General features: G+C 37.7%; 1 protein-coding gene and 3 long non-coding RNA genes across 4 annotated transcripts; 1 reads left to right on the top strand and 3 right to left on the bottom strand.

Annotated features, from left to right (window-relative positions):
- Positions 1 to 19,929: 19,929 nt before the first annotated feature.
- Positions 19,930 to 38,914, bottom strand: LOC139126846 (uncharacterized). Its single transcript, XR_011550824.1, has 2 exons — positions 38,806 to 38,914; positions 19,930 to 20,017 (listed from the first exon to the last, which is right to left on the bottom strand). It is a non-coding gene; the product is annotated as an uncharacterized lncRNA (long non-coding RNA).
- A 12,796-nt stretch (positions 38,915 to 51,710) lies between these two features.
- Positions 51,711 to 53,320, bottom strand: LOC139126845 (uncharacterized). Its single transcript, XR_011550823.1, has 3 exons — positions 53,170 to 53,320; positions 52,477 to 52,618; positions 51,711 to 51,853 (listed from the first exon to the last, which is right to left on the bottom strand). It is a non-coding gene; the product is annotated as an uncharacterized lncRNA (long non-coding RNA).
- A 13,681-nt stretch (positions 53,321 to 67,001) lies between these two features.
- LOC139126847 (uncharacterized) lies at positions 67,002 to 70,237 on the top strand. Its single transcript, XR_011550825.1, has 2 exons — positions 67,002 to 67,072; positions 68,275 to 70,237. It is a non-coding gene; the product is annotated as an uncharacterized lncRNA (long non-coding RNA).
- Positions 70,238 to 86,893: 16,656 nt separating this feature from the next.
- LOC139126848 (breast cancer type 1 susceptibility protein homolog) lies at positions 86,894 to 127,870 on the bottom strand. Its single transcript, XM_070692779.1, has 7 exons — positions 127,728 to 127,870; positions 125,465 to 125,628; positions 125,011 to 125,202; positions 120,585 to 121,096; positions 118,290 to 118,377; positions 116,933 to 117,010; positions 86,894 to 91,209 (listed from the first exon to the last, which is right to left on the bottom strand). Coding segments are annotated over exons 3-7 (690 nt in total). The 5' UTR covers positions 125,021 to 125,202; positions 125,465 to 125,628; positions 127,728 to 127,870; the 3' UTR covers positions 86,894 to 91,207.
- Positions 127,871 to 136,738: the final 8,868 nt, after the last annotated feature.

Here is a 136,738-nt window from a genome sequence, read left to right as displayed (position 1 = left end):
TCAAATTATTGTATCATTGTATAAATTTTAAAATAAAATTATTACATTATAAGATCTATTTGATCTCCCAATCGGGATTCATGATTAAAATAACTCTAGGCCATCTTTGTATAAATCAAAATAAATACATTTACGGTATATTTATATTTCTATACTACCACTAGCACAAGTGCTCACAAAAGAACATGAAACCTTAAGTATAATATATTTAGTGATAGTAAATGTCCTTACCTTCCAGTTCTTTTCATTAATATCGATTGCTCCAAACCACATTTTACGTAATTTGTAATGACAGCAATCTTTTACAAGAAAGTCCTATGCAGACAAATCGTACACGAATTAATATCACTAGATAGACCTTTATTTCAGTCAAGACATCAGTCCGATACTACTAAACACAAGGACTGCTCCTTTACGACACAAATTACAACACAAATTTTTATTTATTTATTTATTTACTGGCTGGGAACAACTGGCTTTCGCCAAATTACAGTTCCAGCATAAGACATAAAGAACCAACAAAAAGCACAACAAAGGAACAAACACTGTAACAACATAGCTAAAAGAATGATCATTGGTAAAAACAGAACTAAAACGAATAAACATTATTGAATAAAAATCTGCGAAATTGCCCATAGTTGCAATTGAAAATATATAAAGTCTCATTGTTTATAATAATATTCAATTTTTTCACAGTTTTGTTTAAACTAACGTGTTCACACACATGGGCTAATGTAGCAGCGATGTCTGTCTGTCTGTCTCTCTGTCTGTCCGTCTGTCAGATTACAATCAAATCTGGTACATAGATTCAGTTTGCAAATGGCAAGAACTAATTAGATTTTGGTGGTAGTGGCTTGCTTATTTTTTTGCTCATTTGCATTATTCATGATTTTAGAAAAAACGGCTACACATTGAGAACGGCTGCTCACAATTTGATGAGATTGGCTACAAATGTTGATCACACCAAGATATATCAGCAGTGGGAACCATTAAGGGATGACATGAAAGATAGTTGCCAACTTTCATATGTAATGAACTTTCCTAATTAGGGATATATATCTGATTTGACATGATCAAAATTGACCCAATTTGGTATGTATATTGAAGATACTATGGTTTAACATTATTGAAAGTCATCAAGCAGTTTAACTTCAGCCAATTCCCAAGTTGCATATTTAATGAACTTTCCTGATTAGGGATATATATTTGAATTGACTGGACCAAAGTTGATGAAATTTGCTACATATATTGAAGCTACTATGATACAACATTCTTGAAAGTCATTAAGCAATTTAACTTCAGCCAATTCCTAATTTGCATATTTAATGAACTTTCTTAATTAGGTATATATAATATATATCTGAATAAATTTGATTGCAGTTGTTGGAACTTGCTATGTACATCAAAGATACTATAATATAACATTATTGAAAGTAAAAAGACATTTTTACTTCTGCCAGTTCCTAATTTGCATATTAAATGAATTTTCCTAATTAGGGATATATATCTGAAATGATTTGATCAAAATTGATGAAACTTGCTATGTACATTGGAGACACTATAATTCGATATTATTGAAAGTCATTAAGCATTTTCTCTTCAGCCAATTCCTAATTTGCCTATTTAATGAACTTAGCCAATTAGTGATAAACATCTGAATTAACTTGACCAAAGTTGATGAAACTTGTCATGTACATTGAAGATACTATGATACAACATTCTCGAAAGTCTTTAAGCATTTTAACTTCAGCCAATTTCTGATTTGCATATTAAATGAACTTTGCTAATTAGGGATATATACCTTAACTTACTTGACCAAAGTTGAAAAAACTTTGCTACATATATTGAAGATACTATGATACAACATTATTGAAAATCATTAAGCATTTTTACTTCAGCCAATTCCTAATTTGCATATTTAATAAATTTTTCTATTTATGAATATATATCTGATTTGACTGGACCAAAGTTGATGAAACTTATTATTATTATTATTATTATTATTATTATTAATCTTTATTTAAACTCGATAACTCCATAGGTGAAACACCTCTTTTCGTAGAGGTCGAATAGACAAAAGAAAGTCACAGTACACTTTACAGCACAAACATGAAAACACAAAAAACACAGAAGTACAAATATATATTAAAAAAACTACGAAAAGGCATCAGACAAGTAAGTTTTATACAAAAAGTTGTTACAAGATTTCTTAAAACTAGTCAGTGACTCAGAGTCCCTCATTGATTTGGGGAGATTGTTATATTCATCCACACCCGCAACTGACAAGGTGTTCTGATAAAGAAGTGTACGTGCCTTGGGAACTTTAAGGAGGTTCTGATTGGAAGAACGAAGTGATCTGGAAGGGATGTAATTATTGAACATACTGGTTATGTAGTTAGGGGTTAGATTGTGAGTTGCTCTGTAAATTTGGGCCATACGGTTACAACGGAGTTTCAAGTTTATGGGCAGCCAATGAAGCTGAGTATACATTTGAGAAGTGGAAAGAGGCGGAACAATGTCAAGAATAAGTCTCATTGCACGTCTCTGTAGACGCTCCAATGCATAGATATTGCTACTGGAAGTAAAGCTCCAAACATTAGAACAGTAATTGATGTGTGGTGAGATGAAACAGTAATAAAATAGCTTGCGTGAGTGGACAGGAAGAATTTTTTTGACGCGTGCCAAAAGAAACAATTTGGAATTGATTTTGCTTTCAATGGTTGAAATGTGTTCACACCAGGCCAGGTTATTAGAAATAGTGACCCCTAGCAACCTCTGTGATGAGAAGCGGTCAATAGTTTTACCAGCCAAAGTGGGGTTGAAGTTTTCACTGTCAATGTGCCGTCTCTTCTGAGAAGTTGTGATAATCATTGATTTTGTCTTACTCGGATTGATACAAAGTTTGTTAGTAAGACATCAATTTTCAACTATTTTTAGATCAGCATTCAGGTAAGTAGAAATGGTGTTTAAGGACTTGTTTGAAACATGAAGCGTTGTGTCGTCTGCAAAGGAAGTACAGGATGAATTTTCAAGGTGAAGGGGCAAATCGTTAACATAAATAATAAAGAGCAATGGCCCCAGTATGGAACCTTGCGGCACACCGACCCTGACATCAATAACATCTGAGTTAGTACGATTAAATTGCACAAATTGTTTACGTGTAAATAAGTATGATTTAAAAAAAGACAGGGTGTGATCAGAACACCCATAGGTTTTTAGTTTCGACAACAAGATTGCGCGGTCAACGAGATCAAACGCTTTGCTCAGGTCTAACAATGCTGAACCAACGATGTTTCCACGATCGATTTCATTAGTCCATGAGTTGACCAGACCAACAAGAATACTTTCTCAAGAGTGTTTGGCACGAAATCCAGATTGATTAGAAAAGAAGAGATTGTGTGTTTCCATGAATTTTACAAGGTGATTGTGAACATGGCGCTCGAGGAGTTTGGAAAGTACAGGAAGTACACTTATTGGCCTGTAGTTACCAGGTTCGTCTAGTGGACCTTTTTTATAGATTGGACTAACACGAGCCAATTTCCATAAAGATGGAAACTGACCTTAAACAATGCAGCAGTTAAATGCATACGTGAGAGAAGAACTTGCTGCATATATTGAAGATACTACAGGGCTCGAAATTAACTTTTTACCCTGGTAGTCCACTTGGGCTACCATTTTCTGAAGTTGGTAGCCTAGTGACGATGGCTGGTAGTCCGTGAATATTATAGTTTAGGGACACTGTGCTCGTCTGAGTATAAGCCCCCGCTTCAGAAACACATAATAGCAGTAAAACTAGGGCCTTCCACTCGAGAAACCCCATGATATGTGTCACGAACGCTTAATTTATGCTAATTTATGTACATTTTTAACACTTTCTATCACTTTCAAAATCGGCTTATACATCCAAAGAACTTGTAACTTGAGTAAAGAAAAACAGAGAAAAAATATTCTCATGATCTTTATGAACTAGCTTGCCTTGTTACACCCGAGTCTATCAGTCCGTAATACATTGAAACTGATCGACAACCATAGATAAAATGCAGCGAAACTCAGCCACGACTTCCAAGCTTAACTGACACAGTGTTTTAAATTACTATTTCAAATCAAACTGATAATACAATCTCTGGATACAGAAGTGAAAGTTTTGTAAAATTTCAGTATCAAAACACCTAAACTTGACAGAAGTAGGCCTACGTCGTGTATGCTGATCAACAGCATAGTGCGAACTGGCTTGCAAAGACTGCACACGGAAAAGCAACTCAACATTCTAGTATCAAACGCTCTGCATCTTGTTAAACAACAATATAGCAGTGAAAATTGTAATAGTGATCAGCAAAAAACTCTTCACAGATGAAAGGACAATTGCTTCAAACAAATGAAACTGCATGTTGACTGCATTTAGCTCGTCCCAAAATGACTGACATCGCACGCCAAGTATTTCATGTCCCAGGCTTTGTTAGTCCGCTTGGGCTACCATTTCATGGACTTTGGTAGCCCAAGGGAAAAATTGGTAGTCTATGGACGCGGGACTACCGCTAATTTCGAGCCCTGTACTATGATAAAACATTACAAAAAATCATTATGCATTTTTACTTCAGTCAATTTCTTATTTGCATATTAAATGAACTTGCTTATTTAGGGATATATATCTGAATTGAACAGACCAAAGTTGACGTAACTTGCTGTGTACATTCAAGATGCTATGATACAACATTATTGAAAGTCATTATGCATTTTTTTCTTCAGCCAATTCGTCATTTGCATTTTCAATGATCTTTTCTAATTACGGATATATACTGGGGTTTACTTGATCAAAGTTGGCAAAACATGCCTTGTACGTTGATAATTATACCAGGTTAAAACAATATTGAAAGTCATTTCACATTTTCATGTCAGCTAATTTATAAATTGCATATCTAATGAGCTTTCACAGTTTGGCATATATGGCTTGAAGGACTTGGCCAAAGGTAATTACTGTAGCTAAATAAAGTGGTGATACAATGACAGCAGTCAAAGAAATTTAGTATTTTTATTTCGGCAAATTACATATTTGTATACTTCATGACCTTCTAGAAGTAATCTGCCGTGAATATTGTTCATTGTATTAATCATAATACTTTCAGTGAAGTTGCAACATGTGGCAAAGGTTCACATTTACACATAACTGTAATATATTATGAAACACCTGGGCATTTTCAGTTCATATCTGGTTATAAATGCTGAAGAATGAGCAGTGACCCTTGATTCATTAGATTTAAGAAGCTGTTTTGAGTCTATTGCGCTCGCATTTCTGAGCACTTTTAGTCTCACTGTTTACCTCCGGTTTGTAAGCAACCGCAGTTTAATTGACAGCCACTTCTTTATATTTAGGGTAGATTGTTGCAATAAATGTTCCTACGACGTTCGCACAAGTGAGAAATAGAACAAAAGTCAGAGTTGGTGTTAGTTTTATTTACAAGTAGGGCTGTATTAAACACGAAACATTTAACTTGTAATATTTCCCCCTTGTCTTGGCCTGCTGGGTTTAAAAAGTGTTTAAACGTATACGACACCATGTTCAAATTTATCCGTTGCTACCCTTGAAAGAGGAGATCATCTAATCATACATTTATGGGGTCACGCCAGGTCACACAAATAATAATGCACCACTTTATGGTCATAATTTTACTTTAGTTAAACAATCAGAAATAATTTGTCTTCATTATTCTTCCTGGAATGAGGTAAAGAAATCAAAATAAATTATTTTATTAATACGTCATTAATTATAAATCCATAAAATAAATAAGTACCAGTGAATCATGTTTTAAATAAAAAAACTGTGCGCTACTGTTCCTGCTTGCGATAAATAATGGTGCATTGGGTGCTAAGGGGAATTGGGTTCATAAAACTTATTTGAGATACTAGTAGAATTAATTTTAGCTCATAAAATTTATTTGAACGCATAAACTTAATTCAATGAATGCATAATAAGTTAGTACTATACTATATAACACTTATTTGGGATGACCGCATGAAAAAAAAAGTGAAAATGCTTGGAAAATTATTTCTGATCTTTATAAAATTAATTCTTTACACACTAAAATTAATGGAAAACATAATTTTGACCAGAATGGCCAAAATTTACATTATCTTTATTATTCTTCCTAGCTTGAGGCAAAGAAATTACAATTATTATTATTATAGAACAAATGTTAAAAGTTGTTACTTAGAAATCAATAAAATAAATAAAAAACTGAATTATGTTTGAAATAAAAAAACTGTGGTTACCAAAATGGTTACCATGGCAACATAAACAAAAATGATCATGGAGTTCATGCTATGACGAATACACTTAGGAGAGCATAAGTATAGTAACTGGGATTACTTTTAATGGAATTTGTAAAAAAATTAAAAGTTTAAAATGCAAATAGTTTTCTATGGAAACACAGGGCAGTAAAAATGGATATCATATTTTGTCTTTCTAAGACAAAATAACCATTTGGTATAATATTCTGTGGATTACTGGATTTTTACGCTGGATATTTGGTCTTTCTAACCAAAAGTATGCCTTTGATATAACACATTCTGTTGATCACTGGATTTTAGATGGAATCTTTGAAAAACCTGTAATATTTACTCCTGAATGGTTGCCATGGAAACATCTCACGTTTAAATTAGTGTGATTTTTTTTTGGGTGTGCTAACCAGAAAAACCCTTATGATCAATTTTTTACACTAATCCATAGTTCTTTAATAGGAATTAGGGGAAAAGTCACATAGTTACCATGGCAACTTGAAACATTAAAATAAGTCTGGTTTTTGTGTTCTCTTACCCGAACTCCCCCACTAGATAATTTTCATATCAATCAAAGTTACTTTTCATGGGATATTAGAAAAACTGAAATTTTTAACCCCTAAAATGGTTACCATGGAAACATGGGGCAGTGAAATCAATATCATATTTGGTCTTTTCGACCCAAAATACTCTTATGGTGAAATTTTCACGGAAATTTAACCTATTATTATTCACGTTATTATTTCTATATAATACTTATATTAATTATTATAACTGTTATTATTATAATGTGGTTTTACTTGTTTTTATTGATGATTTTTTATTTGATATGTTTGTTTTGATATCAAACCTTTGTTCATTTCTTGTTATCTCAGTCCAATGCCCCCAAAAAAGAAGGAGATCTTCAATGGTGTCTTCTCCACGGTGCGTACGCAACTGGCTCGTTTATGTTCCATACTGGGTATAGCTCATCCTCTGATTGTATTTTCTGTAGTGCCAGAGATGACCTTTTACACGTATTTTTAGAATGCCCTCGTTTTTCTCCTTTGTTCATTCTCCTTCATAAACTCTGTCACCGTTATCTTGGTCAGGAAAGCATTATTTTATTCTGGTGGTTTGTTTTAGGCCCACCCTTCGATAAATCGTACATGGACAAAAGTACTTTTGCTCTTTTAAATTTTCTTTTTACGACAGCTAAAATTGCAATTCATTTGACGATACGAAATGCAATTAATGGTCATGATACCTCAATCAGTAATATGCTTGTTTCTGTTTTTAAAAGGCGAATTTGTTCTCTCATTCTAGAAGAATATAATTACTTCACGCTCAATTCAAACATAAGTGCTTTCAAAAACATTTGGTGTATTAATGACGTCATTGCTTCCGTAGAAATTGATGGAACAATTACTTTTGATTCAATTTTGTTGTGATCACCTTTTTCTTTTGTGTGCTTTTACCTCTGAGCACACTTTCCCTTTTGTCATTACCTAACTCGTCCTGGGCACCGTACTCCTCACGGAATGGGAGGGGGTAGTCAGTTGAGAAGATTCTTCGTTGCCATGTACATGCCAACGTAGAGTATGCCAACGAAGAGTTTTCTCAATATGTCCCTTCTCATTAACGGTTATGCGGCTTTCTTTTCTGCAAGATGTAAGGTGTTCTTGTCCCATTTCTTTGCACATTTCTGTCGCTCCTTCTTGTTTCGGAAGTTTGTTTTGCTTTCTCCTATTCAGTGGAGATTTTTCATGCACCTCGCATCGTGCCTTCTGCCAATAACAAAATTGTGCTTTTTTTCAGATTTAATTGGTTTCTTTCCCCTTGTTGCAAGTGATATAGCTACCTGTTTGCCTTTTCACCAGTTCTCTCCACCGCGCTCCAGCATCAGTGTCATAGCCATTTTACAGTTTTTGCTGTTTTTTTTGGTCCACCTTTGCTTAGTTTTTTTGAGTAATTGAACATCATTTGCCATTACTTATTTGTATGATTTCATTTTTGCTTTTCGTCTCAAAATATGAATTGTTTTGAATGTACTTTTCTGTACAGGAGACTTATTTTAGTAATAAACGTTCATTTGAAAAATCAAAATCTTCTTCTTCTTTCTCTTCTTCTTCTTCTTCTTCCCGAGGGAAGCCGTCTTCTTGGACTACGAATAGAGTATCTAAGAAAGAAAGCGACCCATTCTCTTCACCTTTAATTGTAAATTTAATATCACGATCAAGAGTATTCAGATGGTATTTTAATTCCTGAGCATGACACTTCTTAAGTTTTTGTGTGCATATCATCAACATACCTAAAAACTACGATGGAGGATGAGGCGCAGTAGTGAAAGCTATCTGATCTAGATCTGTATACAAATTTCAAACTAACACGATTAGAACTGATTTGGGATAATTGGATCTTGATAGTTTTCAAATTTCTCAAAGTATTAGTTGCCCTATGGCTGAATGTTGTAACATTACAAATTACTCATAAAAAGAACCGTATAACATTAAAAAGAAAAGCAGATAGACTTACATTCGCAGATTAAACCGACATTACTTCACCATCTAATTATCCCAAATTAGTTCCAGTCGTGTTAACTTAACAATTGGCGAAACGGGTCAACCCACTGCTGATCAATGAATTTTTAAGTAACCTACTCCGTTGTTCACAAAATATGTTCAAAATAAGAAGACATCAAATAGTTGACGACTTGCGTTACTGACAGGTGAGCTTTTTTCAAGAATAGTCTTTCCCTAGTTTATGGTGACTCCAAGGACTTTGTCTATCTGAATCGATGTAAACAGTACAGCAATGTTATATCGGCATGACAGCCCTGCACCCACACAGAACTTGACGGGGCTCAGAGTGTCGTTTGGGCCTGAAACGACGTTCTGGGCCCCGTCTATTAGTTATGCATAGTTTACTTTACTACTTTAATCGGAGGCGCACTTGACACCTTTTGATCGTCTCAGCAAACGATCGGCTGTTCCAGTTATACGGTAACCACCCGACTGAGACTTATCAAGTGCAGCGCCAGTGCACTGCCAGTCGCGACGCGTCGACGGCCACTTTCACCCAATTACATATTCATGACATCATCAGCAGATTTGTATAAAGTGTGAAAGAGGCTCCCCAACTAACTATCCAAAATGTTTTTGTGTCGAGTTTGTGTTTGGTTCGTTTCAAAAATGTGTTCCTACATTCTTATCCGATTGTTTGTGTTAATAAAAAATGTTTGTTTCGCCTCGGATATTTGTAGGGAAGTTTGGATTAGTGTGTACGGTAATGTTTTGTTTGTGTGGGGAAAGCTTATTGCGAGACGCAGCCGGACCTATGGTGTTACAAAGTTGATAGAGTGGCCCTTTGACGCTTGCGTTTCGAAACCCGAGTGTGGTTTCTCATCAGTCGCAATGTAGATTCTTTCCTTAGTTTGTGTTTGTGAATATTTATTTTTATTTGTTTGTGAATATTTACCGCGCCAAGAACGTACGCGTTTATATGCGTTCTGTATACGTTGGCTTTGTTTGATCTACATCATGTTTGTTGACTATTTCCTCAAGCCTAGCGAAGTGTACGAGGCAGAGGTCAAACCTAAATGAGCATGTGCGCCAAATTTGTAAACAAATGCCGCCATATTCGATCATTTCTCGGCCGTGATTTGTAAGGATCGTGTGATCGGTTGTTGTTTTTCTTTCAGAGGGTATTTAAAAATGGCGATGCGGGGACAGTTTAACACCCACTAAGCCCTTGAGCATGTTTTTTCTAGACACTTATAGTGGAATTGTCACTGATCATGAAACTGAACTCGACGGAGATAGCGGAAGTCAAATTTCAAATTAAAACTCTAATACCGAACTTGAATATGTCCCCAAACCAGTTGAGCAAAGACAGAGATCTCAAGCAAGACAGGAATGTAGGCCAGCTGAGCATGCTGAGAGAAAAGTGCGACAAAGGGCCGGTGACTGACATCACAAACGTTGATGGGGTATCCTGTGGATGATGTACGACATCAATCTATCAATGACAATTACACATCGGACTTGCTACCAGTATATATATAATATAGCTCTCTTTTGAATGTCAGATGATACCTGTTGTTCGAATTTGAACTTGTAATAAATATGCATATTAATCTCATTTATGTGGAATATGTTTTAAAGTATGAGTTCCCCTACTGAATTTGAGTTGATAAAACGTAAGTAGTAATTTTTAAAGTGTTACGCTGAGAAAAATACATTTATATATTGAAATAACAAAAAATGCAACATTTTTTGAATTTTTTTTGTAAAATCCAATATGGCCGCCATGATCACGTGATCTGCAGGGTGTGTCACATGACCTTTTGTGCATTTTTATGATGCGCTGTCATATTGCAATACCCACTGAAAAAATTGTCCCGAATACTCTAATAATTACAAAGATATAGCATATGCATGTAAATCAATATTTATAAGGCCATATTACCATAGAAAACTACGCACAGGAATGCACGTATCAAAAATAATTACGCAGTGAAATGTGTTTTAGTGATCTTGCTCATCGAATAGCGAGGCAAGAATATCAATGTTTGGGTCTCGTTGTGAGTCCAATTGGTGGTCTGGTTTGTTTGTTTTTTGTTTCTTTACTTCTGTGAATTTTGTTTTGACTAGTTGGGGGACATTTGTTTTTTTCAATTTCTTGTATGAAGTTTGTCATATCTTTTAAATACGTTGGTTGTTGCTGGACCAATGGTTTTATGAAGTAATCCAAGAATTCTGAGATTCTGTTAGTGGGACTAGAGCAGCCGCTAATTATTGGTCTCCCTACAAACGTTGAGTTTTCGGGCGGCGGTTTGTGATTTTAGGTAGTAAGTACCACTGCGGGGTACGGATTTTTATGTTTTTTGGATCGAGATACTTATAAGTACCATGGTCGATGTGTTTTTTCTCGTACATTTTGTTTAATAGTTCGTGTACTTTGTTTACTATTTGTTCTGTGTCGTCATTGTCTAGTTGTGTATAATACTGGGTTTGCGTAATTGTCTTTCTCATTCGTGTACATAATCTTTTGTGTTTACAATGACGATGCCTCGACCCTTGTCGAAGGGTTTTATTGTAATTAGCCTATTGTTTGCAAGCTTGTTTATCGCGATTCTTTGAGCACGCGACATGTTCCGTTTCCTTGTTTGAAAGGGTATCTCTAGAAGTGCGAGTTTTGTCGCTTCTAGATAGCTTTCGAGTTTTGTGTTTTCTGTTGTTCGAGGAGTCCAGTTTGACTTTTTTTGCCGACCAGCCATCAAACCCAACTAGATACGTGCATGTCCCTTCGTTTTCAATCACTTCCTTCACAATGCCTTTGGACCAGAAGTTACCATCGTCAAGAGCTTCTACCTTACAGCCAAGCGCGAAACCTTCAATGGTGTCTCAACCGATGCTATGCAGTTGTAATACTGATCACTTGTGTATAGCTGAGACTATACTACTGTTAAAAAGAAGTTTAACACCTCACCAGCACGAGGGGTCATAAAAAATTATCGGAAGAGCCCTTTAGACCAACCAGGTACAAGTTTCCCGAAAGGTGTCAAGTACATAGGACTAACCAAACATTTAAGGAAAAACAGCAGGAACAATGAAATTGGTTGATAAGCCATAATCCCAAATTGGTCAATTTTTGTTTGGGCGCGGGGCTGGAATGGGTGAAATGGAGAGATTTCTAAAAACTAGATTTCTTGAACGGCGACGTCAAAACTCCACGACATCTGAGTTGTCCCCACATATCCACATTTAGTCTGCAGACCACTCTGTGAACTTGAAACTGTGTAAATTCTTGATAGGGATCCCCGATCACTCACTTGACCAACCACCGTGAAAGTTTCAGATTTTCAAGCCGGATATGCAGAATTTTTTGCGGTTAAAATTTCGTGTGTGCGGGAATATGCGCACTTCATGTGAATAAAATAAGTCGCTCATCGACGCCGTAAGAAATAACACTGTGATTATGGCAAATGTTTACAGAAATGATACGTTTGAATTTAAAAAGATGAACATTTACCTTTGCCTTTCCTCTGATAGCGACTTCAAGACAGTTATATTTTCTCCAGGACAAGTGTTGATCTTGTAACACATCTCCGGCTTTCTGTACATTCCGATTATATGCTATTTCGATGAGGGCGATAGCTTTCCCTTCGTAATATCTGTCGGAAAACAATGACGAAACTGCTGTGAAGATGCACCGATTGTAAGAAAATGGTCGATTACGATTATATTGCAGATTTACATACATCTGATCCATTCTGTAAGGTTGCAATCGACCGTGAAATCAATCAAAATAAGTACTGCTGTCTTGCAGAACCCGAAATTTTTTTCTAAGACTGGTACTGCCTATTTGGTTCACGTTTAGACGTATATTAACCGTCGATGGACAACACTGAAGCTAATAAGTGCCTAAAAACAGACAGTTTTAGTTTAAGTTGTAATTCTGCAAGGAAACTTCAAAGCATTTTCTTCGTAATAAGAAATAAATAACCAGTGTATATTGTGTTGATTGCCTGTGCACGATTCAGCTCAGACTTTTTGTTGTAACATACACTGTCTAACACCAAATTTGCCTATCATATTTTAAGTCCAAATTGTGAAATCCGTAAACATTGCATTAGAACGACTGTGCATTTGTATAGGTAATTGTACGGGTTCGAGTGGGTTTACAATTCTAAACCTCTCGTCTTTAGCTGGCATGTTGTAAAGCGCACGAGGCCGAAGGCCGATTTGCATTGCGCCTTAAAACACCTGATGTCATTAGGGATTAAAATTATGACATAATAGATAGTTTAATACAGCTTTCTCATTGGCGAACAAACTTACTGCACTGATCAATTTGCCACGTAGTATGATGCATGTGCATGTCACTGTGCATCGGCCACGCCACCAGTATGGACGCATACTTGTATATCTCCGACACAATGTAATCAAGCGAAGTGAAACGGTTTCGCTCGCAGTTTGAAGAATTTTTCACGTACACTGCGTATCAGCAATTTCGTGCAGAAAACCGTGTCTAACGCTTTACAATCCCCACAACCTGTGACACAAGTTGATGTAAAAGTTGAAGAGTACTATTCTTCATGCTGCTTGTCAGATACCACTACGTTTAATAACCTGGTACACAAGTTCATCAGGCAATATTTTCATTCAAAATCAACACGGTGATAAATTGCCATTGAAATGTACTTTCGCTAGTTCATTAAAAGTTGCCATGTGAACAATCTGCCAGATGTTTGATTTTTGTTTGTATGTAGATAAGTAAACCTTTACGCGTACATTGATATGGAAAGTAGTAAACCTTACGTCTGTATTCATATGATAATGAAGTCTATTCATTAAACTGTAATGTTTACTAATTTCCATATCAATTAACCGTAATAGTTTACTTATTTGCATAAGAACAATTGGTGTTGCGATAATAAACGTACGGTGCGAACAATGTGTCACTTGACCATGAGTGGTATAAGTTTTAGAATTACTGCAATCTTCATATTACTATCTTCAGTAATTTTGATTGAAAATGTTCTTATTAGTCGCGGCGTGAAGCTGCAATGTTACCATTTGGCTAAAACCTACGATAACCATCAATTATATATTCAAAAATCGGCTTTTAAGGTGAAACACACAATTACATTTGCAAAACACAGAAATTCCACACAGCAACATGTAAACATGTTGATGAAAAAATCCTAATCCGCTTCATATGCAGTATTGGTATTTATTCACCGTATAAATTACCTCGAGACTTCTGTATAACTGTCGTGTTTCGTTTGTTCTCTCTGTGGAAGCTTCTCCGCAACAGATCTTAAGGCGCAGCTTACAGCCAGTGATGCAATGATCGGATCTTCCAACTCTGACCACGTATAATCAGCAAGTCTAAATCTGCGACGATAAATTCATTATGAACACGACTGAATTAATTTAGGAGAACTGGATCCAATAATTTTTCAAATTTATGAAAGTATAAGTAGCCTATAATTGAAAGTCGCAATATTTCAAATTACCCATAAAGACAAAATGGAAAAGAAGATGACCTTAAATTCACTGATTAAGGGGAGACCCACCTTTCTTGGGTGATTTTCGTAATATATCTGGTATATAACAAATAACCATCACCATATAACAAATGCCCACCACCACATATCAAATGCCAATCACCATACAACAAATATGCATTACTGTATAACAAATGTCCATCACAATATAACAAATGTGAACCACCACATCATAAATTTGCATCACCATATAACAACTGTACTTCAACAGATGTGCTTCATCATATAACATATGCTCCTCCCCACCTAACAAATGCCTATCACCATACAACAAAGGTGCATACCATATAACAAATTTGCATCACAATATAACAAATGTGCATCACTATAAAACAAATGCCCACCACAATATAACAAAAGCTCATTATAATATAACTAACGCTCATCAAAGTATAATGAATGCTCAATAAAATATAGCAAATGCTCATCGCTATATAACAAACGCGCATCACCATTTACCAAATAGCCATCACTATTTACAAAAATGCACATCACCATATGACAAATGCCAACCACATATCAAATGACGATCAGTTTACAACAAATGTGCATCACGGTATAACAAATGCCCCTCACCATAGAACACATGCCTATCACAATACAACAAATTTGCAACAACATATAACAAATATGCATCGCCATGTAGCAAATGCAAATAACTATATAACAAATGCCAATAACCATATAACAAATGCCCATCAAATCATAATTTTACTACACTTCAAAGGTGCATCACCGTATAAAAAAAGCTTATCACCACATAATAAATGCTCATCATCTTATAACAAATGTACATCTCCGTATAACAAATGCCCATCACAATAAATGCTTATTATAATGCCCATCACAGTATTATAATGCTCAATGAAACATAAAATGCTCAACACTTTATAACAAATGCCCATAACCATATACAAAATGTGTATTACCATATAAAAATACCTATCATTATGTAACAAATGCTCATCACCATATAACTAGTGCCCGTCACCATATATGACAAATGCCCATCATCATACAACAAATATGCATCATCGTATAACAAATGAACATCACCTGATAACTGATGCCGTATGTTGTGGGTTCGAATCCGATTGAAAACTAGCCGTATTTTCTACCCTTGGTTGGTAATACTGCTGGTGGACAGAATTGTCCCCGAGGTTATCGTTCGCCCAGTTAAAGCGATGAAATTCGTTTCTTCGCTTCGATAAAGTGTGTATGTGCGATGTATGATAGTGAGCATGCGTGCGTGAGTGCTTCACGAACTCTACAACGTGTTGAGCGGTCTCAGTCAGAAAAATGTAACAACTTAGCCGGCTATTGAGCCACTCTTTTTTGGGAGTGGAGATTTAGCCGAGCGGTTCTGTCTATGGCCTCTCAGCTAGGCGACTGATGCCGTATGTTGTGGGTTCGAATCGGATCGAAAACTAGCCGTATCACCATATAACAAATGTTCATTGTCCTGATTTACATTCATTTAGTAAAGTAAAACACAATGTTGACGTTGCCTTTGTTTTTCAATCAGCACCAGAGCTAATCAAAGAGCGGACACAGTGCACTAGTGACCCTCGACATATTTTTGTTGTCGGGCTTATATGAGGAGTCAAATGATTGAAAAGAATGCAATTATTCAAGACATTTCAGAATTGTTTTTAAATGATTGGAATTAATTGTTATTGAACGTTATAATACATTTAGGCAATGAATTTAACGAAACGAAACACTTAAAATAAACTATTTCTGTGACCTTAAAAATTTAAACAGCCACGAACGTGGCACTGCTATTTCGAATCTGCAACGGTTACCACTTTATCATGTGATAAACTCAATCATGCTGAAAAACAGCGTGTTGCTGGTCAATCTATTGTCGTTATTATAGTATTTCAACGGACAGTAGCCACGGAAGAACGATGAATTCTCGTTTCAACATATCGGAGAACGCGACATTCAACTGTTTGACTTAGGTTCACGCATTTCATTACTTGTACAAAACTCGACCGTCGTGTGTTTTCTAGAATGACGCAATCTATTATCAGCGTGGTCACAGATTCACTTTCTGCACGTACTCGTGCAGCCAAAACAAGTACGTCGCTTTCATAATTGTTCGAGGTTCGTGTCAGAATCGATTAATTTCAGTTTTTCACCGGCTATTGTTTGGTGTATTTCATATTTAGGGGTCCATACATCATTATGAGGGGATGAGCTGGAGGAATCGGGGAGGTCACATTTTACAAACTTGCCCAGGGGAGGGACATATTTTACAAACTTAGACGGGGAGGGTCACACTTTTAATTGTTGGGTTTATGATGAATACAAAGTCTGAATGAGTTCTGTAAGTGACTGGACCTGTATAGTGCTTCGTCCGAAAATATCAAATAATTATATATTGAGTGGATTTGGCAAACTATTTACGATTTTGCGTTTGGTAATGTACGTTAATACATGTTGCTCGAAGTAGGAGGTAAACAGTTCATTTGTATACAAGAACTTTGATTTTAGACTTTCATTGAAAATATTGATCCACTATACATGTAGTCTATGAGTGAAGTATGAACATTTTTTTACCAATATAAAACTAAGAATATTTATTCATCTATACATGTTTGATAGTTGATATAAACGTGTTGATACAATTATTTGTGAAATATGATGTTTTCCATCATATTACTTGAAATCTTTCATAAAGTGATTATTTGTAAAGGATAAAGATAATTCCTGAAAGTTCTACGGTCAAATAACAAATTATATGTCAATTAAGATATTATTGATACGGACCGTGACACGTAGGGGAGGGTCACTGTTTTTTGTGCATGAAAATTGGAGAGGGTCATTTGGTCAGCAGTTTTATGATGGTTATACACACATTACATACTTTGAGTTTTGAGGGGGTCACATTTTAGAAAGTGGCATCGGGGGAGGGTCATATTTTCAAATGGGGCATCAGGGGGAGGGTCACAATTTACATGAGGGACCATCCTCAATTTCATGCGGTTCACCCAACTTGTAATAGCTGAAGGCTCCCTTATTAGTTTAGCCTAACCTGGTGCAACAGTGTTTGTTACGGTAATGTTAATTCTGCACTATTTCTATACACAACATGATTGGAACTAATTTTCATATTTTCAAATTTCTCAAAAGTGTAAGGCACCGTATAGCTGAATGTTGCAATATTAGAAATTACTCATAAAAGAAAGTGTGTGATGTAAAAAGAAAAGCAGATGAGATTATATTTGTAGATTTAAATCGACATTACTCTACCATCCAATTATCCCAAATTCGTTCCAATCGTTTTAAACTCTGCTCTAGTGAGGTCGGAAACCGAGTTTTAAGGTTGACTGTACGGTCGTACTAGTAAGCTTACAACATGCAGTTGAAACAAACTCGAAGATTCTTCGGGTGACACGTCAGAATCGAGTTCTGATACCATGAAAGACAAAACAAGCTAGGATGCAACAACAATTGACTAGGCCCCTCGCTCAGCACTCGTGCCCAGGTTGAAGTTTCATTTTAATAGTACGGAACGTAAAAGCTAGCACACGCAGCTACAGAGCGTACGCAACACGGCGTCTGAATGAACTTCACGGCTTTGTCACTAAGTACCACACTGTTGTCACATATCTCCTTTTGGACAGGAAACAGAAAACGCTGTGACGATTACGCAACCAAAACACGAAAAGGAATGTCATCGGACTTAACATGCAAAATCACATCATTTACGAAATTTATACGAATCCTGCCATTTCTTCTCTTTCTAATCAGAGTTTTAACTGGTACGTTAGTGTACAGTCATTACGCTAGTTTGTATTTAGAAAGAAGATTATCCTCAGAATTAACTCCAAGTGACAGTTGTGTAAATGAGGCCAAACGCTTACGCCGCGAACTTGCCGTTTCAGTGTTCATTTTCTTCCAGTTTTCACACCATGTACTTAAATAATTTCATTTATACCCAAACTTCAAAACAATTATGTCAAAAGTCTCGATTTTTATTATTGGCTAGGCATTTCCTTCCATACTGTAAGCCAACTGGATTTTTAGTTGGCAGTGTGCTAATCCAAGGGTCGCATACACATTTCTGCATTTTACTCAGTTCTGTTTTTGGCAATGTATCGCAACTTGGTGCGTAACTTGGTGCCATATCGACGGATTAATCTAATCTTTGCACAAGTGGTAGGTAGTGACTACTTCTACATAAATGTGTCTCAAAATAGCGATTATGTTGCGAAAACAAAATGTATCGTGATCCACCACATCACTTTCAAGGCTTATTCTGCAAAAACAACGCAGTATAAAAATCCATGACACAGTTTTTTAAAATCTAACCCTGCTGTCGACAGCCGTCAATAGCTCACCCATAGGCATTACCTTGATATACTTATACTTTTGTGAGTGCAAAAACTCAAAAACACATTTGAGCAAATGTACTCACAATTTTCGTGATCTTCTGTTTTTGAGCCAACACAATATGTATAGTACATGTTCGGGCGTATAAATTCATTTTCATGATGAATAATCAAATTAAAGATAAGTGTCTGCGAACATGGGTCTCCCTCTTAATCTAGCATTGCTACAATATTAAATTATATCAAAGATAATTCGAATCCGAATCGTGTTAAACGTTTTTTAAAATAAATAGCCACTTTTATCACTTTTTATTTCTGCCGTCGGGTTTTAAGTTTCGTTGCAGTGCAAAACGGCAAAATGAATCGGAAAAGCGTGTACTACAGAAATTTGCGGGAAATTACCAAGAAATGTACACTTTTTCGCTTTCTTTTCGAGAGGTATGAAAGAATACATACCATCTCGCATTTAATTTGCGAGAATTTTATTTCTCGCAATTAGCCGGCGAGAACTGTTTTCTCTCGCAATGTATGTGCGACAAATTGAATTCTTGCAATCAATCCACTACCTAATTTCTTGTTGGTTGATTGTGAGGATTTAATTACTCACTGATTCAAAGCGAGAGAAAACAGTTCCGGGTAGCTGATTGCGAGAAAATAAAATTTTCGCAAATTATGTGCTAGATTGTATGTATTCACATATACTTCTCGCAGAAAAGCGAGAAAGTGTACATTTCTAGTTAATTTCTCGCAAATTTCTATACAAGTGTTTACGAAATATATTTAATGTTTTCGGAAAGAGAATTATCTGTGAGGTAAATAATTTGTAACAGCTACATACCTGCTCGTAGTAATGGCGAACAGAAATATGTCACACATCAGCTGCTGCCCAACTTCGGCGCCTCTACTTGTATTTTCTGGGAATTTAAAATATAATATTTAAGTACATGACCTTGCATTACAGTTACAATGCAAGCATGTTGTATATAGCCAACCCATCAAAGATGAATTTGAATAAGTGCCTGCTCCAACTAATAACACGTGTGGATCATTTTGGTAACATAGTTTCGAAAGCTCGAAAATTGTATAAAATAATAATTTGTTTCTTACATACTTGACTGCTGAGGAATGCAAATTTATTTCCGAATTGCAGGGAAGTGCTCCCCTACCAGGAACTGAGTTTTGTCAACCTAAAACGACTACTTTCATCTCTAAAGCCATGTCAAAACCATGAAGTAAATAAAGACTGGTGTAAATTGAACCTACCTGCCTTTTCTTTCCGCGTCAAGTATTTTTGAATGGCCTTTAACAGTAATTTATCACCTTTGCATTTCTTTTTTCTTTCTTCGTGATTCTGATAATGGAATTATGATATTTGTATGAAAAAACCAACAAAATATCAAGTCCACAACGAGCCAGCATCCAAAATATAATAAAAGATAGACAAGTACAAAACAGCAGAAGAAAAACAAACGTATCGCACACAAAATAAGCAACATTAAATTGCATCAAGAAAAAAAATATGACCCTCCGGAACAACAGCAGCTAAGACGTGATGCCAGTTATTTCGAACGTTATTATGCAAATTATTTCGAAACATGCCAGTTATTAGGCACAACCAATGCATTTATTTTATATAATGTTCAGGGTGGTCACAGCTGCATGGCTGCATAATTGATACCATCTGCAGTCATCTGCCCGACTGGTGCATTTCATTAGTAACCACTTCAATAGATCCTGCAAAATAAGCGTTTGAGGCTCCGATCCTTTCTCTAGAGTTACCTAATATGCACGTCAGTACGGCGGAACTTAAAATGGCTGCATTATGGCGTTTATTGAAAACATTTCGGCTCTGATGACTGATAGGCAGTGATATAACTTGATTTCCGGATAAGATGTCATACTTTTAATTTTATCTTGTCTTTTTAAGGTAGTGACTCAGGTTCGTTGACACATATTTTCAATCAAAAGTTTCACATAAAAAACGGGGTCTCACACCCAACATGTGGTACATTTTCTGTTAGGTCTATATTTGAAGAAGGTAAAAATTTTGTTTAGATGTCAAAACATGCATTCGTATGTTTGTTTAAGTCAAAAACGTGTGATTTTGAGTTTTTTCACTTAAAAAAGTATAAGTAAGAATTGGCAGCACCACTAAGTGATCTGTTAACGGCACTAGACAGCCGTGTTTTGGATTTTTGAAATTCGCTTTTGTTTCTGCACAGTGAGCCTTCGAAGTGTGAACTGTCGGATTTTCGCATAAATTATCGTCTTTGTTCACGTTTGTCAAGTTATCGTCACTTCAGGGGGGTTTATCAAAACTCTGAAACACGGTTTTTCAGGTCTAATCATGAAGTGTTAGCATGCGAAAAAATTGGGGAAATCCGCCCACGCGTCGCCGACTTACACTCATTTGAAGGTGCGCATACATAGCAACAATCGAAACTGAGAAAATCGACGATTTGTGTAAACGTCCCATTTTTCACACAAAATGGCCGAAAAAAGTCAGATTTTTGTGCCTTTAAAAAAAATTCGTTCGATCTGGGTCTAGGTTAAATATTGGGCATCAGATTGGAGAATTTCTGACAAGTCCTGAACACTAATTCGCCTAAAAATGATGAAAATTGTGCATAGAACCGTGAGGCTGGTCAGCGTAAGTGGTGGGTACTATTTACACGATAAACACTAGAAAGATAATTCAGGGCATAATCTGTTTGTCAAATACGTATAGCTTATAATCATATTAACTATACACTGTTTGGTAACGGTTAGATTCTGGTTACAAGACTAGAAAAGTTTAAAAAAATACAGCCGGAATGGTTTACAGGTCTGCGTTCTGCCATGCCGACGACGCGCACTCGCCTGCTCGCAAGCACTCGACTTCCGGTCTCATAGCCAGTAATTTATGCACGTACCAAGTGTGAAATGGTTGTCAAGTTCATTTTAGCGCCGATTTTTGTGCCTGTAGTACAGGACGTCACTTGCTTGCTTGCTTTCGAATATGGGACGACCAACTCTCGATGCTCTAAAAATTATGTAGTTCAGAAGTTCAAGGAATACGGATAAGTCGCACTTGTTTTTGTAGTTTTCACATGTGATCTGCTGCAGTCTTTTTGCTCACCATCAGGAATGATGATACCGGGTTTTTCATGCGCTATTTCGCTTTTGACTGTGACATGTACTATTATGGCCCCGCGTATGAAACCAAACTCAACTTCAGTTACACGTAAAAGCGATTCTTCATGACTTCAAATAAACAACTGAGGCGATACACGACAGATTCACTGATTATAAAATTGAAACGGCGACGTGTCGCGACACCCAGCAACACTCTCATGACCACAGATAGAGACAGACCGGCACCGATCGTGAAGCGACGTTTCGCGTACGTTGCTGTGCTCTAGACCGACATAACAGTGTCGAATTGACAATTTTACAAACTAAGTCAAAATATGCGCTGCTGTATTAGAACCATATTTTCCAGTGAATATTAAATAGAGTCTCGTGGGGCGGCAGTGTAATGGTGTAATCTATCGCGTCCATCAGCTTTCCATTTTGCTTCTTTGGCCCCCGTTTACGTTTTCTACACCGCTTATACTGCCGGCAGTCGCCAGTGTTGGAATAGAGTCTCTTGTGAAGACGTGCGCGCATGCGCAACATTGTGCGTAAAAATTTACATAATCTCCTTCAAGGTATAACGATAACGCTGACAGTAATCCGGACCGTTAAAACAAAAAGAAAATAATAACTCGCGCAGTGGTTAGAAGGCCGTGTTTTCTCTAAAATTTCAGATATTTCCTAGTATAATGTTACCTCACAGTTTTCTCTAATAAAAAGATCATATTTCAGGGGTTCAGAATATGAAATAATCACAAAATTGCTAAAATTGACCAACAAACCTGAGTCACTACCTTAAATCATTGCATCATGAATGGACTTTTCATACTTGAATAAACAGAATACAGCTGAGTTCAATTAAAAAGATAAAGTAGTACTAAAAGAGACTGAAAATAACACGTATATGAAAATTACGATTAAATAGATAAAAAGCATAGTGAAAAAAATAGCGAATCACTTAATAGCCTTTGACCTAGATTTTAAAAGGAACACAAATTAATGCAAATGTAAATTTGCTGTTTAATCTATCAGAAAAAAACAGATGCAATATATATAAACGAACGACGGTGGGCTCTAGGAATATGGAACTCATTTCACATGTAGTAATGAAGAGATGAATTTTGGATAACAGTGTATGATGGAATTTTGTTCTCAAAATATTTTGACAGAATTTAAAACAGGGTTCGCATAGAGAGCAAATCAAAGAATGTAAGCACCCTGCATGTGAAAACTGAAGGCTAAACAAAAAAAGCTAACTGCATTTGAAAACAACATGCTAGCAATGAAATTTGGTAGATCGACTGTGACAGAGACACCAAGTAACGAGAAAAGAACAAGGAAACTCGTAACCACGAGATCATAAGCAAGCTAATTAAGTATGATGCTAGCCTCTAGGAGTGGGGTCATGGGGACATGTGACTGTACGAACTCAGGTGGGAAACGTGAAATGCTGAAGGCAGAAAATTTGAACCAAGGGGATCATGGTGATGATACTAGCCTGGGGGAGTCGGACCTTGAGGGAGTCACTGTACGAGCCCAGATGGAGAACATGCAGTGAAGTGACGAAGGCAAGTGACATAACCCCAGGAAATGTTGATATGATAAGAGCCTAGGGAGTCAGACAGGTAGAGAATGGAAATGACGATGATCGTGTGAGATGAAAACAGGTGACTCGAGCCCAGGATGCTACGGACCTGGGGGAGTCAGACGGAATAGAAATAGCGGAATAGAAAATATAGCATGTACGAGGTAATTAACTTCCTGTAAATTGTAATCAGCCAAAAGCGAAATGAACAATTTTTGTAAGTAAGCCCTCGAAACCTGTATACCTAATATTAAAGCTAAGGGACGAGTACTTTTTGAGAAACACATATTTTTTAACTGAGTTTGACAGGCAAACTCTGATTCTAAACCGTGTGCCAGCGAAAGGAAATATCTGAAAGTAACGCTCTGAAATAGATTAAGTCCAAAGTCCGAGTCACAGTTAACAGTTCATGAGGAGCTACGTCCCTTAAAATACGGCTAGTTTTCAATAGGGTTCAAACCCACAACATACGGCATCAGTCGCCTAGCGGAGAGGCCACAAAGAGAACCGCTCAGCTAAATCTCCACTCCCAAATAAGAGTGGTTCAATAGCCGGCTAAGTTGTTACATGTTTCTGACTGAGACTGCTCCACACGTTGTAGAGTTCGTGAAGCACTCACGCACGCATGCTCACTATCACACATCGCACATACAAACTTTATCGAAGCGAAGAAACGAATTCATCGTTTTTAACTGGGCGAACGATAACCTCGGGGACAATGCTGTCAACCAGCAGAGCTACCAACCCAGGTACCAACCAAAATGTAATGGTAATCAGTTAGAAGTCAAAAGTCCATGTAACACAAAAGTGTCAGTATACGCGAAACAAAGTTTCTGCACTGAACATGTTGTTACCAGTTGGAAAGCATGACGTAAGGAAACTTCGGGTGTGCGGATATAAAGGCGGAAGCAGTTGCTGGATCATCCACCCAGACGATGAATGAGACAGTTGGGTATCTAGGATTTAGCAGCCGTGGTGGCTGCTAAAATACAAAAATGAATGCCCAACAAACAGGAGGGAGACAAAGGTCAATGTGCAACAGAACAGTTTGCAAATAGTCCATGAAGATGCAGCGATCTAGTAGGGTTATTTACGGGAGGAGGAATAGTAGTTCCAGTGGAGTGGTATGCATATGACGAGGCACAGCGATTAACTCCAGGAGCATAAAAACAAGACAGATTGAGGATCCTGTGGAGAAATGTCGAAAGTCAAAATCATGGCAGAATTGGTCTGTTTTGAAGGTCTTTATACGTACCGTAACACCAGTAACATTGCCCTTGGCGTACTCGAAGTTAATGTCCCCAAAACAGAGTTTGTTCTGTTGGTTGAACCATTGTGTGGTAGTGGTGATTTGCTGCATAATTCATATGAAGTAGTATCTAAAGTATCTAAAGTAGGCAAGGAGAAAAGCTTATTCCAGCTTGAGGTCGAAGTAAGACCAAAAAAACACTGGTACAGAGAAGGTGACAAATGTGGCGGAGGATGTCAGTGGTGATTGGCAGACGTTGTCTTGATTTGGTTCCTCTTAAACGGTGAATGCCCCTTAGTACATTATTAAAGGGCAGAAACCTGTGGCCTTAATTGCAGCGACTGCAAGGGATGACGACAAGCATTCATAATGTAGTGGTTGACTAAACCTTTATAGTAGACAGTTTCAAATGGAGGTCTGTGGCATACTGAGCAATGAAATTGATAAGGATCTCATGTGATATGGGAGGCAAGCAAGTAGTGCCTGATACCACCATAGATTGTAACCACGCATGCAACCCTTTTGAGTAGGTACGGGCTGTTGTTTGGCTGAGCGATGCCTGCTGGAACTTGATTATGGCATGGCTCTGTGAAACATTACATCCAAAGGGAACTTGGCAAGGAAACTGGTCTGCCAAATTGTGCGTTGTCCTAGAGTCAGCTATGGTGTTGGTAGGTCCTCCGGGTATGAGCAATTTATCTGTCGTCGATTGTGTCAATAACTCGCCATGGTCCACACTACCTCGACCATTTCCCCCACAGATATGTAAAAGAGTGACCATACTGATACAATAAAGGTTTCTGGCTAGCAATTCATGTGATTTACTGGAGATATCACAGGATAGGGCACAACAGCTCTTGGAAGTAAAAAACTAGCACACGCTTGCCGTGAGTAATTTGTGCATGAATAAGCTGTACATGTGGAAGGAACGTTGCATGCTGTTCTGGTCATATTTGTATATGATCAATACACGTTACTGAAGTGAAGCGTCCGAAAATAGGAAGCTGAATGAAAATTAACCCAGAACGATATTTTGTTTCACCATATTTCTAAAACTTAGTTCACAGCCTAAATTCAAAAAATAACTTGACGTTCAAAATGAGGAGTTCATTTTTTTTCCTGTCAACATAGTTCCATGTGCGAGCATATGTATGTGCCCATAGTATTCAGTGAGTCGTTACAGACGTGACATTCCTATCATAGCACCAACTGGATAAGATAAACGTAACAATGGAACATTAACACCTTGGAGGATTAAAGCCACAATTATCAATCCCAGGTTCTCGCATTAGTGGAGTTCTCCTCCGAGTTAAACACTTGTTCATTACGATGTTTGATTTCCATAACATTAATAACATAAACTGATCTCAACCTTTGGTACCTTTTGCTGATCCTGCAAACAGAGTTTATACAAGCGCTTGATTGATGGTCGGTTCAAATCGCCAACGGTCATTGATTCCCAACCACCAATGCACGAATTTCCAAACAAATTGTCTTCCAGTTGCGTTAGAATTTGAATATGTTACCACAATGTTCGATTGGCGGCAGCTTCGCTTTGACCGTTTGGCAGTCTGTCTGCATTTTTTCCGCTGGAAAAAACTAAAACGTGGCATTTTCTTGAGCGTGTGCCCGCACGTTGCCTGTTTGGTGTTCACTTACACAATGAACTCCTCCATAGCTTCGCACCCTTTTAAAAAGAGGCTCTGCCTTTAAAAGTATTCTTTTTCTCACCCAAATTGGTCAGACAAGGACCCGGGTTTCAGGTACCATGCAAGTTAATGCAGTATTTCCCTAATGAATATCTCAGGGTTCCAAAACTAAAGCCTCAAAAAATCACCAATCTGGCTTCGTCTCGCATGGCACACTCCTTACATTAATTGCCAAACCATTATATACAGTAGAACACAAACAAAAAAACAATCCAGCAACATAAAAAAGATGGCACAGAAAACTATACACACCAAACACTCAACAACAAACAAAACACTATAAACTAAACACAATCAAGTTGTTGATGTGTGTTGCCATTTTCCCTTTATTTTACAATCCTGTTCGCCAGCAGAGCTAGCTACCAACCCAGGGTAGAAAATACAGTGTTTTCATCCAGGTTTAGTTACAGCACTGTTGCCCTCGTGGAGAAAGTGCAATGATCCTTATAGATTCCAAACGGCGAAAACAGTGAGACATGTCAACAACGTCATTTTGATAAACATCCAACTCTTTGCGACAGTTATGGTAAACATCACACATAATGATTTTTTAAACGAAGAATACGAGGATGAATTCCTGGATGGTCAGTGCTCGGGCTATCCTAGAATTGGGCAACAGTTTAAAGGTTCAAGGTTCATCGCAGATTATGATGGTAAATTCGGCGTCAGTAACAATTTAACCTGGCATAAGGAGGCATGCGAGATTCAATCCTTACCTGCAAAGATATCTCGACCCATCAAGGGTAATACTAGCCCGATGTGTGGTAGATTCTCTAATGGCATTCCCTGTGAACGCAAGAACTCATGCGATGCTGTGACAGCAAGTCCTGTACCATGGCCACCTCTATCTTGGGGCTGGAGATTTTTTTTATGTCAAGCAGGAAGCAATGTCGAGGGTTTGCTGTTGACCAAAGTGTGGTCAAAGGGGCTTTCCTTGGTATTCAAAATGCCGATGCGAGGGCGTTGTTTTTAAAAAGCAGCCACCTGCTTAAAATATATGATTGGTTAGATTTTCTCTGTCCATAGTAACTGTGGCAAAATTGGAATAGGTGGCAGTATACCTATAACTTGTTGACGCTGTCTGAAGGCTTAAGAACATGGAAGATGGTACATTCACACGATCTTCTTGCTGATTTTGCTGGACACAGGAGTCGCGTGAAGTGTTGTCTGCGGTGTCATTGTTGAACGGGTTGAAGTCGCCGAATCTTGAAGGCCAGGCAGCATGGTTGTCATCAAATAAGTGTCTTGTTGAATCAGCTTTGGCTGGATGTTGCTTGATGAAAGGGGGTCCTCTTGATTCAGCTGCATCTGACTGATACTTGATGGAATAATAGCGGGATTTGGGTCCGGATGAGTTAGGCAGTCGAATGTGGCACAAGAATCAGGCTAAATACGGACTGGAGGAAAACTATTGCTATCGCTTAGAAATGTATAATTAGCTGTTCGGCTTCTTTGGTCTGTAGCCAGCCTGCCCAGCATAGTAGTCGAGCGGGGTTATGCCTTTGATTGGCCCATGCATTGGATATGACATAAGGTTGAACTTGAGTACGGGCCGATTTCGCTGACAACTTTGCGAGCGTCGTCCTTTAGCTGGCATGCTTGTTCGATGTAATGCACTGGGAGAACGGAGTTGCAGAAGAGGTGTGGATAAGCGTGCACAGGTGGCAGAGATGAGTACTTGACGGCAGTCTACGCACTGCGCACAATGAGAGCTGAATGAATAAATTGTGCGAGAACAAAGACTGCCAAATCTGTGTACCATGTACAGAGGGGAGCTGATTGGCTGGGAGAAGTTTGGAGGGAAACAAGCCGACAGCTGATAGATCAAGGAGCGGGAAGGAAGCAGTGTTGCAAGTTCTCAAAACAACATTTTTTGTTTTCCAAAATACCTTTGGTAGCAAAAAAAGAAGAGTGAGACACAAACCAAGTTGGATATCTCATGTGGATGACCTTTGCTCGGGGTGGAAGATTTGACCCCAGATATTTGATGATACCTCAAATTCAACAGACAGCTGAATGTGTCGATTAGACTTGCAATCACTTCGAAAGATCAAAAACGGTTGATATACAATAAAACTAGTTAGTGTGACCTAATGCTACCAACTTCAATTCACCACGTGCATTTTACATATAGGGAGTTGCAATCCTTGTCTTGTCATGTTTCTTTTATTGTTTTGGTTTAATTGATGAATCAATATCTATTTTGTTGTATTTTTCATGACGGGACAGTCCTATCTGAAAAACAGTGCACATCAATTTGCTTTTGAAGGCTTATTCTCGTGTATGGACCTCCTAATTAAAGTTATTTGCCATCTCGTAGGCTATTTGCTAGTAAAGGGAAAGCAACTCCACACATCGTTCATATATTAGTGATTTGCGTTTAATGTATAGTAGTGTGTATTTTTTTGTTTCACTGTCTTGTGTATAGAACCGATTAGGCACGGCGAAACACAGCTGTAATCTGCGTGTCAGTGCAGAATGTACTCCAGAGTGGAGAGACTGCGTACGACACTGCGATCCTTTAACGCTATGTTTCGAAAGTTTGCCAGACTTTCTTCATCAGTCGCCTCAAGTTCATCTTCAGTGGATAAAATGTGTGGTACATTGGAAGATTGTATGTATTCCTATATTGTCCCACTGGAAGTACGTTCTTTTTATTCTGGAAGCTAGGATGTCTAATTTTGTTCAGTTGTGTTCAAGGTCGTGTTCGTATTGTGTTTACCAGATTGAGAAATAGATAGATATATGTGGTCGTCAACATTGTTAATGTTGCGCTGTCAAAATGTTGTATTTTTTCTGTGTTATAATTTGTCAGTTGTAGACTTTGTTTGAAATCATTGGTAGACGAGTTATTTTTGACGCTTCCTTATTATGTAATCATTAGTGTGTACAATGTCATTCCAATTCCCTTATCTAACGGTTTGATTGGTATCTCATCGTTTTCTGATAGTGTTCTTCATGACATGCCTTCGACATGAGATGTGTTCTATTCTGTGTTTTGGAAGGGGATAATGAGATGAATTCGAGGCTGCTATGTGTATCGATGTTCATTTTGGTTTGTGCTCGTGTAATGCGACATATTTGTTGATGTTATGTGCACTATTTTGTTCTAAGTTTCTGTGCCGGCTTATACTGTTACGGCCCGTCTTTATTTTGTAATTTTATGTGTAATTTTAGTGTACATTTTTGGTGTTGAGGCATGGCACAGTGTTGATACGGTAACTCTCCCTTTTGAGTTTGTGTTAACCTTTAAAAAGGACCTTTGGTATTGTGATCCCTGTTTGGCCCGTGCTGTATCCAGTTACCCCGGCGAAAGTGTCGGTGGTCTAACATGGACTAACATGTTAGTTCATGGTCATATGACCATGGTCAACCTTGGTAGTTCACGGTCGACCATGTTTGTTAAATGGCACAAATTACTATGGTTGTCCATGGTCACCAACCATGGTCAACCACGGTAAACCAAGGTATTTAACCATGGTTAACCGTGGTTGACCATGGGCATCAAACGTGGTTGACCATGTTATTAACCTTGGTCAACCATGATCACCAACCAATGGTATTTGATGGTTTTTGAATCAAAACCTTAGGTTGAAAATTGTCAGAACGGAAAAAATCTTGGTATAAACCTCACCAAAACTCTGCAAAACACCAGTGATCCTGACTGGTGTCATTATAACTTGACAGACTCGCTTGGGGATCAGCAAACTTAGCCTCCATTATAGTGTCCACTGCAATAACAGCCAAGCCCTTCAGATTCTATCAAAGATCATCCTCCAACCTCTTCTGAGTGTTTCCCTGAATGTTCGATGAGCAAAAATATCCAAAATTTCTCCCAAAATCGATGTTAAAAACACAGCTACTTTTCCAGTTGTTCACTGAACAGACAATCCGTTTGAAGTGAATTTTTAAGATGGCTGCTTCAAATGAGCCAATCAAATGCATTGCTTTATGACATGTGACATCATGGTAAAGGGTCAAAGGTCCAATGACAATGGACCTATGACCTTGCCTATGTTGATATCATGTTTTGAGGCAAACATTGAGTGAGACTGAGATAGTCTGAACTTCCTGCAATTGCAGCAGTGCTTTCATGCCCTCCATGTCAATAATTCCAAGAAATTCAGCTCGATATTTGTCCACAGTCTTCTGACATGAACAAGAATATAGCAAATTGGTCTAAGCTTCCCGGGCAACGACATTAATTCTCTCTAACAACTGTGAATGATGTCAAGAGACTCAACTATGTAAATATAGGAGTGTATATACATACAGACTATTATCAATATGATCATCAAGAAAATTGGGGATCAAAATTAAACTACCATGAGTCATCAAATACCATGGTCAACCATCGTTGACCATCGGTAACCATAGTCAACCATGGTAGCCAATATCCATAAACAGGTCAGCCATGATAGACCATGGTTAACTGTGATAGACCATAGTATTGGAATGCCTACTCTGGTCTCATATCATGGCCAACCATGGTAGTTCATGGTTAAACATCAAAAACCATCAAATACCTTGTTGACCATGGTACACCACAGTTGACATTTCGCCGGGGTATGTACGTTGTTCACAACGTTTACTGTTGCTGGAATATTGTGTTGTTTCTTGTCGAGTCATTGTACGGCCTAGGATCTTGTCTCGCTGATTTTCGCTCACTACAGTCACATGAGGTCTACTCCACTCCGCGTCTATGCGCCCGATAGACGTGTGCACCTATGTCCGTCTTCTTCTCAGGCATATGTGCACACATCCATGGCAGAGCGGAACAGACCACCGGTGACCGTGCACTCACCTATGTTCAGGACGTCTTCCATCTCCAGTGCAGGTCTTTTACTGTTCGTCTTCGTGTAGTCATATGTTCTATTCGTTGTGGGAGGGAGACTACGGTTACCGTTGGTGTATCTTAACATGAAATACTAACCATTACGCTTTTGTTATCTTGTTTGTATGGAGGGTGTTGTTTGCTCTTGTTTCCGCCTTAATGTTGATTGGTTAGTTTTCTTTCGAGTCGCATTTTATTGGTTGTGAACTGAGCACTGTAATTGGCTGTTATTTGTGTATTCTGATCAGTATTTTTTTGTAATTTCAGAATCTAATGTTTTAAATTAGCGTTATTGGGTTTTGATCTGCAGAAATTGATGTTATTATTTTCTGTGGATCGAGCTGTGTATTGCCTAATCGGTACGTGATTGTTGGGACAGTTAGGGTAACGCTTGTATGTATATGACGATGGATACCTAAAAAGGTATTCTCGTGTATGTAAGCTTTCGACTTAAACCTGCAGAGCAGGAACAAGTAAGAGTCATAGTTAGTAAAGGGAAAGCAACTCCACACATCGTTCATATATTGGTGGTTTTGCGTTTAATGTATAGTAGTGTGTATTTTCTGTTTCACTGTCTTGTGTATAGAGCCGATTAGGCACGGAGAGACACAGCGGCTATAATCTGCGTGTCAGTGCTAGTCTGTACTCCAGAGTGGAGAGACTGTGTAAGACACTACGATTCTTTGACGCAATATTTTGGTGATACAGTGATACAGTAAATACACAATACTATACATTAAACGCAAAACCACCAATATATGAACGATGTGTGGAGTTGCTTTCCTTTTACTAACTAAGGTGATTAGAGATAGCGATTAAGCGAGTGTACAGGGAAGAGGTCTCTGCCTTATACACTTCACTCATACAGATAATCGTTCGCCTTGAACTTCTTTGAACATTGTACCCTAATTTTCACAGAATAGGACCTATAAATATACTACAAGCCATATTTTAGTTCAATTTAAGAATACTAGAAACAAATTCATATGTCCTGAAATTATAATACTGTCAAGGTTTACACGAGACTGAGTTTGTGCCGCTTCACTGTACAATGCCTTTACGCGTATGCACACAAGTTAGCCCAAGGAGAAGATAATCACGCCGATTTCAAATTGGCATTCAACAGTGAGTCGCTGTCCTGCTTGCACGCTATATCCACTCGTCGAACTGCATGCACATGTAATTTTTTTCACATGTCTTTAGGTCTGCACTAACGTATAGCAAGCATTGTTACTTTTTAACTTTATAGAGATCATGTTAGAACTTTCAAAATGATTTTCTATGCTATATTGGTTTTTGGTAATGCAATTTTTACAACTTTGTAAACAGTACTACATTCATTTCTACATTTGTAATATTTAGTGGTACACAATGTCATAATATGGTTTTACGTGAATTTACATTCATCAGTGTGCAATTTTATACAAATTTTGCGACAGTACTCACCTGAAAAAAGAGATTTCATTTTTTTGGTATCGAAGCAAATACTTGCAATGCAGTGAATCATAACTGGACGAGTATAGGTTTAATGTCCACACAATATTTACTTTTGACAACTGCATGTACATGCATTCCTTTATTGTCAAAAATTGTCATTTCCTACTTATCTCGGGTTTAGCTTGTATTGCCATGTCCCCTTTCAATTTACGTCAAGTAGAGTGTATTTTGTTTTGCCCTTTTTTACTTATCTTAGGTATTGTCTGCACTTCCCAGATACTGTATTCTACTTAACCCAGGATTAGTCTTTTGTTTTTATCCATTATTAACTATCTCAGGTATTGTCTGCATTTCCAATATTTGCTACTTAACTCAGGTATTGTCAGTGATTTCCAACAGTTGCTACGCAACTCAGGTAAAATCCTATTGGTTTTATCCATTTTAATTATCTCAGGTATTTTTTGAATTTCCACATTCACTTTGTACTTTGGTGTTTTTATAATATATCAACATGCCACAATAAATATATATCAGGTACTGTATGATTTGATTTATATTCAGGTAATGCAATAACTGTTTTTAAAGTTTGAATCAAACCATTGTTTGTGTGTTTCACAAAAATGAGTGAGTGTGTTGTTTGGAGATTTTTAAGACAAACTCCGCATATTAACAAAGGTAGCTCCTTTGTCAACCGTACTTGTCTCAGAATATTACAATAGGTGCATGCATTCCCAAAATAATTCTCCAATTATTAATTTGACAATAAATCCTCAAGAAAAATAATGGTCTATGATTGGAACTACCATGCAAGACCAATTTTACTTCTAATTTGATGTACATGCACACAATGGGTAGAGTAACTGTGGTCATCGTTACCCCTACTGTAATCATTCCCTAATTTGTATGTTCAAAGTCCAGCAGAGAGGTTAAAAATAAAAAAAGAACTGAAGCTACTTGGCATAAAGTAGCACCGGCCAAGCTATTGGTATCAGAAGTTGTTGACTCAGCGTTATGTAATGTCTGTTTATATCAATTCTGATATAACTACTTTATATTGCATATTATCAGTGCAGAAAGAGCCCAAAAGTGCACCGTTTTTTAGACGCAAGTGTCCCGTAATGTACATATAACATTGTGCCAAAGTGGTAGTTGGAGAGCTGGGTTATCAAGCCACACAGCAAGAGTTCATTTGCATGCAACATATCATCAAGAGTGCGGACCTTAATATTTTAATATGGCCGCCGTGCAGTGAATGTGCACAGATTTCTACGGCAATGCTTAAACCGTGTTTTGATCCGTCACTTTGCGTTAATTGAACTAAAATTGAAAGATGGGATATCCAACTTGGTTTTCCTGTGGTAATTTCTGGAAAAGACGACTTTTTACGACCACCGGAGCAAATCAAACTAAGTGTTCTCGCACCACTTCACAGACCAACTGCCGTAAAAATAGATTTTGTTATACTAAATAGGTTGAGAGCAGACATGAAACTTTCACTAGGGATAGATTTTACCCAAATGCTTACAACAACATACAATCCTGCAACAACAGAAAGTCCAGCCAGATTTTCACGAAGAAAAACTTTTTTATGCCCTTAAGTACACTAACCCTCGACTTGTAAGAAATCAGCGATGTAAAACCCGTATAACCTTCGAAGTGATGCGAGGAAAATGAGCTTGCATTTCGGCCCTATTCACATTGCAGAATGACTGCACGCTAACGGGCTGTCACATTTGAAACAGAATCCTGTATAATGACATATAAATGAACCCTTGGCTGTCCGGCTGGGTTTTTGGCACAGCTTATTTAAGGCATTGATTGAATAAAGCAAAATATGTAAATTGTCAAAACTTGGTAATTAAGCTTGCAAAACCTAATTTTTATTTGACACATATTAGTTAAGTATCTGTCCTCTAATTAATAATAATCATTACGGATAAATAGGCTATGTTGATAACTTTTTAATAATAACGTTCTGTAGAGGGTGAATAAGATATTGAAATTAATGTCGAGAATATTTAGAAAATAATTATCAAAATTAACAGCTATTGGTCCTAAAAATAAAGCCATCGGCTGTATCACACAATGGTAGTTAATTTCTCAGCTCTTGTAAGAAAAGTGTTACCTTTGGGAAAGTGTTATTGCTAGTTATAATTTAGAAAAGAACACTAACAGTGCCTTTATTACGTACAACATCGAACGAATTAAATACATATGGTGAAGATGCAAACACAAACTGTTCACTCAGTGGTAAAGCTGATCTGACTGTAAACTTCTAGACTTTGTGAAAGTAGGATTTAATGTAAAAGAAACAGATTCCTCCATTACTTTTCATAGTATTCGCTATCGTATCTATAGAAAAACGGGTGTATCTATAACGCCCTATTAGGTAAAAAAAATGTTGGGATAGAAAAATATCGAAATTCTTTTTGTCACATAATGTAGCGAATAACTCTGTTCACTAGAATGTATGGACAACATCATTTTCTTCGGTACGAATTTCTTCATAAATAGCTGTTATAGTTTCGTTATTATTGTTATCTGGGTTTTAAGTGTTATTCTCATTGCCATGATCTTCATCTGACATACCCCTGACCATTGATTGCCAGAAAGGTTTTAGAGCCCCATGCCGTCGTAAATAAACTTAAGAAAACGATTTGGAGGTTTTAAACCCTAGAAACATGACCGGTTTTGACAGTTTACAGAGAGGTAATATAAATCTATAAAATATAGCGTAAAAAGCTTTCAGCACAAAGTGATAGTTTGCTTTGCACAGAATTTGAATGTCTTAGGTGGACTTGAGCTGTGGAATTGGCCAATGGAGCTACATAAATAAAATACTTCCTGCCAACATTTTAATCATGAATGCCTTTTCCATTTTCAGGCCTTACCGTTCTCAAAACATACCAGGATTAATAATTCATTCAATAACTATCTAAATTCATACAAATATGCTGAAGATAAAAACAGCGTCGATTAATAAGATCGATGTTTTAGATTTTAAAACTTCGTTTCAAGATCCGTATCTTACGTGATAAGCGTGGTAATATAACAAATGGAGGACGCAATCTGTTCATAACCGACAAAAATACTATCAAAAAAGCAATGTTTGGCCCCAGTCACATCGGGTACATCGTACAGCACATCTTTGAGTATGTTTATACTGTTAGTCAATTACCAACTGAGCGTTTTCAACTGAGCGTACTCACCAGAGCCTTCAGTCTTGTCTGTTTTGCTGGGTGTCGTCTAAACAGACTCACGACGCAACGCGTTATGAATCATTTGGGGTTTCTAACCTCTTGGACAGCGTATTTTACTCAAATGCATTACCTTTTGAGCGTTCAGTTTTCACAAGAAGGTTGTTCACATTCTGGCTTTTCTCTCTATGGAAGACCTGTAAATTGCGGAGGTCATATCTTTCTTGATTTGTAGACAAGTTCAATTCTTGCCTGAGGAACTTGACCGGATAACTTTTGTCCTACATGAGTACAGACTTCAAAATTGATGAAAGACTGGCCGCAAACCTCTTTTCGAAATAATATTCAAATTTGAAAAAAAGGTTTGTCACAATAATATAACCTGTAGCATTGATATCGGACCTTTTGTAGGAATGTAACGTCTAACACGGGCTTTTCGTGCTAAATAAATCTCACATGAATGGCGAAGGTATGCTTCATGTTTGTTCCATTTAAGTTAAGGATCAACGTAGGTAGTGGAGGAAGCTCACGGTATTCTAGTAGTATCCTGAACTGAGAGGGGATGGATATAGCTAGAAAGCTTTTGAAGCTGGTGATTGCAAAAAAGAATGGAGTGATATGTTGAAATGCGGTTTGAGTGAGTAAGAACAAAACGGTTTGATAAATTATTAAATTTGATTTTGCAAATAAGCACGGAGAGCACCGATATCAGAGAGGGTGTAGCAGCTTCAATGTTGCTAATATCGTCTGCAAAACTGTAAATGGGAGTACTGGATTGAAGCCATATTGACGAATCGATTAAAGGTACGAACAAAGTCCCACATACACTGCACTGAGGAACCCCAGTTTTAAACCTTATTCGACTAGAAAAAACTGCATCTTAACAAGCGGTTTTTTTGTAAAATTGATTTTAAATCATTGAATTATTGTCCAGTGTGTGCTATAGAAGAGACTTTTCCAAGAATAAAAGAATCATTGACATCCTTAAGTGCTTTAGGGAGATTACACCTACTAAGCGTTGAAAATTTCATATCGTACATACTATCTAGCATCAATCAATCATTATGCCAATTAAATAATGTGGTTCAGAGAAGCTAAGTATCAAGCTATTATTAAAAGGATAAAAAGTCAAACAATGTAATGCGGTCATAATAGCCACATAGAAGTGCTTTATTGCAATAATCGAATTTCAACTAATTGTAAAAAATGAAAATAATAGTTATGACAAATGTCATTGCGTGCGATAATTTCAGATATGACCAATTGTTATAAGATAGAGGTTCATTGATTCTTTTATGATGATAATGCTTGACATTCATGACTGTCAAGCACATCAGCCGGATTTGGATATATGTTTCAGTAGGAGCGGTGACAGTCAAATACAATGCCATTTTTGTGTCGCTTTGGAAAATGAAACAGATCTTGGGCAAATAGTAATATCAGCGAATTGACATGACATACTACTAAATTTTGAATGAATAAGTGGAGCTTTCGTTTTGTCGTCGATTGAGTTTCCCTTTTTTCAGTCATCCAGGGTTTAATGGCACAAACTGCCTTTTCATTAATTTTAACGGCAGACTGGGTGTCATATGGTGCAAAATATATGTACCAGAGATTGTCATCAGCATAATATGTTTTGTCTAGAAAACTGACCAAAAAGGGGTCGTTCTAATACAGAATAGTAGAAGACAAGGGACATATCCTTTAGGTACAATATTGTCATTGGTTGTGCCATTTAGTAAGGGTATTGTTTAGTGCATCGAACGAAAACCTGAGTGAGATGGAAAAAGGACTTGTTTCAAAGTTGGTGGACGGCTAGTCGCAAACAAGGCGTTCAAGAATTGCACTGAAATAAATCGCCGATAAGAGATGTCGTGCTTGTCATTCCTTAATGTAAGCGGCCTTTGTAGCAGATAATGACGACTACCGATTATTATTAAGACGTCACTTATCCCAGCGAGTCAATGGTGGTATCAGTGAAAACTCGTCCATCCGGCCACTTGGGACTTTAGGGGACAGTCATTTCTCTAAAGCTGTGTAAATATGAAGTAAAATGCACTGTATTTAAATGTTCTCACATATAGAGATTCCATGTCAGTTTTTGGGCGTATTATTGTGTACATACAACTCTCATAGAACACAACATGTAGGTTACACATATTTTACGCGGTACAGCATATTATATATGCTTGACCGTCTATGACATCCGGAATATCAACTAGATAAACATCTTCCCCTCTGGCCAGTTTTATTTTGCATTTATGCGGCTACATGTCTAAAAAAACGCGACATGTATTAGATAAAAGTTTAATCATTGAAAAAAGTTGCAGGAAGGTACTCACAAAAATTCCCACACCATAATGCCATTGTTATCCACTGCAAATTTCAATGTGCAAGATTGAGTTTGTATTTCTAACGGTAAAACTGGTATTCAAAGCATTGTTGCTCAAAAGCAGTAACTCATAGCTACTTAGGAATGATAAAACGATAATAATATAATCCTAAATGTGCAAGATTGAGTTTGTATTTCTAACGGTAAAACTGGTATTCAAAGCATTGTTGCTCAAAAGCAGTAACTCATAGCTACTTAGGAATGATAAAACGATAATAATATAATCCTAAAATGAGTAATATTGCCCCCTGCCCGTACAATTCATCTTCCTTTCCTTCGCGTCAAGGGGCAACTAACTGCCTATCATGACAAGTTTCAGAAACCCTGAAATTAGAAACTGTTTATTAACCCCACATTCTTGGACAGAGATATGATGGCAGAAAACACTTTAAACTGTGTATTATGAATATGGCAGAATATGCTGTTCTGGAAAAGTATCATAGTGGACAGAAAGGATATTTGCTTGACACGACAATGGCCTTAGAAAAGAAAACCCTCATGTTAGGAGGTGTCCTCCTGTAATGAAGACCTTATCTTGGCGTTGTTATTTTCTCAACCACTTGAAATTTGAAAAGAATATCCAAATTTACACAAAGAAGCTTTTTTGTTTTATTTGATTTACCTTTTTGTTGCGCACTGATATGGTACTGTTATCCAAGTCAACAGAGATATTATTTTCACCGTTCAGCAGTCTTGGTAAATATGTGATTTTCTGATCGAGCAATGCTTGCATCACGAGAGGCTTATTTTCCAGCATCAGTAGAAAAAGAGAATCCCAAAGAAACCAAATGAAAGTTTTAGTTAAGACCTTGATGGATTTAGTCAAAGCATGATTACTATTCCTTCGTTTAATTTTACTTCCTTTTGTGTTGATGTGAACGTTTTGATATTTCATCCCTAATACAACAATTCTTTTTCAGAGTAGGCACTTGCCTTTACTGCTAAGTAAGTTATCTTCAACGTTGTGAATGAACGCCTTGGTAGCTAGGATTCTGTGTTTTATTGACTATACTGACTGCATCTAGAACTAATCTCAGGTTTTAAAACTCTACAGATCTTTGTCTACATATGTTTCTTTTTGTTATGAGGGAACACATGCGACAAAATTGATTGCAATTAACTTAGTTTCCATGATTTCATCGTTTACAAGTAATAATGGAAAAGTGTTGTAGTTGGAAAGATACTTACCGAACCTTGATCTTTTATTTTTTCTGAAATCCAATAAAAATAATGGTTGTCATTGAACGTTGAGGCTCGCGTACATCAACATGCCAGTATATGATGGCGATCAAAAACAGCCAAATATATGTGAGATGAAGTTAAGGTGATAACTCTTAGTCCTACGTTTTAGTGCATCACGATTTTTTTAAATGAATGTAAGGAAAATTTTGAATCATCGTTAATGGTATAAATTACAGTAGATATACTCGAAAGCCTACAGCAGCAGAGAAATTATTTGGGCCTATTGAGCAAGGAATTCTCTGGAAACACTGTGTTTGTTACTCCATTACCAAGATCATACATTTCTGAAAGCCTAGATATAGGAAAATGATAAATTTGTAGTTTCTGTTTATTATATTGTTTACATAATACCGTGGTTTCAATCAGGTTCGAACTCACAACGTACGGTACCCAGTCACCTAGAGGAGAAGCCACAGACAAAACCGCTCGGCCGAATCCCCAATCTCAAAAAAGATCGGTTCAATAACCGAGCTATGTTGTTACAATTTTTCTGCCTGAGGGCCCAACACTTGTCCTGCATAAAGTAACTTTAATCAATGTGTATTCACTTCTTTCGTATGAATGCTATTTATCACAAGAATATTCAAACGCTGGGAACAAATTACCTGTAGTCGGTATTTGCATATCTCATTATGACATTTGTGAAATGATTATGAACAGATTATTGAACAGAGAACCTGTAATGCTGTTTACGTTTGTGTCAACTTTTAAAACAACCTTGAGGGAAGCCATGACATGTTCCACGGTATATTTGACATTTACCTGTAATGTCTTCAATAATATCTGCAAGACTTTTAATTTGTCTGTCTTCTTTTCTCCTTTTTTTGGTCCATCGGGGATTATATATGCGGACCTAACAACGAAAAGTTAATATTTCTAGTATAATGCATTTTCTACATACTATATACTTGAAAAAAAAATAAGAAAAACGCGTGCGCTCAAGGAATTGACTGAATATGTACAGATATATTCCCCGGCGTACAGTACGCTATACTGATGTGGCCCTTGAAAGAGAGACATTATGCCAAAGAGTGAAAATAGGAAGCTAAACAAACAAATTAATATACATAAGTCTTTTTCATAGCCATTGTATTTGTGTCATAAATCCAAAGTGTCGATATTGTTTCTAATGGACGGCTTATTACAAGAAACCCGTCATATCTATCAGTGTGATATAGCAGCGGACACTTCAAAGACACATATTATTGATACTAATCTTTGTGGCCATAATACGGGATACCGCTTTTGCGGACCGAGGTCGCTCAGAAGAAGGGCCCAAGAGTGCAGTAAAAGCCGTATCAGGGCCGTAAAAGCTTTTATCATATACCTTGAGGAATGATAAATATGTAATTTATGTATTATCATACATGGCATGCCTTTATTGCCCTGTATTCTCCTATGGTTTAGACGGTATTGATATGAACCCGTATTTTAACATGTTAAAATACGCATTGTATTTTTACTGAAACCAAACTACTTACAGCTAAGCGTACGTGTGACCTTCGCTGGTATGCATGGCCTTCGATTATATGTTCATATATACATATAAAACAGCTGATCGAATAAGGCTTATGACACTCCGAAACGTCATTGTGATTATGGTCAACATTTGGTCAACATTTTGTTGTTTGCAGTCAGTTCATTGGCATTGCCCTTATAGGTACAAATACAGTGGTACATACAAACGAATGCATCGAAAATTCGTATGACACCTGTCATCGTTTACGGCCGGTCGCAAACGGTGCACTGTTTTCATGTCATCTATTCTTCTGAAGATTACGTCCCGGTTGACAGTGCATCATGATAGAACCGCTATACGACAAGTTTCATGTTGACGTGTTTAAGTATTTAGGTGGTGAATTACATCGCTTTCAGCGATACATGAGCCACAAAAATCCAACTGCACTGAAAATACGTATACTCGCGTCAGACAAGGTTCACATATTACATTTACGATTTGTACTTGTCTGTGAGATTTACATGTCATGATCGTGTCTAGATATGGGTCCATAACTGTGCGGTTTTCAGACGAGACTCCTGCCTTTTACGGGCTGGTTTTGACTTTTACGACTTTTAACCCCGCCTTGGGTTAAAGTCAAACCAGCGCAACACGATTGGAACTGATTTGGGATAACTGAATCTTCATATTTTACAAATTTATCGAAAATGTAAAGTGCTCTATAGCTGAATGTTGCAATTTTATACATTGCCAATAAAAAACAAATGTGTAACTTAAAAAGAAAAGCAGATGATCTTACAGCTGCAGATTAAATCGACACTACTTCACCATCCAATTATCCCAAATTTGTTCCAATCGTGTAAGTAGCACGCATAAACGCCTTTTAATCCCGCCACGGGTTAAAAGTCGTAAAAGTCAAAACTAGCCCGTAAAAGGTAGGAATCTCGTCTGAAAACACCACAGCTGTGGGCCCACTGCTAGATTGTGTCCGATGGCACCGATGCGGGTTTCGGATACAATGTGGGAACTAGGGAAAGTCAAACTTTCGTGAAGGTTGTAAAGAAAATTAGTTTTATTTAGGCAGGCTGGTAACGAAAATAAAATGGTATTTTATCCACTGTGCATTCATAGATGTCGCAGAGCTGCTTGCTCTATATATGCTCTCAGCTGTTCACACTGTTTCAACAACACTGTAGGTATGGGATCGTGCTTAGATGATTTTGCGGGTAAATTACTAATAAGACCTTTGACACTGTCAAAAGAAATCAAATCAAAAGAACTCAGACTGAAGCTTGACATTGAAACAGGGTCAGATGGTTGATCAAAGGACAAGTTCTAACGTATCTTAACAATCTTACTACGAAAGAAATCTGCAATGATATCTGGTAAAGTAGTGGGGGTCCAAGTCCGGTAAGGCTGAAAACAAGTGCGCATTTCGTGCCTGTGATGTTATCAATGATCCGAAAAAGGCTTTTTGTATCTGCTCCAACGATTCGGTCATGGTAATAGGTCATGGTAATAGGTCATGGTAATAGGATACATGCGCACCTAATTTTCTCCACTGCTTTTCCACTCGGCGAAAATTTTGTCGTGCTTTAATCAATCCTTCATTGAACCATGGAATGCGAACTTTATTCAAGAATAACTTGTTGACGACTAGTGCATCTTCTTCCACTACCGAAGATAGAGCACTGTCCTATGCATTCACAAGATCGGTCGGGGAACTGTCCACATCAGTAAGCATCGATTGTAGAGATAATGCAGCCTTGTGTTGAAGTTCACTAAATTTGATATTTGTAAGTTTTCTAGAAGACCTGATGACTTTCAAAGGGCGTGGTTTGTAAAAGAAGTAGAAAGTGAAGAGCGGCTTGGTCTGATGGTAGAAGCCAGTCCCATTCAATATTTGTAACACATGGGTCATCTTCCCTGGTGATAACCAAATCAAGAGTGTGACCCTTAAATTGTGTTGGACCTATCACCTGTTGAACCAATCCCATAGATTCCAATAGATCGATGAACTTTCCAGAATTTGTATCATCGGGGTTGTCGACGTGGATGTTGAAATCCCCGACAACAATCAGCCTGCCTTGTGAGTGAATAACAGTCTCCAACAAGGTGGCGAATTCGCAAAGGAAGTTGTTGATATTCCCCTCCGGTGGTCTATATATAACAATTAGTCGAATCACAGCTGATGAAGTGATAATGTTACCATCGATGACTTCAAAAGATTGTATAGCCGCATTCTCATTTGTTGTGAATAAGATTTAGTTATGACAGCTGTACCTCCACCTTTCTGTTTTGAATGTGGTACCTGATATATCTTATTAACCAGTACGTGATGATGAAACTGTGCTGCTATGGTATTATCGTTTTCTTTGAACAGGTTTCAGTCAATACGAATACGTCAGTCTTGTTTTGAAGTGGAGACAGATTGTAACTTCTTATCTACAGAGCATGCATTCCATAGAGTAAACTGAATGTTCCTAGCTGTTAATGTTACAGATTCTCTATTCACAGTGATGAGGTTTGATGGATTCCTAGAGCGCACACAAAGTCGGCGTTGAAAAATGTCCACCACTGTACTTATGCATTTGTTTTCAGTATGTACGAGGATGCAAAGTTTTGGCTTTGTAATGGTGGTGTAAGAATTCCCGAGTTGAACTGGTCTGCCTAAGGAAGATTCTTGCATGGATGGCGAACTACAGTTACTTTTATGGGGTTCAATAACGTCATTATCTAGCAGGTATTTGACTTCTTCCTGGAGATATTTCACTTTCGTTGGACTCAGATTGTATGGATGCTGTTTTACAGGCTTACTGTCCCCAACATAAACGTCATAATAGATGACGTTTGTCCTTGTTGGAACATCTTGAAACAGGTGTTTATATTCGTGGATCAGTTATTAACTGATATTTCACCTGTTGCTGTTGTGACGGCTGGAGGTGTGCCAACTTTGTAGACTCAAGATTCTCCAGGATTTCTGAACCTGGAGATTGACCGAGTCCAGCTTTGAATTTAGAGTATTTTCACTCAATTCAATTTCACTGTCGCTATCTTCATAATGTTGTGAACTGACTGCACTGGCAGGCTGTGTTATAGTAGGATTATTCCTATCCAAATATGACTTAAGCATATTTATGTGGCATGACTGGGTTTCTTTTTCGCCTGTCAGGTGTTATTATGCTGTAACTTAAATAGCTTAATTTCTTATCAAGGAAAATATGGCCAAAAGTAACGAGCATGGAATGGTTTGCCAGGAACCGGAAGAAGAACAAGAACTGTTTGACCAGGCTCAAATTTCCGTTTTGAGGTGTTTTTATCGTTGATATTCATGGACTGCTGAGGTGATTCAAGGTTTTCTCTGGCTAAGTCACATGCCTTAGAGAGTTTTGTACGAAAATCTGACACATATTTTAAAATATTCAGACAATCATTATTGTCTGATAGCTATTTCTTTTTAAGAGCTTAAGTGGGCCACGAATTGTGTGTCCAAATACAAGCTCAAACGGGCTAAAACCAAAAGACTGTTGAATTGACTCTCTAACAGCAAATAGAGCATAAAAATGAATACCTTCATCCCACTGCTTCTCTGTGTCGAAACAGTAGGTCCTAATCATATTGTTCAAGGTTTGATTAAATCGCTCAAGAGCACCCTGACTTTCTGGGTGATAGGCGGATGACGTATACTGTTTAATGCCTAGCTGATCCATTACTTGTTTGAAAATTCAAGGCATAAAGATGGAACATTGATCGGACTGGGCACATTTAGAAAGGTCAAATAAAGAGAAAAAAATTGGGCTACAGCTTTCACTATAGTCTTTGCCTTTATATTTCTCAGTGGTACGGCTTCAGGGAACCGAGTAGATGTACATATTATTGTCAACATGTTGTTTTTGGGTAGGGGCCCAACACAGTCTATTCTAATCTCCTTTGAGAAATTCTGGGATGAAAAGGAGGAGTTAAATTGCCCTGCATTGTTTCGGTATGAAAAGGACCCGGATGGCTTACTGAGAAATGAAGTTCTGTGGGTCAATGAATAATCATCGGCCTAACGTGGAGCAACCTCCAATGTATCTGCCTTTTGTTCATTGATAAATTTCTTTATGTCGCTTCGAACACACCTTTTAAATTCCTCAATCAATATAAGTTGACGCAATGTTCCATGATCCTGACAGATTTTCTCAGGAGAACACCAACGATCAAATAATTGTTCTTTTGTTCGAGCAAATTCAACATAAGTTTGATCCTCCGCCTTCTCACAATCCCTAAATTTCTGACGGCAAGCTTTAAGCACCAACGTCACAGAATCATAATCTGAAGCCTGCTCCACTGACAAATTAATGTACATTTCTTTACCAACCAAAGGACTCTGAAAAAGTATAGACCAGGACTCCCTAGGCCAATTCAGACTCTGAGCAATTTTCTCAAAATGAATGAAATATATAAACGTTTCATTTTTACCTGTAGTCGATGTTCTGCTAATACTCTTTCCCTCTTTTTTTCCTCTGTTTCTCTCTTTGTCTCTCTACCATTTGTAATTCTTTCTCTCTTTGTCTTCCTTCCATTTGTAATATTTCCTGTCTTTCCCTTTCTTTTGTTTGTAATTCTAGTTTCTTAAGCTCCAAATTTGCCTGTATTTCTAATTTTCTGAGTTCAAAGGTAGACTCGGGCTCATAACTTTTCAAGGTGGATTCCTCAAATTTGCCAAAATTAACTAAATGTTTGACAATATTGTACTGAATTTCCTTCTTGCGCATAGATCTTTTAATTCAACTTTAAGGAAATCGGCCAGTGTAATGAAGTTGTCTTTTCTAAGGAATCAAATGTGTCCTGATCAAGGTCCTCCATAAAATCGTGTGGTTTGAATTCCGCTATGATTAAATTTCGCAGACTTCACAATATACAGTAGTTTGGAAAAGGCTGGCAAAAGGTTGTCAAACGGCTCAAAATGTTCAATGGACAAGCCCCCTATTTTGTTACGTGAGAGAAGACGAACAAAAGGTGAACCCAGCAGTTCAGTATAAAACAAACTTTATTACGAAAATTAAAACTAAGCACCAAGTCAAAGATAGAGAAAACTGTAAAAGTGTACAGGCTCAGCTCGACGGCAAAGCTCCAGTCTCAGAGTTGTAACAGTCAGTCGGATGAATGAACAGTCCTTTGGCTTGCAGGCTTGAAGTTGCACAATGTCCACAGTAAATCCAGCGTGGAAGTGTAGGGTATTGAAAAGCCTTGCAATTAATACTGTTGGAGTTTCGAAAGTCTCGAACTAACATGTAAGAGACACGATCCCAAAATGTCTGACTGCAAGCTGTGCCCGGCCCCCTATTTATGCTCATGTGGTTTTATAAGAGCATATAAGAACAATATAGAACTTTTATTGGCATGCTAATTACTGCTCTAAATTTTTCTCCCTTGCACACTAATTAAATTTCCAGAACATTCTAAACATGATTAATTGAATTCAAGGTCATGAGGCCCAAGGACTGTGACCTTGAGAATGTTCTAGACTAATTGAACTCAGGTTGTGAGTGTCGGAGAAAATGACCTACATAACAGTATACTGATGCTTTTCGCGTAGCCGCACAACTTCTCATTTTTGGGTCGTAGTTGTACGGCTCCACGAAAAACACTCGTATATGATGACATCAAACACAGAAAAATGCCATGGGATTATATATAAATATCGCCTGTTCCTTGCGTAGTATCAGGCTTGCTGCGTCAGACACGAGACGAAGTCGAGTGTCTGACGCAGCACAAATTACACTTATGCTAATACGACACAGAAACAGTTGGTGTAAGAAGGCCAAAAGCGTGATGACAAATATTGTTATTTACACAGAACAGGAGCGCACTTAGTATACAGAGGATTTCACTGGATTTTATAAATACACAGAACAGGCGCGCACTTAGTATACAGAGGATTTCACTGGAATTTATACGTATCAACCAATGTCACCTTCGCGGCTCAACTGTAGCCACGTGCCACTACAATCTGGCCGAGCAGACGTTTTCCTAAACTCGCGCCGGCTTTGTGTATGAATGGAACGTTTGCGTTAGTAACCATAATCGAGGTTGTTAACAAATGCATTCGATTGCCAATATTTCAATGCAGTGTGCCTGTCTACAACTTTTGAATCACGCGCTCTTCTGTTTACGCTCTGAATACGAAAGTAGGTCTGGAATTGGACGCGTTCGTCCAAGTTTGGGCACCAGACCAGGGCGTGGTATGTAGGGAAAAAATGCACCGATGTGAGGGCGCTTTCCCCATAGCCTTACGTACACAGGTACGTGAATGTTGGTATATAATGCTACATATTATTAGTTTGTTAGGTATAGAGTTGTTTTTGATCTCTAGTTTGAAAAAGAAGGCAAAATAAGTTATTTCACTTCTTAAACTCAGGAAAAGAAGATAGAATCAAGATTTTGTGTACTTCAGTAATAATATGATCGTCAATGTACCTGAATACGGATTTCAAACGGGTTCGAATCCACAACACACGACACCCATTCACCCAGCGGAGAAACCACAGTTAAAACCACTCGGCCAAATCCCAAATTATCTCAAACAGATTTGTTCAAAATTCGAGCTTATAGCTGTTACTATTGTTTCTGACTGCGACTCCTCAACACGCTGTACGAGTTCGTGAAGCACAAACGCTCGTACACTCACTATTACACATCGCACAAAGAAAAATACGGTGTTTTAAAACGGGTTCGAACCCACAACGCACGACACCCTGTCACAGAGTAGAGAAGCCACAGACAAAACCGCTCGGTCAAATCCCCAGTCTCAAAAAAGATGGTTCGATAACCGAGCTTACAGTCGTTACCAGTGTGCGAAATTAACGTCGGTCCGACGGTCCGAGACCGACAGATTTCTCGTCGGGCCGAAAGTTTTTAGCAACATGTCTGTCCTTATGACCGACTGAAATTTGGAATAAATGATGAAAATTTCTCCGTCAAGACCTGTAACAGATGCAGATGATGACTAACTCTGAATCATGTGATTCAGACTTGAATGTCATGCACCTATCAATGTGTTCAACCGTGGGAGTGCGAGGCAAAAGGGGATAATTTGATCGCACTTCGAGTCCTGGTAGTGGGGAATTCGATCTCTATGGTACGCCAGACGCCGGGGGGGGGGGTGGGGGTTGACAATGTCGCAACATAGTAATTTTTGTCTTTCGACTTTTTGCATTTACGAAGAGGCTAATCCCTCCGATCGACGCGCCTAGCATGGTGCAGCTGATTACATCTAGATCAGTATGAATTATGTCCGTGGATGCAGATTCTATCAATGGAATGAATTGATTTTGGTGCAACAATGCGATACAATATCATAGTATTACTCGTCTAGTGAGTGTAACCCTGTTAATGTTAGCATATTTGTGTCATATGACAACAACACCCAGTATCACTTCACTAGTTCTACACAAATGTACATAATACAGCCCTTCGTGTTATCAAACTGACTCCGTTTTCTTTGCTTTGATTTTCCATTAAAGCGTTCAAAACATAAACGGTTCATATACGAGTTGAAGACAAAAACCTACTAAGAGAATGGTGCTGTTGACTAATCATATTTGGTTTTGAACATGGGGGTATTTTTTTTACCTCTATGGTTTTGAACTACACGACAGCCCAATTGTGCTACTTGCAGTCGACAATCAAGTCCACGTTTCCCTGCGGTTGTTTGTGGACCGCTAGAACATCTTGCTTGCTCGTTGGTCTTTAACCAAAGTTCACGAGGCCGACTGTTACAATATATCGACGCCATAATAAGTGTACATTTTATAAAACATGAGCGGTCTTATCATAACAGTTTTGTCGAGTTGCACGATCCGTCGTGTATACTCTCTGAGGCCGAGAGTAGGGCTTAAAATTGTTTCGATGTATATCGATACCGTTTTACGACAGGCATGCAAAACTCACCCTCATCCTGGGCTGTGGGCCTAAATGTCGCAAAAAACGTCTTATAAGATTTTATGGTGTCGATGGTTTTAAGCAGTATCGAGTGTCTGTCAAACTTTTCAGAGTCATTTTAGTAACTTTAAGCTTTCAAAGGTCGAGACCCAGCAATCGCTCAGGCAAAACTTTTCGATCAGAAAATATGCATTCATTTCCGCGAGTGGCGTTTGCCATTCATGTTCAATGTCTGCAATTTCTATAATCGAGAAAAAGTTACGATACTTGTCCTTTTAATTAAAAGTATAACTTCACCTGTTCCTTCATGAATGCAACTGAGGCCAAATTTAATAATATTTATTTTTAGCTCATATTTGGTTTTATATATAAATACCAAAAAGAGCTTATATGATGAGTCTGAGTGGCGTCTGTATGTCTGTATATTTGTGGGTATGTGCGGATGTATGTCCGTCACACACAAAGGCTCCCATACCGCCAAAGCTACCGTCTCAGTATTTGGTGTACAGGTAGATGTAGGGGTTGAGATGTGAATTTGTTCAAATGAACATATCAATGTCAAAAATGTGCAAATGAGGTAAGAAAAAGGGAAATTCTGCAAATTTAGGAGTGGTGGCATGCCAGCATGCTACTCCACTGAGCTTCAGTCATTTCCTGTCATTGTTTATGAACTGTTACATATTAACAGACCTGCTTAAACTAAGGGACGGACCATTAGATCTTGGGAGGGGGTGGTCACGATGAAATTGTAAACATTTTTTACAATTGTAAATTTCTAAATAACTTTTTTTTTCCAAATGAGAAAAGCTGAGCTAATTTTTTTTGAGTAAATTTTCAGATTTATAATTTATTTTAGTTCGATGCTGTCTGAGGATACAATGTACATCCATATCACTAGCGCAAATAAGATTGCGTGCTGTAACTACAATGTACATATGGCCCAGTGATTTATATTGCTGATAGATTTCGCGAAATGTTGTAGATCATCTTTTGACAAGCTGAGAAGCTGTTTGCAAAAAATGTGGTGAAATTTCAATATTATTTGTGTTTTTAGGACAATTTTTGCCCTTTTTTGATCAAAACATCTATTTCTCTGTAGCAGCGTGTCCAACTTTTGTCAACTTTTTTTTCTGGTTTAAATATTTCTTGTTGTTTTTCTGGTTGTACTGTGCAGAAATCATTGTCATGACATCAACGTAGAATTTTCCTGCACTGAAAAGACAGAAACAACATTTATTGTTGATCTTTGGTACCCATACTGGTATGTACCAATTTTGATCACATATGAGGGACACCGTATAATTGCGGTATTTTTTGAAAAGTGTTGAAAGTAATCCATACGTCATATCAAAGTGCATACCAAGTATTTTCTCCCTTCTGTTTAAAAAAGACGTAGTAATCAATGTTTGCATAAAAAATTGTTCATAAACTTATGACTGTTTTCAAGTACCAAGTTATTCACTCACTCTTCTACCACTCGCGTTGGCTAATTTCAGAAGTGATTTTCAGCTTGCCAACCATTTTCAAATCACAATATCACATGCCCTGGTGTAGTGTACATTTGTACACAACACCATTCCCCATAGAAAGTCATGAGAGATAAATTTTCTCGCTTTCATCAGCCACATGTAGCCAGTGCATGAGCCAGTATTCCCCGGCCCCTGGGTGTTTGACATCATTTTATAGTCCGAGAGTGGGGGATTTGACATGGCTAGAAAAATGTCAAATTCTCCTGTTAGTCCCATAGTGCCCCCTCCCCCATGGTGGAAAACATTGATAAATGTTTGCGCATGACAATGAGGAAGATGAGGGCTGTGATCTTTTTCAGATTCCAGATCATGTAGATGAATGTTTCATGATCATTCACCTACACTATTCTGTAATCTATGTGAACAATAGTCTTTTTGAGTGAATACTTACTGACTCTGTCGATAAAAGGACATGAAAAATTAAATATTACAACATTCAAAAGCATAGTATTGGTGGAGAAGTTGACTTTAATGGTCGTTAACAACTGCATTTATTGAGGACCGGCAGTTTTCTGTAAGGACTGAAGCTTTGGCTTGGTGCAGGCCCTTATGACCTGAAGCTATTTTCTCTTAATTTCGCACACTGGTTGTTACAGGTTTTCTGACTGCGACCCCTCCACACGCTATAGAGTTTAAAAGCACTCAAGCTCGTACTCTCACACCTTCCACTTGGATATAAGTCAGTTAAAAACTTAGGTTCGGAGATTGTGCTTTGAACGTGTTGGGAAATTAACTAGCGCTTACATATACTCTTCTTTCAAGTGACATATTACAATTCAGAAAATAGTGGCACGGTTTTTACTTAAACTGAACACGATTAGAACTATTTGGGGATAATTGGATCTTCATATTTTCAAATTTCTCAAAATCTTAGATGCCCTATAGCTGAATGTCTCATTATTACAAATCACTCATAAAAACACTTTGTAACGTAAAAAGAAAAGCAGATTAGCTTACATTTGCAAATTTAAAGACATTACTTCACCATCAAATTATCCCAAATTATTTCCAATCGTGTTAATTTGATTTTTATCATTAATGTAAAAGTTAAGTTTTTTACCCCAAATATGCACCCTCTTCTTCCTTCGAGTCAACTATTGCTACCATACTAAACTTTAGAGTCTCTACTTTTTGAAAATATTTAGTATGATGGGGTTTCCTTGTTGTCATTGATGAGAAATGTAGCTTTGCTGCTACTCCACCCTAAAGCTCTTGACATAGCACAATAAATATGGCACTTTCATGAAGGTATTATAAAAAACAGATCATTGATATCCAAATAACACAATTATAATTCTCACAGTAACAATCACGCTAAAGTGTGAAAATATGATACGCTGATCGAAAAAAAATCGAGATTTACCAGTTCCTGTCCCCCCTCATGAATTTTCCTTACGTCTTCTTTGATCTTCGCTTTACAAGCATCACATTCTTGTAAGTGTTGAAATTCCTTAGGCATATGTATTTCCAGCATTTTTTGAAATCCTGAATTGATGAATTCTTTCTTCACTTGTCTGTAAACAGATAAGTAACAAATTCGTGAGCTTAGTATATTAAGATTAGTCATGACACTTTTCATTTTAATAATGAAAATTTTAACTGACATTGTCTAAAATGATACACATCTGGTCATCTCATTGAGTCATCTCTTTGATAAATTTAAGGAAGGAACAGAGAATGCTTGAGCTATGCATGGATGTGGACATAAATGATAAAATAGATAATAGATCTTGTCACATTTTGTAATTATGAAAAATTTGACCTGACGGTCATTTTTTGTTTTATAGAATTGTTTTGTGGTAATAGGTGTGAGACATTCAATCAAAGGGTACTTATTCGTGTCATATGAATTGAACTTAAAGTAATTAATAATAATATTTCACTGCACGAAAAGGCAATAATACAGATAAATTCACATTAATGAGTTGCCTATATTATAGAATAATACACGTGAAATCACATGAATCCACGTGGATACAAGCTCGCTGAATACAATCTATGGATTCTTCACTGTATTCATCTGTATATGCACTCTTCAGCTAAAATACCGGCAATAATCCATGCTAATACAGTAAGTATTATCGTGTTTTTATGCAGTGTTTTTTGTTGTGCGTATAATTAGAGACGATGTTATCACCTAATACGTTGAACTAATTCTGTTGCACCTCCTGTTCCTTTGAATAACACGACAGGTATCTCATTACCGACAGCATCGGCAACTTCCCCTATAGTAGCGAATGCACCCCCGACAGACAGCATGACAACAGACCAACCTAGAACTAAAGAACAATATGATTATGTTATGATTTAAAAAAATTCAACACATCATAACATAAGTTTCAAAGAAATTGATGTGAAAAGTTGTTATCTTTTATCTATTCTTTTAAAATATAAAGCCATAATCCATAAACCGCTATTTCAAAACCAGTTATGGTTTGAGAGGCTTTCATATTTGCGTCAAACAGAACTGCAGCTTTAGACCAATATAAGAATTGTCTTCGTGCAATAGACTGTTGAGGTAGCGACAATAACAATTTGAAACCATAATTGATGGAACTACTTCGATTCCGCAATATAATGAAAATCTTCTGGGTAAAATTGTGGGTGTAAAAATATAATGAATGTGAACTGATAATGCTATAGTGTCGCACTCGTGTCTGAATGCGATGAATGGGATATTAGGATGTCAGTAACTAATGTTGCCTTAATATGGAACATTTACAGGATATGGAAAGTGCAACTTTAAACGACATTTATAATGAGGTCATGTAATGAACCTCGGAAGTCAAAAATATCTGTAGGTTTGGGTAGCCCCATTAATACTACCTACCTGTGTGTGCTTTTGCTGTAATAACACTTTCAAGTTTTCGACGTATCTCCCTTCCTTTCTTTAGGAAGTGACCTCCATCAGATGGTTCTACGAATAAGAGATGTGTATGGTGACGGTTTGGATAACGTGAATCTTGTTCTTTGTTTTCCAATAATTTCTGCCCAAGGAACACAAAATCAAAAAAAAAATAACCAAAATAACATTATGCAAATTTTATGGTTTTAATTTCAGTTCCCCATTCCCAATTAAGCGTTGTATTTATTGCTTCAATAGAAGTTTATGAGCTATGCGTGATGGCGAGGGTGTTCTTTTGTGTGTGTGTGTGTGTGTGTGTGTGTGTGTGTATTTCGTGAACTCTCAAGGGTGAAACGGGTTGCAGACAAATGAATATAACAACCACTGCTCGGTTAAGGTGAAGTACTACGAATAACGTCAAAATTAGGTTGTGGTGTCATTTTCTTGACACTTTGCACAAATAATCTTGGAAGTTGTGCAAATGCAAAAATGAAATAAAAAATTGGGTTCACCGCGCTCGTTTCCATGGAAACGGACGTTAAAATGGCGTCGTTAGAAATAAATAAAAATGATATAATTCACTTAAACTAAAGAAAGCAATTATAAAACGCTTAGCAAATGAGTTAATTTTAATAAATACCAAAACTTAAGATTTATATCTATCGAATGTATAGCTTTCATGATTTTTGTAAAGAAATTTTAACATAAGTATCGATTACAAAATGACGATATCGAAATTATATCACTACATAATTTTCGAACTTTCTTCCTCTCGCTTTGAATTGTGTCATTTTGACCAAACTTGGCGAATAAAATCCTGACATAATACCATTTAGTTTACACTTTTAATAAAAGGGTGTCACCACGCTACTTTTTACAATATCTCAAGGTGAATGGGTAATGTGCGCCATGTAAATGGGAGAGAAATGTTAATTTTTCGCTCATATTGAATAAAAACCAGCTTCCTAGGGGGTCATGATATGACAAGGTTATAGGTCACATATATTTCTAAGAGACTGGGTCGAAAAATTATGTAAAAGCGCAATTTCAACAATGACAGGGGATGTTAAATACATGCTCTATAAAATAACCCATTTGCGGCAGGCTGGACTTCAATCTGCGCAGAAACGTTCTAAAGCGTGTGCGCGTCCGAATTCGTCGCCCTTTACCTTAATGAGCCACTTAAAGAGGCACTCCCACTTGGTAACATTTTTAAAACACATTTTTTTAATGCCAACGGTCGATATTTGACATGGCGACCGCGCGCGGATCGCGAGATATCGATAAAAATATGTCCTCAAAAAATTAAAGTTTGAATTCCGGTGGCCAACCTGAATTCAGCTTCCGAACATAGAACGTTCGGCACTGGGGCCATTGTCAACTAAGCTATGGAGTACGAGTCTACGCTGACGCTGCTGTATGCCATAGCAGTACCACTCGCGTCGGTGAGCGGTCATGTCCCGTGGGAGAAAACCGAGTCCTACTGACTCGGCAAAAAGACGAAAATCAAAGTTACTTTGCTCATTCCACCAGAATTCGCATAGGTGACTAGTACAGATAGGTGCGGTTGATACATAGTGTGCATAGTGGCCGCCGCGTGGTATGCGCGCATACCACGCGGCGGCCACTATGTATCGAACCACGCGTGACTGTGTGGCTGACCACAAAATGTAGACATCAGAGGCAACTAATATTTTACACGTAAAAACTGACATCTATGTGGTATTGTTTAAAAATTTAATACAACTGATTGAGAATAATGAAAACGACAACAACTAAGGAGAAGTTTTAAAAAAGAATTACCAGAGGTAAAGGCATTGATAGTGATGTATATAAAGTCATCGCAGTAGGAGATAAATTAATTGCGTCATTCGAACGTTTTCGGACTCCTTAGAATATCGTCAATCAGCACAACAACACACTTTCGGGGGATTTCGGGTCATAACCAGAAACGGTCGTAAAACTTCGGGATGTGAAAAATATGCTCGGGAAATGACATGTTTTTATCGATATCTCGCGATCCACGCGGAGTCGCCACGTCAAATATCGACCGTTGGCATTAAAAATATGTGTTTTAAAAATGTTACCAAGTGGGAGTGCCGTTTAAGAAGTATGGAGATTAGATGAGTGGTTTTGACTATTATCTTCGCTGGGTGACTGGGTGCCGTACCTTGTAAGTTCGAATCAGATCAAGAACTGACAAAATTTTAATTATATTATATCATGCTACCATGCGCCATTCTGATTGGACGAGAGCGATGCTAAAACATTGTTTTAGCACTGATAGCGGTGGTAAAACGGGCCCCTAAACAAGCATTTTTGAAAATTGCCCGGTCGGTGCATTTGAACGATGTGGCTCTGAACTTAATCCGAAACAGTCCGCTTTGTTTCAAAGACCGAGTTCGAATTTCGATACAGAGATAAAGTATGGTTCTGTAACTCACCTCTTGGTGAAAATAAGCGGTCTATGATGAAAGAAATCTCCGAAGCAACACATTTATTTTGGTATGATGATGTACAAAATTGCACAGGGTAACAGTGCACTGTGTAGTTTGCTTGATCGATTCAGCAGGAGTCGAGACGCGACATACCGCTCTTTAAAACAAAGCTACTACTAGTATTCGTTCATACACAAATAAATTGAAACTTCCTCACTGTAACGGTACGTCAGATATTCCTTCCTAGAGTTTGGGCTGTAACAGACCAGGGTGTTCGAACGATGTAGCCCAAGAACTTGAAGAAGTTCAAAATAACAATGCGATCATTCCTGGCGACTGCGACGAAAATCGCTGTGCCAGCGTCCAGCTCTCGCTGAATCGGGCAACACACTCTGCTCGCATATTACAACTGTTCATACAGTCGCCGTAATCCATGTCTGGATTATTTCAAAACTGCACGTTTTCTAGCACAAATTATCCATCCAAAATATCCATCAAAAATAGAACCTGTAACCCCACTGCACCACCTCCTCTGCCGTCTGTCTGAATGTTACGACGGTTGGCGCACACCGGACTGACAGTGAATGAGACAAATCTATTTTTAGTGTACTACGCAAAAAAAAGAAAAACCAGCGCTATTGTTTTTATGTAAATTTACGAAAAAAATTGTTACTTTTTCTTTTGCTTTGAACTCTTGACCCATTTCTGTGTCTGAAGCAGTTCGTGTTGCATGTAAATATTAATAAAATTTTGATGAACGTAATGCGTATGTTATCGTAGGATATTTTGTTCGTGTGTTGTCAACGTAATCCAAACTTATAAAAATGCTCGGTCTCGGGCGATGATTTTCCGACGTTCGATCTCTCAGACGTCAGTTTTCTGCATTTTGGACTGAAACTGACGAAATGCCGGACCAAGACGACAAAGACACACAAGTTGATATAATATAATAACAATAACCCCCTTCGCAGTCGGGTATACACTCGATTTTGGTACAATGCGCTCCATATAGCACTCGCCTATCGGCTCGTGCTATATGTCGCGCATTGTACCAAAATCTCGTGTATACCCTCCTGCGGCGGGGGTTATTGCTTAATTAAACTGACAAGATACCATCTCCATGTGAAATATATAGCCATGTACATACTGAAATCTTCCAAAACGTTATTAAATGGTTGAGAGCGATTGCTTAATAACGGCTTCTTGTTGTAATCAATGGTACCATAGACTTCTGCATAGTATTGTTTCCCTTCATTTTGTATCCATTATTATTGTTGCATAAAGCCATATGTATTTGAGCTATATTCACTCGCGGGTCTGAGATCTCATATATATTCAAACTGCGTTATCATGCCAAATTTTCCAATCTTCCACTTTTGCTGAGGTTTGATCAAACCTTTTGGCAAGCTGAGAAATAATCAACACAACCGTTTTCACAATTACTAAAGCTGTCATTACTGCACAACCAATTACGATGTTATATTAAGGGATTCACAGGAATTATATTTTTTCTGTTCTAAAATATCCTTGGTAGCCTCTAAAGCAATCTATACTGCAACAAATGTAGGTAATGTAGGTTCAATAAATTATTGTAGATGATATCACTTCATTTGATAACTTTTTTTTTCCTTCTTGTTGCTTATTAAGAAGATAATATCCTACTTTGGAAATCACTGTAACTTATCAGAAATGAAACAAGATTTGAATTACAGAAAAGTCAAAGGCCTCACATAGGACCTTCAAAAATCTTTTGAATATTTCATATCATCGTCACGTACATGTAATTTCATTTCAAATTGCCGTTTCTCATTCCAGATCATTTGCAAAGCCAAGTACTTTAAAGCAAAATCATTATCAATTATCTTTTTCAACTCTTATGTTTTATCAAAACATGTAAATTCTCTTCATGCTTTGTCCACCTATGTGATAATATAAAAATATAGATAGTTAACTCCTTAATGAAAAAGAGTATTCCGAACCACTCGTTAACATCGTACAGAATATATTATTCATTTAATTCGTTTTTCTATTAATTTTCAGATTTCAATATTTCAGAAGAATGACAGGCCAGACTACTATAAGTATTTATGAGAAAATAATATTTCAAAGAGCAAATTTTCGTATATTTATGTAATTAACATGTGCTATTTGTTCTATTCGATCAAGCTTATTTGTTCAGTCAATCGATTTGGTAAAAAAGATATCATAGGATAAAACGTAAAAGAATACGGAATATATTTTATAACTGGAGTCAGAATTTTTTTACAATTTTGATGTTTAGCTAGATGTCGGCACAGATAGATTTTTAAGATTCGTTGAATTCAATTTCCCGCTTTTCTTACTGAAAATACCAAGTTTGATGGTATTGAAAAAGAGACACAATTCTAGAATGTTAGGTAAAATGGGAATAATGTTGAATCATATGACTTGATCATATGCTTCGTCACTAACTGCAACCAGTTGCATCAAGCAACTTGAAGTAAAAGAATACAAAAAATGGGAAAGGAAATCTTGAACCATGTTGGGAAGATGCAGACTCGAAAAGGATGGAATAAAGTTTAGATTTTAAAATTTTGACAAACATATGTAAAATATAGTGAAATATTACCTAATTCAACAAATTGATAGTCGTTTGTGAAGTAGTAGGGAAGTATTGCTTCCTTAACTTATTAAGTGGTACTTGGTAATAATCCTTAGGTATGTTTATACTTAGTCACGCCAGCGTGGCTAGTGTCTCAGGACTGAAGTTGATAGTCGCGGAACATAAAGTAAATTGTCTTGCACACTAAAACTTTAAGGAGACATTGAAATGATGACATGTAACAACTACAAATAAAAGTGATTCACTTACAATATCCTCTTCTGACTTATTCTCGCATTCTTTTTCAACTTGACCGTCGTGTATTTTATAATCATCCTGCAAAATCCCTAAACATACATGCCCGCCTGCTTCAGGCGAGGCCGGTATTTTTTTCAATGTTTCCCCAATGGTGTGTACGACGCCACTATCAACACCAGAAGTGATGATTAATGTTGGTTCATTTTTTTGGATTAACTGAAATATACAAGAGCAAGATATGCACTTGAGTCACTCAATGAATAGCAATGATCTATCTTTGCTGCTAGTCGTGCACAGATGTACACTGGTGTACATTCAGAAAGTGATGACGATGTACTGGCCCACCTGTATTGAACTCTAAAGATCCTTAAGAATCCATATGAACAACGATTTACATCAGGTTCTAGCAATTGTACACATAAAAAGTTATCCCAAATTTTAACTGCCATTTTGACTACAATCAAACTTTGTCTTACACGTTATTTTGATAGCGTTTATGAGACTGGATTAAATCAAATGTGGATAATATACTATTCGAAATATTTATTGCATACTTTGCAATCTAATAAAATCAAGCACAGCTCAATCCGTACATCAGATTTCTTCCACTGAGTACACTACAATCCCCATTATAAACTTAAATCTAGGGTATCACTGCGAGTGAAACAAACCTTTCACAAGAATGGCAGTAGTAGGTACCAATAGATTGTCATCACATGCAATGTGGGATATTTGAATAGCAATACTGATGCCAAATACAAATACACTGATGAGGAAGTTATCAAGATGCTTCATGACAATATATTAATCAAATATGCTGGAATGTGATATAGGAAACTGTTGGCATTCCAATGGAAACCAACTGTGCAGCGCTTATTTCTGATTTGTTTTTATATTTGCATGAAGTCGAGTCTATGCAATCTCAACAAATCTGGATATGAAAGACTTGCTAGTATTTTAACAACACAAACAGAAACACTGATGATCCGTTTAGTTTGAACAAGCCCAGTATAGCAAATTATCTTCATTATATTTATCCAGATGAGTTAGAGATCAAAGAGACAAAGAGTATTCGGCTTTATATCTCGGATGTGTTTATTCAAATAAGACAGTACTCTATAAGCCAAGCTATATGACAAGCGGGATGATTTTAATTATGAAACAATCAACTATCAATACTTATCCTGCAATATTCCATCTGCTCTGGCTTATGGTGCATATGCTTCACAACTTTCTTGATACTGTAGAGCTTGCAGTTCATATAACGACGTTTTTCGAGTAAGACGTGTATCATCGGCAATAAAGTTAGTGAGGCAGGGCTTCTCGGAAAGTATACTTTTGCAAGATTATTTAAAAAGTTCAATGGTAGATACGGAGACATAGTTTCAAAATACGACATATCTGCTATGCAAATGATACATGACAGCGGTCCCAACTTTGACTTACAAATTGATTCAGTAGCCTAACCGAATTACTATTGATTTTGACATTTTTAGGCCATTCTTGACAGGTGTAACATGCTAGGATGCGTGCCCATGGTCCTTCCTGAAACTTTTGTTTTTATGCGACCGGGTAATTTTATTACTTGAATAATTTTAACTTTTTGATTTGTTTTGACTACATATTCATATTGGGTATCTACTCATATTTATAAAGTTAGATTCACAGAATGGCAAAGTATGTTTTTGGTTGGTTTACACCATGGCAAATAGGTATTCATTGTTTGAAACAAGCTTACAAAAGAAATCTTTGGACGTGGACCCGACAGGCTACGGGGTATTTGTGAATATATTAGCCTCTATACTACAGTAAGTTAGGTGTATCGAAAGACCTGTGCGTTGTACAGAATTATAGAGAATGCTCAATTAATTATTTAAAGTGTCATATTATTATATTCGTAGTCGTGATACACATGATATGAAGAGTGACTTGTATCTTTGAGGCGATGTGAATTGTGATGAAGAATCTAATCATGTCTTAGCAAAGTGATATGATATGATGTGAGAGTATAATGATTACAAACTTACACGATCGAATTTGTAGATTACATGAATATGTTGTAAAACACCTAAAAACCATACGTTTGCGGTATTTTAATGTTTTTCCTGTGTTACTAGCCGAATTCATTAGATAAACTTCCGAATGTTTTCCCATCTCGAGGCAAATTTAGGATGTATTTTGACAAATTGGGGCACTGGGTATGCTCTCTGAAAATATAGGGGTTATATTCAAAACGAAAGTAAAATATGTTTTGTCATAGAGACGAACGCTCTTCAATTGTGCTATGGCAAAGCGAATACAGTATAATTATCGGTAGCCTTCAACGACTGTTTAAGTCATGATCTGCTAAAACGTGATCTGCTCCAACATTTGCAATGCAAACCGATATTAAAACGTCTGGTGAAAGTCAACGCAAAATATTTAGCAAAAATTACCAACAGTGAGGGTTCATAATTGGTGTGACGATGAGTCGAAATATATTGCGTGTATGGGATTATTCACAAATGTTTAATTTGACATCAAAACTATGATAATCACATCTCACGTGAGGCATGTTTCGTCTGCAACATTAAGCTGCTCAACCCCAAATCACTGATAATAGTCGTAGCCAGTGTCCGGAATCGGTCAGCATCCCCACTAGCATTCTACAGTTTTCAGAATTGGTTAAAAATTGCCCAATTTGTTTGTTTTGCAATTTAATTAACCAATCAAATCTTAATTACGTATGCTGTCACTCCTTATTTCGGTAGTAGAAGTGCAATATTTGTCAACAATGTCTCAATTTTTGCCATAGAATCTTTTAAAGAGTCTTATTTACACACCCTCATGTGAAAATAATCGCAAGCCCTAGAGAATGTTAATAGATGAGAAATTTACACATAGTTCATTGGGCATGATAATAAAACCTGCCTCCCCCTCCCAGGAGTGTTTGCAGACAATTGTTTTAGAGGTTTATGTATCAAGCTAGAGGACACAGGTTGTCGGCAATGATAAAAGTGCTGGTTCAGGCTAAGGAGCTTTGTCATGGTTTTTATGACCTTACTTTAGGGATGCTCATGAAATAAAGAAAAATTAGAATTTGTATCTCGGCTTTCAAAAGAGTATTGATAAAATTGAAATTCATAGAGTTTACTCAAACGTGCATGCTTTACTCTGGTATCACTACCATTAGAGGCAAAGGTCACATGCAAAACGAGGGGTGAGTGATACCCTAAAATTTCTATTTTTTAGAATTGAAAGAAGTATGTAAATATATCCAAAAATAGTGTGTTATATTACCTTTGAGGACGATAATTTGATCGATTATCGAGATGTTGTTCAGTATAAAATTATGTTAGCATATGATAACAACTAATATGAAATTTTGTGCAAATCCAGAAAATATAGGAGTACTAAATCTCAGATCAAAATTTAGCGTTTGGCAAATCTAAGGTTCAGTTAACATATGATGACAATACTGTTAATGTCAAAGTCTAACCTCATTTGCATATCGGGACACTGAGTCCTATTTTTACTCGATAAGTTTTATTTTGACGCACATTAGATACTTTTAATAATATTTAAGCGCAATCGTATGATTATTTTGTAAATGGACATGTTTGTGCAGGGGAGGTCAACAAGCCAGATTTGGTCAATTTTAACAAGAGGTTTTTTACACACAAACATGCTATTTTGAAGAAAATGTGAAAGATATTCTTTATCTATTCTCAGCAATGTATTAATGGTTTCAACGCTCGATATGTTCCCCTATTCTGACCTGGAAAGCTTCCCCTATACCCACTCTGGTCACAAAAGACCCTTAGTGATATGTCCAGCTCATTATTGTGACCTCCTCATTGACATCCCATCCTACCCCAAACTATAAAGCTCTATCGATTGCAAAATTTCCTGCTAAGATTTATCTAAATGCTGGTATATATCAGACTGCAGCGGTCATCGTAACCGTTTAAGTGATATGCAAATCAAGTTATTGTTACTGAAGTTGGTAAGGAGCATCAATGACAATACTTTTAGTTTTATCAAATGCAACTTTGTGTCATAATGACCTTTTCATCTAGGATTAGACTATTACCTTTGATCAGGCGACAATTTTACTTACCACTCTAAGCTCCTTCCTAAGAAACTATGGCTGATATAGTGGAAAGAATTTGCGATATAGGATCTTAGACATATTTCTTGAACGTTAACATGTAGTAAATACTTAATGCCATAAACCACTGAAAGTATATACTCGAAACATTTTCACAAAATATCTATGTGTAGAGAATTTCAGAAGATGACCATGTATCAGTCGTGATGGTTATATAATCGTAATATTAACCTCGATCAAAAAAACGTTGATCACTATCAACTATTACATGGAACTATCTGATGACACTAATACATCTATAGCCGTCTACGTTGTAAGAAAATGGAAAATACAATAGTATGTATATCAATTTTATCTTATCTTGCTCGAAAGCAAGGATACTCCTATTGTAAATGCCTAAGCAGCCTATGACAGCTATGACAACAGCTCCTCACGGTTACACCAAGCACTGCTATAAATATAGACATTCTGATTCCTATCGAAGGATATTTAGACTTTCCGAAAAAAAGTGTGCCAAAACCGCAGGAGGGAGGCGGCAGGGTTTGGTACTACGCCAATTTACTATCACCTCACTTGCTCAATTTAATTTCCTTGCTTATATGCTTTGAACTAAGAATCAGAAAGAGATTTAAGTTAGCAAATGTTATTAATAAATGCCATGTCGCCGAAGATGTCAAACACAGAAAATATGCGACAGTCACGCTAATTCATGTAATGAAAATGACATCCGCAAATCTGACCTCTTTAAATTCATCTTCCAGAAATTCTTCAAGATCCTTCTTCATGAGGATGTTGTCATCGCCCCCGGAAATTGTAATGACCTGTAGCGTTTCTCTTTGGTTGATGTTCAGATCATCGACAATTGTGTTTAATATGTCCTCTACACCATTGCTGTTTTCGCTGTAATAATAAAACTTTATAGAAACGCAATAATTTTTTTTTGTCAGATTACTATCGGATGATTGTTCGATAGCATATATGTTTTTGTTGTCACATACCGAACGGATGTGGGAAAGTTTGGGAAATATATGATCAGAGAGTATCACCTTTTAAAAAATATTACCTGAACCTTTTTTTCTTCTTCATTTCTTGTGAATGGAAATTTTATTCTACCTGTAATCGGTGGTTTCCAAGGCTTCAGGCTGATACAAGAAAATGAAACACGAATCAATTAGAATTATCATTGAATTTATTAGATAAGGCAACAAGTATTCATACTTTTGCGACGCATTTTCATGGCAATAGGTTGAAGGTCTATTGTCAGAACCTTTAATTTACAGCATCGAACAATAAGCGTAGCCCACTGCGATTTTAACTTCAAATTACATATCCATCAGAAAGAGTTACAAGAATATGAGCATTTCAATAATTTTAACCTTTTTATTTCTCTGACTCGTTAACAAATAAAAAGACATACCCTAATTGAGACTCTTTGTCTGCATCCATTAGTAAATACGTTGGCCTAGAAGTAAATCGAACGAGAATAGGTTGTTGATAAGTTTATCATATATGCTATGCAAATATTGACATCCTCTCATTACAAGAAGCAGTAATCTCCACCAGTGTTTTAGGGTGTATTTCACTGTGACCTTTAACTACTTACACCTTGGCGCTTGGATGTTGACATTAAAGCCAGGGAAGCTCTCATAAACCTTGTAACGTCTTCAAGTTCGATATAAAGATACATGATCAGGGCACTATATAGCATTAACAATAATGGATCTTATGATTTTCAACACTGTACCTTTCATAGAAATTGGCAGTTTTGACGTCATACGGCATGCTGGTATTTAATACTTAAAGTTTGATAAGATTAGGGCTTCGGACAAAACTAACAAAGTGTTAGGCTGATGATTTTCCAAAACATACACTATAAAGAAACACTTTTAAAGTATTGTTGACAGTATTAAATACATACCTATTACTGCTATTTAATGATTCAAAATTTATAAACAGATACAAGAATAAGGCTTGTAATAGAGTAAACCGGAGAAAGGAAGCTAATACTTTTTCGAAAATATACATCCCGGCATCAAGGAAAAGAATTTAGACATAGCAATAGTGAAGCATATATTTATTTTAATTATCAAGGGATACTGTAGAGGACATAAGGGAACTTGAGGGGGATCAAATGCACTTTATTCAATTTAATGGTTGTGAAACACTGCAGTTCTCGTGTGACATAGTCTGTTTGGCAAGGGACATTTTAGAGGCAACCCAGGACACTTTTGGAGTCAAACAATTTTCTAGATTTCGGTGTGCTAGTTATGTTTGGTAGTGCAAGAAAATTATAATAGGATAATCAAGGAACATCTTAGAGGTCATAGGACACTTGCGAGGTCAAGCACTGTTATATAAAGCAGTGTAGGATTTCGGTGATTAAGGGACACTTTAGAAGTTAAAATATTTTTTTCCATTAAATAAAAGTAACTGGATACAGCAGTGGAAGCATGTTTTTATGAGAATTATCACGAGACACTGTAGCGGTAAACTGGGGCTCCTTTCAATAAGATACTAATTGTTGGACAAGGCATTCACCGAGGATACTTTTGAAAAAAAGAATTAGCTTAAATTTTATAAAGCAGTGGGAGAATGGAATCATCAGAAATATCAGGGTCACTTACATGTACTAGGTCAAATGTATATTTTCTATTCAATACTGTGTATAGGGCAAAGCACAGGAAGTGTACAACAAGCTAATTAGCAAGAGAAGTTTTTAAGTCAAACCTATCTTTTTAATTTAAAGTGTACTATGATAAGATTTGCAAGACCTACGTAAGTGGTCAGCTGGAAACGTTTCGACGTCAAAAATGACTTTAATTAGACAATACGGTGTTTTCAACCGGGTTAGAACACTCGGCATAAGCCAGTCTCCGAGCGCAGAAGCCACAGGTAGAACCGCTGGGCAAAATCCCCACAAAAGTAGTTTGCTATAGCAGTTGGAGCAAATATTCATCAGGATTGTAGAATTACACTTTAGAGCCTCTGGTCAGCGGAGACACTCTCTGAAGTCAATTTTGTTTTTCAATTCGGTACTGGTGGTCAGCCAAACAAGTGGAAGAGTACTATAATGACATAAGCAAGGGAGACTTAGTCAAACATTTCGATTAAATTCAATGCTGCTGGTTTTCTATGGAAGTGGTAGCATATATAGAATACTCAGATAAAAAAGGGACTGTAGAGGTCATGGAACTGGTAAAATGTTGACATATCCAAAATGTACCTAAATAGTACACTAAATGCGTGAAAAGCTACACTGATATAAGATTATAATTGCCACTCTAATACTTAAACAAAGGACACTTTGGCAGCCTCTGTCATGTAGGAAGAGCATACAGCAACGTAATAGCATCCTCTAGCCGAGGGATTCTTTAATCGCAAGAAAATGTTAATTAAATTGAATAGTTAATCATGAAAAAGTTCATAGTACTACTCTTTTAAATAATAATATTGGTTTCATTTTATACCAATGCAAAGTACATGATTGATCTTTTTGCTGGCCATATGTTAATCTGTGTGCTTAGCTATAAGAAGGTCAGTGGCCAATCGTCAGTAACTAGTGCAGAAAAAAGTTGCAAAACATCAAAAATTAAGATGTGATATCCGTAATTCTGGTAACACATTTGACCAATGTATCATCTCCAATACAGTAAGTTAAATGTAATATGACAAAATTATTCAAAATTGAAAATCTATAGCAAACAGGGTACCAAAAGCAAGATACAAGTGAGAGCAAACAATCGGAGTAAAACTTAAGTTGCCCACGCGGCAATACTTGAAAATGCAAGATTAATTGAATAATATAATTTTTTTCAACATAACAATTACCAAACAAAGGATTTGTGTACCTATGATATCAAAAAAAATCATGGGATCTCTGAAGTTATATTGGCTCACTGGAAGACCAAAATGTCTCCATTGACAGTGATTACATGACAAATGAATATCAATCACTCTTTTATTAGAGTAAACGAAGCAAGACACAATAGTTTTAAAATGGATAAACAATATGCATTAGAGTTAGAGAAATTTAACTTGTGAAGTGTAACTTTGGAATTAATTTTGTTGTGACATGAATTATTCTAGATGGCTTGTTTTGTTGAACTATTATGCATTTCAAATTGTGGAGTGGTAATGACATGAGTAGGTCAAAGTAGGGTTGAGAGCAAATCTTTGTTAATTACATGCTTGTGAATCAAGTTCGGCTATTAATTATGGTCAGCCCTTCAGAAATCTGTGGAGAGAAAAAGGGATATATATATATTATATATATATATATATATATATATTATATATATATATATATATTACAATATATACATTATATATTATATATATTACTATCTATATTATAAGAAGTTACACTGTAAGGAATTTTATCTATGCAAATGTTACCCTACAGCGCCATCTGTGGCAGAGGTCACATTTCTCCCAGTCTTGTCCTCTTTTGCATCAGGACGCCCGCCAGACAACATCGCCATTTTTCGGCTCTACCCTTGATCAGTTTTAACATCACACACGGTATTTAATAATCCTTTTTCACAAGACACCATGTCCCCTATCCGCGTACTACTTCTGGGACATTCTTTCATACGCCGTCTAGGGGAATATACGCGCAGAAACTCACTCAGTAATTTCTGTTTGTCCGGAGTGCATGTCTTTGTGAGGGGTATCAGCGGAGGTACCCTACGTTCTCTGAGTATGTCGTACGTGAGAGACGTGTCGCCGGATATAGTATTTTTAGACATCGGTACAAACGATCTCTGCAGTGTGTATAGTTCACCCGAGGCTATTGCTCAGAGGATTATTTTATTCGTGCAGAATCTCCATCGGCATTTCAGCGTTCGAGTTGTAATTGTTAGCCAGGTTTTGCATCGTGCCCGGTGTCCGGAAAACATCCGGGACTTCAATGCACGTGCAGACGCGCTGAACGAACAATTGAGGGAGTCTTTGGCGGGAAATCCCTTTGTGTTTTTCTGGTCACATGTCGGGTTATGGCGGTCATCGCTACCAGTATTCCACGGGGATGGGGTACACCTTAACGAGCTGGGCATTCGCCGGTACTATCGTAGTGTACGAGGTGCTCTACTTCGCGCTTGTCGAGCATTGGCATAGTACGTCGCCATGCCTTCGATCATTATATTTTTCTTGTAGTATAGCTGTGGTCGGAATGTCGACAGAGTGGCATCAGACCAGGGCTTGGGAATCGTGTGTGAATCTTGTTACATACCACTCCCCACGCGGCTTGTTTTACTGCGGTGCTTACAGCCCATGACAGGTCCCCATGTCGGGTGTTGCTGTTTTACAGCTTGTTTATTTTTCCACTTCGGTGGAATGTCAGCTGCTCTGGTAGCGCTGTCTTTTTTTTCCACATTGTTGGATTCAGCTGTGTTTTTCAGCTTGTATTTTTGCCGTTCATTGTTGGGATCGGCTGGGCACGCAACTTTGACTTTTTGGCTGCGGAAGGGGTGTATGTATTTTATTTTCAGGGCAGCGTCCCTGAGCGGATTCTCCATGCCGTGGATCTTGCTGCCACTCAACCACAGTTTTTCTTTTGCCTCATTACATGCAGTCGTGCATATGTCCAATTGAGGGAACGGGCAATTTCAGCTTTTTGCCTTAGTTTTGCAATAGCTTCACATGTGACCAGCTGTCAAAAGTTTTGAACTATGGGTATTATAACCCCTTAAGTGGAACTCAGACAATTTCCTTTTTCTGCCTAGTTTTCATTTTCTTAGCTCATAGGCATGGCTTGAGGCAAAAAGATAACCCAGAAGAAGGCAGCTGACTCCAGTACCACAAGTAAAAGAGCAAGTCGAACGGCTACAGCAGCCAGTACTAGGGCTACAAAGCAACGGGAACATCGTCAGCAGCAGTGGCTACAGCAGCCAGTAATAGAGTGACAAGGCAACAGAGAACATCAACATCATCAGGGCAAACACCTAACAACACAGCAGCATTACAGGCAACATTGCAGAACACTATACAAGCACTGAATACTGTAGCCGACAAGCTGATGGGAGTTCCTTCAAACCCAGCGCAAAATATGTCGCAAACAACAAGTGAACAGCAAGTACTTAATGCATAAGGGTTCTTTGACCTCTATCACAGGTAACAGTGGGTTGGGCAATGATGCAAGGCCAAATAATATGTGCAACCTGTGCAGAACACCGTCAACAGTGTTGTAGGTGGCATTGCACAGCCCCCTGATGGCACGGGGGTCAACTGACGGCTGTTGGAGTCAGTCACTTCACTAGCTTGTCTGTGCCACTTGGTGCAACCCTTTCCGACAAAGTTAGGCAAAAAATTTGGTCTGGTGATTTCATAGAGTTCAGCGCCCTGCTATCTAAAACCAAGCAGGAGCAGTATACATTATGTGTCCAAAATCCAGGTGACAGTGACACTCCATCCTTTCAGTTGGTTCCCACTGAAAAACATATCCCCATCAATTCTATTGACAAATGGATTTCAGCTTTTCAGGGTTTTGTAGCTGTGTATACTTCCAAATTCCCCCATGAGGCCCCCGCTCTGATGAAATACTTGGAAGTTATTCGTAATTTGGCAGCTTCAGGAGGTAATTGGAGGTTTTACGATGTTAATTTCCGTTTGATGAAACAGTCAACCCCTTTACCATGGGACCAGATTCACATTGAGTTATTCCTACGGGCCCGTACTCCCATTAAAGAAAGTGCAGAGTTTCACAAGCACAATAGGCATCTTTTTCGTGGAAGCCTCGAAAAGGGTGTCTGCTGGAATTTCAGTGCCGGAAAAACATGTACAGGGTGTTCATATGAACACAAATGTTCCAAATGTGGCGGGGCACATCCAGTCACTGGGTGCAGGGCCACCAAGCCAGGGCAATCACAAACAGCTTTGTCCAAAGCAAATGCAGGACAACCTGCCAAACAGCACACCCCCTTTCCCAGCCAGCAAGCTACCAACGCCAATAAAAGTTAGCTCATTCGCAGGCTTTTTACAGGGCTATCCTAATGACTTGGCATCATATTTGCTACATGGTTTCACGTTTGGTTTTTCAATTGAGTTTGTTGGAAAATATTGCAAAATGTAAGTATGATTTAAACATAGCATCTTCATTAAGTAAAAGTATATTATGTTAAATGCAACTTGGATTAAATCCACTCCGTTCAGTTTTGTTCATGGCCTAATCATTAAAAGGCATTAAATGTGTAAATTAGCTAAATATAATGCTCATAAACTTCAAGCATTACTTAAAGTAAGTATATCTGCTGAAGCTTAGAAGTCATATCAAATTAAGTTAATATCATACAAGATTCACTTTCGACATATAGCCCAAGTACACAATTTCATAGGTATAAGTTGTTAATCAATACTTCATGGTCATCATATTTTAGAGTGAAAAAATCTAAGTATGACCAATGTACTAAAGAAGATCAATCAAATGCCTTTCGATACACTGCCTTATTAAAGTTTCATTAAATATGCAAATTATCTATTGATTAAAATGTCATAGATATGACACTGTTACTAAAACTAATACTAGATATGAACATGACCGATTTAAATCGGTGCGCTAAATATTGGTAGACTAATTACAGAAATTACTTTAATCTGTAAATTAGCTTGAATCAAGAATCTCACTGTTCGTGGCCGAACCGTTTATGTTTTGAACACTACAAATGAAAATAAAAGCCAAGACAACGGAGATTGAAGGGCTGCACTCTTTACATTTGTGTATATGTAAAGCCTGAATCGGTTGAAGTATAGAACTAATGAAGTCATAGTGTGTTGTTGTTAATGTTAGGCCCGACACCATTATTCGCTAAAATTACCAGGAGAACACCCAGACGAGTATTGTTGCAATATTGCATCACATTGTTGCACCAAAATCAATCCATTCCAATGCTAGAATCTGCATGCTGAAGCTGAACGGAACGGAATATTGCAAGCATAATGTAAATGAAGCGAACAAAAATTACTATTTTGGACACTGTCAAATCCCTGGGGTCCCTGCCTTGCGTACCGTAGCGACCGAATTCTCAGCTTCCGGGATATGACGTTCGATCAATTTCCCCTGTTACCCCGCACTCCCCTCATAATAGAAGAAAACTGATAAGGGCGACATTTTTAATTTTTGTGTTTCTCATCTTCCGACCGACCGTTAATTTCAACTTCCACATGAAAATAAAAAACCTCTTTCATTCGCGCCGCCTCTGAGGCGACCATCCCAGCGTGCATTTTTCATCTAGGCTGCGCGATTGTGCAATTCCCCCTCTGTGGTGTGCTGGGAGCAGCAAATTGTACATAGGAGGGACGACCAATCGCTCTCTGTGCTGGCTGGAATGGCATTTCTCTTTCATAGGTGTCACACTTCAATGCATTTGACTTGTCATTGGCGTCTGTTAGTAATAGTGTGGCAACAGGCATTATATAGCTGCAAGAACATATACATGAAAGGAACCAATTTTAGTTCGATTTTGATACTTTTTGAACTGCTTCAATAAAATGCTGTTGAAACAATACCACGCGTTATTAGGTTGATTTTGCATATTAAAGCCTATCAGCCATTTAAGAGTTACGTTCAAAAAAGTTCATTGCCCTAGCTCAATAAGGTTTCTGTGTCACATTTATCTCTATACGATCGAAGAAAGGAGAAAACTTAAGTTTTTGTTCATGGTATGAATATTCACAATACTATGAAAATAATGCGGGTAGCAAAAATTGACACGAAATATTGGACTTTAGTGTTACAGAAACGTACAGTTTAATTTCGGGAATGGCATTGGAACTGTGATGAGACTGCATGCAATGAAAGTCACAAGAAGCTTTGATATCAATGGTCCAGTTTTTGAATTAATGAACAATCACAGATTTGTTGTTCAGGCAAATAAACTCTAACGTTAACTGTCGGTGACAACCATCCTTTCCGTTTTTTATTTTCCCATTCTAAATTGACTGACAAAAAGCAATTAGAGCAAATCTGACATCCAGAAACTCTGCATTCAAAACATGACCCAGACCAGTCCGACCCCCTAAGTTGTTCGTTTTAACTCTACAACACCAGCTTGGTCACTAGAAAAAGAGAGCTAACTGGTATGTATAGGGCAATGTTGAGCCAAACTTTACAGTGGTTAGTATGATATAACAGTAAAAATACGACAAACAAGAAAATTATTTTTTTCAGAAGCTACAAAACATTCCTTTATAACTAGTAAAGAATTTTTCTTTCTTTGTGTAAGAGAACACAGCTCAGTTAAAAATGAAAATAAAATCCCTTGCAGGTACGGTGGGAATGGCTAGCTGTTGTTATTATGCTTGAATGTACTTCAAGCCTAAAGAAAGCAAACATACAGAATATGTACAAAAAAACATACACAATACTGTAGCATACAAAATATGCTACCATTTTTTCAGGAATATTAATGCTTATGAATATTAATGAGCTATCCGCAAATTCTTGGAATCCCTGTAAATTCACAACAGTGATACTCAAATTTATTGAATTTTGAAAAAATGCTATAGAGGATAGTGTTTGCAGCAAGCAGCTTGGATTGTATTATGTGTATTACAAGTGACATCATTTCAACATTAAAACTTACGTGTAAAGAATATGTGTCAGTTAAATCCCCCCCCGAATTTTAAAATCCCCCTCAAAATTTTTGTAGAGGGAACTTGTCCTAGTGTAGCATCCTAGATGAAACACTGTAATGTACTTATAAATTTTAGAGACTATAATGAGAGATTACTGAACTGAAAGGCAAGAAATTGCAGCGACTAATAAGAAATTGCACTGACTGGACGGAAAGAACTTGAACTAAAACAAATACACATTTTTTGTACTTAAAATTGTTCAGACTGAACGGTCAAAAAATCGAACTGAAACAAATAGAGATGTTTTTGCCTTTTTTTTAGTCCCCACGGACACCGTCCGGGGGGACTTATAGGTTTGGTCATGTCCGTGCGTGTGTGCGTCCGTCCGTCCGTTCACGCAGATATCTCAGAGATGCAAGGAGCGATTTCATTCAAACTTGGTACAAGGATTACTTTATATGTCATACAGATGCACGTCGATTTGTTTTGTGATACAATCCAATATGTCCGCCAGGTGGTCATTTTATTACGATTTTTTCATGTACAGAGCCATAACTCAGACATGTTTCAACCGATTTTATTCAACATTGGTACTAGGACATTGACCGATTTCATAGATATGCACGTCGATTTGTTTTGTGATACAATCCAATATGGCCGCCAGGCGGCCATTTTATTACATTTTTTCATGTACAGAGCCATAATACTCAGGCATATCTCAACTGATTTTATTCAAACTTTGTACAAGGACATTAACTTATGTCATACATATGTACGTCAATTTGTTTCATGATATGATCCAATATAGCTGCATGGCAGCCATTTTGTTACAATTTTTTCGTGTCCTTAGCCAAAACTTTGGCACGTTTCAACTGATTTTATTCGCTGATTTTATTCAAACTTAGTACAAGGACATTGACCTATGTAATAGCCACAAATTAATACAACGTCAAATGTGATGAAACTTGATACAGATGTTGATTTCATAGTGTTGTAAATAATGCATCAAACTTTAAATTGTTTTGCAACATCCTGTTGATTAATTCCTATTTGGCTCATTTTATGAACTTTAGGATGGTGGCCTACATTGGTTTTATGTTTTCATCACCATGGAACTCATCCTTGGCCATTGAGCGCCATCTGTATCAAAGTATTTTTATAACAGACCTAATTAATGAAGAGGACTCTATCGTCTCTGAGGACATGTAATCAAAGTACTCATTTTCAAGTGGGGACTGTGTCATCAACGATGACTTGTTTTATTTGCCCCCCCCCCCCCCCCCCCACCTGCTTTAGTTTCCTCTGGAGATAAGAAACAAAAAAGTTGGGTTCCCTAAGTGCAATAACAAAAAACGAGGTAAAACCTTGCTTTCATTTACCATAACAGCGGGAACAGAAACAAAGAACTATTGGTTCAAAGTGAGAATAATATTTGATGCCCGTTTGCTATACAAAGTCTTCCAAAGTTACCGAGGCGTTAAAACAAATTCTGTTTTCGATGATGTTCGCGCTGTATAACTCTAGAATCATATTTGAACATTAGGCTTTAACATGCAAAATACGAAAGTAATAAAAATAATTTCACAATCTTGCACAAGAAGACACTGTGGCGATATAAGGCTTAGGAAACAGGGCCTCCGGCCCATGCATTGTGTCCAAAAAGTATCTATTAGCTACGGAGTTGTGGTTCATTCATGATGTTTATGACTCCGGGGCCGTTATCCGTGTTTTAATGCATCTGTAATATAAATATTGACATACAAATGTATCAAAGTTTACAAACTTTACAAATTCAACATAGCTGACGAATTTTGTGATTCAATAATGGTTTGGACTTTAGAGAATAACGTTCAGAGGTAATATATTGCAACAGCGAAATGTCTGGCCGCGGGTTTTCGGAATTCAGACTGGTCTGCTTTAGTCCGAAAAAAAACCCCGCTAGTCTCCATAGTTACAATGCAAATTTTCGGCCTTGACGAGGTCATATTCCAATCCGCGGTCGCTGTTTTTAACATTAGGACACTGTGTGAATTGAAAATTGGAAGTCAAATTAAGCATTAATGCCAGGGACCGAATTAAACTTTCTCTAGCTCTCTACCCGAGCAATATGACAAAAATTACATGAGTGTGTTTATTTTACGCATTCGACACCCTCACTTATGTTTTTGCTGTCGTCTTGAACATTGCAACTTTCTCAATGGGGAATTTGGCTTGCTGGATGGACGTCTTTTTATTAGTGTTTCTTGGATGGTTAAGTATTATTATTTAGTATTACTATATATTTTATCTACACAGGAGGTACGTTTGTTCGGGAAAAAAAACTTGGATGGTTAAGTATTATTATTTAGTATTACTATATATTTTATCTACGCAGGAGGTACGTTTAATCGGGAAAAAACTGGTCTGCTTACAAAACTCTTGGATGGTTAAGTATTATTATTTAGTATTACTATATATTTTATCTACGCAGGAGGTACGTTTAATCGTACGTTTAATCGGGAAAAAAAACTATAACGTCCTGTAGACGACATACTGCCAAAGTATATTAATTCAATTTCACGATCACTTCAGCATCAATGCGACCATCCAACGTTTATTCAGAAAAAATTGTGAACATTGGAGAAGGGATGTGGCGAACGTAACGAGGTGTAGTGAGGTGTTGTAGGCTGTAAGATGGTCACTTTTTACTTGCCAGAGAGACACTGATCTTGTAGCGTAGTTAACAACGTGTAGCGAAGTGTAACAAAGTCTAGAAAACAAATTGTTAAAAAGTAGTGAAGGAGGTGTAGCGAACGTATCAAAGTGTAGCGAGGTGTCGGCGGCTGTAAGATGGACACTTTTTCCTCGCCTGAGAGACACTGATCTTGTAGCGATGTTAACAACGTGTAGCGAAGTGAAACCAAGTCTAGATAAAATTTGTGAAAAAATGAGAAGGGGCTGTAGCAAACATAACGAAGTGTAGCGAGGTGCTGTAGGCTGTAAGATGTTCAATTTTTCCTCGCCTGAGAGACACCAATCTTGAAGCGTAGTTAACAACGTGTAGCGAGTTGTAACCAAGTCTAGAAAAAGTTTTCTGAAAATATGAGAAGGGGGTGTTGTGAACGTAACGAAGTGTTGTAGACTGTAAGATGGTCACTTTTTCCTCGCCAGAAAGACGCCAATCTTGTAGCGTAGTTAACAACGTGTAGCGAAGTGTAACGGAAACTAGAAGTAAAATTTTTTGAAAATTGGAGAAGAGGGTGTAGCGAAAGAACGAAGTGTAGCGAGGTGTTTGGGGCTGTAAGATGGTCACTTTATATTCGCCAGAGAGAACCAATCTGGAAGCGTAGTTAATAACGTGTAGCGAGATGTAATGGAGACTAGAAGTGACATTTTGTGAAAAATGAGAAGGGAATTTAGCGAACGTAACAAAGTGTAGCGAGGTGTTGTAGGCTGTAAGATGGTCACTTTTACTAGCCTGAAAGACACCAATCTTATAGAGTAGTTTACAACGTGTAGCGTAGGGTAACCTAGTCTAGAAAAATTTTGTGAAAATTGGAGAAGGGGGTAGCGAATGTAACGAAGTGTGGTGACATGTTGGGGGCTGTACGATGTCGCCTGAGAGACACTGATCTTGTAGCGTAGTTAACAACGTGTAGCGAAGTGTAACAAAGTCTAGAAAAACTTTGTGAAAATTGGAGAAGGGAGTGTCCCGAACGTAACGAAGTGTAGGCTGTAAGATGGTCACTTTTTACTCGCCAGAGAGACACCAATCTTGTAGCGTAGTTAACAACATGTAGCGAAGTATAACTAAGTCTAGATAAAGTTTGTGAAAATATGAGAAGGGGATGTAGCGAACGTAACGAAGTGTAGCGAGGTGCTGTAGGCTATAAGATGACCACTTTTTACTCGCCTGAGAGACACGATCTTGTTGCGTTGTTAACAACGTGTAGCGAATTGTAACCAAGTCTAGAAAAATTTTGTGAAAATTGGAGAAGGGGGTGTAGCGAACGTATTGAAGTATAGCGAGATGTTGTAGACAGTAAGATGGTCACGTTTTAGGGAAGTTTACCCGGGTGTAGAGAATTCAATTTTTTTGAAAATTTGAGAGAGAGGGGGTTTAAAAATGTAGCTGCTTTTGCATTACGTTAATTCAAGTGAATAAAAAAAGTTACTGGGTGTTGTTAAAAATGTCTACCAACTCGAACATGTTAAACGCGAAAAATTGTCACTTGTAGTATCCTGTAGGCTCTATAGAAAACCTTTTTTTGAATTTTTAAATAACGGGAAATTCCTCTTATTTCCTTCTCTCTTGTTCGATCAAAACCCTTGATCTGAGGTAAATTCTGTAACCTTCGTACGGAGCGATTTAACCTCGCGAAGACACTGTAAAGCTTACTGAGCACTCTCACATGCATAATTACTAACAAGCACACTTCACATAGTACGCAAATACTAACACAGCAACCAACTTATACGTCGGTAAATTGTGAAACAGATAGCCTTCCGACAGCAAATGCATAAATTGGTTCTCCAGTATGGATGCCCTTTTATTTTCAGGTAGAGCATTTCCAATAAGGCATATATTTGTCAGGGAAACACTGATAGTTTCATCAAAGTTTGTGATGACAAAAAATAAAGCAGCTTTTGAAAAGGATATTATTGTATTATTGCACTGTGACGGTGATTAAATTGAAGAGGATAAACTAATCAAAGTAAACCGCGTATTTAAGGAAATGGCATCTTTATCAAGAACAACAAGTGAAAATGAAGTTAATTTCCCAAATACCACTCACACGTCACGAATCGGCTCTTCAATATATTTCATTTGCAATTTACTCAAACAATTGACAATAAGAATGTATCAACGACGATGGACAGAGAGACAGACACTGAACAAATTAGAAAAATACATTTACAGCTGTTTTGCAGTAAAACAACGAAAACATAGCAGCCTCAAAGTTCCATGCACCAAAAGATGAAACGTCTCTATCAAATCATACACATTGCAGAAAGCGATACACGGGTTGGTAGGAGCTGTTCAGTGCTTCCCCGCCTGCTCAGTATCTGTTTTCTCTGAAGCGACAGCACTCAATAGCTTTAAATTTAGTTTTAAAGTGTACATGCAGTTTGGGTCTGTGACAGTTTTTCTGAGATATTAATGTTATAGCTCATGAAATATGAAAATGAGTTCGAACAATAAAAGAATTAGAAAAAAAATAAAAGCCAAAACTACCCGACCAAGGCCTTTTACATGTTCCCAAAATATAGCCTTACTTGGTCGCAAATCTAAGTCGTTTAAGGAAAAGCAAAGTTGATAAAACGGTATATAAATAAACATAGGGAGTGATCGCTCTAGGGCTTTAAAATTTTGTTATATTTTTTTTGGTGTTGTTTTGTTTTAGTTTTCTGAAACCAAGTTGATGACATAACTAATAGGCAATTGAACAAACATAATCCTAATTGTAGTAAAACTTTCTAAAATAAGAAAGTATTTTCTCTGTAGTCTTAATGTCGTATGAGCAAACTGTCGTTACAAACAACATTTCTTCTTCTTTTTGTGTCCAAAAAAATTAGTTTGATCCTGAAAGGGGATGAAAACATAGTGACTTTGCACAAACAATTGTTCAAACTTCATTACCCCTCCTAATGTACATGTGTCCGTTACTGAAAGGTTCGAATACATTTATAAACAATTCCGTACAAAGGAAAATTATAAAGGTGGGGTGATCATGTCAAATGACGGAATGGAAGGGATAGGAATACCCGTGGTGTGCTGAATATGACTCCGTTCTACGGCCTCTAAAATGAACCATTTCATAAACAGATTTAAAAATATGTGAGATGACATCTTTCCCATCTCGGGTAGAATTCATTGATTAACCGATCGACCAATAAGTTAGATGATTAATCAGCTTCTCCGATAATGAGTCATGCTGTCGAGCGTCTGCAGTGTCGCGTTTATCTTAGAAAGGGCGATACAATCTGTGATACATTGCGGTCAGTCAATACAAATAGAATAATGTAGATTAGGCTAATAATCAATTTTAAACGTTTGCTCACGTTGATGTAGTACGCTTTTAGTCCTTTTCGAAATTAACAAGTTTTCAACTTTGGTGAAATTATGAGAAATTTGTATAAACCCTTGTGAGGATGGTAAATCAGTGGCTCATTGCGACCAGTCGATATTCCAACTTATTCATACAAATATTAGGCTAATTATCAATTTTGAAACGTTTCTTCACGTTGATGAAGCGCTTTTTTGTCCTTTTTGAAATGAACAAGTTTTCAACGCTGGTGAAATTATGATAAATTGGTAAAAACGTTTGTGAAAATGGTACTTTGCAACCAGTCAGTATTTTCATATAAAAACTTCATCATAAAGGCTAGTTGTCTCAGAAAAGTGCCTATTTTCACTTATGTTAGGTAACTTTGTGTAGTGTGATGCTCACCTTTCAAAACTGCAAGTGGGAATTGGCGACTGCAACCTTATTTCCAATTTGCCATTTTTCGATTGCCTATTGAGTTTAGGCGTGGTCCATGCTAAGAAGAGTCGGAACACGAGACGAGTTATCATGAAAACTTGATTGATATCTAAGCATTCCCCTGAATATCACGATTAAGCTAATCAATAATGTCATGAATGTTTCATCGTTACATTCCGTGAACTTCGCCACCTAATATTATGAAGCAGCCTATTCCTGATAGTGTACGTTGACAGAGTACGTGAATTGTTCATTTTCGCCACCGTTGTGCTGATGCAACTTCTACGGTGCAAAATTGATATATGAAGTTGATCAACGCGCCGCGGTCTATCACTCCGGTAAAATACTAGCGCTACCTGCGTACCTTGTTACTGTGACGAGGGAACCAATCATTGGCACATATTTTAGAAGATTAAATAATTTTATTCAGCCACAGGAAGTTTTCCTATTTTGAAATGCCATGCCGGTCAAGATATTTACCATCGGGACTGTTAAGTTTTACAACTTGACTGGTTCCTGCTGCTGCTCCTGGTTTACGTTGAACCGTTGGCTATCTAAATTGAGTTGCCAACACTCAGCTGGGATCATCTGCTGAGCGGTAATACCTACCAAAAAAAATCAAGTCTGCGAGAATTGAGACATAGTCTGGCGTCTTGTCCTGTAGTCAAAACCAATGACGCCCACCAGATCCAAACACACCTGACAGCCAGCACACTTGCTGATATTATAAGTGATATATACAACGTCACTGTTTGGTTCAATCTGATTGACTGTTTCGAGGTGTCCATTATTTACATGGGGGGTTCCCAATAGACCACGCCTAAACTCAAATAGAAATTAGGATTTTGGATCGAATTTGCGGTTTGCTTTTCAACATGGCAGGAGGCCAATATAAATTGAAATGCGATTTGACTTTTGGAAAGTTAAAAAAGAAAATAATTAGGTATTAGCTAAGCAGAATTTTGAAAAAGATATGATTTTCAAATATTGAATGAAGTTTTCCAAGCAAAATTCTGATTTGCCGCAAGGTAACATACTCACAAGTCTTTTTAGTTATTTCTCACACTTTAACTTGTGGCAAAATTTGATACATTTAGAAAAGGGCCGCAATGCTCTTCATCTGCTCGCCTGAAATATTTTAAATTTGATAATTACCCTTAATTATATTCTTTTAATTGAATACCTAAATTAGAAAATGAACTGGCTGCAAAGTTCCACGGATTCGATACTCGGCGCTCATGCCCTTTTTTATCTTTCGTTTAACGCGATACACAGTAAACCGGCCGTTACAATTTCCATTTGCACTTTTAAATGGTTTTCAAACCTTTATACTCACAGCCTAGCCTTGCGTTTAGCCGAGCGTCTTCAGTGGGTTAGAAAGACGAAGTTTTGTCTCCGTTCTTTCGAGTTGACAGGCACCCTTGCTATTTAAGTTGTACAGTAAAACGGCTTTTGTTCCGTGTTTTAGTGTAATATTTACACCCTCAGATGCTAATCGTATGTAAGGCATAAGGACGAGTATACTATATCGTTTCTTGCGTGAGTTAAGTTGGAGGATATAGCTCGAATGTTTTCGCCCATAAAAGCGTCAATGTTTCTGTAACGTTGGCTCAAGCAACGAGTTTCCATTCATCTGGTAAGCTGTCAGGACTCAAAGGGTTCATTTATAGAATGAAATGCGTACAAATGTCGGCAATTTCATTCGTAATTCCGTTCATGGAACCTCACTTGAGATTATTCTTTGTTACAGAAGAGGAATAGGAGAAATATGGAATAGTGCAACTTTTAATTTCCTTCTGTACTTGATTATTGTTGTACTATTCAACCACGGTTTGTGGAGTGACCGTGGTGCAAGTATGGGAAATAAACAATCTGATTAAAATCAGATGTAGGGCATGGCGACGTCTCTTACTTGCGCGGTTTTCTCTTGCTGTCGCCTCTGAGAGGCGACAGCAAGAGAATACCGCGTACGCATAGGAAGACGTCGGCGTACTCTACATCTGATTTTAATCGGATTGGGGAAATAAACTACTGTTATACAAACTTGAGAAGATAGCTGGGAGGGTTACATTGGTACACGGTCCCTCCCGTGATTTGTAGTACATGTTACAGTTTCTTCTCACTTCCTTCTTTCACGTCAATGGGCTACCTACCGATTTACGTATTGATTATTTTGTCGCTATTCAGGCATTAAAAATACTGAATGGTTTTTCACCTGATTATTTACAGTTTCCATGTTTTTAGATGTATCATTTCAATACTCGAAGTAGGAATACCGAAAGTTTGTCACAGTTCAAAGCGAAGTTACCTAGTTTTGTAATTGATAAGTTGAAGAAAGAATGCTTAGATTAGGTTTCATTAATTATTGTTAACTTTCGTATTTTATATTAAATGAAGTCAAATTTCATATTTTCCTTGTTTATCTTTGCACTCGGAAGGTTCTGATGTAAATTATGATTTCAAATGGCAGAAAACATAAAACATGTAAACTATTTACAACCTTGATACGTGATTGCATATTTCATCATAATTTGACATATTAAATTAAGATCATCCATGGGAATATGTCTACTAAATGACAAAGCTATCAGACGAGTACTTCTTTAGAAACAATTTTTAACCAAAAATGACAAAAATTGCCCCCAAAAATACAAAATTGTGGATATCATTAGACTTCGAATGCATCACATTTCGATTAAGCTTCTGAACCTGTATACCAAATATCAAGGCTGACATGAAAATTATACCTCAATTTGTACACACCTAACATAATAACTTACTCAGTATACTTAAAGGAACCTACGCATATCAAGTTTCAACCAAATCTGACCTAAGGTTACAGAGTATTAGCAATGCCGGATTTTTCCTTTGTTCCCCGATTTGCATATTTTTGGTACTAACATTTGAACAATTTCTCAACTCCGCCCCTGCGTGCACCTGTACGTGAAAAACTAAGATGGTAGGTGCTGCGGTTTAGGAGTTTTTGATCTTAATTGACATACACACATTCATACACATACATACATACATACATACATACATATACACACACACACACACACACACACACATACATGTGAAAGGTGCGAACCGTGGACTTTGGTATGCAACCTCCAACTGTGGACATTTTTATTTAAAGGCCTAGGCTATTAATATTGCAATGACATAACCAACGAATGAAGACAATCTTGCTGAATTAGCAGTTTTTTGAAAATACCTTGTTTTACTAATGTGAATCTTTACATAGACAGTGTGGACACACCCAATATACACATTTTGTACAAACAACTATACAACTGTGGACACACAGTTGGCTTCAACTGTGGACACACAGTTGGCTTCAACTGTGGACACACAGTTGGCTTCAACTGTGGACACAACTTGATAAGCTGCTATTCAACTGTGGACACTGCCCAACAACATTTGAATGCAACTGTGAGTGCAAAAATCCTACAGCCATTTTGATGGACAACTCAAATATGGTTTACATCTGACAATACCGGTAGTATGGCATTAGAAATTCAGATACTTTAGAGGTTAAAGCAACAGTGTCGTCACATAGGCATGTGTCAAACCAGAGTCTCTGGTGATGCTTGATCGTACCAAGCGCTATGCAAACTATTTATTCCACAAGCTGTAAATATTTTTAATGCAAATTTTAACAGAGGAATGAAGTATCCCATGTCAATTTTACTTTGTTTTTATGTTTGTGATGTTGTACTGTTTTACACGTATTTTAGCTTTTTAATTTGTGATTTAAATTGTTTTAGTGTTGTCAAGCAGGCGTTTAAATTTCCCTATTTTAGGGATTTAATAAAGTTTTTATCTTATCTTTATCTTATCTTATCTTATCTTATCTTATCTTATCTTATCTTATCTTATTTTAGTATACAATTAGGGGTGTACAAAATGAGATCGAAGACCCCTGAATTTTCATTATAGGGACAATGCAATGTGGCAATCTTACCCGAAAAGACGAATCAAACTGTTTACTATTTAGTACACCGTTAATATCCTGTTTCAGACATAATACCCCCAAATTACTATAGCAATCCGAGTCAGACTGGATACTCGGCTATGCGACATAACATAACAGTGGCCATTAACATTTTATAAAACACAGTACTCGCAATCAAAATGAAATTCAGCCAATACCGACTAAATATGGCCCTTATATATACTGGAGCTATCACAGGTCTTAGTTTTGTACTTTTTAGTTTGCCACGTATAATGTAGGGAAGCAAGCCACAATCATCGGTTTTGGATTCGATTCTCCAAAAGACGCAATTATTTTAAGTTTTAATGTTTCACAAGGCCATTTTCAATGACTTTCTCGATGTATAATTTACTTCTTCACTAATTGAATCAATCCCAACGAAATATGGACGATTATTACGAGAGATATGGCAGGGTCTTCGTGTTGTACATTTGGACCTGAAAAATGTCCAAAAGATTAGGTTATTTTGAAACTACGTCGAAAGTTACATGTAGTCCAAACTTTATTTTCGGTAAGGAATTGACTTCCGCCCACCGTTCTTGACAAAATAAGCCATTAATGGTGAAATAATACCCTTAAATACTGGAAATATCGCAGGTCTTCGTTTTGTACTTTTTAGTTTGCTATGTATAATGCTGGAAGGCAGGTCTTTAGGGTCTTGTTTTGTACATTTGCCCAATACTATTAGTAGGTTGTCATTAAACTATGTGAAATGTGACTCCACATACCGGCAATTGTACCTTTGACTTTGAGGGGTATAATGTACGAAAGCATCCCACTAGCATCGGTTTTGGATTGTTATTCTCAAATTAACACAATTATTTTTGTTTTATTTGCCCGTTTTTGATACTGTTATGGATATATAACTTACTCGTTCACGATTTGAATAAATCCCATCATAATATGGCACTTTGTTTACATTAGATATGACCTGAAAAATGCCCATAATAAGTACGTATTTTTTCCACCTGCTCTACATTTCAAATGCTGTGTATAATAAGCCTAAAAGGTAATATCTGAAATGTATCAAATTCTTTTTGGCAGGACTTTGTAATCACATGTGTAAAGTTTATTTTCCTGTAAATATTTTGCAATCTTTCAGAAGCTGTACCTAGCAGTAAATATAACGTTACCAGGCATGCATACTCTGTTAGTTTTCGCAAGTGTTGTCTTTTAGATCGCCAAAGCAATTATTTTAATCACCATTGGGTGTGTTTTTAACATTTAAAATGAACTAGGACTCACATGCTTCTTCGACATCACGTTGAGTTAAGAGTTGTCTTGTTTAATAGTAAACTATGTGCACCATGGTCATTTTGAATCAATTTACATGTGATGTCTATGAGGCCCCAGTCGGTGGTTTTAAACTTCTGGCATAGGATTTGGTTTATGAATCTTAACCTCAATTTTTAAAATATTTAAAGTTTTATGGGGGTTAATGTTGGTGTTGTTTTTCAGGAAGGGGTTGTTTTGGATAGAGCAATGGATATGCATTTACTTATTCATTATGAAAACCAAATAAAATATTGCCGTTTTGTACAGGAAATATGATTGATTATTTGCTTTGTACATGTGGATACATAATGTGGTGGGTTGCTATACAACTGTGGACACTCAGCATGGTGGATTGCTATATAAGTGTGGACACACATTGTTGGAAGCCTGCTATACAACTGTGGACACACAGCTTGGTGGGTTGCTATATTAACTGTGGACTTATAATGTTGGTGGGTTGCTATACAACTGTGGACACACACTGTGGTTGGTTGCTATACAACTGTGGACACACAACTTGGTGGGTTGCTATATTAAGTGTGGACACACAATGTTGGTGGGTTGCTATACAACTGTGGACACACACTGTGGTGGGTTGCTATACAACTGTGGACACACAACTTGGTGGGTTGCTATATTAACTGTGGACACACAATGTTGGTGGCCTGCTATAAAACTGTGGACACACCCTGTGGTGGGTTGCTATATTAACATTGGACACACACTGTGGTGGGTTGCTATACAACTGTGGACACACACGATGTTGGTGGGCTGCCTAACAACTGTGGACACACTGTGGTGGGTTGCTATACAACTGTGGACACGCAACTTGGTTAGTTGCTATACAACTGTGGACAAACAATGTTGGTGGCCTGCTATACAACTGTGGACGCACCCTGTGGTGGGTTGCTATATTAACATTGGACATACAATGTGGTGGGTTGCCATACAACTGTGGACACACACAATATTGGTGGCCTACTATACAACTGTGGACACACACTGTGGTGGGTTTCTATACAACTGTGGACACACACGATGTTGGTGGGCTGCCTAACAACTGTGGACACACTGTGGTGGGTTGCTATACAACTGTGGACACGCAACTTGGTGGCTTGCTATATTAACTGTGGACACAGTGTTGGGGGTCTGCTGTACAACTGTGGACACACAACTTGATGCTTCGCTAGTTAACAGTGGACACAATTTATATTTCTTTGAACCTGTTCAGCACTGGTTAATATACTGCTGCATGATGACAATTTGACCCCTGATATTTCAAAATGCTGATGCCAAGGCCTACTGCCTTTATTGCCATACCAGCCAAATGGAAATAGAGAGAAGAGAATTTATTTTGATCCTCTGAATGGCTAGATATTAGACAAGCTCCTGTTTTTAATTGACAATGTGAACAGACAGGGGGTGTGGACAGAAATTACTCATTGATCTGTCAGTAACATATGGCCAATATGGTGCAAATAGTGTGCTTTTGCTGGCAATGTAAAAAAAAAACTTTGATGTGAGAGGTAGACCAGAACTGCAACCCAAAAGTAGCTCTGTAAACGCATGTATGCTGTATTTGCGTAATTTTGGGACATTCTTCTATGTTTTACACAAATATATAAACATTATGGGAAAACTTTAATTTCAGATGCCAGATGTTGTGTAACCTACCATTTTGAAAATTCCAGGGTAACATGATCAAAATTTGCATGTTTGGGGCAATTATTTAATTGCAATTCTAAAAGTAGTTACTGATAATTTAAGATGCCAGATGTTATAAAACATTTCCCCGACCTACCTAACCTTATACTTGATGAATTAAAATGCAAAAAAAAACTCTCCACATTTTGACAATTTTATATCACTCTACTTGGATGGCAAATGATGGCTTTTTGGTGATATTCTATGGAAATTAACAAATGTGTAAAAAAAAAATAAAGATTTCGATAAAGTGTTTTTTTTAGGGTTGTACTAGGTAAATGGCATATTGATGCAGTCATACTAGGGGACAGCCAAAGTTTTACCAGGGTTCCCAAATCATTTACCAATGTACCCCATCCTTAGCAAAAACACATATGTTTTGGTCACAATTTTGTATAGTTATTGTAGTGATGACAAAAGAGTTGCACATTGTTAGGTCAATTATTTTATGGCGATTCCAAAAATATATGGTTACAGAGGGCAATCTTTGATATTTTAAGAAGTCAGCAGTCATTGTCACTGTCCACCCCTACCCCCAGTTAAAGGCTGCCTCCAACTGAGGACAGGCAACAGCTTAGTCTGTCATAATGGCAGTACTGCCTGAATTATAAGTCCAGTGATTTATGAAGTCAGAAATTAAAGTTGAGGATAACTGATAATTAATCTAAAGCTCTACTTTTTTGATGAAATGAGAAAATTAGAATTTCCAAATTGTCTGTTGACCAGTACATCCCAGAAGGATCAATAAATGTGATGATGTGATGAGATACAGTTATTTGCACATAAAATGTTGAGTTAAAGAAATGCATATGATATTGTAACACACCTCATCCGCAGTCTGTGTTCTCATTCATCAATTGATAGTCACGTGGTATGCATTCTTTTTGCGCTGATCCATGTAAACGTCGTCATCAGGCATCAGTTGTCGGAACTGTTGCCCACAGGGCATCAGTTCCAAAAAATGATGCCGGAGCGCTTCAAAAATGACATATTGGGCATGCCCGAACTGGAAAGTAAACAAACATGCCGTCCCCGGACGAGTGAAATGAAAGTGGAGATATTTCTCGGTCCTGCTTTCTTATGCATGACTGCGAATGAGGTGTGTTACAAAAAACATATTGACTGGCCTTTCGGGCAACAGCATACATCTGTTACACCTCAGGACTGTGAGTCACCCAAAAAACGGACTGTTTCCCTTGGCCTTCGGCCTCGGGAAACAGTCTGTGTTGGGGGTGACTCACAGTCCCTCGCGTTACAGACGTATGCTGTTGCCCTCATGGCCAGTCAATATGTGTATACTGCATGATAAATACTACAAACTAAAGCTCAGAATTGGTATTTCTGTGTATTTTATTCCAAATTTAAACTTGATACAATGACCAAACTAAGTAAATATCTCATTATACCTTCTTGAACAACATTTTACCATGTGGAACAGTAAGCATCTGTATGATCACCAAAATTAATGACAAAGAGTTAATCAACCTGACATCAGATATCAGATATCTTGTAATAGCTTCACAGGATATCAGTTGCTCGTGTGTGGCCAATAATATGGCCATGATGTTTTACTGAACATGTCTATAAACTAAAAATAACAAGTCATCGTTGATGACACAGTCCCCGCTTGTCTATTTTCTTAAAATCTTTGGCGTCTAGGCAGCTGTAGAATGACATTGATGCAACTTGAGTCAGGCTTGTGACTTGCAAAACTAAAGTTATAGGAGCAACATTCAATAAATGACCAATTACTTTTTGTGCACATGTAGGTCGTAGTGATTTGTCTTTGTGCCAAGTTTGAACAAAATCAGTACATGGATGTTTGAGTTATGGTCCAAAGTCACGAAAATTCGCAAAAAAAAATGGCCGCCTCACGACCATATTCGGTCGTATCACGATATAAATTGGCGTGCACATGTGGGTCATCGGGCTGTGCCTTTGTGCCAAGTTTGAACGGAATCAGTTAATGGATCTTTGAGTTATGGCTCAAAGTAACGAAAATTCGCAAACAAAATGGCCGCCTCGCGACCATATTCGGTCGTATCGTGAAATAAATTTATGTGCCTATGTGGGTCATAGGGCTTTGCCTTTGCGCCAAGTTTGAACAAAATCAGTACATGGATGTTTGAGTTATGGTCCAAAGTCACGAAAATTCGCAAAAAAAATGGCCGCCTCGCGACCATATTCGGTCGTATCGCGATATAAATTGGTGTGCACATGAAGGTCATCAGGCTTTGCCTTTGTGCCAAGTTTGAACAGAATCAGTTAATGGATGTTTGAGTTATGGTCCAAAGTCACGAAAATTGGCAATAAAAATGGCCGCCTCACGACCATATTCGGTCCTATCACGATATAAATTGGCGTGCACATGTGGGTCATCGGGCTGTGCCTTTGTGCCAAGTTTGAACGGAATCAGTTAATGGATCTTTGAGTTATGGCTCAAAGTAACGAAAATTCGCAAACAAAATGGCCGCCTCGCGACCATATTCGGTTGTATCGTGAAATAAATTTATGTGCCTATGTGGGTCATAGGGCTTTGCCTTTGTGCAAAGTTTGAACAAAATCAGTACATGGATGTTTTAGTTATGGTCCAAAGTCACGAAAATTCGCAAAAAAAATGGCCGCCTCGCGACCATATTCGGTCGTATCGCGATATAAATTGGTGTGCACATGAAGGTCATCAGGCTTTGCCTTTGTGCCAAGTTTGAACAGAATCAGTTAATGGATGTTTGAGTTATGGCTCAAAGTCACGAAAATTCGCAAAAAAATGGCCGCCTCGCGACCATATTCGGTCGTATCGCGAAATAAATCGACGTGCATCTGTATGCCATAGTGCATTACCTATGTGCCAAGTTTGAACGAAATCGGTTCAGTAGTGTTTGAGAAAACGGCTCCGGAGACGGACGCACGGACGGACGAACGGGACCCATTCTATAAGTCCCCGCCGGACTGCGTCCGCGGGGACTAAAAAATATCATTTGATAATATCAAGAGACTTCCTTGCAGCACTTGTGTACTGAAATCGATTGACAATATATCACAAAATCTTCAGCAATGAGTACAAATCAAATCAAAACGCATGTAGATCACCTTAGCACATTGACACATGAACGACCCAGTCACTGTATTTATCTATATATTTTTAGTGTTTTCTCCCATGTATCAGCTACGGTTTATCAATTGCCTCCCAAATAGCAGAATGAAATGTTCAGTCTTTCCGTTCTAAACAAACTATGACAAGGTTGTATTTATAACTAACTACTGATCATTTCATCAGCTGTAACAGTATAGGGCAAGAAACCAATGATGACACCAGAGAAAAACAGCCCACAAATTAAAGCTGCAAGCAGCATTGTCGGTGCCCAAGCCCTATTGGTTAGCCCAGAATTACATATGCAGATGAATAATGAGGCGGTCATGTTGCATAGTAATCTTGAATAATCAGTATCCATACTGTACCATAATGAATGAGGTCTGGTCGTGTGACATATTGACAATTGATTTCTATCTCATAGTACTGACTGTGTTCAAATGTTTAACAATGGCACTTAATATGCAAAAGAAGTACATGACCTTACATCACCTGCATACTGGTTTTCGTTTACATCAGATATGGCATCCACACACCTGTTCCATGATACAAATCACCATGCCAACACTAAAATTTTACAAATACTGGTCTATAATCTCAAATAAGTTGCTTAAAACTTCATTTTAACAAAAACACTTTCATGAAAACACCTTAATATCAGCAGAACAATTCCATAAAATCTGCAAATTATGCCAATAATTCAAGTGAAATGTTCAATAAAACTCCTTTTAAAAGATCATCTGTATGCATTTGATTGGAACTGAATAATTTTTAAACTTGAGATAAAAACAGCTGTTAAAATATGAACATTAAGAACCTTAGCGCACTGGCTGCTAGATGTCATTGAAATCTTAAAATTGAATTTATAGTAGAAACCTGGCAATTGAAATCAATCTTAGAGCCGAGGTATATACATTAAAGTTCATTGGAATTGAAATCCTCAAAAAATACAAATATGCAAATTTTACCATAATTTCACTAAAACTGACTCACATCTTCCCTAGGGACCTGCATACCAAATTTCAAACTAATCAAACCAGCAGTTTCTTCAAAAGAGACTTCTGGCAATTGAAATCAATCTTAGAGCTGAGGTATAGACATTAAAGTTCATTGGAATTGAAATCCTCAAAAATACAAATATGCAAATTTTACCATAATTTCACTAAAACTGACTCACATCTTCCCTAGGGACCTGCATACCAAAATTCAAAACTAATCGGACCAGCAGTTTCTTCAAAAGAAACTTTTGACCAAACAAAGCAAAAATTGTCACAAAAATACAAATGTGAAAATTTCACCGCAGTGTGAACAAACCCCGACTTGGGTCATCCTATGTACTTGTACATCAAATTTCAAGGAAATGTGACCTGCGGTTTTAGAGACGACAACGCATGTTTGACCACTGACAGAACCCATTGATTGTTTGTCACTGTCTGCCATTCGGTGGTGAAGTGACAAAGACGCCCCCCAGGCGGGGGAGGGCTACTGGGGAGTCAGAGCGCTGCCCTTTTGAGCCGGAACCCGAAGACCCCGAAGGAGGAGACTGTTTCTTGTTTTTTTTTTTCGGTCGTCTTTATTATAGGGCTGGGAGCGTGATTTAAAGGATTTATTAGACACTTTGCCCTTGTATTTGGACTTGTTGGAAACCTGTTTAGGGTGCCGAGTGCCAGAGTTGTCCAACTTACAAGAGTCTCGATCGAAGAGCCATGCACATGGCCGGCGACTCGAATAGAACCGGGACCACTTGCTACAAAATCAAACTCTATAAAAAATCGCCAAAACACCAGAAAAGCGTATAAAAACGCACTAGAATGGTAATAAAGGAACCCAAAAGGGAAAATATGACTTAGCTGACTTTCCTGAACGGAGCAAACAGCTGTGGCGACGGTCGCAGTACGGAGCAGCAAAAATCACCGTGTGATTTCAGCGTGCAGAAAAAGTAACTGGCGAGTTAGGGAGTACTGTGACGTAATCACAGTAGGATTAAGGGGAGTAAGCTCTAATTTTCTGCAGGAAGGAGCTCGTGAAGAGAATAATCCATATAGTCACTGGGTGAGTATTCTGATTGAACAGAAAAACGTGGCAGTAGAAAAGAGGCTGAACAACACAGGATGAAAACCATAGCTCTGGAAACATGACAGCTACATGTTAACTCGTCAAGTGCTGAATATAGAACTGACGGGTGGACTAACACATGGGGTTAAACATAGACTAATTCATTTGCATATTCAGCGGAGAAAATGAGATGTTATATAGCTGGCTTTTCATGGTTATGGAGGGTACAGTAATATATCACAGAAAGTCGGTGTTTACTTATGAGCATAACAGGAACAGCAGTTTCACTTTGTTAAATATGTATTCCTGACATAATCCCTAATGTTTCTCCATGTCCTGTGAGCCAAACAGGGTTCACTTTGAATGCACTTCTCTATGTTATGCTTTCCAGGTAATTTCTTCAATAGAATGAATTCTTCTAAGTATTCTGAAGTTGCAACAGCTGCTTTCTCAATGCTTGACCATGGCTTCCTCTTTATTTTGGATCGACCACTGCGTTTCTCTGCAATAAACAAATATGTGTTACATGTCATTTTTTGAATTGTCATTTATGCCTTAAGATGAATTAAGATACAATACCTACCTGGTGACTTTTAGGAACTTCCTACTAAATGCCTCCAATTTGCAAGTTAAATTGAGAATCATACCCATTCACCTTTCAGCCCTATGACCAATCTGATTAAAATCAGCTGTAGTGATGTGCTTGGTATTTTGTCCTTATCTGTTGTGGTCTTTAACGTACATGTGTCCTCGCCTCACTACATCTGAACCTGCGTTTTTTTTTAAAGTAAACTACTCAACCAATCACAATGTGACTTGATCACCGCTTTAGGCTTTCCTCTATTGAGACTAACATAACAGACACTCTGATTGGATAGTCGTAGCGAGAGATGTAAATGATATCTGCTACGGCGCAGGTTCAGAAGTAGTGTGGCGAGGACGAGCGCTGGTAAGTAAACGACCACAACGGATGAGGGCGAAAATACCTAGCACATCACAACAACTGATTTTAATCAGATTGCCCTATGACCCTTATGGCACGCCCTCAACTGTATAACCACAGACAGTGGAGTAAGAGGCACATGTAACTGCGGCAAACATCAAAGGACCGCTTCATTTATCTTGTGCAATCTGGGTTATAAACAAATATCAACATAAACGATTAGAATAGTACTACATGATGACGTCACATCGCCGCCATATTTGAGACCTGTTCGCGGTAGTTGTGTGCTACAGTTCTCTCGGGAATGCGCAAATTTGCTTCCAAGAACAGGTGTCATTTTTTTCAATAAAGATATTTGGTTAGTTATAGCTTCAATATTCAAGGGTAAATTGGTAAATTATTTTATGCTTACAATTGTATTGTTTCTTTGGAATTGTCGCTTCTTTGTGTACATCATTGTTTAGCTGTGCACCTTTGACAGAATGAATGTATGTGATCACGATGACCAGATGTGTCAAATTTGTACCAATCTTCTCCTATGGTAAAACACCAATGTAGCACTGGATACAACCAAATCATCTTTTATTGATTAGGAATTGCCTAGCGTGTGTGATTGAAATAGGAGAGGAGAATATAGGATATTTTTTCAAGGGAAAGGTAAGTTTCTTGTACGATATTTTTAGTCATCGTCAGCACCATATCGTCATTTATTGATACCTGAAAATGTACCTGAGCAGCTTTGTACTGATTGTCTCCCTGAAGTTGAATATCAATCAAGCTATAACCACAAGCAAATAGTCATTTTATTATTTTGGAATGGGACAATTGAGATGATTTTCCTGCCATTGATATATCTGAAATGATTTTTGTTTGAAAATTTTGTTGTGTTTACAATCTTTTCAATCAACGACGCCATATTGTCATTTATTGTTACCAGACCAAGTAAGTAAAAGCAAGATAAGTTTGTACAGAATGCCCTCCATGAGTTGAAAAAAATATTAAGTGAGCTGCAGCCACAACCAGCTGTGAGTGATTTTGAATGCCGGCAGAAAAAAACTGATTGTTTTTTTATTGTTTTACGCAGTCCCTCCACACAGGGACCATGTGTTACGATCTTTCAATGCCTTCAAGCTTTGACTACATGTTTCTCCAGTAGGTTGACTGAAAGACAAACTTTGTATGATTTTCCCCCTTTGCACATGGATTTTCTTCTCCTTTGCTCCACTCATCGACAGCTTCAATATCACTATCTGCTAATGCTATGTGAGAAAACAAATTGTAAACAATCCTGCACACAATCTCGCACGTTATCGTAACAGAGATGGCAAAACGTGAGCATATATTTGCATTATCTCGAGGCTCCTCATATAGAAAGTGTGAGATAGCACGTGAATTGAAGGCGCGAGTCATCCGCCACTGAATTTAAGCTTGTTAGTGTATTAGAGACATGTTATCCGAACAGGATAAACATACTAAATCCAGATTATAACCCGGTTTAACACAAAGAAAATGGCCAAATTACCGCCAGTTACATGTCTCTCTCACTCCACTGTCTATCTTGGGCAACAACAACAACATCCACCACAGAGTGGACAGACATTGTAAGTGACTAAACAGATGTTGAAACAGAAACCCCCTGCCACTTAACGTGGTCTCACAAGGTGTAGAAGGTTAACAAATGTGACAAATGTATGATGTAAACGTTACCTACCATGGTAGGACGAAAAGTCTGTGTGAGAAAGAAGACTGAAGCCCTCCCTGACCTTGGAGTGGATTCACAAGGTAGGAAGTTTAGTCAGAAAACGCCAACAACAACCTAAAAAATAGTGTCAATGACACTGTGCTTCCATTTGAAAGACAGTAACCTGCTTTCTAACATAGGAAATATGCAGCACAGCATCTTCTATTGCATTAACTTGACACTGCTCAATGCTTTACAGTACAATCAGATGTCTATCAGATCTATACCAGTAGCTGGTTTCATCAAATTTGGTGAAGTAGTTTTTCAGTTATGTCACTAATTACAAAACTTAATCAAATATCCAAATGAGCAGTTAGTTAATCTTACACTGCAGAATGCTTCACAGTACAGTCAGATGTCTATCAGGTCTGTACCAGTGGCAGGTTTCATCAAATTTGGTGGAGTAGTTTCTAAGTTACATGGCTAATTACAAAAGTTCATTAAATATGCAAATTAGCACTTTAGCAGATTATTGACATGACACTTATAACATCATCATAATGATATGAGATTGACATCAGCATGAACTTTCATGAACTTCTGTGCAGTAGTTCTTGATAAATGTCAACACTGTCATTTATGTCTCTATGGGAAACTGTTCTTTGAAAAAATTAAATCTTTGATAATTTCATTAATATACAAGCCACACCCACCCAAACCTTCTCAGTTCTTGCCATTTGTGATCTGAACCTGTGTACCAAATTTGGTTGAAATCTGTTCAGTCGTTCTTGAGATATCGTGTATAAAGACAGACAGACAGAGAGACAGACACATACACAGAGATTGCTAAAACATGAGCCCACGTGCAGACTTTGATACTCAGGCTATCAGCGTTATCTCACACTTCCTTTCACTAAAAAAAATATGTTCAAGGCCGGTGTGCTCACATCGGTTTAAATTCAGTTGATTCAAGAGAAATTCGACAAGATGAACAAGAATATTACAAAAGCAAATTCCTTAGGACTGTTACTGAAAAGCTAGATAGGTCAGTGTTGTTATTTTGACAAAGTCAGTTCCAATTTTCTGAACTTTTAATTCTGCATTGATCCTTCCACTTGGCCCATACTGAGATTTTCGATTAATGCTATCAGTACTATCATTCAGATATAAACAAATAGTGAAATGCCTTTCACTGTGGGGGGTGATTATGACATCTGGAATTATGCTAGATCCAAGTGTCCATCAGTTCTTGTGTGTCTTACATGGAAAAGCTCGAAAGATTGGTCCGTGATGAAAAAATTAACCCCAGCTTTGTTTTCTGGGTCAAATTTTACTTCAGATTGACACCAAATATGACAAAATTATGTTACAGCCTTCAACACTGCCCTACAACAAATCCTAGGTTTGTATAGGTCATTTAAGGTCAAAGATTAATAAAATTACCTAAAATATACAAATTTAGAGGTTTCCCCAACACTTTCAGAAGAAGATTTATCTAATAGTATCCAACAGGGCTTCTATACCAAATTACAAAGCTATCAGACAAATAATTTTGAGAACAATTATCTTGACTAAATAAGAAAAAATTTCCCGAAAATGGCAATTTTACGATTTTTGTCATAATTTCAACAAATAAAACAGCTAAAAGCCTTGCAAACATCGAAAGAAAAATCTTGACAGCAATAGGGAAAGTGGTTTAAGAAAAGACAAATTTTTAATAAAAATGAGGAAAATAACAAAAAATGGGGAAAAAATTACCCCAAAAATATGAATACGCAAGTTTCACTATGATTTGAACAAATTGGACTTGGGTCACTCTTATGAGTATGCATATCAAATTCAAAGCACTTGGACTAGCAGTTTCAGAGATATTAATTTTTTGACCAAAAATGTGAAAAATTGCCCCAAAAATACATGCATGCAAATTTCTTCATGATTTGAACAAACCTGATAGAGGTCATCTCCAGGAACCTCTATATCAAATTTCTTAACAATAGGACAAGCGGTTTGAGAGAAATTGATTTTTGACCAAAAAATAAAGAAAAATAACAAAAAATTCATACAAAATAGAAAATTTCACGTATGAGCCCAAAATTGCAAAAATCACAAAAGGTCTGACTAAGGGCTAAACATGCCAATTATCAAAGGAATTCAACCAGTAATTGTAAAGTTTTTCAGTTGCATCCATTTTCACAAAAAATCTACCTCATTTGCATATTTTTGGTGATGACGTCTTCATTTGAACAAAATCCCATCTACAGGCCAGTACACATCTACACACCAAGTGGCAAGGTAATAGTAGCAGTGGTTCCCAAGATTTGGCATTGAACGGACGTACATACATACATACATACATACATACATACATACATACATACATACATACATACATACATACATACAGACAACATACAGACGCCATGACCGATCAACCCCTATAGCTTCCATGGTATATATACATATACCAAATGGAAGCTAAAAAGTTGAATCGAGATGGGAGTGACGAGAAAACACTACAGAAAACACCCAGCACCACTCCCCAACGGATGAACAGTGGGGAATACTGGGTAACTGACACACTGGAAAAAAAACCAGAAAATTCCCCTGTATTTTACTTTCTATTAATAGTAGTAACCTCTTTTTCATCAACATAAGCCAGACCTCTATACCTCCTTTTATCGCTGAATATTCAAATTTTGTCCAGGTGTTAACTGCCAACAATACCGCATACATGTCAGTCCGAACTTTAGCGCAAACGTAGTCTGCCAAAATTCAGCCTCCTGCACCGAAAACTGTACACCCAGAGAGCCCGTAAAACAAAAAGTCTCTCATAAATACAGCAACCTCTAAATCACAAGTGAGGGAAAGGTGAGAGGGAGGTGTTGATGAAAAAGAGGTAAGTATTATTAATAGAAACTAAAATACAGGGGGAATTTACTGTTTCTATGTCATAATAATATACCTCTTTTTCCTCAACATAAGCCAACAGAGTCCAAGGTAAACCAAGGAGGCGGGACTTGGAAATAGGAAATAAGTGAAAAAAGGTTCTTACTTGTTCTGAGCCACTCTAAGAGCAACACAAACAGAACCCGAGGAGAACATACCCTCTGACTCAGATGTCATATCCCTGAGATATAAGTAAAAGTATTCTGAGACTTTCATTGAACTGCAGCCGGCACCTAAGAAATAGAGGCATCTGCGAATAAGGACCAAGAAGATGCTACAGCCCGCACCTCATGAGAATTCACCCTGGCCTAGACTAAAGACTCCTGTGATGGGTCTGAGTAGGCAAACTTAATTGTCTCAACAATCCATCTAGATATAGTGGCGGGAGTCAAAGACATACCAGGTGACTTCCTGAGAGGAAAAAAGAGTCGCGTCTGACTCCCCCTCCTCGCCTTGGTCATTTCTAAATAATACTTGAGAGCTCTGACAGGACATAACAATCTATCTGGAGAACTCTCGCCCACCAGCTTGGTCAACTAGGAATAACCAATGGCGAAGGTGGTGACTGGCCACCGAATTAACGACCAGAAAGGAGGGTTTCGTCAACAAAATAACATTATCTGCTGACCACTGACAACGCGATGGCGCTATAATTGTTTTTATAGGCAAAGCATATAATTCAGTCTGCCAAAGGCGGTCGTAGAGTCAACAAAAATACAGCTTAGAAGGTAGCAGACGTCAACTCAGCTGACTGTAAAGGTACGTAAAGGACTTGCACTAAAAATGCAACACCAGCGAACGACTCCACTGAGGTGTCAAAGATAAGAAGCTGGTCTTGCCAAAGCAAGGTTGTCAAAATAGAAATAGACTGATTCTCTTAACAAATGAAAAGATGTTACCTATAGTTGACTACAAGCCTTAAAGTGGTAACAGACGCTTTCTTCTCTCTGACCAAGAAGAGAAAAAAGTCTGCTAATCCAGGAGGCCTTGGTTTGAGAAAATTAACCGCCCTTGCCTCACACCGATGACAGAAGGTGCAATAATTGGCGTCAAATGACACTGTGGAAGACGCCAGTCTGTGCTCTGAAATGTGAGAGTCTACTGTAGGAAAAATCTCTTGCTGCAGACTCTGTCTGATAATCCCAAAGCATGAAGGAGGATATGATGAGGATATGGAGGAGGACATAGCTTGCCTGGAAGACAGAATACTGGGATAGCTAATGGCTGTGCACTAGTAACTGTAGTAACTAGGAAAAACATAGCCAATTTGGTCACATGAGAGCTATCAGGATCACCTCCCGAACATCCAACTCCACCCTTGTGCAAGAAGTGGTAGAAGGACAGAAAGGATACTCGCACATCCCTGTCCAAAAGACCAAAAGGGTGTCTCAGAACTTGCTGTTCTGTTCTAGATCCACATGAACCAGAAATACCAGTTTCCCCGATGCAAAATGGGTCTAAGTGGGCCTGACTGCTTAGCCACAGCCTGGGAGAAATCCCCCCTGAGAGCTCCTTGACAGACTCCACACACTGTGCCAGGCAATGTACCCACCCTCCACCCCCAGTTAACACTGACTGAGGTCTGGAGAGTGGTAGCTTGAGCTCCCTGTAAAAAGGGGAAAAGCCAACAGATGACAAAAAAAACTGTCTGCAAACCCGAATTTATGAGAAAAACAGGATGCTAGGACAGACAAACACCCTACAATAACAAAGTAGATGCACTACGTGTAGCTAGTGATACTACTCCATTGTAGCGTGACCGTTAACTTGACTGCAATCTGCACCAGGCCAACTAATGACAAGATCAATGGTCTTGGCCAAATAGCCCCCCCCCCGACCTTTTTAGCAGCTCTTGAATTATTATTATTAAAACAATAATAATCGACTATTCACAAGAGTGGTTAGTGCAAATAGCACTCCACATTGCTGCTAAAAGGACGAGTAGGATTGATTTGCACACCCATGCAATAAATAAATAGTTGGTGCAGTCTCCCAAAAATAAACAGTATAATTGATAAAACCCTGGGAAAAACGCACAGGTCTGCTAAGTAGCGAAGCCACTTCTATGCTGGCTGTGATAAAGGCAGTACTGTCTGCTCAAAACAAGTTCTCAGCTCCATTTGTAATGGCAACGGAGAACAAACAAGAGTATTGCTGAAATGGCACCTAGGTAAATCGGCACTGGGTATCCCTGCCATATGCAGATGTACCCTACAGCAGACCGGAGGTCAAGCAAGAGGTTGTGTTTGGAAAACCCGGGCTTGACACTCAGCCAAATAATCCACTGGTCCAAGGACCAGTAGTGTTTTGTTTTCACTGGTCTCCTCAATAAAATTTGGTGGTCCTGACCATGTACAGTGCACAAAAGAACAGAGAAAGAAGTTAAAGCTCCATCAACTGTAACTTTCAACTATTTGTTATTTATTTTTCGCAAGCCAAAAAACATGAGGAAAGGCTCAGTATTTATCTTATCAATACACATTATAAACTTTACTGTCGTATTTGTTATTGTTGAAAATTATTAAATTCAAAGCCATTCATAATGACCATTATCATAAAATCTTGTTCAAATTAATGCTACTTGTTACATGGATGTGTCACCTTATCTGGTTATAGCCCCGCTGTACGCTATTGTATAGTGCCAAAGTAGCCATAGTTCGGAACTGTAACGTGAACCTTTGAAAAAATACTATTTATCCGTTGGACTAACCATAGACAGTAAACAAGTCATCGTTGATGACACAGTCCCGCTTGTCTAATTTATTATAATCTTGGCGTCTAGGCAGCTGTAGAATGACATTGATGCAACTTGAGTCAGGCTTGTGACTTGCAAACGAAAGTTATAGGAGCAGCATTCAATAAATGACCAATTAATTACTTTTTGTGCACATGCAGGTCGTAGTGATTTGCCTTTGTGCCAAGTTTGAACAAAATCAGTTCACAGCTGTTACAGTTATGGTACAAAGACATGTAAAATTGCCAAAAACATGACTGCCTTGCAGCCATTATATTGGATCGTATTGCGATATAAATTGGCGTGCACATGTAGGTCATAGTGCTTTGCCTTTGTGCCAAGTTAAATCAGTTCATGGCTGTTTGAGCTATGGCTCTAAGTCACGAAAATTTGCAACAAATGGCCGCCTCGCTACCATATTCGGTCATATCGTGAAATAGATTCATGTGCATATGTGGGTCATAGGGCTTTGCCTTTGTGCCAACTTTGAACAAAATCAGTACATGGATGTTTGAGTTATGGTCCAAAGTCACGAAAATTCGCAAAAAAATGGCCCGCCTCACGACCTTATTCGGTCATATCGTGAAATAGATTCATGTGCATATGTGGGTCATAGGGCTTTGCCTTTGTGCCAACTTTGAACATAATCAGTACATGGATGTTTGAGTTATGGTCCAAAGTCACAAAAATTCGCAAACAAAATGGCCGCCACACGACCATATTCGGTCGTATCGTGAAATGAATTTATGTGCACATGTGGGTCATAGGGCTTTGCCTTTGTGCCAACTTTGAACAAAATCAGTACATGGATGTTTGAGTTATGGTCCAAAGTCACGAAAATTCGCAAACAAAATGGCCGCCTCACGACATATTCGGTCGTATCGTGAAATAAATTTATGTGCACATGTGGGTCATAGGGCTTTGCCTTTGTGCCAAGTTTGAATGGAATCAGTGCATGGATGTTTGAGTTATGGTCCAAAGTCACGAAAATTCGCAAACAAAATGGCCGCCTCGCGACCATATTCGGTCGTATCGCGAAATAAATCGATGTGCATCTGTATGCCATAGTGCATTACCTATGTGCCAAGTTTGAACGAAATCGGTTCAGTAGTGTCTGAGAAACGGCTCCGACGGACGGACGACGGACGGACGGACGGACGGACGGGACCCATTCTATAAGTCCCCGCCGGACTGCGTCCGCGGGGACTAAAAAGTCTATGGACTACCTCCGAAGAGTTTTTACTGGTCCGAGCTAGAATTTACAGGCCTCAGGCCTGCGGACCAGCGTGAGTGTCAAGCCCTGAAAACAAGCTCTTCTACCCTTAGAACGACAAGTCTTACTAACTCAGAAAGTAGACTTGGTTAGACAACCCCAAGAGAAAATTCTTATAACAATAGTCTGAAAAGAATTTTCCACAAGTCCAGTCCTAATAATTAGAAACTAGACCAAAGGGCACCAGTATTGTGGCCTAACAAGCTGGTCAAACTTGTGGCCCATATATATTTAAATGTATAGCAAAATGAATAACATCCACTAACATAATATCCAGTTTGCGAAGCAGCAAACCTGAGGATATTAAAAAATGGAGTGATATATCAATAAAACTAATAAAAGTTTTATAGTTTTCCCTCTTGTGATCAAAATTACACATGAAGAGTAATAAATAGATTGTACTAACCAGTGACAAATTTGACCTGGATAGATTTACAGTAATTTCACAAATTCCCAGTCCCACAGACGAGCAAATTTGTGAAAGTTAAACTAAGGTAAGTCTATAATACAGGGTTCTCCCATAGAACAATTATAGAGTCATGACTAATTTCCATAACAATGTACATTATTGTTATGATAATGAATTTTGGCTGTTTGCCAAAAATAAAAGGATGGAAATCACTACTCTATAATACTCTGAGGCGACCACTGTAAATAGCTGGAAGACTATGACCTGTATAAGATGCATAGCAATTAAAAATCCCTTCCATCAGCCAGTGCCAAGGCACCAGGAAACTTGTAGAAGCTAGAGTAAGGGCAAAGAAAACAATAAAACTCTGCAAAGCTTATTGTCTTGCCCAAGAGGTTGGAAATAACAGTGGAAGGACTATACACTTATACTGTAGAAGTGATTCAAACCCTCAAAAATTGATTCGCCAACTTGCCCCTCTGACTAAGGTGGTACAACACCAAAGACTGGGGGAGAAGGGGCAGGAATAAATATTGCATCGGAGAGGAAAATCCCCTACCGAACAGAACCTCATGTACGGCGCAGACAGGTTACTTCAGCTTATAAAAACTGAACACCTGCTGCCATTTCCCAAAAAAGAAGGCAACCCCCAATTTTTGTTGAACAAGCAACGCAAAGTCCAATAGCCCCAAGGGCGGGAGGGAAATAAGGGAATACATGTAGGTTGGAAGAACGAATCGAACGGACTTGGCACTGCATAATGACCAACAGCAAGTCCGTGTATGCCCTTGAGTCTAAAGACACCAAGGAATAATTGTGTCAACACAATGCAAGAGGAAACCTTTATACCAAAGATTATGTCTGTGATGGATCTGAACATAGCATAAATAGCACGAATGAATGGTAGGTGACTGCAAGGAGACAGCCTAGCTCTCGGATTTGAGTCCACGAAAACTGAAGGAGCGGAAACCGCACTGCCTGCTGCCTGTAGTGGAGACGTACGTACCCCCAAAACAGGATCCCTTGTCGGCGAGTAACCGGTCGATTTGAAACAGGCCCACATGAAAAATAATTACTGCTGGGAAGACCCCAATTCTGTCGTCAAACCGACTAAAATCCCAAATAACCCCAGGAACGTATGGGGAAAAACTATTGACAAGGGAGGCATGCGACTGGAAATCCCGCAAAATATCCAAAATTGTAACTCAATAAAGCCGTCGCGTGTGTTGAGACCCAGCAGCAGCCATAACATAAAACATAACTGCCGACCTCGAAAGTTGATGGCAATCCTGGCTCACCAGTAACCCTATCCGTGGCCGAGCTATGTAAGCGGTCCGAAATCAACAGTCTGCGCCACCAAACTGCGCCGGCGCATTTTCAATGTGCGCCGTCAATCTGCGCCCCTATTCTGCGCCCATACAGTAACTGCGCCCTCGACCTGTGCCTTAAATCTGCGGATATCGAGCCGAACTCTTTAACTGTGCCTTCTATGATAAATATCATAGAAATAGCTGTGTTTCTCATTGATGGAATGTGGCTAAATATCGAGGATGGGGAATTTTCAGAACCATGACAAAAATAACTCGCGTTTCGTCGGATATAGTGGCTTCGAGTGCGACACTTCCAAACGAATTTTGAATACCATTCAATATTTATAGGTCCTAATATCCTTAGCTTTTGAATATTCCAATGATTTAAAACTGCCAGTTAGTGTTAAATCCCTGGAACTTCATTTTAAATTAAGGCTAATTTCGTACTCGACCGGGTCAAGATCACGACGCGACTGCGACTTGACATGACTTAGTATTACTACATCGACGTCCATGCATCCAGTCGCAACACATCACAATACGCGAGGCATGTGTATGCAACCAGAAACGAGAATGGTATCGAACCCAAGTTCAGTCAGCGACAAAAATGTTCACATGACGATATTCCAGCTAAACTTTCACAAAAACTTATCGAAATATGGCGGGAAAAGGCAGCACTTAGGGCTTCGCGATCGTATGTACACGCGAAGATGGCAGCTAAAACTATTCTAAGAATTTTTAGCAAACAGGCAATGTTTGGGAGTAGTGGTAAAAGACATTACGCTCAGAATTTTTGCGAAACATCCAACATCTGTAGTATGGGTTTTAGACTAATCGCCAAGTACAGCGTAGCTGAACAGTTTCCGATGCAGTAATAGATGACTGGAAAACAGAACTCATGTAGTCAGCACTCGTGCTAGTTTACTTGCAAGTTTGTGGGGCCGGATTGATAAGACAAGAAAAAAGTTAATGTTGTTCGACCACGGCGTTTCAGAACCTGGTAGGAAACCATTTACCCTTTACTTGCAAGCACATGCTGTTGGGACATGTGGGATGAGTGACGAAATGAAACTAAGATCGCGATTGAGCCAAACTTATCAAGCCAATGAAAAGAGGTCTTATTAAAGAATGAAATCAGGCGTTGCTATGGTTGCATCACGTCTCAGCTCTGTAAGCTGATACTGCGCGGAAACTAAGATTAGAGTTGTGCAGACTGCGTCGTTCGACCCGGACCTTTCATTTTTTTTTGCGGGAATCCCGCAGCACTCGGCAGAACACTGACGGCCAACTAAAGACATCCCTTCGCCAATGAAATTGCCAAACTAAAGTTTTTGTCGCCATTTGAAATTATTTGTAGTTTTTGGCGAACTGGCGATCGGGTAGCGTGAGCCCTGCCCTTGAGGTCTATGCTCAAATCTAACGATTTGCATTCTATTTACGGCTATATCTCTCTTGTAAATAATGGTACGTACGTACTGGCTAGGCCGCGTACGATTACTTTAAACGTATGCGGAAGCCATATGGGAGAAACCATATCACGTTCTTTACACTTGTCGCAAGGATCGGAGGTCAAATTAAGTTAGCAATTGTACTCTGCATACGCAAATCTGGGTACTCGGACTTTCAAGTCCGACTAGGTCTTTGAACTCAGAGTATATACTTTGAAGTATTCTTACGCCGTTGACAACTCCTGTGAAGATCGTTGCAGATGGCCGAGTCTCACTTTTGCTTAGTAATCTTACGCCGTTTACAACTGTGAAGATCGTTGCAGCAATTTGCCCCAACATCTTAATAAATCGATTGGTTCTAGATTTATCAATGACAGATGTGATTAATGGGCGCAGAATAGGGGCGCAGGTTGACGGCGCAGAATAGGGGCGCAGATTGACGGCGCACATTGAAAATGCGCCGGCGCAGTTTGGTGGCGCAGACTGCTGATTTCGGACCACTTACATACCTGCGTGGCCTGGTGAAGCAAATCATCCGAAATGGCCGTCAAAAACGACGACTCCTCAGACGAAGGACTTGAAAAATTCCGACATGGAGTGGAGAAGGACAGCTGCAAACCACGCATCGCTGCCATCTTGAACGAACTCCCTAGCTACCTCGGAAAGAATACCAGTCTTGTACACAGGCCTCGAAGCTGCCTGCGTACACGAAAACAAACGTTGAGAAAAATGCTTCCCTCAACAACACTCTGCAAAAATAGAAAGGGCAGAAAATCACTCTTCTAACTCAAGTTTCGGCAGAAAAACACACCAAAACCGACAAACACAAAGTCACAGACAAAATATGCTGAGAAAAAGACTGACATCAAAACCAAAGATGGAGGCCTACACTACCGACACTGCGTGTATAGTAGCATGTTGAAGAACCGGCGCTGAAAAGTTTTCAGACAGGACAAAAATCGAAAAGAGAGACAAGAGAGAGACCGTAGACAAAAGAGAGACCGTAGCTACTTAGCTACGGTCCATAGATAAAATCTCGAACGGGCAATGCTCTCACAGTGTAACAGGAAAAAAGGAGGCTGAAAAATACTGCCAATGATACAGAGTTAGTTCACATTTGAATCATTCAAGAGTAAATACTTAATCTGCAATTTGAAAACTTCTTGTAAATTTCAAGCTTGGATTAAAATATCTACATGTACTTAAGGTATTCCTAAGATATGCTAAATTTTGCTCTGTGTGAGTTGAGTTGGTTCAGCTATGATTGCATATTTCACTAAACTTACAACATAAATTACTCTTAAAGTATAGCAATCAAGAAATTTTCCCAAAAATCTTCTTCATTTGAAACTTTTTCTGGACTATCTATACCTATGTTTACTTAACCGGAACACCAGTCTATTTATAGCCAGGAATTTCTGTGTAAACATTACTTACAGCTGCCATCTAATTAAATACCAAATATTGTTTTAAACTGCATAAAGTCAAATTAAAATAATCAAGCATAAAAATCACTCGAAAGCTACACTTTTGAAATTAGTTTTCACACATTATGAGAAATCTCTACAACACCCAAAAACTTATTTCAAAGTAAAACCAGAATTGAAATAATTGGATTGGTGTATTTTGTAATGAAATATTTAAAACCAAAAAATAAGAAAAATTGCATCAAAGATACATCATTAGTATTTTCGACATGATATTGGTTAGTTACAATAAGGATAACTCTGACATCCTAAAAATTGAATTCCAAAGCATTTGTACTTGTACTTTCGGAGAAACCTATTTTTGACCAAAACTGACAGAAATTGCCCCAAAAAGGTATCTGAACTAATTTTGTCATAATTCAACAGATTACAAAGATTGCTGACTGGGGCACACATTGCTATAGTCTCAGTCAACTGTGGCAGTGTTGCAAAACTGGCCAAAATTTTTGCCAGACATCAGGACCGGTAACTTTCAAAACTTGCCTGTCCTGCTAGAAAGTTGCCTGTCCGGAAATTTTGACGACTCCGTTCAAAACACCCAAAATCATTAGTACTCAAACTGTAAACAACTGAAACTTGTAAACAACTTAAAGATGAACATTAACTTACAAATAAACTAATCTTAGTTCCCACCAAATAGGTGTAAATGTTTTTTATCGAAACTGATAAAGGGGAATAAGGGATTGCTCTAACATGGTAACTCTGTGATGTATGGTCCAAGAAGTAATGTGGTGTACATGTCTTTGAAAAGGACAGATTTCTCTGAAATTACATAGCCGAGGCGTCTGACTCATGACAAAATTTGTCCATGAAATGAAAAGATCAACGCGCCAAACTAAAAAAAAAACATTGTGGCGCGCAACAAATTAGTTTCAACTATCCAAAACGCAAACAAACAGGCAAAGTCACGACAATTATTTTATTAAGATTATGGTTGCACACTATTACACATCCCCATCGATCTAACATTTGGTAACATGGCCGAACGAACTTCACTAGTTCAAAGGATTGGGTGAAACAATTCACAAGAGCAAAAGAATTTATTATGAAAATTTTCTGTGCTGAAGATCCTGTTCGTGGCCAATCTTCAGTCATGTACAGAGAGGTAGCCGACTATTTTCGGATTCTACCAGTCGTTTGGTTCAGAAGATAAATAGTGCCAAGAAAAAAGATGCTCAATGCTGTATGGGGGAATGTTTCTGCTAAGATCACAGAAGTGCAAGTGAAAAACAGTGATCGGGCATCGGCGCTGACTTTCAAAACACAGAATCAAGATGCCTTTGGAAAGTTAAACTGATCAAAATATTGCTTAGGCCTACTCCAAGACCAAAATATAACCAAAGTGGTCAATATTGAAGCGAGGTTTCATCCGACATTTCCCAATGAACAAGCTTTATCTGTGAAGAGTATTTAGCGAATTTAGTCATAGGCGGTATAGGCATACTATAGATTTCATGGGCAGCGCCAAGATTTGGTACAATTTTGACATTGCTCGTTCGCAGATGAATTATTTTCAAGGATGGGTTACAACGGCATGATTCCAAGACATCAACATGGTGTATTTCCAGTTTCCTATCATGATATTAAGGGAGTTCCGTATCGATATTTCCAGCGATCAATTCAATGTTTCTCGTGTCAGTATTCTGTTTCCGTCGATCCTTCATCATTGATTACGAACGCAGCATGGCTGGGAATGTCGAGGACCGGTGCTGAACTTAATGTTTTATATCGATAACAATTTGTACGCTGGTCAGAGTGATACGAGTTTTGCACTTGTTCAGTTTCTCGCCACATTGTTGGCGCGTTGATCTTTACAGTTGTGACAATAGTTTACAAAGTTGCGGTCAGATGCCTCTGCGACAGGGTGTATCTTTTAGTCGTTGGAAAATTAGGTGATTTCATCAGTATATAAAAAATAGAGTCAAAAACGACTCTGTGCTTCCATTTGAAAGACATATAGCATCCCACAAACCAAACTTCAGAGCAATCAGACAAGAGGTTTCACAGAATTTTTGAAAAATGTTTAAAATTGCCAAAAATTAAAAATGCAAATGGAAATTTCAACCTCACTTTGAACGATTCAAAGTAAAGTTACCCAAAGGAACTTAAATTTAAAATTTCAATGCAATTAGAGACATGTTCCCAAAAAAGTCTGGAAAAAAAAAATTCCTATAAAATAGAAAATTGCAAATATCAGCTGTGCAAATACACAGAGGGTATGGTTTCTTTAAAAAATTACCAATCACTCATAACTTCATAAGCAGTAACATGCATGCATATAAAAAATAAGTGAATTCTATTCAACCATATTGGAGAACATCCTTGGAGACTCAACTGATATTCTCAGAACCATCATTCAGACAAAGTTACTGACAACATGAATGTTTAACTACAAATTTAAGAAATCAGACTGAATGTTGATGATATCTTCACTTGAATGTCTATGTAACTTACTGCTTTAACAGTGTCAACAAACATCTCAGTAGCCACTATAAACAAAGAACAGATGGTAGCCTCTCTCATAAGGGTGTCAAGAAAAAACTTAATATAACAGTACAGTTTTGCAGATTTTAAAAGATACCAGGAATTTGATCAAAACAAGTAATAGTTCCTGAGGAAAACTGCCAAAAACCAGAAAACATTTCATCACGATTTAGGATACCTCAGTAAAGTCATCCATAGGGCCCTGTAGGCCAAATTTTATTTAAATCGGACATTGTGTTTTCATATGAGGATACTATAAGTCTAAAATCTTAGAAATTATCCAAAAAATAAAAAAGTGCAAATAAAAAAGTGAAAACAACTTAATAGGGTCACCCTAAGGAGCCTGCTCACCAAATTTCTAAGCAATCCAACAAGTGCTTTCAGAGAATCAGATTTTTTACAAAAAAAGGTCAAAATTGCTAAAAAAATACAACTATGGATGGAAATTTCAACCACACTTTGCAGTCAAATCATAGCCAGGGTATCCCTAGGAACTTAAATAAAATATTCCAATACAATTGGACACATAGTTCAAGGGAAAAATTATGATCTTAAAAAAGTACCCCCAAAAAATCCTGAAAAATTAAAAAAAATCTGCAAAAATAGAAAATTGCAAATATCAGCTCAAAATGACAGATATCACGATAAGTCAACACAAGGAACATACATACCAATTTTCAAAGCATTCTGATCAGTTGTTGTCGAGTTTTTTGGCTTTTGATGATTTTCACATTTTCTAGCTCATTTGCATATTTTGGTGATGAGAACTTCATTTGAACAAAATCCCATCTACATGTCAGCACGCATCTACACACCAAATGGCAAGGTGATACTTGCAGCGGTTCTCAAGATTTGGCATTGAACGGACGTACATACATACATACATACATACATACATCCATCCATACATACATACATACATACCCACATACAGACAACATACAGACGCCATCACCGATCAACCCCTATAGCTTCCATGGTATATATACATATACCAAATGGAAGCTAAAAACCGTGTAGTGCTATTTTGCGCACGGTAATTTAAATACAGCCAGACCCCTTTCAACGCAGATGTTGCGTTTACCATGCGCGTGTTTTACTTCTACTGCTCACTAGAGATTTACCAGTAAGCGCATCTTCCTGTTTACGTGTCTCACGTGGGTTGCGCCCCGGCCTCACACTCACCTAACACAGGCAAGTGTGGATATAAATTTAGTTTATTTTACTATACACATTAAGTCTAGAAGAGACTGATCGATCGGGGGATGGGGCCACTATCATGAGCCCGACACACGGACGTGAAAGTCAAATTTTCCTCCCGTCCGACTGAAAAGTTACCCGTCTCGGACGGGGACGGACGGTAGTTTGCAACGCTGACTGTGGACACACAACTTGATAGGTGCTATACAACTGTGAACACACATCTTGTTGGGTTGCTATATTAACTGTGGACACACAATGTTAGGTTGCTATGGGGGGCACACATTGCTATAGTCTCAGTCAACTGTGGACACACAACTTGATAGGCTGCAACATAACAAAAGCTTGGTGGAGCTGCTTTTCAACTGTTGACATACAACTTGATAGGCTGCTATACAACGGTCAACAAACATCTTGTTGGAATTGCTATTTCGGGGACACACATCGCTATAGTCTCAGTCAACTTTGGACACACAACTTGATAGGCTAGCTGCTATACAACTGTGGACACACAACTTGATAAGCTGCTATACAACTGTGGACACACAACTTGGTGGGCTGCTATACAACTGTGGACACACAACTTGGTAGGCTGCGCTATACAACTGTGGACACACAACTTGATAGGCTGCTATACAACTGTGGACACACAACTTGATAGGCTGCTATACAACTGTGGACACACAACTTGGTGGGCTGCGCTATACAACTGTGGACACACAACTTGGTAGGCTGCTATACAACTGTGGACACACAACTTGATAGGCTGCTATACAACTGTGGACACACAACTTGATAGGCTGCTATACAACTGTGGACATGTGCACAACTTGGTGGCTGCTATACAAATGTGAACACACATCTTGTTGGGTTGCTATGGGGGGGGGGCACACATTGCTATAGTCTCAGTCAACTGTGGACACACAACTTGATAGGCTGCAACATGACAAAGGCTTGGTGAGCTGGTTTTCAACTGTGGACATACAACTTTATCGGCTGCTAATCAACTGTGGACACACAGCATTTACGCTTAATTGTAACTTAATTGCATACACACAAATCAATAGGATCAGTTTTTCATCTAGACAGGGCCCAGGTGGGGGGATTCCTCCTCTGTAGGTATGTTGGCACCCCAGCACTTTATCAAGGGGTGACCAGCACTTTATCAAGGGGTGACCTGTACACAGGGAATGGGGGATGAAAGGGTTAAAGGCTTCTTAATAAAGTTAATTGTGGACACACAAATCCACTTATGTTGCAATATGACTGTGAATGAACGACTTATTCAGTTGTAGTAAAATAAATCACTGCTGGGTGTAATTATTATGGCTATGACCCTTTGAAGCAATATCTTAAAGGAAAGGATGGGCAAGCGTGATTTTAACACTAATGTCTCCTTAGAGTGGTTTTAAAATACATGTCATTTTGACAGGGCTTACTCTAGGCTATTAAAATTGTTAGCCAACTGATTAGCCAAATATATTTTTGTTAGCCAAACGAAGGAACCATTAGTCAATTTACCACCGTCGCAAAACAGGAACCAACACATATACGGAAATATGAGGTAAACTTTCAATATGTGATAATTTAAGTTTATTGGTCATGAAACGTGATGAAATAAACATCGCACTGTAAGTAATTCTTTTTCAGGTTTTTCACATATTTTACAACAAAATCAACATCCTCTTGTTTATTTGTTACACATTTTTTTAACTCTTTCTTCATGAGTTGGTCTGAATGTCTGTATTTTGACATACATAACTTAAAAACTGACCATTCATTGACATGTTTTTCTTTGGATAATAGTGTACTTTATACTATATAACCTTCCCTTTTCGTTTTCTCTGTACCAAAGAAATACTTTCAATCTCCTTTGTGCCATAATCTACAAGCTCTCTCTCATCACTGGGAGATTTTGACGGAACCAGTATATCAAATAGCAGGATGGAGTGATTATAAACTCAAGTCATTTGTCTTTACAGTTGTTTATCTGTCTGTCATAAGCATGAAGGGTCTTTTTTTCTGTGACCTTGTCACTAAAAGATTATCTGCCACAGTGTTCTGCCGAGGTCCTTAGCTGTTTGGGTTTGAAGGCCCCTAATGCTACAAATATAGGGTTATTTCTAAAGCGTCAAAGAGCAAGACACGAAAATTCATGAGGAAAATGTAGGCAATTTCTCTCAGTTCTCTGCAAATGATCAGCCATACTGCATGTAGTTATTTTTCTGCTTTCGAAACGTAGTTTCCAGTAAAATATCCTTAGTCAATTACCCTTGTATATCAGTACGTACCTTTAACCTTCATCTGATATTGTTTGAAAACCAAACTAGTGAAATTATTCCGCGTATCACCAAGACTAGAGTCTCGATCGGCCGTCAAGATTGTATACAAATCTAAACGAACTCATGAAATCGCTGTCCGAGTATTGGAAAATTACGTGATCCGTGAGTATCAAAAAACGGTACATCGTGATACAAAACAATTCCTGTAACCTTATAAGTTTGTAGACGTTAAAACCTCGTAAAATTTCCAGTTATGACGAACAGAGAGACAGGAAAATACGATTAATTTGTAGTGACGCCTAAACACGATCATTTAGTACCTACCTTATCTCTGATCAAGAAATTTCAAAGAAAGTGCTCGTCGTTTAATTGCGAAATCTTTGCCGAAGACGGCAGCTGAAACTATTCTAAGAATTTTTAGCAAACAGGCAATGTTTCGGGAGTAGTGGTAAAAGACGTTACGCTCAGAATTTTGACGTCTGTAGTTTGGGTTTTAGACTGATCGCCAAGTACAGCTCAGCTGAAGAGTTTCCGATGCTGTCATAGATGACTGGAAAACAGAACTCGTGTAGTCGGCACTCGTGCTAGTTTACTTGTAAGTTTGTGGGGCTGATGACAAGAAAAAAGTTAATGTTGTTCGACCACGGCGCTTCAGAACCTCGCAGGAAGCCATTTTTCCCATTACTTGTAGGCACATGATGATGTTCAGATGTTGGGACATGTGGGATGAGTGACGAAATGAAACAAAGATCGTGATTGAGCCAAACGTTTTAGGCCAATGAAAAGAGGTCTTTTAAAGCATGCAAATCAGGCGTTGCTATGGTTGCATCACGTCTCAGCTCTGCTCTGTAAGCTGATACTGCGCGGAGACATTAGAGAATGCGTCTTACGACCCGGACCTTTCAAATGTTTTCGGGAATCCGGCATGTCTGCCTCGGCAGAACACTGACGGCCAACTAAAGACTTCCCTTCGCCAATGAAATCGCCAAACTAAAATTTTTGTCGCCATTTGAAATTATTTGTAGTTTTTGGCGAACTGGCGATCGGGTAGCGTGAGCCCTGTTTGACCAACCACAAATTACGCGTTTTCACAAAATTCAGGAGAAACAAGTCATTGTCAATGACATAGTCCCCATTGAACTTGGGATATCAGTTGTAATGGGACAGGGAAATGAACGTATGTGGTAGTAGTCTATTGTTATTGCTTACATGTCAATGTATCAATGAACAGGACAGTGTGATTGAATTGCATAAATCAATCATGTGCATATGTATAACACAGATCTTGTACGTATGCAGAAGACAATGTCCATTTGAATTATCAAATCCACAAGCATATGTATGACAAAGGTCTCTGTTTTTGTAACAATTTTGAAAGAAATCAGTTGAGTTATGGCTCAAAACGTGAAAAAATTGCATCAAAATGGCTATGGCCATGTATGGCATAAATCAATGCCCCTTTATCAAATTTGAAAGAAATCTTTTGAGACCAGACTGACTTATGGCTTATAACATGAAGAATCATAACAAAATGGGCGCAATGCCGCCATATATTGGATCACATCACAAAAATCAGCACACATATGTATGACATAGATCAATGCCCCTGTATTAAATTTGAAAAAAATTGGTTGAGATGCATCTGTGTTACAATGTACATGAATGGCTTAAAACACAAAAAAATTGTAACAAAATGGCCGCCAGGCACCTATTTTGGATCATATCACAATAAAACCTAACATGAATATGTATGACATAGATCAATGCCCTTGTACAAATTTGAAAGAATTGGTTAAGACATGTCTGTGTTATAGCGCTAAACGTGAAAAAATCGTAACAAAATGGCCGCCAGGCAGCTATCTTTGATTGTAACATGAAACCAACGACGTGCATCTGTATGCCATAGGGTAAGTACTATCCTTGTGCAAAGTTTGAAAGAAATTGACCAAGGCATGTCTGAGATATCTGCGTGAACGGACAGACGGACAGACACACGGATTGAGGGACGCACGCACACACCGACATGACCCAAACGGTAAGTCCCCCAGGACTTCGTCTGTGGGGACTAAAAAGCTACTTCCATAGGGCTTCATAGTGTATGGGCGAGAGCTGAGAAAAAGACTGACATCAAAACCAAAGATGGAGGCCTACACTACCGACACTACGTGATAGTAGCATGTTGAAGAACCGGCGCTGAAAAGTTTTCAGACAGGACAAAAATCGAAAAGAGAGACAAGAGAGAGACCGTAGACAAAAGAGAGACTGTAGCTACTTAGCTACGGTCCATAGATAAAATCTCGAACGGGCAATGCTCTCACAGTGTAACAGGAAAAAAGGAGGCTGAAAAATACTGCCAATGATACAGAGTTAGTTCACATTTGAATCATTCAAGAGTAAATACTTAATCTGCAATTTGAAAACTTCTTGTAAATTTCAAGCTTGGATTAAATATCTACATGTACTTAAGGTATTCCTAAGATATGCTAAATTTTGCTCTGTGTGAGTTGAGTTGGTTCAGCTATGATTGCATATTTCACTAAACTTACAACATAAATTACTTTTAAAGTATAATAATCAAGAAATTTTCCCAAAGATTTTCTTCATTTGAAACTTTTTCTGGACTATCTATACCTATGTTAACATAAACCGAACAGCAGTCTATTTTAGCCAGGGAATTTCTGTGTAAACATTACTTACAGCTGCAACCTAAATAAATACAACATATTGTTTTAAGCTGCATAAATTGAAATTAAAAATAATCAAGGATAAAAAACACTCAAAAGCTACACTTTTGATATTTAGTTTTCACACACTAAGAAATCCAAAAACTAATTTCAAAGTAAAACCAGAATTGAAAGTAATTGGATTGGTGTATTTTGTAATCAATTTTTAAAACTAAAATTAGAAAAATATCCTTAAAGAGACAACATTCGTATTTGACATGACATGACATTGGTTAGTTACAATAAGAATAACTCTGACAACCTTAAAATTAAATTCCAAAGCATTTGTACTTGTACTTTTGGAAAAAAAAACATTTTTGACCAAAACTGACAAAAATTGCTCCAAAAAGGTATCTGAACTAATTTTGTCATAAATTCAACAGATTACAAAGGTAACATCCTTGCAAATATCCAACCCAAATTTGCAAGCAATTAGGCATGCGGTTTCAGAGAAAAAGAATTTTTACCAAAAATGAGGAAAATCACCCAAAAATTCAGCAAAAATAGAAAATTCAAGATATCTTCACAAAATTCATAGTACTGTATGAGGTTCACCTAAGGTACTTGCATATTAATTTCAAAGCAATCCGAACAGCGGTTCTTGATTTATTAATTTTGACTATTTTCACAATTTTTAGGCTCATTTGCATAATTTTGGCAAAGTCAACTTCATTTGAAAAAATCCCATCTACAGCCTTGGATCCATCTACACACCAAATACCGAGTCAAAATGTGCAGCGGTTCTCAAGTTTTCGCAGTGGACGGACATACATACATACATACATACAACATACATACCGGTACATACATACATACATACATACATACATACATACAGACATACAGACATACAGACATACATGCATACAGACGACGGACACCGATGTTATGCTATAAGTTCACATTGGTATGTATATACCAAATGTGAACTAAAAAATGCAGACGAAACCACAGATCTGGACAGCAGGACAGATACATGTGAACTTTGTGAGCGCTGAAGTCATACTGACGTGTCAACGGCGGGTATACGGTATTGTTGCGGTTAACACCTGGACAATATTATGTTGAGGAAAAAGAGGTATGTTATTATGACATAGAAACTATTTGTGCCAGTGCGGAAAATGCAAACTATGAAAAACGCCCAGCAACATACCCTGAAGTACAAAACAATGTAACTAGGGGCATAGGACAGCAAGCAAGATGGCTGCCCCATCAACAATATGCATGTGTGGAAAGCATGGTAAATCCGCAATCCGAACAAACCGAAAAACAAGAGAAAGCACTAATCAATGACAAAGTTGGAAAAAGGCTAGTAAAGGATACTCTCACACTCGGCATGAGAAATGAATAAGTGGGCTGAATGCTACAGTCGGTAAGCAAATTTTCACAAACTGTGTTGCAAGAGCTAACAGTTTACCAGACAACTATTACTGACGAGGGCTGAGACTTAACTGCCTATTATCGGCAGATTGGGGCCTTATAAATCTTGCACACACCGTATGTAAATTTTATCCCAGCCAATAAGATCGGGCTTTGGACTTTAGGCATATAGTTGTGGGAAAGGTGAATGGATGAAACATGAGTTGGCCAATGCTCAGGTCAAAAAACACAATACTCAGCGTTCCAAGCTAACACAGATTGACGATAAAAGAAAGGGGAGAGGTCGAAAACGCGAAAAATCAACAATCAAGTAAGACAAGTCATCAATAGATGACACAGTCCCTGCCAGTTCAATGTTGTTGAAATCTTTGGAACTTTGACATTATTATTTTTGATATAAATTTGACAATTTTTAACCTGGTGGTCATTATCTACTGTATTACAACAAAATTTCATGTAAACATAGCTCTGTGCCGAGTTTGAACCAGATGCGCTGAAGCATGTCTGAGTTAATGCTCAAAATATGAAATGTACATACTAATATGGCTAACAGACAGCAATTTTTTGTCATATTGGAACGTAAATTCATGTGTAGATAAATGTCATGCCCTGTGCCAAATTTGAATCAAACTGGTTGTTGTGGCTGAATTAGGGCTCAAAATATACAAAATTACTTAGCAATAGTGTACATATATATCATATAACAGATAAGCCTTGTACCAAGTTTGAATTAAATTGACTGAAGCATGAAAATTTTTGTATACATACATGTCATAATATATTAGCCCTGTACCAAGTTTGAACCAATAGGCTGAAGCATGTGGGAGTTGGGGCTCCAAATATGATAATTACATAATAAAATGGCTGCTGGGTGGCCATTTTGAATTGTATTGTGATGGAAATTTTTGTGTACATACATGTCATAATATATTAGGCATGTACCAAGTTTGAACCAAATAGGCTGAAGCATGTGTGAGTTGGGGCTCCAAATATGATAATTACATAATAAAAACTGCCGAGCGGCCATTTTGAATTGTATTGCAATTAAAATTTTGGTGTACATACATGTCATGATATACAGTGTTTTCTCTCGACTGCGCGATTGCGCAAATTGCGCATTTTAAGCTGTGTGATGCCCTCAATTTACTCAAAGCGCAATAAGTGCGCTTTGCGTACGTAATGGAGTAAAATACAGCGGATGGAAGCACTCATTGAATTCAATGCAGAGTCAGCCTGGACAGTTTGGAGAAAATGAAAATCTAGGCTGATTTTCAGCAACACGAATTGACACAGTAATATCTAATTTATACCCTGTAACTGAATATACTTCCTGTTGGAAAGAAATAAAAAAGACTGAGTTGCAGATTTTTTAATGTCATTGGTTGTAAACTATTAATACTGCTCCCTGAAATCCCCAAACCGTCCCTAATGTCATTGATTGTCAAAATTAAAAAAAAACGCCCCCTGAAATCTAAAACTGCCCCCTAATTTTGATGAGTGGGGCACAAATTGCCCTTTTCAAGAATATCCCAGAGAAAACACTGTGATATATCAGCCCTTTGCCAAGTTTGAATCAAATCAGCTGAGGCATGTCCAAGTTGGGGCTCAAACATGTCAATTACATAACAAAATGGGTGCCAGACAGCCACTTTCACTTGTATCATTTTACAGATAACAAGTTTGGGGTCATTTGTTATAGTGACTATAAGCTTAAAACACATCACTGATAATAATTAAGTAACTTCATACACGCTTCCTTGAAGTTTGCATGTACATTTTCCTTCCCTGTGGAGGTATTCCAGTAGATTACCAGGCAGGGCATATATATACACAGAAGAATTTAGCATGTGCATTCAGATAACTGCATATGTCGCCTCATGGTAAGGATAAATAACTGGTATGTTAATGTTTAATAAGAGACTTACAATTGAAGCTGACGACCCATTTGCGTGCTGCAATTCCAAAGAAGTATTTAAGCGTCCTTTCACAAACAAGATTAGAATCTGTGAAAAGAAGTATACGGAATAAACACACTGTATTGTTATCTGTAACATAATTTAGCGAAAGTTTTTTTCCCCCACATTTGAAAATGTCCTTAGTACTACAGTATACATTTCAGTTTCTATTTTTGCCAAATCTTTCCTCCAGGATCTATTGAACTTTGATTAACAGACCTCATCAATAATGTAATAAATGTACATTTCTCAGTGCTCATAATGCTAGGGTAATTACATAGTGAATACAATTGAAAAATATCAATGGGCTCCCTATTATTCGCGTGAGGAGGAATCTTGTCAAGACATATTGTGCTGAGAAACCTTGGCTGATTTGACCAAAAACTGAAAAGAAAAAATGTCAAATAATCCTACATTGCAATTCTTCAATAAACTGTCTGATGTGATCTACAGACTATGCAAAAAAGCCAGATGTCATGCTAGCAACGAATTCACAATGAACCAATAAGATGTGTTGATTCATGCAATGTTTTCTTATGGGGTGCAAAATGTTGCAACCTTATTTTTTTGTACAGAAACCAGAACGGGTACTGGCGCTCCCATATAAAATGTTTTGCAAGTCTAAAGTGATAATATGGTTGGATCGCATGTTCGTATTTCGTGACAATACGACAAAACAGCCTGGATGTAGTCTCGTCAAATTTCTCAGTGGCAGAAACAAGTGGCAAAAAAATACCACCATCAAGAATTTTTGGTGGTAAATGGGTAAAAAACTTGCCACCATTGCCACCGATTATTTTTAACACTGAAAGTATTCATAACATTCCTCTTCGATCTCCCCGACCCGTTTTCCTTTTCTCTCCTATCTGACATTTGTATGCTGATAAGTAAGTTGACAGCTAGCATGTGACAATATTTGGGTGTCTCGAAACTATACCTGATAGACCATGCATTGATACTACAATAAAATGATAGGAAGAGCTTGAAACTTTTTCATGCATGCTTATTGTAGCAATGGTTATGTAGTCATGTGATGTTGATCATTGACCCATGCGTGTGTTTTTGGGCGCCAGTGAGGGTGGTTTTCATGCAAAGATCAATATTCTCTACTGAAAATCTGGGCTTAAAAATGGCAAAATTGTCGGTAAATGACCAATCACATCTTGTTAAATTTTCATTTTTCATAATTACGAGCGTTATGAGCACCAGCGAAAGCACAGATTAGGGCTACAGATACCATCCAATCACCAGGCTAAACAGCATTCTATCATTCAAAGACTCCTCTTGTTAACTAAAAAGGTGATATTTTCTTCTTTGAGCACTTTACCTGTTTTGACAATCACATGTGTTGTCTCATTTGTGAACGATGATTGCAGCTTTGATCCAATTTCATTTGCAAAATACTCTAGCAGTTCCTGTCAACAAAGCATACATACAGATTTCATTTCAAAATGGCATGCATCTGTCATAGGAGAATGCATTATTTACGCAACAAGTCATCAGTCGATGACACAGTCCCCCGCTGGTTCAATATATGTTGCTTAAATCTTTGGAACTTTGATATGATTTTGACATATACTGAGGGCCTTCAACTGGCAGTCATTTTCTATTATATCACGACAAAACTTCTAGAACATGCATGTCATGGTCATTAACGCTGTGCCAAGTTTGAACCAAATTGGCTGAGGCACGTCTGAATTGGGGCTCCATACTTCTGAATAAAATGGCTACCAGGCAGGCATTTTGAACCATACTTCAATGAGAATTCATTTGCACATTATACAGCCCTATAGTAAGTTTGAACCAAAGTGGCTGTGACATGTTGGGTTAGTGCTCAAAATGAAGGAAAAGGTGGCCCTTTTCTTAAAACTGTACCGTGACTAAAAAAATTCACGCATGCATATATGTCATGATTCATTAGTCACTGGATATTATTTCTTGAATATTCTTATTCATTTGGCTGGATGCACTTATAGTATATGTGATATATGCATGCCACATTTGCACATTACAGATACTCTCTGACCTGGTAGATCACGCATTTTCTTTCATATTTCTATAGGTAGCAAAACAGTCACATGTATTGATCAAAAGCAACTGCAGGAGATATTTCGAAGTGTTTTTTCTTACACAACACTTAATTGTCTTCATATCATTAACAGGAAGGAACCCAGTGACTGAATTGTTTGTACAGGATAAACACTAGAGCAGTCAATTGTGCCTGCACTATCACTGGTGTTTATCCTGTGCAAACAACAGTCATTTGGTTCCAGTGTGCTCTCTGGACTTATGCATTTTCTTTCATAGTTCTACAGGTAGCATAAGAGACATATATATAATTACATAGCAAAAACAACTAAATGGCCATCTGGAGCACATACTGAATCACATCACACTAACTATATTGGATCTCATTGGACTATAAACTTTTACACATGCACACTATAATACATCTCCATGTACCAACTTTGAATTGAGTTCAGGGATAATTCATTTATGGCTAAAAGACAAAATTTTGCAATCTTGGATATTATTACAAAACAAATTGATATGCACATGGACACTAAAATACAATGCCTGTGTACCAAGTCTGAATGAACTCTGGTCAGGGACAGCTGAAATATAGTTCAAAAACATGAAAATATCTCAACAAAATGGCCACCCAGAGACCATATGAATCATAGGGTGACAAAAATTCCATAGTACTTCATTTATGTACTAACACTGAACAAAAATCATTCTAGGGACAGTTGAGTTATGGTCCAAAAACTTGAAAAAATCGCAACAAAATGGCTGCCAGATTGGATCATATCGTGAAAAAAATTGACATGTATATATATATACCATTGTACTTTATCTATGTACCAACACTGAACGAAATCAGTTCAAGGACAGTTGAGATATTGTTCAAAAACATGAAAAAATGGCAACAAAATGGCCGCCCGGCGGCCATATTGGATCGTAGCACGAAACTAATCGACTTGCATCTGTATGGTGAAGGGCTCTATCCTTGTGCTAGGTTTGAAATAAATCGGTTCAGGGGTGTCTGAGAAATGGCCACTGACGGACGGACAGTAAGGCCCAATCTATAAGTTCCTGCCAGACGTTGTCCGCAGGGACTAATAAAGCACCTCCAGAGATGGTACACCACAAGCTTTTGACCAGTTCATACTCAGGTCAAATTAAATCGCCAATGATCAACATAAATTTAAATGAAAATAAAATTTAAATTTATATGTAAATTAATTTCTGTTATCAGAATACTTATCCAGTGACTATCGGGATATCCTTTCCACAGGCTCCTTAACTGCAAGATATAGAGCTTTACTTCCCCTTTAATCCTCCTGTGATTACGTCACAGGACTCCCTAACTCGCCAGTTACACCTGAGTGTTCCTTTTTGTGTCAAATATGCAGGATTCATGTATAATACGACCTCTTATGAATAATTGTTACATTTTATCAACAAAAATAAAACCTAGTCTAGTTTGCATGTTTTGGCACCTTATTTGACAAATAAATCAGTTCTGACAGAGAAACATAGCAAATGCCATACATACCAGCATTCTATTTAAATGACAAGAAACATGTGTGTCTTGCATCAGAAACTATCATTTACTCACCATTTCCTGACTGGTCAAATTTGTACCAACAAGCATAGCATCTTTGGCTCCAGATACAGCGCCTGACCCTTGAGAAACAGCAGCACCTTTTACACCAGATACAGCGTCTGACACTTGAGAAACAGCAGCATCTTTGGCTCCAGATACAGCGTCTGACCCTTGAGAAACAGCAGCATCTTTGGCTCCAGATACAGCGTCTGACCCTTGAGAAACAGCAGCATCTTTGGCTCCAGATACAGCGTCTGACCCTTGAGAAACAGCAGCATCTTTGGCTCCAGATACAGCGTCTGACCCTTGAGAAACAGCAGCATCTTGGCTCCAGATACAGCGTCTGACCCTTGAGAAACAGCAGCATCTTTGGCTCCAGATACAGCGTCTGACACTTGAGAAACAGCAGCACCTTTGACACCAGATACAGCGTCTGACCCTTGATAAACAGCAGCATCTTTGGCTCCAGATACAGCGTCTGAACCTTGAGAAACAGCAGATAACGGGTCCAGCACAGTTTTCTCCTGTGGAAAGACAACAATTTCATTAGTTTCATTCAACTGTAATTTGATTTTGTTTGTTGTAATGTTAAGTCATGTAAAGCTTGGATCCAGATGTAACGCAGTAGCTGGAGAGATATCCAATGATTCATTGTTTTCTACACGCTGTTATCCCTTCAAATATTTTAGTTGGGGGAGGGGGGGGGGCTTCAAAAACATATTTCAAATACTACATTATTAGTAAATTTGTGATAAAATCTATTATTGGATGGTAACCATAAAATTGACTTAAAGACATATTAGCCAGGGATACATATACGCGATCTAAATTTATCAGTAATATTTTACCAGTATTCAGTACAGAACCATGTATATTCTGTCGCCGTAAAGAGCGCTATACCGGTACAGGCTTGAACCATAAGTTTAACGCAAGATTCGGTGTGGTTCTGTACCTAAAACATGCCAAGAGTTACCTATTTCAAACAGCGTATGTGATTGGTTGTCAATGGGGAAGTTATACGCTCATTGACAAATCAATGGAGTCAAGACAGCAAGGGTTGTTGCTGATGTACAGCGTGTTGTCACTGCTGCAAAATGGCGCTTTTGAGGAACTCATTTCCCATACGAGTTGTAGTGCGAACGAAATGCACTATCTAGATTATCGTACTTCAGTTACTCCTTCACTAGAACCACCTCCGCTAGTAAGGACAGAAAATTGACGAGTATTGGTGATGTTCAGACCAACTTCAAATTTCTGTTCAGTAAAGTCGGCTGCTGTGTACTGGACTCAAACTTGTGGGCTTGCGATACCCATACTACACTACTACTACTAGCCCAAAACGTTCCTCGACGATGGTGCATTTTATAGGTATACATGGAAAGCATTCCACAGGCTAACTTTTCCTATTTTTACATTATATTTGGTGTTGCACGGGGTTGTGTTGTTTTGTACTCTTTAGCCTTGGTGAGATTAGACGGATTCCCTGAGATGGTCCTACCTTCCGATAACGCCATCATAAGCACCGTCATTAAATTAACTGATCGGTTTCATAGTCAGTCGATGTCTTAGTATCAAATAATGTCATGGCATTTGGCTGCCCATGATAAATTGCAGTTTTAATCTGTAGAAAACAGGTATTTGATACATCGAAGTGCCTTGCTCGCCACACCATTGCATACATTCCGAGTGTAGGCTACGTTATAATACGAGATTCGTGTGCTTCACAATTTATATGCAGTGTGTATGCCTTCAGTGGACTCAAGTTTTGGCAATTTTTGAAAAATAGCGTGAAAAAAAAACTCTGATTCTTTAATTTTGACATTTTGACCGCGACCATTACCAGTTTTTCAACTGTTGTGATCAGAATCAATTTTGGTGGCCGCTAATGAGAGATTGGAAGGTGGACCATGTTTTGATCGCCTTTTTGGAGCTTAGTTATTTCTCTATGGGCAGTGCATATACTGTGACGGACGGGGCAGTAATTAGTAATAGTAGACAAAGGCAGTATTGATCCATAGTGACATGATTTGAGATACAGCATCAACCATCAAATTTCTAAAAACGAGTGCTTGTTTGTGTGTTTTGAACTTTTAAATTCAATTCTCAATTGACCTTTGAATGCTAGTTTTTTCAGTTGGTGATTTTCTATAAAGTAACCAGGGTATTTTCTAGGTGTCTCTCTTGGTTTTGTGTTAATCTGTGAGTTTTTTGTCAATGAAATATATGATCAAATATCAAAGTTGTATCCACTCTGAATTATTTAGTGAAATGTTTTTAATATGTGATTATAGATTCTATTTGTATATTTTTATATCTTTTATTTTTACAATGTCTAGAATGTCCAGTGTATTGCTCAACTGTGTTTCATAATGTTATACCCCAGGAATCTATTTGGTGTTTATGTTGTTTCATCATGAAATTCTTTGATATTTTGGTGTGTTTATGTTTAATAATTTTTTGTACTAGTCATATTTTTGTTTTGTGAATATTTTTATGTCGCTCATCTTGTGCTTGTGAAGTACAGAACACTGCCATATTTAACTCCCGGTCACTTACCGTCACGAGATCCCTACGAGTTTAAAATTCTCTCACCGTTTTTTCATAAAGGATTTTATCTCATGCAGTTCTTGAGCCAGGGTAATCCCTGTTAGCACATACTGTTTCATTACAGGTAAGATTAAATGCCGCATAAATGTGTCAGTTGAGTGATGTATACATCAGTTATTATAAAGAAAGCCATTTTATTAGCTTATGATTCTGGGGTGATGAGAAATAGTCAGTTATCTGATTAGGACAAGCAGCGTCATATGTCAGCGTTCATATGTCTTGAATTGAGGTCAAGAGGTCTATAGCTAAATTTAACCAAGTTTACCTGTTGACCCTACCTAAGGGACCACGTCAAAAGATTGATGTCTGATAAAAAACTTAATTCTTTAAGTTTTGCTCCAAACCCTCCCCCCCCTAACTTAATTGAGAATATATTCCCATTATTTCCTTATTGTGACAACTCCATTCATAATTAAACCATAACCAGGATAGAAAACTTACACTATCACACATATATGGTATTGATATATGATATATACCCAAAATTATATAAAAAAAAAAAACATTTATTTCTGTTCATTTCTGAGTTTTCTGGATTTTCCACAAATGGTATAAAAATATGTAATTTAAAGAATTTTTGATTTTGTCTGATGGAAAACTTCTAGGGGTCAAAAACCCCCCACCCCCAAACTTAGAGTATTAAATTTTTTATCAGACATCAATCTTTTGATGTGGTCCCTAACAATAATAGAAAAACAATTCAAAATGGTGGGTAGAACTGGAAAGTAGGTAATTATTTTTCTCCATGACTATTGACACTGAAGTAATTGTAGATTAAACTTGCATTACAAACATACACAACAAGAAAACCACAGGCAGATTACAGTTAGTCTGATTGGTCAGTGTGTGGTGTACTTTCTGACTGTATGATCCAGTGCTGTGGCCACAGGACTGAAAACACAGGTGTATGGATTGTGGTGTGTCAGTATTGATTTTACAGGGCCTGAGATACAGCTTCTGACAATTTTTATCAAGATTTCAGGGGTGTACATTTTCAGTAAAATTGGCCATTTTATTTGCTAATGGTTCTTATAATTGCATGTGTACACAGGGCCCGAAATTAACTTTCGTGATAGTAGTCAAGCTGACTACCATTTTCAGAAGTTGGTAGTCAACAGGAGAAACTTGGTAGTCAGGATGTTTTGCACTGAAACAAAATCAACCTCTAGAATGTTGCGAAATTTAGGACGGTTTTGTTCACTGCCCGCCTAAAGTCTAAATCGCAGGCAAGGGTACCGGTTGACACCGAGTCAGCGATTATACCCATATGACTCCCAGTGTTGATGCAGTTTGAAGACGTAGATTTTCGCGTAAATTTTGGAAAAAAAAAAAAGACCATGCTAAAGAAATTGGATTACCACTCTGGAATCGTGAATTTAGCAATATCAATACAACTAGGGCCCATATAGATATGGTTAATGATACGCAATATGCAGGTAATACTAGTTCTGTGTAAGTGCATCCAGAGTTCCACCAGTAGTCAACCTGACTACCATTTTTCAAATTTGTAGTCAGGACGGAAAAGTTGGTAGTCAATTGCCTCGAGACTACCGTTAATTTCGAGCCCTGGTACAGTCCTGTAATGCAGGTGCTGGAACAGGCAGAAATTGCAGACCCTGTCACAGCACAGAGTCCACATCACAGCTACACAGCCATGTTCTCACAGCACTTTATACAGACCTGTATAGCAGACTCTGTTACAACCATGACATGCTGTCCTTGCCGACACAAAGTGCTAGGGCCTGTTCAGGGTCTGTTACAGGGAGGGGGATTTTTTTCTCCTGTGTACCAGAAAGCAATATTGTGTGATTCCTATAATAAAGCAAAATACCTTTCTCCATGGCAGGTCTAAACCTTCTCCGTAATTATAGTGAATCTCGTCATTTACATGTATGTCTCTGATGGCAAACAGGCAAAGGTGTCAGTTCCTGTCATATCAGCAATCTTCTTCACTGTACAATTTGGCTTTTTGTGTTCATCATTGATGTATCTGGCAATAGTATCTGTTCTTGTGGCATCAATACTTAAATTGAAATGATACATACAAAAATACAGTTGTAGTGTTAAACTCCATCTTTTACCTATGAAGAAATATTGGCTGCTTGAGAATTTGTAGTAAAACTAGTTGATTCCTAGCAATATGAGAAACGAAGTAAATGACCTAAATTCACTTACTTCACATGTGTAAGTTTGAGATACTTTACCAAAAGGCAAATGTACGTTGAGAAGCTAAATGCAAGTAATTTAGAAACAAACACAGGTAAGAATTAAAAAATTCTACTTACACCACCTGTTTGCCCTTTTCCTTGAAAAAATACATGTATGATCCATCGCCTGTTCGGTCATAAACATCCTCTCTTCAGCAGCCTCTTTTCCAGTCAACCTCTCTCCATCATACCACATCAAATAATCCCCTTTTTGAAATTTCGGACTGCAAACACACCCTTGCCTGTAGGGAAAAAAGAAAAATTTTGTGTTGCTCAGACACTGCACTTCAGATCATCACATGCACGAAGCCATTTTCCCTTCACTTGTTTCTCACATGTTGAGATGAGTGCGAATGAAACAAAGATAGTGATTGGGCCAAACTTATCAAGCCAATGAAAACAGGTCTTTCAAAGCATGCAAATAAGACGTTGCTATGGTTACATCACATCTCAGGTCAGCTCCATAAGCTGATACTGGGAAGAGAAAGATAAGGCATGGACAAATGCTTCTATTGCAGATTGGCTGGGGCATATGAAGACTGTGTCTTGCGACCTGTCGATGTTGTTTTTGTAACATTTCAGTTGGGGGGGGGGGAATCCCTCAAGGGCGCGGCCTCGGCAGAACACTGTCTAGGTATATATTTCAGTTCTTGTTCAATTTCTTGTTCAACTCCTCAAAACATGTGGAAATGTCAAGTTTCCAGCTTATCAACACAGCCCATGTACAATGAACATTGTAATTGTTGACAAATGTCTTTTAGTCTGGACTAAAATTCAAATGTCAACAGAAGGCCATGTTTTCACTAAAATTACAGACATTTCATAGTAAACTGTTACCTCACAGTTTTCTCTAATATAAAGATCATATTTCAGGAGTTCATTTGTGATTATTTTACATTCTGAACTCCTGAAATATGATCTTCATATAAGAGAAAACTGTGAGGTAACAGTTTACTATGAAATGTCTGTAATTTTAGTGAAAACACGGCCTTCTAACCACTGCGGGAGTCATTATTTTCTTTTTGTTTTAACAGTCCGGATTACTTCCAGCGTTATTGTAATACCTTCAAGGAGTTTATGTAAATTTCTGCGCACTTTGTTGCGCATGTGTGTTACGCTATTCCAACGTTAACATGGTTGAGTATAAGCAGTGTACAAAACGTAAACGGGGGGCCAAAGAAGCAAAATACAGAGCTGATGGACGTAAGCGAAACTGCCAAGAAAATTCTGATGAGTCAGATTTTATCGGAAGACGAGGACGCAGTGTTGGGTAGGGACGCAGCCGATGCTAGAGACTTTGTCCCGTCACAACAGAAAGTTAGTTATAGGCCGACTAGGCCTACAAAATTTTAGAGCATCGAGGGTTGGTCATCTCATCAGTTCCGTTTTTTGCTATGTATGCACCCCTTCAAATGGGTATAAGTCAGCGACGCGTGGGCGGATTCCCCAAATTCTTTGCATGTAAACATTTCATGAATAGACCTGAAAAACGTGTTTTAGATTTTTGATAAACACCCCAAAAGTGATGATAAATTGACAAACGTGAACAAAAGCCGATAATTTATGTGAAAATCTGACAGTTCACACTTCAAAGGCTCACTGTGCAGAAACAAAAGCGAATTTCAAAAATCCAAAACACGTTTTTTCCCCAGTATACCCAGATGTCTAGTGCCGTAAACAGACCACTCAGGGTGCTGCCAATTCTTACTTATACTTTTTTAAGTGAAAAACTCAAATTCACACGTTTTTGCCTTAAACAAACATACAAATGCATGTTTTGACAATTAAACACAATTTTTACCTACTTCAAATATAGACCAAACAGAAAATGTACCACATGTTGGGTGTGAGGTCCCGCTTTTCATGTGAATTTTTTTATTGAAAATATATGTGTCCAGGAACCTGAGTCACTACCTTAAACACGTTTTAAGGAGTTGAACAAGAAACTGGGATTGGGTTGGTGTAAGCTGTGGCAGCTAATGACATTTTTCAATAAAAACTAAACCAATCACACAAAAACATTTATCAATGTTTACACAACTGTCAGGCAAATGTAGAACTGTGTGTAAACATTCATATCCACAGCAGTTAAACTGGTTAAATACCAACTTGTTTTCCACTGCATAAATAGTATGTGATAGAAATATGTTAGAAAATGATGACAACTGCAGAAAATATTCTATATTTTCACAATAAGAATTCCCAAAGGACCTTGCAAACAAACTTTAAAAGCAGTCAAACTATTGGTTTCTGGAAATTTTGCTTATTTGAATTCATATACTTTCAGGTTCATCAAATCTTTTAAAACAAGTTTGTTAACGATGTCGTATTGGTGTCTCACCTTTAACAGTGTTTATAAAACGTACTTCGAACCGCCCCTCCTTTGGCAGGTCAGCACCTCTCGTGACACAACTCTGCGCTTGGTCATATGGAGTGATTTCTGGAGATGCCCTCTGACGCCTTGTCTGCAAATATTTTTGTCAAAAAAAAACAAAGAAAAATAAAAAAATACAGCCAAAAATGCAGTGTCCCTCACATTTAACAGGAATTTTTAATCATTAGCATGGTACTGAAAATGAGGAGTATATTGTCTGTGTTTCTGTTCAGTCTTATCATATACCTGATTTTGCGCGCCCGTGTTAACCTATGGGAAAAAGCGCCCTCACAACCGTGCAGTTTTTTTACTTATCACGCCCCGGCCCGGCGTCCCCATATTTGGATGTGCGCGTCGTACTTCGAATCTATTTAAGAACGCCAAAAAGCGCGTGCAGCCGAATCTATTTCAAAACGCGACAGCGCGTGCATGTGGGGAACCGCATCGCAGAATTTTGTCGGAAACCCTATTTTAAGAAATGTTTTAGAGCTGTTTTCGGAAATTATAATGCCGACTTTATCCAGTTAATGTTTTCTTTGAGGGTTAACGTGAGTAGAGCGGTGATTATCCACAAATTATCCCAATCAACGTCATTCAAAAAATTCAGAGTTGAAGTAGAGTGACGTTCATGCAGCCAATCCCTGTAAGCACGCACGCGTTCTAGAACATTGATACATAAACAAATGACATATCGATCCGCAGAAGACGAGAGTGCTAAGGCTTCCCGATCATTTTAAAAAATTGGGAATAAATATTTAATTTTTAAGTCCCACCTGCGTAAACTATCCCTAAAATATTCTTTCAACATTTTAAAAATATTCTATAAAGTATATGATAAAACCTTTACGGCCCTGAAACGGGTTTTGCGGACCTCGGTCGTACGGCTTACGGGCCCTCGCACGCTCGGGCCCTTCCGCCGCACGACCTCGGTCCGCAAAACCTGTATCAGGGCCGTAAAGATTATTATTGCATGTTTCAATTTGGTATACTGGTAGGTCACTTAAGGTCATCTAAAGCCAAATATTAATTAAAAATAGAAGATGGTAAGATAATTCCACAAAATTAAGGTACAGGTAGATGTACAAGTTTTAATTTAGAACTAAAATTATTAGCCATTGTCGTAACTTGTACATGACTATTTTCACTAAGAACTTATTTTCACTATTTTCACTACATGTAGACTCATTCTTCCGCTAAAATAAAATCCAAGTGAAAATTTTTATTTTCTATTCTGTACACATACAGCATCAAGAAAGAGTGAACATTAAATCAAAGTTATGTCCACAGGTTTTGTTGTGAGGAAAAATTAATTCCAGTGAAAACAAAGTATTCTCCAGTTATGGCGGCCATCTTGGACACCAGCTCGAAAATAAAACCTTTCCAGTGGTCAGATTTGGTAGACCTTTAATGTTATTAAGCAGATTTAACTCTAGAAAAAAACATTGAGACACCTTTTGTTGCAATTTTTTCGGGGTAAGGTGTTTTTTTACAAGTCGTTGTCAATGACGTAGTCCCCACTTGTACTTGGGATATCAGTTATAATGGGACAGGGAAATGAACGTGTGTGGTAGTAGTCTACTGTGACTGTAAACATGTTGATGTATCAATGAATAGGACAGTGTGATTCAATGAATTGAATCATAAAAATAAATCATGTGCATATGTATAACATAGGTCAATGTCTTTGTACGTATGCAGAAGAAAATGTCCATTCGAATTATCAAATAGACATGCATATGTATGATAAAGGTCTATTCATTGTACCAATTTTGAAAGAAATCAGTTATGGCTCAAGACATGAAAAAATTGTATCGAAATGGCTATGGCCAACATGCATATGTATGGCATAAATCAATGCCCCTTTATAAAATTTGAAAGATATCGGTTGAGACATGACTGAGTTCTTGCTTAAAACACAAACAATCATAACAAAATGGCTGCCAGGCGGCCATATTGGATGGTATCACAACAAAAATCAACATGCATATGAATGACATTATTCAATGCCCTTGTACCCAATTTGAAAGAAATTGGTTGACACATGTCTGTGTTCAGGGCTCGAAATTCGTTTTTTTACTTGGTAGTCCAGGTGGGCTACCAAATTTTGACACTGGTAGCCCAGCAAAAATAACTGGTAGCCCATATTTTCTTTTTCATTTTTTTTTTGCAATCATATTTTTGTTTTGAATCTTTTTGCATCGATAACATAGACACTGTTTTTTTGCATTTGCAACACTTACAAATAAACAAAATCAATTAAAAGCAAACAATTACTATTAAATAATAACATTGGAAAACAATTCCTGTAGATAAATGTATTCATATTGTAGCTGCAGTATATTTATCAAGAATGTATCAAACCTAAGTTAATCACAAAAATGTTTCCCTCTTATCATTTGGTTTGAATGAGTTGACAGACAAAACTACAGAAGTACAAAGACAGGTATTTAGAGAAGCTCTATTCTATGAATCAAAACTTCTTAGGTGAGGCCTGTCCAAAGACCTTGCTTTAATATTTTAAGGTAAATACAATATTACTATACATGTTTTTTTAAACAAAAACCTAACCCAGGCCAGTTATTCTTTGGATAAATAATTCAATTCCATGCATGAACTGGTAATTCACAATTAGTTACAATTATTTCAGTGTTTGGCTATCACAAAGTCATATACAAATTTCCCATTCGATCTATCCACTGTTGATTGTCTAGGATTACAAAATTACATGATAAGTACTAACATCAAAGCTGGGACCACTTCAGTTCATTGTTTCTCATTATTTTGGAATTTTATTTTGCCTCATGATTTCAATAAGAATACTGTAATCATCTTCCAATTAATTTATTAAATTTCAAATAAGATAAAACCAAGGGATCAATACATGTAGATAACTACTTTGAGGTCATGTCTGATTATAACATGCAAATGAGGGGTCAAGTCCTTCCTGCTGCAAAGTCCATCACTGATCACCAGCTTACAGGTTTGAAAATCCCAAAAGTTTAAAGTATTTGTGATTGAATATGATTTTTGCTAAAATGAAAGCTAAATCCATATTTTTTAGAGAGGTTAGGGTCAATATTCAAAGGGCGACTTGATCGTGCCATGCCACTCAGCTCAGCTGTATGCTACGGGCCCTCCTAAAATAATGGTGAGGCCCAGAGACGTCCATGTGTAGTCAAAATACAGACATGAGTACGCGCGCACTGCGGTACACACTATCAAGATCACTGGCTTTTCAAAACTATCCTTTCATCATTTTGATACATTGTATGTAGTAAATAACTATTGCTGATGGTGTTATTGTTCTTTTTTCTCAAAATGTATCAATATATATACAAGCGGGCCACCTTGGTGTTCAGTCAATGTAAAAAGCCAAAGACTTCCAGTAGCCCAAATGGGCTACCAGCTGTGACACTTGGTAGCCTCCAGGCAAGAACTGGTAGTCTGTGGACGCGGGGCTACCAGGAATTTCGAGCCCTGGTGTAACAGCGCTAAACACAAAAAAATACCGCCAATGATACGGCGTTAGTTCACATTTGAATCACTAAAGAGTAAATACATGTACTTATAATCTGTAATTTGAAAACTCCTTGTAAATTTAAAGTTTGGATTAAAATATCTACTGTAAGGTATTCCTAAGATATGCTAAATTTTGCTCTGTGTGAGTTGAGTTGGTTCAGCTATGATTGCATATTTCACTAAACTTACAACATAAATTACTTTTAAAGTAGAGCAATCAAGAAATTTTCCCCAAGATTTTCTTCATTTGAACTTTTTCTGGACTATCTATACCTATGTTTACATGACCAGAACACCAGTCTATTTATAGCCAGGAATTTCTGTGTAAACATTACTCACAGCTGCCACCTAATTAAATGGCAAATATTGTTTTAAGCTGCATAAAATTTAAATTAAAAATAATCAAGGATAATATCGTCCAAAAACTACACTTTTAATATTTACTTTTCATATATTATGAGAATACTCTCAGAAACCCACAAACTAATTCAAAAGTAAAACCAAAATAAAAGTAATTGGATTGGTGTATTTTGTAATCAAATATTTAAAACCAAAATGAGAAAAATTGCCTCAAAGATACATCATTAGTATTTTCGACATGATATTGGTTAGTTACAATAAGGATAACTCTGACATCCTAAAATTGAATTCCAAAGCGTTTGTACTTGTACTTTCGGAGAAACCTATTTTTGACCAAAACTGACAGAAATTGCCCAAAAAAGGTATCTGAACTAATTTTGTCATATATTCAACAAATTACAAAGATTGCTGACTGGGGCACACATTGCTATAGTCTCAGTCAACTGTGGACACACAACTTGATAGGTTGCTATACAACTGTGAACACACATCTTGTTGGGTTGCTATATTAACTGTGGACACACAATGTTAGGTTGCTATGGGGGGCACACATTGCTATAGTCTCAGTCAACTGTGGACACACAACTTGATAGGCTGCAACATAACAAAAGCTTGGTGAGCTGCTTTTCAACTGTTGACATACAACTTGATAGGCTGCTATACAACGGTCAACAAACATCTTGTTGGAATTGCTATTTCGGGGACACACATCGCTATATAGTCTCAGTCAACTTTGGACACACAACTTGATAGGCTAGCTGCTATACAACTGTGGACACACAACTTGATAAGCTGCTATACAACTGTGGACACACAACTTGGTGGGCTACTATACAACTGTGGACACACACAATGTTGGTGGTCTGCTATACAACTGGGGCACACAACTTGGTGGGCTGCTATACAACTGTGGACACACAACTTGGTGGGCTGCGCTATACAACTGTGGACACACAACTTGGTAGGCTGCTATACAACTGTGGACACACAACTTGGTGGGCTACTATACAACTGTTGACACAACTTGGTGGACTGCTATACAACTGTGGACACACACAATGTTGGTGGTCTGCTATACAACTGGGCACACAACTTGGTGGGCTGCTATACAACTGTGGACACACAACTTGGTGGGCTGCGCTATACAACTGTGGACACACAACTTGGTAGGCTGCTATACAACTGTGGACACACAACTTGATAGGCTGCTATACAACTGTGGACATGTGCACAACTTGGTGGGCTGCTATACAAATGTGAACACACATCTTGTTGGGTTGCTATGGGGGGGGGGGGCACACATTGCTATAGTCTCAGTCAACTGTGGACACACAACTTGATAGGCTGCAACATGACAAAGGCTTGGTGAGCTGCTTTTGAACAGGACAGTGTGATCGAATTGCATAAAATTAATCATGTGCATATGTATAACACAGATCTTTGTACGTATGCAGAAGACAATGTCCATTTGAATTATCAAATCCACAAGCATATGTATGACAAAGGTCTCTGTTTTTGTAACAATTTTAAAAGAAATCAGTTGAGTTATGGCTCAAAACGTGAAAAAAAATTGCATCAAAATGGCTATGGCCATGTATGGCATAAATCAATGCCCCTTTATCAAATTTGAAAGAAATCTTTTGAGACCAGACTGACTTATGGCTTATAACATGAAGAATCATAACAAAATGGGCGCAATGCCGCCATATATTGGATCACATCACAAAAATCAGCACACATATGTATGACATAAGATCAATGCCCCTGTATAAATTTGAAAAAAATTGGTTGAGACGCATCTGTGTTACAATGAACATGTATGGCTTAAAACACAAAAAAATTGTAACAAAATGGCCGCCAGGCACCTATTTTGGATCATATCACAACAAAACCTAACATGAATATGTATGACATAGATCAATGCCCTGTACCAAATTTGAAAGAATTGGTTAAGACATGTCTGTGTTATAGCGCTAAACGTGAAAAAATCGTAAAAAAAATGGCTGCCAGGCGGCTATCTTTGATTGTAACATGAAACCAACGACGTGCATCTGTATGCCATAGGGTAAGTACTATCCTTGTGCAAAGTTTGAAAGAAATTGACCAAGGCATGTCTGAGATATCTGCGTGAACGGACGGACGGACAGACACACGGATTGAGGGACGCACGCACACACAGACATGACCCAAACGGTAAGTCCCCCAGGACTTTGTCTGTGGGGACTAAAAAGCTACTTCCATAGGGCTTCATAGTGTATGGGCGAGAGCTCCGGAGCCCTTGTAGAGTAAACCGTTGTTGTTACAGATATGTATGTAATCAATAGATATGCAGATATACAGTCAACAGTATATGTGTTATAGGGTCAATAGAGCAGGATGTAACCGCAGCAAAAATGGTTTGTTCATGTAGCTTTCCCCCACTGACTATGAAGCCCTAAGGAAGTAGCTTTTTCCCCCTGGATTTTTGTTAAAAGGCATAACTTGTGGTTGGCAAAATGACATGTATTTTATAACCATGCTTTGGAGACTTGGGTGTTAAAATCATGCTTGCCCACCCTTTCCTTTAAATCAGGTGACCGATGCTGTTTGACTTCCTATGACATCCTTGTTTTTGAGGGAGGTCCAATATAATGACATACAAGAGAGTAGATTGTGGATGAAAACCCTTTCTCTAGTCGTGGACGTTTATGGCATTAATATTTTGCAAAACTCAAACATTATGACATTCTATTTATTTTACATTATTTCACTTGGTTTCTTAACAATAATTCCTGAATATTCCAAGATAATCAGAATAATTGCTCAGTGGTTTCTAGTGTCCTTACAAGTTACATGCAATCTTATAGTATTTGACAACCAAACATTGGCAGTCACTCAATATACCAAACATTGCAAATTTATTAAAGTGGCGTCAAAATGGTTGTGACAGCAAAGTATTGGCTACAATCAAAACAACCCATAATTTGTGAAAAAATGAAAAAATGTGCTTTTGTTCTTGTTGTAGATATGTTTTCAAAGACAGTGTTCAGTCGGTTACAAAATTCTGAATAAATATCTCCTCTGTGATAAGCACATGGTGATCTATAGCGACACACTGCCTAACTGATTACATGGTCATTCATCTCATATAACCCTTTTCCTGCCAGACAGTAATAACTGTATCACTTCCCCATCAGCCAAGTCAGTAAAAAGCGGTATTGAGCCAAAACATGACGTATTTTCACCCACTTGGCTTGGTATGTTATAGCATCTTTTGTCCAAAAAAAATCAACTTTACAGTATTATGTTTTCAACAGCCTTCAAATGTACAGTATTATGTTAAAATACATCATATGGAATACTTTGTGTTTCATTAATTTTAACCATCTTGACCTGGTGGTGAAATATGGACTTGGCAGGAAAAGGGATAAACCTAGAGGGGTCTTCTTTAAGGAGGACAAGAGAAGCTTCAAAAAGTGATCAAATACAGTTTATAAAAATACAGTCAATGAGAAGGTGACGCTCACATTTTTTGCAGAATGGGTTTTAATACTTATATATATCAGAAAACAACTTGTAGATACAAAATCCAGATACTTGTATGTGACAAATTTGATCAGTACCTGTAATATACATGTAAATACCTACAGCAGTGCCAAAAATCCATTGCAGTGACATTTGTAACTCTTAATTCTGAATTTTAGAATAGACATGTTTCAAAATTTTTATCAAAAGTGAAAAAATATTATAGAAATATACTGAATGTAAATTTTGTCATATTTTCAGCAAGATATTGAACAAGACATAATATTTGGTTTTAATTACAAAAATACAAGCTGTTTACAAGTCAAGTTTAAATTAACCTAGGCAATTTATTCTGGGAGTAATATTTGACTCAAAACAACCAATGACCTCCCAAAATACCAGATTTATATTTACAGTTTTGTTTTTGAGATTTATAATGGGTGATTCCAAAAGAAAAGAGACAAAAAGAAAAAAGTTACCCCCAAAATATAATGTTCCTTTTGTCATGAGTTCAATAACTTAGGGACAACATCAAAAGTTCAATACAAGATGAAAAACTTTATCCCCTTAGTTTTCCTCCTGACCCATCATTCCCTCTATAAAATTAACCAACTTAAACTGAGCTATGCTCCATGATCTTTCTTAGTCCAGTGAATTCAAAGTAAACAAACAATGTATGGGCCAATTTAGAGAACAAAGGAAGTCACACACAACACATCCACTTGCTTCAAAATATAAATACTGGCAATTTTACAATGAAAGCTTTTCTGGGTGCAAAAGGATTAAGTTTTCATATGAAAAATTGAACTTTTGATGTTGTCCCAACACTGTGTACAACAAACCAATTTCAAAGTCATTGTTCATGGAGTGCCAGAGACAAGAAATTCCCCCATGCACAGCAGGAAGTCACTGTGACATCTGAAACTATGCTGAATGTAAACATTCATCAGATCTTTTGTGCCTTACATGGGAAAATTGTAAAAATTGGTCTGCAACCAAAAAATTACCCTCAGATTTGTTTTCTTGATCAAATTTCACTACAAATTGACACCAAATATGACAAAATTGTGTTCTCAGTCTTCATTATTGTCTCGCATCATACCCTAGGTTAGAATAGATCATTTAAAGTCACAAACTGGAAAATTGCCAAAAAATACAAATTTTGGGGTTTCCCAACATTTCAAGCATAAAATTTATCTAATAACATCCCAGGGTACTTTCATATCAAATAGCAAAGCTGTCGGTTAAGCGCTTTGAAGAAAAAACACTGTAAATGATAAAAATTTCCCCAAAAGATTAATTTTGCCAATTTTGTTGTGATATTTACACATGTGAAGGTAACACCCTTACAAACATCAAACCAAAATTTGAGAGAATTGGGCCAGCCATTCAGAGAAGATGAATTTTTACCAAAAATAATGAAAATAACCACAAAATTCAGCAAAAAATAGAAAATTCAAGATGTCTTCACAAAATACATTAGTCTGTTTGAGGGCCACCTACATGTAAGGTACTTGCATATTAATTTTCAAAGCAATCTGAACAGTGGTTCTTGAGTTATTAATTTTTTACCATTTTCACATTTTTGAAGCTCA

This window comes from Ptychodera flava, unplaced genomic scaffold (genome assembly GCF_041260155.1).
Source record: "Ptychodera flava strain L36383 unplaced genomic scaffold, AS_Pfla_20210202 Scaffold_136__1_contigs__length_136700_pilon, whole genome shotgun sequence".
Lineage (NCBI taxonomy): Eukaryota > Metazoa > Hemichordata > Enteropneusta > Ptychoderidae > Ptychodera > Ptychodera flava.
The sequence above is the reverse complement of the archived record's forward strand: the minus strand, read 5'-3'. Positions and strand labels throughout refer to the sequence as shown.

Bases quoted from the DNA above. Each gene is read 5' to 3' on its own strand.
- LOC139126848 (XM_070692779.1), bottom strand. The intron at 118,378-120,584 runs GTGAGTAAATGA...CTTTGTTGACAG, and splicing joins ATTTGACCAGTCAGGAAATG to GAACTGCTAGAGTATTTTGC. The intron at 117,011-118,289 runs GTAAAGTGCTCA...TTCTTTTCACAG, and splicing joins ACATGTGATTGTCAAAACAG to ATTCTAATCTTGTTTGTGAA.